The 132,462-nt window shown below is 42.0% G+C and overlaps 5 protein-coding genes across 15 annotated transcripts; 4 read left to right on the top strand and 1 right to left on the bottom strand.

Moving 5' to 3' along the window:
• Positions 1-16,289: 16,289 nt before the first annotated feature.
• On the bottom strand, positions 16,290-23,660 carry idh3g (isocitrate dehydrogenase (NAD(+)) 3 non-catalytic subunit gamma). 2 transcript variants are annotated; one of them, XM_084367860.1, is made up of 13 exons: positions 23,541-23,659; positions 23,230-23,277; positions 22,900-22,911; positions 21,547-21,644; positions 21,347-21,462; positions 21,189-21,249; positions 20,890-21,022; positions 19,113-19,246; positions 18,898-19,000; positions 18,650-18,796; positions 18,431-18,525; positions 17,726-17,786; positions 16,290-17,277 (listed from the first exon to the last, which is right to left on the bottom strand). In XM_084367860.1, the coding sequence occupies exons 1-13, from the start codon at positions 23,619-23,621 to the stop codon at positions 17,176-17,178; spliced, it is 1,191 nt and encodes a 396-aa protein (XP_084223986.1). In that variant the 5' UTR covers positions 23,622-23,659; the 3' UTR covers positions 16,290-17,175. The 2 variants fall into 2 exon arrangements, with proteins under 2 accessions (XP_084223986.1, XP_084223985.1); XM_084367859.1 differs by lacking the exon at positions 22,900-22,911 and having other exon boundaries at positions 23,541-23,660.
• A 202-nt stretch (positions 23,661-23,862) lies between these two features.
• On the top strand, positions 23,863-30,380 carry fam3a (FAM3 metabolism regulating signaling molecule A). The gene is made up of 10 exons (XM_084367861.1): positions 23,863-24,153; positions 24,620-24,651; positions 24,762-24,869; positions 25,072-25,095; positions 25,196-25,322; positions 25,652-25,710; positions 25,819-25,869; positions 25,982-26,066; positions 27,554-27,680; positions 29,092-30,380. Exons 2-10 carry the CDS (start codon positions 24,639-24,641, stop codon positions 29,188-29,190), a joined length of 693 nt encoding a protein of 230 aa, XP_084223987.1. The 5' UTR covers positions 23,863-24,153; positions 24,620-24,638; the 3' UTR covers positions 29,191-30,380.
• Positions 30,381-32,517: 2,137 nt separating this feature from the next.
• wnk3 (WNK lysine deficient protein kinase 3) lies at positions 32,518-77,534 on the top strand. Of its 10 annotated transcripts, none has more exons than XM_084367480.1 (26): positions 32,518-33,103; positions 43,114-44,301; positions 54,076-54,248; positions 55,118-55,338; positions 56,344-56,501; positions 56,695-56,783; positions 56,885-57,104; positions 57,322-57,646; positions 58,161-58,276; positions 58,427-58,618; positions 59,142-62,474; positions 62,753-62,796; positions 63,448-63,498; positions 64,213-64,348; positions 64,438-64,554; positions 64,653-64,754; positions 64,847-64,895; positions 64,998-65,150; positions 65,755-67,385; positions 67,624-67,870; positions 70,303-70,388; positions 70,477-70,814; positions 71,400-71,635; positions 71,725-71,820; positions 71,907-72,070; positions 73,264-77,534. In XM_084367480.1, exons 2-26 carry the CDS (start codon positions 43,579-43,581, stop codon positions 73,837-73,839), a joined length of 9,576 nt encoding a protein of 3,191 aa, XP_084223606.1. In that variant the 5' UTR covers positions 32,518-33,103; positions 43,114-43,578; the 3' UTR covers positions 73,840-77,534. The 10 variants fall into 10 exon arrangements, with proteins under 10 accessions (XP_084223606.1, XP_084223604.1, XP_084223601.1 ...); XM_084367478.1 differs by having other exon boundaries at positions 65,251-67,385; positions 67,624-67,729; XM_084367475.1 differs by having other exon boundaries at positions 65,251-67,385.
• Positions 77,535-77,770: 236 nt separating this feature from the next.
• phf8 (PHD finger protein 8) lies at positions 77,771-87,683 on the top strand. The gene is made up of 22 exons (XM_084367286.1): positions 77,771-78,053; positions 78,900-79,206; positions 79,396-79,481; positions 79,570-79,696; positions 80,052-80,212; positions 80,329-80,470; positions 80,675-80,861; positions 80,976-81,138; positions 81,225-81,312; positions 81,716-81,822; positions 81,937-82,028; positions 83,255-83,344; positions 83,477-83,758; positions 83,871-83,953; positions 84,042-84,211; positions 84,407-84,492; positions 85,084-85,205; positions 85,516-85,847; positions 85,972-86,067; positions 86,159-86,268; positions 86,357-86,717; positions 86,808-87,683. The coding sequence occupies exons 2-22, from the start codon at positions 79,109-79,111 to the stop codon at positions 86,894-86,896; spliced, it is 3,072 nt and encodes a 1,023-aa protein (XP_084223412.1). The 5' UTR covers positions 77,771-78,053; positions 78,900-79,108; the 3' UTR covers positions 86,897-87,683.
• Positions 87,684-89,109: 1,426 nt separating this feature from the next.
• huwe1 (HECT, UBA and WWE domain containing E3 ubiquitin protein ligase 1) lies at positions 89,110-130,134 on the top strand. The gene is made up of 83 exons (XM_084367012.1): positions 89,110-89,183; positions 91,070-91,139; positions 94,637-94,686; positions 94,853-94,922; positions 95,668-95,766; positions 96,544-96,750; positions 96,881-97,033; positions 97,129-97,191; positions 97,358-97,435; positions 97,555-97,605; positions 97,701-97,869; positions 97,956-98,056; positions 98,268-98,418; positions 99,290-99,417; positions 99,585-99,725; positions 99,859-99,964; positions 100,115-100,222; positions 100,306-100,407; positions 100,565-100,645; positions 100,867-100,973; positions 101,859-102,036; positions 102,124-102,215; positions 102,299-102,519; positions 102,657-102,714; positions 102,808-102,984; positions 103,119-103,364; positions 104,567-104,700; positions 104,785-104,897; positions 104,987-105,169; positions 105,272-105,488; positions 105,601-105,723; positions 105,854-106,091; positions 106,539-106,886; positions 107,265-107,327; positions 107,721-107,843; positions 107,932-108,027; positions 108,167-108,436; positions 108,822-108,974; positions 109,081-109,208; positions 109,308-109,389; positions 109,856-110,032; positions 110,180-110,731; positions 110,928-111,123; positions 111,293-111,460; positions 111,569-111,717; positions 111,783-111,870; positions 112,088-112,311; positions 112,403-112,614; positions 112,712-112,894; positions 114,054-114,226; positions 114,313-114,452; positions 114,645-114,720; positions 115,014-115,112; positions 115,249-115,376; positions 115,480-115,639; positions 115,927-116,155; positions 116,277-116,455; positions 116,552-116,641; positions 117,079-117,239; positions 117,364-117,406; positions 118,210-118,581; positions 118,798-119,008; positions 119,478-119,602; positions 119,701-119,921; positions 120,062-120,453; positions 120,642-121,302; positions 121,454-122,171; positions 122,261-122,352; positions 123,160-123,316; positions 123,423-123,555; positions 123,759-123,961; positions 124,053-124,288; positions 125,067-125,169; positions 126,175-126,324; positions 126,415-126,660; positions 126,749-126,866; positions 126,966-127,106; positions 127,194-127,481; positions 127,681-127,786; positions 128,069-128,186; positions 128,626-128,807; positions 128,975-129,165; positions 129,263-130,134. Exons 4-83 carry the CDS (start codon positions 94,878-94,880, stop codon positions 129,363-129,365), a joined length of 13,827 nt encoding a protein of 4,608 aa, XP_084223138.1. The 5' UTR covers positions 89,110-89,183; positions 91,070-91,139; positions 94,637-94,686; positions 94,853-94,877; the 3' UTR covers positions 129,366-130,134.
• The last annotated feature ends 2,328 nt before the right edge of the window (positions 130,135-132,462 follow it).

Raw genomic sequence — 132,462 nt, 5'->3', positions numbered from 1 at the left:
GGCTTTAAAATTAACTCAATTAAGTGATTCATTTCCACACTTTCTTTTTACATTGTTGTGTTTTAAATATATTTTAAAGTAAATGTGTACTGGTGGCTGGATGTTATGTCATACATCAATTTTTACAAGTTAATCAAATGTTTTGCATGATGCTAAACTCCATTTTATGAAGTAACTAAATGTCATCAATGTGGGAAAGAAAAGACACTTAGCCTATTAATGAGGCACTTTGGCAGGATACGATATTGTGGTTGGGATCAAGTTTGTTTTCTTTGAACCACAAGTGCTCTGTAAACAACCGGCGCGCTGCAGACGTTATGAATATGTTTCTTGTTTCCTCTGCGTTCACTCTGAAAGACAGATTGTCCATGACATCATCTGTTTATGAAATTTCAAAGCATTAAGCGTGGAGTGGTGAGTTTATCCATCATATCATAGAAAGCTCTACATATGGTCACAGTGTGATAGCCAGGACCACTTTTCATAGAGGGATACGAGTATTATCTACGTGTGATTTGTCATTCTGATAGCTGCAGAGGACATAGATGAATAAGGTGAATGACAGACCTGTGATTCTCAGTGCCAGGTTAGAAATGAATGAGGGCTGCTCAAGACTGATCTGATCCACTGGCCCTCACAGATACTGATGGATCACACGGGGATGTCAAACAGAAAAGAGAAAAGAAGTGACACCAAGCACTGCTGTATGAACAGGATCCTTATTTGACGCCAAAACAGCTCGACCTCCCGGGTATGAAAATACCCGGATCTTCCATGTCGTGTAGCCCACAGAGCGTGCGTATTAGAAAAATAAATTTTATTGGACTGTGTTGTATGTGACCAACTTCCCTGCCACAAGAATTCCACGCAGATATCCCTCTCCCCATTGATATATTATGAAATATTACAGCAGATAATAACACATGAAGCCATCAAAGAAAGGCTGTGATGCCGGCTATATATTTGAAAGAAACCTTTATTGCCCCTAGGAACATTTGCTTTGCACAAAGGGCAAAAAAATATCGAACAAATCATCTATTACCACACATGACAGCACATGATATAACAAACGACATAAGCATTGTAAAACTACGCCATAAAACACATTTATTAGGGGAATCGATAAAGGACAAAGAAAATAGTTCCTACATGAAACTGCCACATCAAAGTCTGTGGATTATCTTGGGTATTAGGGTTTTGATTTTTGGAAAGAAACAATGATGTTTAAATTGCTTTACCAATATTAAGTCTAGTCTGTGCAGCTAAAACTCCTGTCGCACTAAAGTCAGTATCAGAACAGGCATCTTCTGCAGAGTTCTGGGACACGTGCTTTTTTTGTGTATCGTCGAAAATTCAAACCTGTTTTCTTTCTCATCTCGCTCATCTGTTTCTTCTCCTCTTTGTGGCCCCTCACTTAGTTTTGTAGGTCTGTTTTTTTTTTTTCTGCTCACAGCCCCCTTACTGCTCAATGGCAGTGATGGATTTCCTGTGTGCACAGCAAACACACAAAAGGCTCGGACAAGGGAAAGATAAAAAACAAAGCAAATGTATTGACAGGAAAGAGGACACAACATATAAAGAACCAGGTAGAGAAGACGCACATAAGAGAGGAAATAAAAAAGCGGGTAAAAATCAGTGAAAGACAAGATGGTTAACAATGTGAGGAAGAAAGCTTTTTGTTAAACTCTGTTTTGTTTTGATCCACTAACGAGAGCCGTGTTTAAGGATGTGCCATGTAAACCATCAATCAGGGGAGGCTACAACAAAAACAAAAGCTCTCTGCCCAGGAATGTTTTTCGCCCTCTTTTCCTCTGCACGCATTATCTGTCTGTCCGTCCACCCCAATCCTACATCCCCTCTGAAAAAGTGGTTGGGAACAGGGAAATGGGATAGGCTGTGATTCAAGCGTAAAAGATGGATGGGAGGCAATGGAATGGTAGAAATCTGCATCCTGGAGAAAGAAAAACAGACAACATGAGGAGAAAGTATTAGAGGGATTAAGTGGGAAGGAAGAGAGCAGGGTAAATTGAGAAAGGAGGGGGATGGGGGGTTGCTGTCTGCAAGTGTTTAGGGAACATAAAGCAAGACCTGGGAACACCGGTGACGTCACAGTGGAATAAAGTGCAAGGTTCAGGAGCATTGTGCCCGCCGAGCCTCGAACGTGATCGTCCAGAGAAAAACAGACTGTAAGCACAACGTGATGGTGTGGTCATGTGTGTGCACAGAGCGTGTACATGAGTGCAGTGTGGCGCATGTTTCCATACAGATGGAAGTTTGTTTAGAGAAGCGTGAGTGTGAGAAGTGGCTATGCAGATGGAGATGCAGATGTGGTGAATAGCACTCTGTGCGCTTCGGGGGTCTCTGGAATAAATTGGCAGTGTCAACGATGTTCTTGCCGTCAGAATTTCGTCCACTTTGTCAATGTCAGCCAACACCCCCCACTGGATCTGGACACATAACCTGCAGTGTGTGTGTGTTTGTGTGTGCGTGCAGCAGAAGATGCAGAATCCTTGACGACTTATTGCATCCTTATTTATACTTTTATGGGTCAGTGTGGATCTGTTTCTCTGTATGTGTGTGCATCTGAATGTGTTTAAGTTACTGTCTACATTTGTTGGGGCCCCAGTCCCCGAACGGTCCCCAAAAAGTAGGCACTCGGTTTCATACTTTTCTCTTTGTTCAGATAAAACTCACAAGATTTTAACATGTTAATTATTGAACTTCAGAGGTGCTGGTGGTAGGCGAATTGTGCTACCTTTGTTTCCTGTTTTCCCTTGTTTCCAGTCTATAGCTGCTTAGCTGGTGGTATTTTAATTTTCAGTGGACAAACATGAGAGTGGTGTCAGTCTTCTCATTGAACTCTCCAACATACAAGAGAAAGCGTTACATACAGAGGTCATGTCTTTGTCACAGCAGCCCAGGTTTCGAATCCAATTTGTGCCCCTTTACTGCATGTCATCCCCCCTCTGGGCCCATTTCCTGTCTCCATTCAGCTGTCCTGTCAAGTGAAGGCCAATAAAATAATAAACAAACTCACACACACACACACAAAGTGCTTTACCTTAAAGGGAAAATTAGTTTCATGTGCATGTCCAATCAGTGTTGTTGTTAAATTAACTCAATTGAAGCAATAAATTCCTCAGTGTGTCGCCTACTTCCTTTCACTGTGTGCGTGTACTGTTTCCAAGAAATTGCCACAAGAAACAACCTCCAAGTAATTAACCTACACGCTAAAAATGGCAAGTAACACTAACACAAACCTGTTTGCTAATGGCATGAACATAAACAAGCTAGCAGCTGTTACTTTTTCTTTTGGCCATTTTAATGCCAGGTCTCACCTCCCTTCAAACCAAGTTTTCCCCGATACTATTTTGCAGGGGCACCATCACTAGATCCTAGGTTAAGTACTGCCAGGGATGATTGTGACTGGTTTAAGGACATGCAAACAAGCCAGAGCATTTACATCCCAAAATGCAAATTGGTGCAGGCAGACCTTTCTCTAGCACTGACAGAGCTTTTTGGATAGGTCTAGCTATGCAAGTTCAGTGCTATATTGACAGGGAAAGCTGAGTTCTCCTGCTGCAGAGCCGTGCCAGCAGTGAATAAAAATGTACCAGGATGCATTACATGTGAAAACGTATCCTTGTCCGTAACATCCTCTGGACTCGGAATTTGGGATGCCCTTTCCCACTTTTTAGAAATATACCTAGTTTACAAGCAAGTGACAAGTTTTGTTTATGAGCAGCAGTTCACCCGCTGGCTACCCGGAGGCTAAATCCAAGCTAAAGTTGCTTGTGGTTTTTACTTTGCTCTCAGGAGGAAAAAGAACAGATTTTGCAACAGGAGAGCTCAGCTTCCTCTGTCAATATAACTTGCATTTTACTTCAAATGACTTTTGACATTTGCCATCAATACTGACTGGACATCCATATAAAAACGTGGCAGATTTTCGCTTAATTCAATTTCAATTTTCTGTTTTCCATCGCAGCTGTACTCTATATGCTCTGGATCTGTGTTTTTTGCTCATTTGTGTATATTTTGCATGTATATGTACACACATTGCTCGGGCCGTTCCTGAGCAGTCTTGTGGTGTGGTGGGGTGTGCTGTCCTGCTGGGAGGCGGGTTGCCGTCAGGGGCTGCCGATGCCATGAGGGGCTGTGCATGGTCTGTGATGGTGTTTGGGTGGTTGGTGTGTATCGTGTTACGCCCCCTTGGGTGCCGTGACCCCGCAGTTTCCTGGCAGATCATTGCACTGTGGTGGGGTGGATGGTACTGTTTGCTTCGCCTGTCGGTGGTTTTGATGCTGTGGCTGATCAGTGTATATATATGTATATATGTATGCATATATATGTTTATGTCTGTAATCATGTTTGTGTGTATGCGTATGTGTATGTATCTTTGTACTTGTGCTTTCTTCTTTTTTGCCTTTTTGTTTTAACTTCTCCTAGTTTGGCTTGACTGTTAAGCATTTATCCTGTTATCTTCCTGAATGTCCTGCTTTTGCTGTCGAGCACTTTGTAAACTCTGTTTTTAAAGGTGCTCTATAAATAAAGTAATTATTATTATTAATATTATTATTAAGCGTCTACTAAATAATAAATCCAAATGAATGATTACCCAGTCCTGAGGCTCTTTCTTGTTTTGGGAGCTTTTAGTTGACATTGTATTTTCATGGTGCATAGTCCGAAAACAATTCCTCTTTGATCACATTACCACAAACACACAGCGAACCTGGAGTCATGCGGCGTTCCAGCAAAGGAGTAATTGTTGGTTTCTGGAGCTCTAGGCCAAATATAATCAAGCTGCCATGTGCAGTCAGCTGTGTGCTTCGTACTTGATTGATACTTGGAAGCAAAAGGGAGGGTACATGGGAGCTTATTAGCTCAATCTTGCTGCGAGGCCACCTATGGCCGTTTACTCTGGCCGTGTGCATGTCTTGATAGAGCGCATATTTTTAACAATCAGGAGCAGCAGTGTATGAGGAGAAGGATGGCAGTGGAGTAGAGATAACAACCAGAGGTGCTGCAGATATTTGTTTAGACAGATCACACCGAATCCTGGAACATCCTTCTGTAAACCCCATAAGATAGAGTGAGTTAAACAGTGTTACAGAAACTGGAAGAGATGGATGAAGAGTTATGGCTGGGAGAAGTGAAACAAAGCACTGACAATAGAAGCATATCAATTTCACTCTGAGTCAGGCGAGGAGGAAACTTGAGTAGAAAGTGTTTTTAGTGAATGGAAGCAACATAAGAGTATAAAGGCAAAGTATCTCTAGAGGTTTCACTTATAACAAACTCTCAACTGAAGGTGGAAGATGGCTTGTAGCCCAAATGTCGACACACACATAAAACACACACCTTTAAAGTGTTGTGCTTTCCATCAAAATGAGCATTTGTTTATGTCACATCAAGACACCAGTGGAAAAAGAACTGCTCAAATCCAAGGTGGATGTTTGTGTGCGTGTATGTGACGGCAAATGCCCTCGCAAGCATGCGTGTTCAACATACCTACTTATCATGCGTTCGTGAGAGTGCTGACGTCATGGTGTTAATGATGATTATGATGATGGTGTTTATTTATCTGCCGAGGTGGAAAAAGGTAGATGGGGGTTGAATGAGTGCAGTGTGAGGGGCCGCCGGGAGCGGAGCGCAAGCCAGGAAGAGAGAGGGAGCGAGGAAGATGGAGAGTGGGGGAGAGGGGTGAATAGTTCTCTGTGTGGGGAGCGAGAGAAAAGAGAGAGCCTCTTGTGGTATGTTTACATGTCAATGTAGTTCCTCGTCTGATTGATCGTATCTGTGTGTTTGTGTGTGTGCATGCGTGTGTGTGTGTGTGTGCCCCTATGCTATAATTTAAATGGGACCATTATGTCTATTATGCACTAAGTGTCATGCAGTGATATGTTACCGCATGCAATTTCATTTAGTTAGTCTTTGGACACTGTAAGTAATGTCTGGCCTAGATTAAAAGGCCCGCTCCTGGTTATTACACCTCTGTGTGACAGGCAGTGTAAATCTGAGCTTGGCAAGGTGCTGCTTTGGACTGAAAGACACCAGTGGAGGTATATTTAATAGCAGAATGAACACACTGTGCTTAATGGAAATTAAAGGTAACCAAAAATAATAATAACTCCACAATAACCCAACTGTATTTACATCCAAGATAAACAAAAGGTTTGTTCAATGCTTGAACTGACCACTGTAAAGCAATCAGTCCGCTGGATTGGACAGATGTGTTGATATGACGGTGTTATCAGGAAACAACCCATTACCAGCAGCCGCACTCTGCTCCGCTTTGAGACACGGTTCACATAATATGAGAACAATTGCTGCAGCGCAGATCTCAGTGTTTCCTGAGTTTAAATCCGCTAAGGAGCTATTAACTCAGGCTGGATGTCATTATTCAATGGGGGAGAATGGGGGAATGAGAAATACGAGAGGATCTCAGGGATGGAAGGATTGAGGGAGATCAGGGAATGGGGAATAGAGAAGAAGCCTTTTGAGGGTTTTATTGTTTTTTGCCTTAATACAGGGTTTAGATGCACTGTTGATAATGATGTTCTCATCAGTGTTTAATCATCTGAAAGTAGCAATTCTTGTGTTTTTATTACCTTAAGGCCCTGACACACCAAACTGACACTCAAAGAACTAGCTGCGACAACCTGACCCTTATCCTAACCTAACCCTCAACACATACTTCACCCCTAAACTTAACAAGGACCTCAGAAATCATGTTTTGCAGCATTAGGACTAGTCTTTGCTGCCCATGAGGAGTATTAGTCCTGACATGGTCAGTGTTTATGCCAGACAAGGACCCCAATAGGTAACAAAAACATGTACGTGCACATAAACACACAAACATCCTTGTTTCGTTTTTGTGGGGACATTAAATAGACTTCCTCTAACTCTAACCCCTACTTTTTTAACCCTACCCCAAGTCTTCACCCTGAAATTTAATGATTTACATTTTGGGATCTAACAACATTTTGGTCCCCCTACAAATGCTGTTGGACCCCACAGCAAGAGTTGGGTCCTGATGTTTGGGACCCACAAATGTAGAAGAACAAGACCACACACACACACACACACACATACTGACAAACACACAAACAACCTGCATGCATAAAAGAGGATGTTTAGGAAGATGGTGTTCGTCTCCTGTTTCAGTCAATGAAACATTAAGTGTGTCAGTCACCATAGTGTGTTTGTGAGGTGTCAGGTTTGTCTTCACGGAGAGGCCCTCCTCACTTGGGGATGTTTCAGTGTGTGTGTGTGTGTGTGTGTGTGTGTGCATGTCTACCTATTTCTGTTTGTTTAATGAAGGCTTCTCATGTGTTAAAGGAGTCTTAACACCTGATCAGTCTCAGGGTGTCAGCCTCACCAGGATGCTAATCTGTCAGAGTAACTTTGTCAGATCGCGTCTAGACACACACTTATGGTTAATCTTGTTTGTGCCCGAGGTAACATCTTGATCAACCGTGAGCAGATAAGATCAAGCTAAGCCTGATGGTGCCAATGTGGAGCATATACTGTAGCGTGACCGTGTTCATGGCAACGTTCCCACAGCTTTTCAAGGAGCGTGACCCCAGAGTTCCCAGGGAGAGGAGACTGAGCGGGCTGTGGAAACACTGCAACAGTTTGACCATTCAGGCCATAAAAAGATCTTGGTTTCACAATTTTCTACGCCTCTTCTCCTGGGACAGAGGTGTCGCTTTGACTAAGGCGCTCGGGATGTTGCAGCAAGCAAACTTTGTGTCCTGCGGAGTGGCGTAACCTTGCATAAGTCGAGTGTTCCCGGTAACCCACCGTGAGCTCTGCCTCTCTCTCCATCTGCCATAGCTCACTCAGTCTGGGGCCGCTGGGTGTTTATGAGGACAAGGCTGTCACAGGGCAGTCATGATGCTGCATCAGTGGTCCAAATGGGCTGGATGACAAGTTTCAGTGATTGACAGCAGATTAGCTGTTCTCTCCCCCATTTCCTTTCTGCTGTGGTGGCCAGAGAGTGCTGAGTACAATCAGTTCTGAGAAAAATGCCATGTGAAACCTTTTACTGTGCCTACTGTGCTTACTGGCTAGTTTGGCATGTAAGAATTATTTTAGCACAGTTGCTCTGTTGTTAGCAGTTCTGAGTCAGGCCTGTTTAAGCTGACCAATCAGAGGATGCTGGGTATTCAGAAGGGGGGGCCCTAAAGAGGCAGGAGTGTCTCAGACAGAGGGGGAGTGCATGAGAAAACTGATGTGTTTTTTGAGCATTAAAGTATGTAAACCGACTCTATTAGTGACCTGAAACAAAATGATGAACCTGAAAATGAGCTTAATATGTCTCCTTTAAGGTCAGTAGATTACATAGACATATAGATTGCTGCATTAGGGATTGAAGGGAGGCTACAAAGTAGACCAAAGTACACACAAAGTAAACCATCCCTGGGTGGCCCCAGTTCTTCCTCGCTCTTCAGCGGATATGAGTACAATAGGGTTCATATAGGGTAGATTGTAGCATAAACAACGCACACAAGCAATTAGCCAGAGTAAATCCACAGCTATTAATATAAACCATGTCATTTGTTGTTTATGTTGAGGCATTTTCTCAAGATTGAAGACATCTTGAGGCAGAGCATAATGTCCAAGTACAACCAGCAGTCTTGATGAACCTTTTATGAGGGGATATATGGCTGAATAGGTGTGAAGAACGGGGTAAAGAAAGAAAGAAAGAAAGGGATATATTTAGAATGTGGTCTCTGTGTGTCGTCTGTGAGTTTAGTGGAACAGATCCGGGATTAGGGCTGATTTATGTGTCAAATTTCCATGGAAAATGAGCCTTAGTGTAGGGAGAGCTCTGGCCTCATGATTGTCCTGACTGCCTGCCATTAAGTGTCACCCCAAGCTCTGTCTCTCTCCGGCATCTTGAAATCCACCTGCTTGCTGGATGGACTGTCTCTCCTTAAACAAAATCTTTACAAGCACCTTGAGAGAATCACATAAACACAAATCTCTTCAGGGGATTCTTTCCACGATTATGTGTAATCATTCAATGACTGATATCGTAGTGTTGACACACAGGAGAGTGTAGGAGAGATGTCTGTTGGCTTGATGTTCACTGAAATGAGCCAGAACACCACAGAGCCAGTAAGTATGCAGACACAGTGTGCGCACTTAAAATTAGTATCCTTAAGTCCTTATCCTGTGCATGAACTTAAATCACTTTGAAGAAACATACATTAATTACTTGGAAAAAATTGCAGCATGAGGCCAAATCTGAAAAATGAAGGCATGTTGAACGTATAGCCTCTTTTTAGCCGGGCTCTGAGGCTTGTTTTTCTAAGATTAGGCCATGGGACGATAGGAAGCCATGGATAAGGATGGTGGAGGGGCTTTGAAGTCGGCTAAGTGATGGGGCCGGGCAGGTATGTGCACTTGAGGGGCTGCTGAAAGAAACATCAGGTCAACAGCAGTGAAAGAATGTGAGAAAAAAATAGCGGCGACCCTTTAACCTCAATAACAACAGTGTCTTTCTTGAGGATATGAGTGTTGAAATTCATTTAATTCATAAGCCAGCCTGTTTATCAGTTTAGAGAAAGACATACATGGGCATCTTCATTCCTTCGTGATTCTCGCAGCTGTTCTATAAGATAACATCAAAAGCAGGATAAAGGTTAGAAATATTTAAGTCATCGTTCCAATATGACTGCTTTAATTCTCAACTAAAGAACCTTTCCTACGTGCTTAAACCTAATGGCACTAGATCAACTGAGAACAGTTAAGTCAGAGATGGAGGATGCTTATGGCTTCATTCCCTCTGGATTTACACAAAGACGGACTTGACTATTCAAAGATGGTGAGATAAAACAGGTGATGAAAAGTAGGCCATTGCTAGACTGAGCTTTTGATATATATTTTCTTGTCTTAGTTGGCCTTGCATCAGGTCACCTGCCCTGAGGCCAATTGTGGTCCCGCTGACGTCTACAGTTGGTTCACGAGGATCAAACATGCCACAAAAACCCATCAGCGCCATAAAGATGCGTCAGCATTAAGTGAGCATAGTCATTTCTTTCATTAGCACATATTCAGTAGGTTTTTGTCTTGATATTATGAGCAGAACATCAGCAACCCACTTCAGGTTCTGGCATTCCCCAACACAGACAAACAATCCTCGCAGTGAATGGAGACATACAGTATTATCAAATCTGTGTTTTCTGGTGGATTTCCAGAAATCTGTTGTTATCAAAACTCTTTAGAGATGCTTCACCCTAGAAGAGAGGGGGGAATCAGCCCAGTCACCAGGATATTATGTTAGCAGTTAACGTTTGTGCAAACCACAGTAACGTCCAAGGTTGACATGTGTACCAAACGTGGCATATCCAGTCACATTATATGCTTATTAGCCACCTGTTGCAGCAGAAGGTTGTGGTGTTATTACATCCGACAAGGCTGCTGAATGGGCAACCGGAGTTCAAGTCACACCACTGGATATTTTAAGGACACCTGGAGACATTTCTTGCCATTTTAGTGGCGTCAAAACCAGGTGTTTTTAGGGAGCCTTGGACACCTTTCCATCCGTTTTTGTGGTGTCAAAACCGGGCGTTTTTTAAGGAGCGAATCGGACATTTCCAGCTGCGTTTGTTGCAACAAAACCTGGTGTTTTTTGAGGAGCTGTGGTCACATTTACATCTTATTTTGTGGTGTCAAAAAACAGGTGTGTTTTTTTAAGGAGAGCTGAGGACATTTCCAGTGGTGTTTCTCAGGAAGTTAGATCATCTCCATTTGTGAGTGTGAAGGCCAAAACAGGTACGTTAAGCCATTTCATGATTTACTGTAGACATTCAAGTTGAAGGAGCAGGTCAAAATAGAAAAAGGGAGAACTAAAGAGAAATGGATCCAGATTTTAATCATCAGTTACTGATAAGGAAAAAGTGTCGATAGCGGTAGAAAGGATTTGCATTTTGATAACATTTAAATTTCATATTTCCCACTTAAAGAGCTTAAGAGGGACTATATATCTCTTTAAGAATGGCATATTTACTCTGTTAAAAGCATGAGTCTGGCAACAGGTGGGAACTGGGAGATCACTCATGGAGTGCACAGCTGAGTCACTCGATGTGGATGGGACTCAAGAGATTTGTTTGATAAAGCTACACTAGTGTCACAGGGAAATTTTCTTTGTTTTGGCAACCAAAAGAACAAACAGTTTTCAAACTGGCAAACGTTGAGCTGGAGAGTGGGGGGTTGCTGAGTTGTCAAAGTGCCAAGAAGCTCCGATTTCAGGGGAGCAGAGTTGTAATGACATCAGGGCAGTGTAATGCAGGTTGTCATGAGCGCAGCATGCTCGCCTTGATGTAATGTAACTCTGGCAGTGCCACCTGAACTCACGGAAAGGGCACAGACGTTAAAACATTTCATAGATTTAGAGATAGAAAGATCAAAAGACGAGAGGGAACAGGGGAAATATTGGCAGAGCTGCAGGAATGGTTTCAGACGGAACAAATAGTCCATCAATAACCAATCAATCACCGCCTTTCTCCTTCCTTCTTTTTCGGTATACATCTGGCCAAAGTGCTGTGGCAATCTCAACTGTTGATCTTTGATGAGAGACCGCATATCAACATTCTCAGAAGACCAGGCCAGGAACACAACCACTAATTTATCATAAATATAAAACCAAACAGAAATAGCTCAGGCTCTCTTCGCTCTCGCTTTGCCAAGAGTCTTTCAGTGCCGGGGAGAGGGGGAAAAATTGTGCGAGGTGGTTAAAGAAAAGTGAGCAAGACAGACAGGTTCCCATTTAGACACACAATGCTATAAGGCACCCCTTGCGCATGCTGACCCCCCCGATCCTCATGCAACATTTAACCACAGGCCGGAATACCAGGGCAGGGCCATGTAGAGGGGATTGTTGGTGTAGTACAGGTGGGATTAGTTTCTCTGCCTGGAGCTAGGAACATGCCTCCAGTAAAAGCTTATACAGATGTGCACACATATATAAGACATACAGTTTGCAGGGCAAATATGCACATACACAAACACACAGCTATGCCTGGAGCCTCAGGTTTCCTCCCCAGTGGATAAAGCAGAAAGCACATTGGACTTACAAATTTATTTTACGAGGCACAAGATAAGTGCTGGAGTCACATAAAACAAGCACGTGCGTTTCTGCACAAATAGATTTTGACTATGTGCTCAGAGTGGGGAGCCCCCTGTAACTATGTAGGGCTTAGAGCAGTATCAGGGTGGCCAAGTTTGTCAAGTCAGACAGACTGTTGTGTAACTGCATGGATCAAGCACCACGTTGTCCCGAACATGCTCTTAAGATTGACCTTACCAAGGTAGTGCAACCCCAGCAGTTGGAGGGGTGCATGCTCTGCAGGCAGACTAGCGATCAGTCCTCGAATAAAGTGGAGCAAACGGATCAGAAAATGGAAAAATAAGACCATTTTGATGGACATCACTTCACTTTAAAGGTCCAGGACTGTAGAAAGTGAGCTTTCCTGTCCTTTCTGATTATAAAGCAGGTCTTGGTCCGTCGTCCGCCTAATGTTGATAAGAAAGAAGCAAATCAAAGGTGGGGTTGGTGGGCAAGTACAGGTGTATGCCTAATCTCCAGTTACACCTTAAAGAGACAAGAAATATGTACTTTCTAACATTAAAGTATGTAAACGTTTTCTGAATTTTCTGACAGAAAAGAATAGTATGAACCTGATAATAAGCAGAGTATGGCACCTTTAAGCAGAGCTGCGATGATAAGCATCTTTATGATGTCACTAGGTGGTATCATTATCGTGTTAAAACCTGCCTTATAAGAAATAACAGTGTGCAGCTCCTGATAAAGAGGCAGGCAGGCGTCAGATGCTTTATTGGCTGCTTTCACTTTGAAAGATAAGGTGGCGATGAAGTGTGTGAACAGCAAACAGCCCAGTAAACTCCCTGGTTATCAAACTATAACAGCTACATATCAAATTGGTCTTCCTCCCACTCCAAACCAAAACCTCACTGTCCTCCCCCACCCTCAATTAGCCCGTCACCCCCTTATCCTCTCCCCTTCATCCCCCTGCATGCCATCCTCCTTGACCTCCTTGCTGCATCCATTTCTGCCAAAGAAACATCAGCACTAACTACTTGTTCATAATTCTTCTCTGATTAGAGCTATCACTGCAGAGGAAGACACTGAGGAGGACAGCAGGAGGACACACCGAGAGCCCAAAACACACACAGCCAGGGCTTAGTAGTAGAGAATAGCTGACCGCTGACGTCGTTTAATGTAGCTAAGCCATAGCTGTGTGGGGGAAAAGAGCCCCATTAACAGAGAGCAGAGCTGGCTGACTGGATGCAGCTGTGCTCGGCCGAGCCTGATCACAGGCAGGTTGATTGATTGCAATCACCTGCAATGCAGTGCGTAGAGCAGAAGAGTGGATCAACAAGAGAAAAGAAGGCACGTTCATATGAAGTGAAAATTACCCATCGGGTCTTGGATTACACTGGGTGAACAGTGTCAGAGAGAGAATGAGTGAGCTCTGGATATGATCAGGAGCAAGCCAGGAGAGAGTAATGGCCAATAATAAAAGCACATGTTTTAATGTCTCGTGGTTTGACTCAACCTTTCGGATTAGCATTTATCTTAGAGAGGCAGATGAAAAATACTAAACATGGTCTTTCAGAGAAGTGTGAGAATGAGAGGAACGAAGGAGAAGTTTGGCGGAGACGCTGCCAAAAAAATCATCCAAGCTGGTAAAACTGCCAGCAGCTGCAGTGAGTGCTAGAGAGCTCAAAACACACCTGTATGAGTGTAGACGATAAAAGAATGACAGGGAGAGGCCTAAAATAAGGATAAAGGAATTTGCCTTTATCAACCTGGTTGGTCGAGTGTGTTTATTCACTATAGCCAAGAAACCAGACCGTAAGAATTGACAGTGTATGTGTTACTTTTAAAGCGTCACTTGACCCTAATTTCTCACTTAAAAGGTGCACTACGTAGTTTTGGGGAAGAAATTTTAATCAGAAAAGAAAGCTCTTTATTGACTGATTCTTTATGCCTAAACAACTCTCCAACCTTAAAGGACAACACAATTTCACTCTGTTTTACTTTGTTTATATGTGGCGGACCCTGCCACCTTTCTAGCTTCAAACAGTGTTCTGGGGACCTTATTTTTCTCTGAGAACAGCTTGTTCACTCAGTTATGGAAAAAATAGATATTTCTTTGATAGTTTTTTTGTATTACAACCTCATTAATATTGCAAATAGTAAAATTCTGAGTTTGAATTTCTTCTCCAAAACGACACAGTGCCCCTTTTGTTTGGTGGTATCGAGCCTTGCTGATAGTTTTGGTATAATTTGTGCTAATTGCTTCCAGATATCAGTCTGTGTGTCAGCTGAGCAATAAAACAGAGACAAATAAAATTGTGTTTGTTTCGATGGCAACAACATTTTTCTTTCAGTGACAGTTTCCCAATCGGTCTGGATAATCACAACATGCTGTGTTCATGGGGTCTATTTTGAGCTGTGTGGATCATCCAGAGTATCAGGGTGATTTGTCAAAGCTGTGAACAAGTAATGAAATTCTGTTTGCCTCTTTTTTATTGGAGTGTCAGCACAAATCTCTGAGAGATCTATAAAACAGGGGAGATAAAACCAAAACTATCTGAAGGGGTAGATAACATGTGGGGTAGGCAAGATTTTTGTTTATTTTTATTTGAGTGAACCAACCCTTTAAAGGCAGATCAAACTCTACAGCATGCACTTCACAGCCTTTTACTGTACATGGGCTGAATAGTGGCCCATAAAGGTCAAGTGGCCGGTGGCGTGTTGCATCTGCCTCATGGCGTAGCTCCAGCAGAAAGGGGGAGACCGAGAGGTGCGGTGTGACAAGGGAGAGAGTGTATATCTCCATGTACAGTGATGAGGAGTAATGTGAGGTGAGGTACGTTGAGGTAAACAGCCAAAGTGGAATAAGATGATGAGAAAAAGCCGGCCCAGGGTGGAAAACCTCTCACAGAAGGCAAAACAACAAAAGATTGATTCTAAACGAAAAAGAGCGATGACGTTTAAGAGCCAACTCTCTGTCTCTGCTGAGTGAATAACTGACATGGATAGAGAAAGAGGAAAACAGTTAAAAGACAGCCAATTGGTAGAGGCCGCGGTACACGCGTAGTAATTCTTGCATATTTCACACACTGCACACCGGATGATTGGCCATGATTGTTGATTCCTGATGACAGCTACGTCCAAAAAAAGTAGGAGCCTCATCACAAAGGATTTCTTCGTTCAATATGCAAATACACTAACAGAAGGAACAGTTTGTAACTTTCCCACAGAATTGGACGTATGATAGATTGGCCAGTGCAATTACAATGGGGTGTACCCCTGAGACTGCAGGCCCTGACGGAGAAAGAGAAGCGGACCGGGATTGTTTGTACAATATATACAGGCAGGAGGTCACTGCTGAATGATGTGCCACTAATATCCTCCTCCTGCAGCTGCTGGATCAGAGGACCTACGCAGTGTTTCTTAGTATGACTGTGGGTCAGAGTATTTGAAAAACTACGAGAAACAGTGATGGGCGGTTTGGTTTTACCAGGGGGGAGTATAATAAATTATTCACTTTTATGCAAAATGAGGATGATTTCAAAAGAGAGCAAAGCCAGAATCCCTCACAGAGGTCGTAGAAACACAGCATGAAGCCAACAGCCTGATTCCTAGAAATTACACACAAGAAATATCTTGTTCCCAATTGCATGATACAGTCTGCCTGCCAGAGATTCTTGCATCCCATTTTTCCCAGTAGTTTTCTTCACAATGCGGTAGTTGCAGTAATAACATGCATATGTAGCGTTCCAGTGATAAATTCTGAATTTCCTCCATGTCAGAAGGCGTATGTTACAGAGCGCACATGCTCAGCTTGCTCCAAGTTACAGTCTAAAAAAGTGCTGTTGCCACCTTGTGATGAAACGCAAAACAGCAACTCTTCATCCAATGTGGTGTGAAGTAAGACATTGACGGGGCGTGAAATTGTAAAGCAAACGGAAGGATCAGTGAACTTTATCTTACTTAGAGCAAAGTGAGCTTTATCCCTTACAAGAAGGTAAGAACAGAGCTGTGGAAAAGAATCAAGCTAAACCTTAAGAGCTCCTCATGATAAAAACTTTGTTTTATAAATGCTATAAACACTCTGTTGCCAGTTTATTAGGTACAGTTAACTAAAACTAAACAGGCAGCCGAGTGTTCATATAGTTTAAAATCCATTTACTTTACCTTTAAACTTGAGATGTTGCACATTTGAACCTCTGTCCAAAACGATCACTTTAAGGTAGATTATTTCTTTATTGATAATATTTGTCTTATACAGTATTTATATCCATCCACATTTTCATATCAGGCTTCAAACTTTTACCTCTTGACCCGTTAGACTTTAAGACAACAGTATATTTTTATGATTTGATCCAAACTTAGCTGAAAAGAATATTATGGCACAAGCGTAACAGTTCAGCGTCAGCATTTACTTGATGCACACCTCCTCCGATGACACAGTATATAGGAAATAGCTACATCTCACTATTTTTTATATTAGAGTTGGTCTGATGTGAACACACAGGACAGTATATAACAGGCAACTTGATATTAAAGTTACAGTATGAAAAAAAAAGTGAAGGCATTAAATGAAAATTGCACATTTTGGTTGATCAAAAAGGCCGTGACATAGAGTCGTCATTCGGAAAATAAATAATGATCCCCATTGAAGAATGTAGAGTGGACAATGTATGTACACACATAAGGATATTTTATATACTTCTGACCCAAACAAAAGAGACCTTTTTGTGTTTCATAACAATTTGTAAGAAAAGAGATTATTCAGCTGAGTGAACCTGATGAACTCCGGAAATATAACCTCCTCTTACAGTAGGATTTATTATCTAATAGGAGTGATAAGAGAATTTTATCAAAAGTAAACTGTTTAAATCAAGGTCATTATTATATGTGAAACACGCAGGTGTGGATAAAAGGTCCTTTGTACAGTCAAGCGGTCAGTAAGCTGAGTGAACAAGACAAAAAAAAACAACGTTCTGACGTAAGCAATAAGACCTGACACTATGGCAACCGACATGCATGGACATCCTCTCTCATTCTGTACACCTGTTCCAGGTACAGAAACCTGTCCAAACTCACACCTCTGATGTGTGTGCACGTGTTTAGAGCTCAGTTGTGAGCTGCCCTCCACTCTGGATGACCCTCATGATGGACTGGACCACCTCTGATGTGGTGCCCTGACCCCCGATATCAGCTGTGTGCAACTGCAAGAAGAAAAAAAAACAAGAATCACCAAATGCCATTAAAATTTTAAACTGTGGATTGCATCTTATTCTATTTGTATGGGTGTTTTTTTATTTTTGTCAAGTGTCTGTACGCAAAATGTTTTTAAGTACATATTTCAGCAAACCAGCAACCAGTCTGCTGCCTTGGATGATAAGCAGATCAGGTTTTTAAATGCACTGTAGGACTGTAATTAATGCCAATGCCACACAATGTAAATCAGATTCCATACCGTGTAGCACTTCATAAGAGCTTTGTGACATTGAAAGGACACAAAGCGGCTTTGTGTGACTGTATTGTGATGCCCACTCTGATGCGTGCCAAACCTGCCACCAGGGCCTCTAAGCCTCAGTCTCAGAACAATGACCAGTGAGCTTCGTGGCAGAGAGGCAGGTGAGGAGAGAGGCCTTTCAGTGAAGGAAGACTTACCCTGTTTTCATTCATGGTTTTGAGGACTGCACTTCTGATCAATGTTGCGTAGTCATAAAGCCTGTAGATGTAAAGGAGAAAGAATCATTTACATCACTGCGATAATACTATCAGAACTAGGGGTGTAACACGACTGAAGCTTCGATACAAACGTCCGTGGTCTTGGGTGACATTCCAATCATCAAGACCAGATCATAACCCCTCCGCCCACCAACACGCTGCCACCGCTGTGTTACGACTTAATCTTTTTGCTTTGACTTTTAACCTGACTCACATTGGTGTTTCAGAAAATTCTAACTTATCACTGTTTACTGTCTGTCCTGACCCCAGTAAGGATAAAGAAAAAAGAAAAAATACTTTCCCATCAAACCAGACTTTCTTCATCACTAGTTCTGGTTCTGTCCACTGACTGCGCTCTTCATGATGAATTCGGTTAATTCAATTCAGTTAATTTAATTTATAAATTGAATCTATCTTCTTGTTGTCTTTCTTGTTCTTGATATTCCATAAATCATAAATTGTAGTTGATTTAATAAAACCCAGACTTTTTCTCCCCGTTTTTTTCTATTTGTCCTCAACACACCTACAAAAACAAAATAACAAAACAAAAAATAAGACATGAAATTAACTGAGTCATTACACCCCTAGTCTCAACATTACCTCTCAGATAGAAGCACAGAAAGTATTTTATCTGAAAAAGCTTACTTAAGGTGGTCCAGCATCATGCAGCCGGCCAGCAGCATGGCAGTGGGGTTAGCAATGTTCTTGCCGGCAATACTCTTTCCTGTGTTCCTTGTGGCCTGAGAGACCCAGTAAGAAAGAGACAAAACTCTCAGTCACATATACCAGACAGACATGATGTGTTTATTTTTCATTCATTAGGAAACAGAGGGGACAGTGTCCAACTAACTGTGAAACACTCACCGTTTCAAAAACAGCATAAGCATGGCCATAATTAGCCCCGGGCACGAGGCCAGGCCCTCCCACCAGGCCTGCACACACGTTGCTCACCACGTTCCCGTACAGATTGGGCATCACCATCACATCGAACTGCTGGGGATTGGACACCAGCTAAAAACACAAACAAACAAGGTGGCAGGTGAATCATTCAGGAAGGCAACATTAAGAAACTTTACCAAAGTCAAGAGGTGTGTCATCTTATCTTTTTTCACCTGCATGGTGGTGTTGTCCACGATCATGCTGTCAAATGTGATGTCTGGGTAACCGGAGGCCACTTCTCTGCAACACTGCAGGAACAGGCCATCACCGAGCTTCCTGTTGGAGCGGAGAGGGAACACTTAACGTTTCCAGCACTAACAAACTCACAGCATTACATAAGGCTCAGGAGGCCAAACTTGCATTATACAGTTATGTCAGAGTAACTCACATGATGTTGGCCTTGTGTACAGCAGTAACCCTACGACGGCCTTTCTCTCTGGCCAGTTTGAAGGCATAGTCAGCGATCCTGAGGGAGTTGTTCCTGGTGATGATCTTGAGACTCTCCACTACCCCTGATACACTCTACGTGAGAGATACATGACAACTTAAGTTCAAGTGCTTGCTGTTAATAATGCGGTAACACTGTTCTGAGTCATTTGTGAAGTAGCATTTATTTGTAATCAACAATCATGGGCAGAGCAGTCGGATCCCTCTTCTGTGTAAATAATAACATCAGGCTGTAATTGTACTTCAAAGTAGAAAGTAGGCTTTTGCAAATTGTATACTGTTCTAAAAGTTTATATATAGTTATTATTTCATAAAGTTTACAAGACATTTATTGAGGATCTGTAATGTCTGGCTGTTTTCAGTCTGTTTAAAAAGGTCAGTGTCTGCACCAATACTGATCAACTGTGGGTCAATGAATGCCAACTCACAGAACTTTTCCCAGTTCATGTCATGGATTTTCTTGGGGGAAAAAAAAATATTGTAAAAACTTCTATTAAGTTCACGGGACCTTGAAAAATTCTGAAGTTGTACAACAAATCCTTTTTTTATTTATGAATTTCGTAATTCTGGAGTTCCTGTAAGTTTATTTTAAGCCTCGCCAATTGCTTATTTCTCACTTAACTGGGTCAGAACCCTAAGGATACTTTGAAACATGTAGTAATGTAAATAGTTGTTGAAGAATGTTTAACAGTACTTGAATAAATATTTTAAATCATTTTTTTTTTACCCTCATGAAGAATTTTTAAATTTCAGAAAATAATATCTCCACTAGTTTTAATTTTCTAGCAAATAACCAGCTGGTGAGGCTGAAAATACACATTCAAAAATGTTTGAATGAAAAATGATTACATTTAGCTCCAAGGGCCAAACTTCAAAAAATCGTAACCAAGATAGGCACATGGAGTAGAACTATATGAAATTAGGATCCTTTTGTAACTTTCCCACAGAATTGGACACATGACATATTGGCCAGTGCAGTTACAATAAGATGTGCCCTTGAGACTGCAAAGAGAAGCAGACTGGGAATGTTTAAGGTCAGTGCTGAATAATGTGCCAATAACGTCCTCCTGCAGCTGCTGGCCCAGAGGAACTGGGCGGTGTTTCTTAGTATGACTGTGGGGTCAGAGTATTTGAAAAACTAGAAGAAACAGTAATGAAAACGGTTTTGTATTACCAGGTGGGACTATAATAAATGGTCTGGTTTTATGCAAAATGAGGATGATTTGAGCCAAAATCCTTCACATCATTCTTAGAAACACAGCCTGAAGCCAAGAGCCTGATTCCTAGAAATCACATAAAAAGACCAACAAATATCTTCCCAATTGTGTGATAAAATCTGCCTGCCAGATATTCAAGAACATTCACAAAAATGCTGACAATTTAGCTCAAAGTGCCAAAGATAAAAAATTCATAACCAACGTCAGTATACGGAGTAGAACTATAGGAGTTTGCCACGTCCCGTAAATTCAATAGAAGTTTTCACGTGATTTTTTTTCAAGAAAATCCAGGACATGAACTGGGAGGTCCTAGGTGAAATGATATGGAATGAATACAGGGTAAATAAACGCTGTATGTTAAAAGATGGGTAGTTCCTCACTCCCATTTCAAAAGAGAAGAAAAGAAATTGTGAAGAAAGAGACACAAAGAGAAAAGAGGTCTTTGATGGGGCATGTGTTTCAGCAGACAATAGAAGTGATTATGTTTTTGTGCTGTCTGACCTCGTGCTCCAGACTGCTGTACTCTCCCTCTGTGTTCTCCCTGATGATCATGATGTCAATGTTCTTGTGGCGAGTCTGAACTCCAGGGAGGGACTGGCAGTGCATCACATTCGCATAGAGGTCTAAGCTTGTGCTTTTGATACACACATGGAACAGGAAAGGAGGGGACGGGGTCAGGAAAAACAATGGGTCAACTGACAATGCCAGACACAAAGGGTCAAATTTACGTAAGAAATGTAAGCTATGTGAGGAAAGAGAGGCCTCATCAAAGTAACCAAATATTTCATTATAACTCTTACCGAAGGAGATTGTTCCTGGATTTGACAGACGGCGCCATGGTATGTTTGGTTTCTATGTTGCCTGTCAGGAGTAAGTAAACAGTTACATTTTGCTGTCATAGTCTTTTTTTAAATTAGCGGTGCTCAGCTTTTCATATTTGCTTCATATATTTGCTTACCTTTGAGGGCAATTCCATTACGACGGATGGCAGTGATGGCATTATTCATGTCATCATCAGTCTCCAGAGCAGAGTTGACATTCACCACCTCAAAGTCCACCGGAACACAGCTGAACCTACAGCATAAATACAAACCACATGATGAGGCACCGATCTGTAGTCAGCACTTTGAACAAGGTTTAGTTTTAAGTTTAACCAACCTGAAAACCTCTCTGACATGATTCAGCAGCTCTGGACCGATTCCATCTCCAGGTATGAGGGTCACAGTGTGTCTGCCTCCATACTTTGCAGGAGGGGGCTGTAACAGTGGCATTTATACATAATTAACATACTGAACTTCAAGAAAAACACTGGGGGCTTTTTAAGATTTAACCCCACTACAAATTACCTGTATATACGTGCATTGTAGCTGATGTGTGTAACCATATAATGCCATTTAGTTGCTTGTATTTATTTTTGAGTAATGTAGTTTTCAACTGGGATTTTGGTTTGTGCTGCTTTCAAAGATGGTTTGACATTCAGATTTTGATTAGTGTTCAATATTATCTGACAATACTGGTCTATCATTGATTTATCAATATTGGCATATACTGTATGTTGTCTGGTACACCCCAAATATTAACTTATAAACTTTTTTAAGAGATTATAATGCAGAAAGAGATGCTCAGGATAATTCATTTATAATAATTAAATTCCCAGTGAAGTTTACAGTTTCAGTGCACTGATGTCATTTTAGACAGTAAAGTTTATTGTTAAACTGTAAAATACCATACCTCCATTACATATCTTTGTCACAAGTGTTTGATATATACCAATAAATTGATACTGGCATATTTGTCTCCCTAATATCAGTATATCAGCTCCTAGAGTTTGAGTCAGACATTTAGTTTGATTATGTTGCCAAAAAAAGTAAAACATTCAAAATCTCCCAATCAGAAGATGAACAAAATTGGACATGTGAGTTTCGTAGTTTTGATTGACATGAAACAGATTTCCAAAATGGCCTCTGGTGGCCATCACATTAGACTTAATAATATGGACTAATGTACAATTCGATTTTTTAATTTCAAGACATTTTTTAAATAAGTTCAGATTTTACACCACGGTGAAATGAATGAAATCATTATAAAACATTTGGAATCCTTTGGTATATGTTGAAAATACAAATAATCTTTATTTAATGGGCTAGAAAATGCAAAATCCCCAGTACAGTACTGACCAGAAAGATCTGATGGTGTTATTTAGGGCTAGGCAATATATCACAACTGTTACTCATTTATTATTTTCATCATATTTTAGATTTTGTGAATGAATAATAATTTTTGCAATGAAATTACTAGGCAAGATATTTCCTTTTATTTATTTTTTGTGATATGACATGAGCTTACTGGCACTGTGATGTATACTGTTAACAGCAGGTGTTCTGGTATATTGTAACACATTTTGTTTTTCTACACCACACAGCAGAAAAGGTATTATAACAATAAGGTATTCTTTCTTTATGTGAAGCGAGGCACTGCAGCGTAGTAAAGATGTCAGAGTAAGATACTTACTATATTTTCTCCCTGTTGTTGAAGACAGACAGCAAGGAAAGCAGAAGGACAAGAGTGAGTTTGACAGCTACAGTACAGACCAGTTTTCCTCCCCCAAGAGTGTGAAGATATAGATACAGTATACAGCACTCTCAGATAAGTACGCAACCACTTCCAAAAGAGCGCCCAAAAGCCACAAAGTCTGGAAATGAACAGTTAATGAGAAGCAGTGATTTATGCCATTACTAGTACCATTATAAACTTACTCAGTGTCATGGTGGCAAATCCTCAAAATCACATCCACTCATTCTACTGAGCTTGAAACCCACAGATAAAATCTGATTCACTTACTGTAAGCGCAGTCTTATTCCTGTGACTTGTCAGAGTTGTTCCAAATACCTGAAATACAAAATAAACATATAGTTTAGAGTGTGTTTGTGAATGGATTCAATAACCAGAGGAGCTATACTTTAAAACAGCCACATGTATCTCATTCTATCCCTGTCTACAGTAAGGGAGTGGAAGAAGCCTGCTAGCTTGCCAGTTCATCTGTATGATATTATCCATATGACCTTGTGCTCAGATAATATAATATACTTTAATACGGAGCCACACAACAACGACCACAACCGACGTGACAAAAGCAGCGTGTCTTGTCTTACTTTAACCGTATTTCCAAGGCGTCCACCCCAGAAAGGATTTATGATTTTAGACATCGAGAGCACAGCACTGTGGGCAGCCATCTTGATGGTGAAGCAGTAGTCGCGTGCACGAGGAGGAGGAGTTGTGCTCGCGCTATTGGTTTTATTTTTATTTTGTATTATTATTATTTTTTTTTTAGGCAATTACAATATTTATTATTTATTAATGGATTAATGGATTTCGTGGCAATGCTATGGAAGAACAGATGTGACGTATTACACATCTTGTTCCATAATAAAAAATAAACGTTAGGTAGTCACGTGATCATCCCCGCGCAGACTCAGTAGGCACAGACTGGGGGTTGGTAACATATCCGGAAGACAGGTGGGATAAGCCGAATTTTTTCCATGCCTGTTAAAAGCGGAATATTAAGACTTTTGCAAATGGTCGACTGAGCATTTGGCTTCAGTATGTTTTCTCACTAAAAGCCGCTTCGTACCAGGAGAGCCTCCATGAGGAAACAGCGCAAGAAATAGTCAGAAGTCCCGGGTGGCAAGAGCAACAGCTCTTCTTTACCGTTAATTACATCATAGCAAAGGTGGCAAGAAAAGGCTTTACTCGCCTGAAACTACGGTAAGACACGTCGTTTTTCATTTCAAGTACATACAAGTGATTGACTCTATTGTCAAAGGAGTTGTCTTTGTTGTCTTGTCTTTGCGACTGTCTTGTTTCACGTCTTCTCATCAAACGTCATGTCTGCAGAGCCATCTTACTCGACCACTATAACAAACTCAAAGCTTTGTGTTTAAGATGTCGTCCCAAAGTAATGCCCACTCTTTACATGATCAACTCTTAAAGGCTACATAAAAATGTACACAAGTAATGGTAGTGTATAATGACTTGTTTTGAAAATGCTCGAAATTAAATTTATTATGAATTTATCTTTATTATGGTATTTGTTTATTTATCTCCTTCACTGTACTGTTTGTGTACCCTTTTGTGTGTGTTGTCTGTTATTATAAATGATAAATTAAAACATAAAAAAAAAATAGACTGAACTTAAAACCCCCCTAATGTGGCTTTTTTTGTCTCTTTCCAGGTTTATAACACTGTGAATCATGAGATTAACAGGTTGGTTATATATGTAAAAATATATTATTTACATTCAGTGTGAGCTTGTTAGTTCGCAGGTAGTATCATGTTTCATGACTAAACTGGCATGTCCTGTTTTCTCTTGGCAGGCCCCCTCAGAGCTGTGGCTGTGCTGCTGTTGGTAGGGCTCACCTGGCTGCTAGCAAACACATTATTCGGAGGGGAAAGTGGTTCATCCGTGCGACATTTCTTCAGCGGTAAGAAAAACATATATATATGTGATGTTTTGGGGAGTTTATCTGTTTTTATATAATTGAAAATGTATTATCTTTAAGGTTTTTTTACTGTTTGTCGAGCAAAACAAGCAATTATAAGGCATCACAGTGTATAAAATGATCAAACAAAGAGATTAAGTTATGAGATTAATGCTGTGTATTTTTATTTATTATTTATTTTTAGGTGCAAGTGAGGAGCCAACACCTGGTAAGTAGAGGAAACTGTATAATATGACTATTGTTCCTGTCAAATATCATCACGGTAATGTTGAATCTTTATTACCATTAACTAATGTATCATATTTCAGCTGAATCCCGCCCTCGGAGGTATAAATGTGGACTCTCGGCTCCGTGTCCCCCAAAACATTTGGCTTTCCGTCTGGTGTCTGGTGCTGCCAACGTCATTGGACCAAAAATCTGCCTGGAGGACAAGATGTGAGATTCAGTGCTTACCAGTTCCTTTCATCTATGTCTTTGTCTCCTGTGCTGTCTCTTTTCTTTCTTTTTTTTTGTTTGGGTTTCACGCTCTGTTCTTTTTTTCCCTTTTTGCTGTCACAACCAGGCCTCCGAGTCTGTCTGTGGAGCTGAATGCAAGTATTCTTTTCATTCTGTCTGTCCCCCATTTCTTTGGTTTTTGTCTGTAGTCTTGGTCCCGTTGTATATGTTGTCGTTTCTCAAGTGTCAGGTAGCGTGTATACGTTAAAGAAGTGTTCTCCTAGAGTGTTTCAGTGAGTGCTTCAACCTCTTGTGTTTCTGTCTCACAGGTTGGTGAGCAGTGTGAAGAACAACGTTGGCAGAGGACTAAATGTAGCTTTGGTAAATGGTAAGAGCGTCATCCTCCACCTTTTAACCTGTCCGTGCTGCAGTCATATTTAAAGCTCCTGGTAACTGATGCTATTTTTAACATCTGACTGGTGTTTCTTTGCTCCAGGGGTGACGGGAGAGCTCTTGGACACAAAGAACTTTGACATGTGGGCAGGAGGTAATAAAAACCAGACACTAATGTAGAGTATGCATTTCCCATCTGGTACATATGGCTTGGCATTACCAAGCTATAATCCACAGTGCATAGCTCATTTGATGTTTGTTCTCAGATGTTTCTGACCTGTTGAAGTTTCTCCGGCCGATCCATGAAGGAACACTTGTGTTTGTGGCTTCCTATGATGATCCAGCTACAAAGTAAGAACACCCCTCTTTTTTATGTTATAACTGAAATATATTGAAGAATAAATTAATCAGGGGGCACTGCTACAGAGGATAGCATTTTGGGACAACCAATTTTATAAACCATCCACTGATGCTTATTAATTCGCTTGTTATCACCTTTCATAGCCACAACTTAGAGGAGTTACACCAGCAGTTATGTGACATTTTAACCCCCCGAAAGGATCTCGGGGTTAAATAGCTTTTTTCTGTTAAATACATATATAAACAACTCTGTTAAGTGAATGAGTGGAAGTTACTCATTACAGCTACTCAAATTACTGTGTTCAGTCTTTTATGAGTGTTTTTTCGGAGTCTGTAATTTTTTTTTTGTTCTTAAGTCTGCACTACACCGTGTAATCTACTACATTACTTTTCAAATCATAATTGTATACTGAGTACAGTTTGACCTTTTCATCTGCATTTTTGTAGCCAATAAGGCTATCCAATCACGAACGGGCCTATGAATACAGACAAAGAATACAAAACTCTGCAGCAGGACCAGGTTTGGAGAGGTGGATTTGACCACTGAGCAGAACAGGGAAGGAGTTGTGAGCAATTTAGACTGAAGATTTGGAGAAAAAGAAACCCCTTTGATTGAATGCCTGCTATTGTTATAGTGCTTTGTGCTGACGTTACTCATCGCTGTTGAGCTAGCATGTTAGGATTTGGACATTCTTTCTGTACTTTGCTGCTATTCTTGTGTGACTATCACACTTAATAGCACTAGCAATATATCCGCCTAGCCTTGGCAGTGACTGAGGTCATGAACAGTGAGTGCATAGGCAGGGATGTTGGTAGACAGTCAGGAAGGCTGTCCAATCATTTTATTCAGGCTGAATGAAACAATTGGATGAGCTTATTAGAGGCCTGCAACAGTCACAGACATGTTTTATTATTTTTTTTATTTTTGTATTTATCAGAGCATTTTATTTATTGAGTGCTTTCAGGATGTTATGAGTTTTTTGCAAACAACAGAAAATCCTTCTAAAATAATGTACTAACTCTAGCTCTGATAACACCATATTAAATCACATCAAATCAATTTTAAGAAATAAAATTAATTTGATTTGAACATATGATAAGTCAGTCACTGAAAGATATTTTATCATTTTAATAAATGCAATTATATTTGACGGCTGGTTCATTTGTTATTGAACTCTTGCTGCCTTTCCGCTAAGAGCATGAGCATGATCATAAATCCCTCCCTGTTACCATCAAACGCATTATGGATTGTCACGGTTGTAAAGTGGTTAAACCTCCTTGTTGAACCAGAAAAGTTCTGTTGACATGTTAAAGCCCTGGAGGGGCTCACTGAGAAATGGTAATAGCCTACATGTAATTTCAATAAAATCTAACCGAGGTTAAGCACTTGCATTAACCTATAACCCTCTTGTTTAGAAGACCAGCCAACCCATTTAATAAACATTAACCTGCTGCTTTATCCTCACTTCTGGTGACAGGTTGAACGACGAGTCCCGGCGACTGTTTGAGGAGCTTGGGAGCACGGCGGTGAAGGAGCTTGCCTTTCGAGACAGCTGGGTGTTTGTTGGAGCTAAGGGCATTGAGAATAAGAGTCCCTTTGAGCAGGTATGTTACTGTTTCTAGTAAAGCTGAACAGTGGATAAGGGTAGAATGTATCTACAGTTTACTGTTTACAGATGCGGTGTAAAAAATAAAAAAAAAGCATCCTCTCTGTTTCATCATATAAAGTGCAGTGCAAAAAGATTCATCAGGTAATGTTATAAAGACTTGCTGCTTACAGTTGCAATGATATTATAGTAGAGGCAATTAAATTATATCCAATAAATAAAGGAGAGGATACACGCACAGTATGTACTGAAATGACAAGAGGGCTGTCCACACCAAGAACAATCACTAACAGTAACTATAACAATAATGATGTGAGCATCCACACTGATGGACAACTTTCTGTAAACGGTCGCACCCAGCTGTGTCAAATTGAAGACAAATTGTATCACGCTTTCGGCCGAGCCAAGGAAGGGATAATGCTCGATTAGGTGTCTATTATCAGGAATTAATGGACGGCGTGGAGACCAGCCTGCGGATGGTTGCCACTGCTGAGCTTACCAACCTTTTTGAAATCCAACAGGGATTACTCACTGAGACATACTCCAATTAGCAAATGTTTCAAACATTTCAGTTTCAGACCGTGGGAAAGTGATTCACACCAGTGTAGGCTTCAGTTTCCGTGTTGATGTTCAAACAGCGGGAGTTCCTCACATTATAAAAACTACAGAATGCAGTTTTATTAAGCTTTTGTACAAAGTATTATCAGATCGGAAAGGAAATCAGTGGTATCTGAGTGGAGATATCGTGGATCTGGAAGGAAACACTCAAGATAAGGCGAACATGATGAATTTCCTTTATTGGGGTTAATCATAGGTGTCCTCGCGAGTGACTTGAAAAAGCTTGGTTACGTTACCATTTATTTTGAATTTGCCACAAAGGAGATTGCACTTTTTTCCAGGTGTTAATTTTATGATTTTGTATCTTAACAAAACGTAATTTAAAGTGATTCAAGTGTGTTTTAGTGTCATTTTATGAGTTTTATTCATTGAGTTTTTATTGTCAGAATAATATTGTGAACTGCAGGATAATCATGACATAACATTTTTATATTGCACATGACTAACTTACAAGCCTGGCCATAGACGTTGCTGATTTTCCTACTTTCCAAGCTTGTGCATCGTTTTTTATATTATGTTGCATGGTAATGCAATTAAAAAAGGGCGGTTTGGAAACTTCTAGGGCTTGACACATTTATGGGCTCATATGAAAGTCAGAAAATTATGAGTCTCATAACTTGTAGTATACTTTGGAAAGCTTTTATTGCCCTTTTACATGATCAACGACCATGAAAAGTTAAATTGTTTTTTGTTCAGCTCTCTGTATTCATCATCAAGCAGCTACTTCGCAGTGAGAAGCTGATCCCAGTGGTGTGTTTTCAGTTCTGTTTGCCTGTGCTTGTTCCCATTAGCGCATGAAGAACAGTAAGAGCAGCAACAAGTATGAAGGTTGGCCCGAGTCTCTGGAGATGGATGGCTGTATTCCCCTGCGGGCACCACTGGAAGCATAACCGTGCCCGATACTCTCTCACATACAGTACAGTAACACTTGGAACGGCAGCAGTGGATCTAAATGACTTTTAGAGAGCCGTGGAGCTGCTGAAGGAGCGAAAACATCCAAAATCTTAACCACAAAAAAACACTTATTTTACCCCTCCCTCGTGGCAGAGGCATAAGCTGACTGAAAAGATTGTCCTGGGACTTGATATATTTAAAATTGCTGGAACCTGTCGAGGATTTGTCAAATAAGCTTTGTGAGCCGCATTCGAGCTGAAATAATGTTTTTAGAGACGAGGAAAATGTTTGTTTGGTTCAGGGGAACTTGAGAGGCCAAATGTTTGACGACCAAAGTGTAACAGCGACTTGTGAATGAATACAGCTGGAGTAGGTCTTCCAAAGCCATTGTAGGAAATAGATGCGTTTCCTCCCTGTAAGCCTGCCTGTAGGGTGTCAATACTCTTGAGCAATGGGAATATGAAGCGTGGGATACTTGCACGACATTGGATGTTAAGCAGGCAAAAGACAGATAAAAAAAAAAATGGTTAGGCAGCACATTACAGGATGCAATTGGTTTCACACTAGGGCTTTGGGAAACCTAATCCACGTCAGCATAGGAAAAATATCTGAGGTACATTAGTAGTTTAAATGCCCCACTGAGCACGAGGTCTGTGGGCAGATTTTATATTTAAATGCGTTAATATATTTTCATTGTGTGGTATATATTTCTGTGAAATTGTTATGCTTAGTGTTCGCTGCCATTGTTTCCTCTGAACTTGATGCACTCCGGTTATTGCTTGCCACATGTTTACATTTGAGTTGAATTTGGCCTTGATCATTTTCTGTTGACGATACTATTTATTTGAAATCTCACTCATAGTGTGGGTTCACTACAACACCAACCATGTTTTTAATGTTTTCTCAGGCCTGCAAGCATCTTTCACTGAGTGCTTTGTTTTAAGGACTCAACCTAAAATGTGTGGTTGTGTATGTATTTTTTTTTTCTTCTAAACGTTGAGTGTGTCCAACCGGGCTTCTTACAAATCTCACATGTAGGAATTGCATAGAAGTAAAAACATTATTTTATATGTATGTTAGAAATTCATTTTAGCTTCCTATCCAAGTGTAAAGATTTTTCTACAAGGCATTAGAGTCTGTCTTTATATTGTGACAACAATGCTAATAAATAAAAATCCAAACACTACTTGGGTATTTTTTAACCCATGGGTCCTTCTGATGGCCTACCTGAAGAAATTCACCAGAGGGCGACAAAAGTCCAAGTCTCACTGGGGTTACTCAGTTCATTCTGCTCAAGGCATTTGCTTCACTTAGCAGATGTCGTGGTGGGATAAACACTGCGGACCGAAGGTGGAAGATTTCAGGTCTGACGGTGAATTCAGCCAAAGCATAAAATAGCGTTGATGGTTGAGTCAATAGTCTGTAACGTAATGATGACAACCACGATCAGTGTCATTGTTCCGTTGAAATGTATTATGGGGCCTTCAAGTGTCGTTAGAAAAAAACGGGAATTCATTTTTAAAAAGGAGTTCAGTGTACTTTAAGGTGCACTGTGTTTTCCTCAGAGAACAGCTTGTTTATTCAGTTGTGGAAAAAATAAAGAATTTCTGAGTTTGTATAATTACAACTATTAAATTCTGAGTTTTGAATTATTTCTCCAAAAGTACATAGTGCCCCTATTAGGAATGTGGGTTATGTGATGTCCGAAGGGATAGACCATGAGCCAGTTATTGAGGTAGAATACTGGTTTATTTTAATGCAAAGATTATTATCTAGGTTCCACCATCATCATAAGTGCTATTATGTGGACCTACTTTCATATTCAGTTAAAGTTAAAGATGAGATGCATATTATTACTTCCACTTGTGGTACTAAGTTGTCACTGCAGCTAATTATGTGTACATTATGAGCAATGGATACAAATTAAAGAGTTTCTACAGCACAAGATAAACATGAAATAAGTAAAAAGATTTTAAAAAATTGCTGATAGATATACTGCTGACCAGATGTAAAAAGTGACCAAGTACATTTAACCAAGTACACTACTGAAGTAAAATTTTGAGGTACCTGTACTTTGTTATTTCCATTCTATGCTAGTTTATGTGTTCACTGCTCGACATATCAGAGACAAATATTGTACTTACCACATTTATTTGATAACTTCAAGTAGTCATTACTTTGCAGATTGCATGCTGCTTCAGAGTAAAAGTAGCACATTTTTAAATGAATGTATGTGTAATGCTGAATATCGGTTTTGATAATCAATAATCGTCCAGACCGATAATCGGTCGACCCTTGGTACAGTATATGCATACAGTTAGATAAAGGTGTAGTTTACTCTACTTGTACTTTTGATACTTAAGTACATTTAATATCAGATACTTTAAGGCTTTAACTGAAGTGCTATTTGTATGGGTGGCTTTCTTTTTCTTTACTTTTACTCAAGTTTGACTTTTGGGTTCTTTTCACAACACTGTATAAATAAAACTATTTATAGAATATTAATAAGGTTAAAATAAATAAAGTATATCAAAGAGTAGGTTCATTTTGCATAAGAAGCGCTTTTACTTTTCTTACTTTAAATACATCTGTACTTTTGCTCAAGTAGGACTTCGACCTGTAATCTAGTATTTTCATACTGTGGCATCACTGATTTTTCTTGAGTCAAAGATCAATCACTCAAACTTTATTTATACAGCACCTCTCAAAACAAATCAAAATGCAATTCAAAGTGCTTTACAATTAATTGAGAAAAGGTTTAGAGACTAATGCACACCAATTGCAATAAAAATGAATAGTTAAAATAATAAAAGATAAAGGACAAAAGATAAAAACAAGCAATTAAAAAATATTATGTAACAATAATAATAATAATGATAATAGTAAAATGTGATTTAAAAATGTTAATAATAATAATAATAATAATAATAATAATAATAATAATAAATATAACAATAATAATAACAGTCAAATGTGATTACAAATATATATAAAATAGAGTAAAAGATCTCAATAGCTCTTTCACCAGTGGAACATGCAAGAATTGTACATTCTATATTGATTTAATAATTTGTCTTCCTGGTTTCTAAAATAAAACCACAGCAACCATAAAAAGTATTTGTTATTGTCACAGCAAAAAACATAAACATATATACAAAACCGGTAAAATGCTCGTTTTCTGTTCAGCAACTAAAGCTTACGAGCGGCACTTGAATGCAGCACCAAAGTCACGTAACAACAAGCCGCGTATATAAACACGCATCAGCAGCGCCCTCTGGCGGCGCAGCGAGCTCACTGTCGGTGTCCGTCGTCCTCGGGATGATGAAGAGCCCTGTGGCAAGTGAGAGCGAGCAGGCAGAGCGCGCACAGCACACACGAGAACCTGCTGAAGGCCGTCGGAGTCGTGCGTTGTAAATTATGTACATAAGTTCCTGATATTATTCGGGTTCACATGAATGGCCGGCCGCACAACTTGGAGCCTTTAAACGGAGCAGCGAGCGGGGAAATTTGTACAGCGACGGCAAACACCGTCTGGACTGGAACACGTACACCAGGAGCTCTGTGCCTGGCTCTCACACGGACCGAGGCTCGACGGCTCCGCTGGGGATTTTCAGTCCGACAGCACCGTGGCGAGCGGATCTCATACACAGAGAGACACATTTTTTCTAAAGATTGTTTTTTCTCTCTCTCTTCTTTCTTTTTTTTTTGTAAATGTATTTTTTCAGTGGGTCTAGAATATTTTTTGTAGGCAGAAAGCCCAGTGTAAATCTCGTGTAATAACGTTTGTACAGAGCTAAATGAATAATACAACATTTCCAGTGAGTTAGCTAGCTATCAGCGCTGAGGGGCTCGTCTTTTTAAAAATAATACATATATCGCTGGACCGACGAGCTACGATGCTGCATCTGGGTGAGTAATGTTTGTTGTTATTTTACAATTACAAGGCAAATAGTAATGTACGTATTTCCAGGACAGTGATGCTCAATGAGACATTATTATTCTTATTTTATCCAGTCTTGTTTTGAGCATTTTGGGTAGCGTTATCCCTCCTCTCCTATGGCTGCTTAATACCTTTAAATAAATCACCCTCTGTATGAACACTTGAGTGCAGACCTGCAGGGGACGAGCTCACAGGCCCTCGGACACCAACTATCCAGTCCTTCATGTTTGGTGATTAAATGCCATTAAACGCCAGGAGGTTTGGGGCTTTTGATTTGTGCTGGTGTCAGTCATCTCAGTCCCTATGCTCTCCCTCTTTCTCTCCCTCGCCCTGTGTGGTGATCGTACTTTGTGTCTTTCACCGTTTGCATGGCGTTTCTGGAGTCAGCTGAGCTGCCGGCTAGCCAATAGCTGCCCTTCATGCTGCTTGCACATCCAGGCATCACTGTGTGTATATATGCTGCTGTAGCCTATAAATAACAGACATTTATTGCTTCAGAGCTTCTGTCACATCATGGGTTCTTTGCTTTGAGCAATTTTCACAATTAATGTGTAAAATCATCCCTAAAACTCAATCACAGCGTCAGTGTGTTTGATCTATAAATGATCTATAACACCAAGCATCTCCATCCGCTTCTCCTGTATCGATATTTTACAGACATACATCAAAACTTTGCATCCAAGCCATACTGGTGCACTCAATCATGAGGGAGGATGCTTCCTCTCCTAAAAATGCTGAAATCAACACTTTGCTGATCTCTCCATCACTCTACAGGCCATTTGCATGAGCAAAAAGGGGCTCAGTTGTCGATATGAGCTGCAGGAGTAGTAAGCCACTTTAGCAACATGTAATCCTGATTCATCATTGGCTGATTAAGGAGCCTTTCTCTCACCTGGATTAGAGGAATCCTTTGGTATGGGACGGTTCTGCTCGCTGAGGGGAATGAAAGAGAACAAAACAGGGGGGTTAGATAACACATATTCTCTCTGTCTGTCTCTCCCTCTCCCTCTCGCTGAACAGTACTGTGTGTGTGCTACCTACACTCCACTCTCCCATGCTTGACCTGGATTGGACAAAAGTCCTTGTTGTGTTTTTCAGCCTTGAGTTTTCCCTAATGGGACGAGAACAATCATTGTGTGTTTGATTCTAGTGGCCGGCGTTGGATATTTTTCATCGGATTTCGAAAAACGTCCGAAGACGCTTGGTGGAACCAACATGTGCTGAAGCGACTCGTGCAGTCGTTGAGGAGGAGGAGTAGTTTTAATTAACTCTGACATTATCTTTTCTTGCTCAGTTGCACACACATCGATCTTAAATTACTGTGCTGAGTTCAGATGAATGATGCTTTTATTATAGGGTTATTGTTAAGATCTGCTCATTAATAAATTATCTTGAATTCAATTTGTAGTGCTCTCTCTCCCATAGCTGTGTACATTGCATAGCGCTCATCTTGAACATTGTAATTTATTGTTATAGTGCCACACAGTCACAGTCTGAGCCTGAGTCCCTCCTGTTTTCCACACGACAGCAGCAGACAACGTCAGCTCTTTGCAGGTTTACACCTGACACTTAAGGTGATGTATCCTCGTGTGACTTAGCTCATGGCAGCAGCCTTGCCTGTTAGACACGACCTAGCTAAACAAGCACAGCCTTTGTTTTTACCTGCCAATGTGGCCCACAGCTGAGCTGCACAGTTCAGATGTAGACCTGTGAACTTCAGAAGAGTTGGTGCTTGAAATGGAGCCCATTTGAATTTTGGCCAGCAGCTCTCAGACCTTGTGCTCCCTCTGCCCCGTCTCCCCACATCACTCAGCCTCCATCTCCCCTTTAAATCTCTGTGGGACTAATGCTGAACTGGGAAAGGACTGGTTCGATTTGAGTGTTGCATTAATCATGGGTGGAAAAGCTGATGTTCCAGGCAGGTATTGGTTTGGATTCGATCATCAGGACTGCGGGGGAACTCCACTGCTAAATCAGCGAAATACAACACCATTTTGTCATTCTTCTCTCAGTTCCCAGTCTGTAATCGAGATCCAGATTAACCTCCCCGTCTGGCATGTCAAAACTCAATCAGTATAATCAACAATGTGATAATATGCAAAGTAGTGTTACTGGCAGTTGATGTAGCAAGTGCAACACATGCATACTTGTGATGCTGTGCTCTCATGACTTGAATTACACCCGACAACACAACTGTACTAACTGATTTCTGACTGTTTCTAAATAATTTGTCTGAATGATTTCCCATAAGTAAAAAGAAGCACAGGAAACAGTCCAAATTGAGCACAATGTTATCTATAAGTACAGCTAATATTGAAGTTTGTACAAATATTTATGAATTGTTTGAAACCGTTAATCACACTCTTCAACAACCAAATCGTATTTTAAATGCTAACGTGATGACATTGAAAACAATATTCACGTTAAAAAAATAATCATAAGGCTACTAGAAGGAGCTTTCATGTTTTATTGATTCTGGCGGCCCCTGTGGACAAAAGTGGAACTGTGTCGATCTAGACCTGGCTAGCGAATGCATTTGTTTTGAAAGCGAGTGAATAGAGAGAGGCAACGTATTTGTATTACTATTTTCTCTTTTAAACATGCATGACATTGAAGTTATTATCTATTTGTGGCTATGTAAGATTAATGACTCTAATGTGATAAAGTAGACTTTGTTTTAGCGCTGGACTGTAGCACCAGATTACAGAGCAGCAGCTTTCCTCAGGCTGTGAGATCCCTTAATTCATTTTCAGCACTTCTCCATAAAAATAATTTTAATTTCATGACTCATTCAACCCAGATAAGTGGGACCAAAACTAAAATTAACGACAATAACTAAAGAAAAAAGCCCATTCCTCTTGCTGATGGTCTCCTTTGCTTATGTAGGTCATATGGAGGCATCAGTATTAAATAACCAATGGGAAGTTCCTGTTAATACATAATTAATAAAATACAAATTTTTAACTGACTAGTATTTCTGCTGCAGACTGGTGAGGGCAGCAGCCTTTAATTGTAAAGCTCGACCAACGTATCGGCCAGCCAATATTATCTGCCAATATTAACCCTAACCCAACATATTGCAGAAATAAGTTGTCAGGGTTATTTATAATCATTCACTTCCCAGTGAAGTTTACTGTTTCAGTGCATTGATGTAATTTTTGCCAAAGAAGTCTACTGTTACACTGTAAAACATCCCGCCTCCGTTGCTAATGTATTTTTTACACAAGAGTTTGATAACGAAATCTGAGGAATCATCGCTTATGTATATATTTTGTGTATATGAGAACTTCAGCCGATACATCGCTATCCAAACTTTTTCAGTCCCCATTATCAGTATTGGCATCACCCCCAACAATTGAGTATCATCAGTCGTGCTCTGTTTAATTGAGGCAGCTAGTTTTGCACTAATTGCAAACCTTAGAACTGATGCTGCTTACAAGTTTACAATTGAATTTATAGTTAAGTTAGTTAAGTTGTTTTAATGCAACAAACCTTGTTCATTTAAATAAAAAAAAATGCTTACTTTCTTAAAATTGGTCCAAGTTTACTGAGCTAACACAAGAACAACTTTGCTGAGTAACAAAAACTAGTAAAAAACAAAAAAAAAACAAAAAAAAAGACTTTTATTTCTTTGAGCCCTGGGTAAGACCTTCATTTTATTGTTGTTTTTTTTGTCCAACCAATGGTCTAAAACCAACATACATGCAAGTGACAATCACATAAGACACAAAGGTTGCAAATCTTATAAATGAGAAGCAATAATTGCAGAAGATGTGGGATTTTTGTAAAAAAAAAAAAAAGACTAAACCATGAATCGATAGACAAAATAGTCGATTATATATTTTTGGTTGATTGCCCGTTTGATTCATCTTTACTTAGAGTGCAGTCAGACAGATAAACTCACTCTGCTCTCCCTCAGCCCACTGTGCCCAGTCTCACTGTGACACTGGACATAGCAACGGAAACTATTCCTAGGCTAATGTAAACGCCTCATGTTCTCAACCATTTCCAACCACTAAAAGCATTCCTCCACTTCCTCTCTTCTACCTCTCGCCTTCATCCTCTCCTCTTCATCTCTTCTTCATCCTATCCTCCTCATCCCCCTCTCCTCTCCTCTCCTCTCCTCTCCTCTCCTCTCTCCTCTCCTCTCCTCTCCTCTCCTCTCCACGCACAACTGTAGCTGCTTTTGTCCGGGTCAAAAATTTAGCTATAGTCACTGCTTTCATTCACACAAACATTGGCACATATTTTATCAGGCAAAATCCCCCCCAGCCCCCTTTTTGTCTGTGCCACCCCCCTCTCTTTATCTCTCTCTTGTTCTCTTTCACACACACATTTTTCCCACCCCTTCTACTAGCCGGCCCCCCTCGCTCCATCTCTCCTTCCCTCTCTCGCTCTCTCTGTTTGAAACTCTGCTGTCCGCCTGCTCCCACCAACTACAATCCCTTCCTGTCCCCCTCGCCACTTTTTATTCACTCTTTTCATCTGCACGTCCCCCTCGATTGCAAAAAACGGCGCTGTCTGTGCGCACACACACACACAGAGTCCCCCCGGCTCTTCCTTTGTTTGCCTGCCTAATTTTCCAGCGGCAGTTTGGTTCCAGGGGATTAATGTGTGTATCCCCATGAAGTAGGGATGAAAAAAAAGTGCAGTGGGCAGATAGGGTTGCAATGTATTTGTTGTGTTTAAAGTTATAGATCGTGTAGGGGATGCGAGAGAGACTCTGGTGTGTGCACTTTTGTTTGTCTTTGGCTTTTTTCTCCTTGTCTCAAAACTTTTGAGCGCAGATGCCAAAAAAAGTTCTAGCAAAAACAAACCTTTGCCTTCAGCGTTTTTTGAGAAAGGCATAGAAATCACATCTTTGGCAGTCATGAAGCAAAGGTGTCACAATGATTTTCGCTGCACATTTCAGACATGATTAGGCAGCTGCAGGTGTTCTCCCCATGCAGGAGCCTCACAGAAGCCTGGAGGGCAGGCATAGTGCAAGCGCGTCAGATGTTCGGTTCTCATGTACTCCAGCGCTGATAGAAAAATGATCAGACAATGATTCTGACGTGTGAACTCGATGTTTTTTCTGCACTCTGGAGTCGTCAGAAAGATGTCGCCGCTTCAAGCTACGACTTTGATTTTGTTATCTTCAACTTTGGTTTGCCACTTTTGCCCACATGGGCAGTTGCTTGGTCATTTGGCTGGTGTCAGGAAATTCCTTTCGGCATTCTTTCATTGAAAGGGGACATGCGGTTTGGGTGCGAGAGAGGGTTTGCTTTGGATGTGTGTGTGTGTGTGTGTGTGTGTGTGTGTTTGTCTCTGTATAAAAGATAGAACGAGTGTAAGAGGGACAGTGAGAGAACGAAAGAGTGAAACACAAAGTTTGTTCTAGCCTGCTTGTGTGTGTCTTATATCTGTATCTGTGTGTGTGTGTGTGTGTGTGTGTGTGTGTGTGTGTCTATGTGTGTGTGTGTGTTTGGAAGGGGAGACTGGGCGGGTGTGAGAGACAGTGATGGGGTTGAACGTGTTTGATGTACTGTGATAACTCTGTCCGGTATGTGGCTTTCATGGGAACTCCTTGCCCTGGGGACATGGGCGAATAAGCTCCTGTTTAAAGGGCAACTTCCCTCTCTTTATCGCCTGTTGTTTTTCCCCCCTTTATGTCCCCCACATCCTGTTAGCCTTCACCTTTTTTAGTCTCACTGTACAATACAGTATGAAGTACAATATGGCCTAATCCAGGTCATTTCTCTTTAGTTGTAGTCACTGTGAAGTCTTAGATAAGTCATATGTTCTCTTTTATTTCTATTTATTGAAGTACTGAGGACGTTGTCATGGGCTTTGGGAAACAGTGACTGACATTTTTTTTTTAACCATTTTCTGACATATTAAAGACAAAACAACTAATCGATTGGTCCAGAAAATAATCAACAGATTAATCAACAATGAACATAATCATTAGTTGCACAATATAAAAAAACTGGCATTACAGTATTTTGTTTTTCTGCAGTATGTATATTACAATATGATACAATACAGGAATTTCTACCAGAAAACTTGAATACCTCAATAGAGGCGATGCCCCTAATGCCACAGGTGGCAACTGTCACCATAGTTACAACCAGTGAGTGACAGAAAGGCTACTGAATAGCAGCGTTGCTAATACTTATCAAGTGCTGCAATTATTACGCTCAGCTTCAATGCTACAGAAACACAAAAACACATCTAAAATGTGAAAGAGCTGAGTTAATTTAAAAACCTCAAGCATCTTTTTCTGCACCATATTCTTTAAAATAATACAACACTGATATATCTGTGATTGGCCAAAAATGGTCGACCAATACATAGGCCAGGCTCTCGTCACTCTGGGAGATTGTGTTGAACATTTCTTAAAACTTGTTGACATTTCACACTCAAACAACTGATCGATTCATTGTGAAAATATCTAACAGATTAATGGATAAAATGAAAATAATCCTTAGTTGCAGCCGCAGTATTAGGTGTGGAGTGTGTTGTGGGAGGCCTCTAGCTTGATAATTATGACCTCCTGTCTCTTGGAGCATGTGTCTGTGTCTCGGGAATGTAGCTGAACAGGAATTCTTCTTGCTCTTCAGGAGCCTCCTAGCAGTTGGTCTCATATCAGCCTATTGTGTCCCTAATGTGACTGACAGCTACTAGCATTGCCTGTCGGACTCTTCTGCTTTGAGTCTGTAGAGACAACAGACTTGATGTGAGTGTTAATGACCGCATGATAAAAGAGATAATAGCAGCTGCGAGCTGCTAGACGAGCCCCCCAGTGGTCATGGTGGGCTTTGCTCATTAAAACTGAAGAAAACGTCTGGATTTGCTGCTGTGACTTTGACCGAGCCCGGCTGTCAGTGCAGATTTCAGGGGGCCAGGATAGACTGTATATGTGTGGTCTGTGTGTACAGCTTCATACCGAAGAGTCCTGTAACCCTAGACAGGGGTGCAGACAGTGCCTCTTGAAAGTGCCACTTGCTCAGTGGTAAAGTAATATGTGTTGAGTTGTAAACTAATATGCAAAGTGAGTTAATCCCTTGACCTGGAGTGCACTTTTTACTTTCATTTACTGCACCATTACACTCCCAGGACAGCCTCATTACTTCATTACAGCTTTTGTCGTTGAGATGCATTAGCACGCTCTCTTCCTGTAAGTCCAGCTGCTTTAATCACAAGCTTTGGGCTTTTGTAGCTATTGCTACCGTAATTGCCAACCCAACCCTGCCTCTTAGCTATTGGCTCCAGAGTAAGTTCAGTGTCTTAATGAAACAGCTCTGATGCAGCCACTGAGAGATCATTGGGTGTCAGAAGGCGGAGGAGATATGATAACCTCCCAGGGACAGATGGAGAGTGATAGAGGAGAAGTAAAGATAAAGATGTCACGAGAAAGACGTACTCGCACACATACCTAAACTGTGAATGAGTTGCAGCATTGCAGGGTCAGAGGAAACCTGCTGTGTTCAGTTTCACCTTTCTGCTGGCAGAGGATAATACTGACCCTGCTTGAACGGTTGACTGGGTGTGCACTGAATAATGCTGTGGGCTGAGGCCTGTGCTGATGATAATCGTAATCAGAGTTATGTGTATTTATGAGCCCTTTGTTGCAGATGTGTGGTAGTCACTCTAGCATAGTTCGACAGTCCCCCTGTGTATGAATTATTCACACTCAAGCGGCCCATAGTTCATCATCCATATTTAATGGTCAGGATCGCATACTCCTAACTGCAGCTTTTCTGTTGACTAATGGAATACACAACTTAAGTGAGAAGATGCTGATAAACACGCACTTGATGATTGATGAAGCCATGTGTATTTCTTCACCACGCTAGCAGGATATTCCTTGAGGATGTCAAAGTTTAGCCCATAACAGAGATGAAGCTTTTGTTTGGCAGATTTAAGCTGATTAAATGGTCGCTCTCCTAAATGGGTTTTGGGATGTTCTTACCATATATGGGTACAAGTTGGGCTGACAGAGTTCACTACAGAGTTTGAATTAACATTAATTACCTCGGGTCATCTTTGCAAGTGGCCGTGGAAAAAGACCATTTACGGACATTTCTACTGTCTGAGGTTTTACCCCGCATCTGATTACTGTAAACATTGTACCAATTATGGAATCTTCTCTTCAATGTTTGCCTTAAGTTTTACAGGCAATCAACACTTTGCATTCTCAAGTGGCAGCAGTGGCTTCCTTCCTTACAAGAAAGAGCTGCTGAATCAGTTACAACTCTTCTTCTTGTATTTGTGCACTTTATATCCAATCCAATTCAAATTACACATACTTTATACACACTACAAGGAGTTTTTACCTGGTTATGAAAGTGTCTCAATTTAATACTGATGCCTATATTACCCCCTCTTCACCAGGGCAGTTCAAGGGCCAGTTTGGAGCCAGTGCCAATTCTGAAAACAGTTCTTTGCATTTCAACAGGCAAAGAACTGCTTACGTTAGGGGTGGGATTATCATGACCAAGGACTAATTAAAACCTTATGACGGATCATCATCAGAGCTAGTGTAGTGTGTAGTGTTGTTTGACTTATCTGCAGAAGAATGAAAAGACTTTTCACCATGGATTGATACGAGCGCAGTCAAAGCTTGATAGGGCTGGGGCTTACAAAGTCACACATTAGCAGCTTATGCTCAGTGTTCACAAGAATCAAAATGTGGTCGGTAATTACATTTCTTCTCGAGCATAATCGCCGTCCACATCAATCAGCGGCACAAATGCATTGGACCAGTTCTGTTCGGATTCCAATATAGGCATGCAAAGCCTGGAGCAAGACATGTAAAAAGTGAGTGCAGTCCACTGTAGTTGTTCCTCGCGATGCTGGGAAATGTGAGACGTACACAGTCATGTAATGACATGACTCTATATGGCTATGGCTCTATAGCTCGTGGAAAAGGAAACCGGTTCTCAGGTGGTTCGCAATTCAAAAACAACTCGAGCACCAGCCAAGAGCTACCTTGGTTCACGTTGGGTGAAAGGGGGTATATATGACCTACATAAGCAAACGAGACAACGAGAATATTGACTATTTTCTTTATATTATCCTTAATGCCTGTCACTGGGTTGGATTAGCCATAAAAAATTTTTAAAAATTCTGTCAGAGTTCTGAGGATGAATTGGGGTGTCTCACAGCCTGAGGAAAGAAGTTACTCTGTAGTCTGGTGCTACAGTACGACACTAAAACAAAGTATACTTGGTTTCACCATTGCCATATCACAGTAATAAATTCTATGTAGCCACACATAGATATATTACCTCACTGTCATGCATCCTGCAAACAGCTGTGTTTAAAAAAGAAAAATGGTGTTAAAACTATGCTGCATCTTTCTCTCGCATGCTTTCAAAACAAATGCAGACGCTAGCCAATCAAGATCTTGATTACAGGAGAAAGTGGTCCTTCGCCCCACCACAGGCATACTCAGCTACTCTGAAAAGTCAATTTCCTTACAAAGGCACTGTAAGGATTTTCTTCTTTGTGTTGGTCCATTTTGTCCCTCGAAAACCGGGCTGCCCAAACCTTTTCCTTTGAAGGGACAAAAGACAAACTTAACAACAAAGGCAAACACCTGTTGTATTGTATTGCATTGTTAAGATGCAAAATGGTACTTTCCTGTTTGACTGACTCCCTGTACACTCTGCCTGCTGTGCTCAGATTATGTAAAATAATAAATAATGAGGGATAAAAGAGCATTTTTACCTCTGAAAAAATAAAAGCATTAAGATAACATTTTCTTAGCTAGAAACATCTGCTTTGCAAAATTTAACCCTACGTCAGGCCAGCTTTGGTCCTCCTCTAACATATAGGGGACCCTCTGACTTTCCATTTATAATGTATGTCATTATTACAAGCAGCATGCCACTTCCATTCTTCTTAAGAGAGTTAAAAATGGCAACAGCATTGACAATAATTCTCTTCCCCGCCTGCCTGAATATTAATGCAGTGTTTTGTTTTTGTCTTGCAGGGTTTACTTGAAGACGTTCACACAACAGTTTGAAAGAAACAACACTGCAGCTTCCCAACAGGCTTAAAAAAAACTCCCGGTTCAGTGTGTGTTTGTAAGAGCTGGGAGACGTGTGGTTTACTTTGATTAGTACTGCACCTAAGTGGGTTTTGAAGAAAATGTAGGAAATGGTGAGGAGGAAAGTGAGGACAGAAACTATTCGCTAACTGCTGTGGTCTCACCCACCTGTGTACTGTAACACATCTAATAAAAGGAGACGGGAGACAGAAAGTGGAAGAAAAGGAGGAGAAGGTTTGATTAAGGACGGCCTTCAGTCACCTGCCACACTGGAAAAAAACAGCCTGTTAGACTAGAAGGGGCGAGTGGGTGACCACAGAAAGAGACAGAGACGGGGACTGACGGAGGAGCAAAGGTTTGGAGGAGGAGGAGGAGGAGGTCTAGGAGGAGTGGGAAAGGCCATTCCCCATGGCTACTGACCCAGGAGAGCCCACTGGCACCGAGGACTCCACGGAGAAACCTGATGGACAGAGGGAGGAGGACACGGAGCGGGAGGGCAGGGCTGACCCACAGAGGGGGAGGACACACAGCACCCCCTCGGACTTCCCCTCCTCCCAGACTCAGGAGAGGAAAGCAACAGGAGGAGAGGATGGAGGAATCAGAGGAGGAGGAGGAGGGGAAGCCAGCCAGGCTGGTGAGGAGAACCCAGTCAGACCTCTTTCATTCTCTTCGCCCTCCTTACCGGTTGACACTGGCCAGAAACGACTGAGGAGAGAGAAGCGCTTCTTCAGGAAAAGTGTGGAGATTTGTGAGGAGGACGATGATGTGGAGGTGCTCCCTGAGGCACCCCACAGTGCACCCCACCTGGAGCTGCGCTCGTCAGACTCAGTCTTCACCAGCACTGCCCAGCAGCAAGGGGTTGCTTCATCCTGTGCTGCGCTGGGCCACGACCCATCCTGTCCCAGCTCCAGCCAGGAGCCCGGCAAGGATGCTCCTTCTTCCACACCCCCTCAGAGGGGCAAGGAGAGGGACCGGGAGCAGGAGGAGGAGGCGGAGATGAAGGCGGTGGCCACCTCTCCTGGAGGCAGGTTCCTCAAGTTTGACATTGAACTGGGCAGAGGAGCCTTCAAGACTGTGTATAAAGGCCTGGACACAGAGACGTGGGTGGAGGTGGCTTGGTGTGAACTTCAGGTGAGATGACTGTTCTCTTTTTTTTTTCACACCATGATGCCGAATATTCAACCATTATTATAAATTCTGCATTAGCTGAAGACAGAATAACCCCGACATATACAGTGCACTTGGAAAAATCCAGAAAGTGTAGACAACCCTGAGAGGTAAATGGACGTAGTTTATATCAGCAAATAATATTTCCAATTAGTGCGCTTTGGAGAGCTTTAAGCACAATGTTGTTCTTTTGAAGTGAATCGTATTAGACATGTCCCAGGAGCTCTTCCTCCTGACATCGAGAAATCTCAGCATGTCGTCTGCTTGCTATTCATACTGCGAGACTGCAGTTCAGTGGAGACTGGGGTGAAAAGGAGGAGCATCGTGGGCTGTCAGTGCTTCTGCTTGTTGTGATAGGTTATCCTAGACAGCGTTTTCTGCATTAGTTTGAATTATATTAATTCATTCATGACACTTCAGGGAAATGGATCGCTTTAATGACGCTGTGTTTAAGTGTAAGAAATGTCTTGAAAGGCCTGGAGGGTGTATGTTCGCTCTACCTTCTTACTTTATGAAACTGGAATTAATCAGCCAACATGCATCATGAGTTTTAAAATCAGAAGTTTGTGTTCTTAAAGGGTATGTCTGACACGTTGTTGTTAATTAGGCTGGTTTAATTATGCGCTCGGGTATAGCCGAGGCTACAGTACATGTCACAGCCTACTTTGTCTATTGTGTAATATAATGAGGTATGAAATGTAAATTGTCGTGTGTGAAGTGAAGCTCTGAATGGGATGCATTTTCTGCGCTCAGAGCAAAGACATTGAACATTGCAGCAAATGTAGACGTAACCACAGCAAACACTGCTGTAAGAACCTCTTTGTCATGTATGGACATTCCAGTGGGAGGGTAATCGTGAAAACTAGTAAATATCTAAGACCACAGCTCTGTCAAAGTCTTTACATACTGGAGACAACTCGATTTATCGTGCTGGAGAGTAATGGGAAACATTGTTAGATGGTGTGAATTCAACATGTGGTGGGAGACAGACTTGTGGAGGAGAGGAGAAATGCATCCCTCTGACTCTTGGCCCCACAATAGGGAGCTGTGTTGTGGTAAGCCATCTGATTTGACTGCTGGCTTTGTGTGAGAAAGTCAGTCATGTGTTTGGTTTGGAGATAATTCCAAAACAAGAGCCTTGGCTAATCCTTGAGATCAGACTGTCTGTTGGACTAACAAGCAGCAGGCATGCCCCCATCACCTTTTCTGGTTTTATTCGAACACCTCAGTGAATCAGGTTCGCATCAGCAGGTGGGATCTGCTGCTCGCTGTATTGTTCTGCCACAACTCCTGTTCAGTCCTGCTTAAACACACAATGTGGGCCTATTTTCTTTTTCGAGAGTTCTGCTCTGCTTGCAAAGGTAGCCTGTTTCACCTTGAATAATAATGTCATCATTAATATATTTTGGCAGGCGACAGCATTCTTTCATGACACCAGCGGAGGCAGCCCAGTGAGCTCGAGAGTGTGAGCAAATCTGAGCTGGAAAAGCATTTTGTGAAAATGAAAGGACAGTAGGCTTAAGCTGATTTGTGCACCCATATTGAATCTGTGATATCCAATTTTGCCTCCACTAATACATTGGGTCAGAGTTAATCTTATGGAGAAAAAAATTTTTTTACGGGTTATTTTTTCTTGAAACATAAAGACATTACCAGCTACATCAGTCAGAAATTAGTGAGATCATTAGAAAGATTCTATGCATAAATTATAGTCTAATTAGACTGTAAACAGATAGGAAGACACCATTTTAGAGAAAACAGACTGAGATTGTGACTCAGAGTGACACCAATGAGAAGGGAAAAAGGCCGAGTGAGAAATGAGGGAGAGTCACAAGAGGTGATGATGAGTCGGAGAGAGAGACAGACAGAGGGGGAGACGTCGAACCAAACAGAGGATTACCATGGCATCCCTCCCAGAGAGCAGTCGCGTAGCTAACACTAACTTACCACATGCAGAGAGACACATACGCACGCACACACACACACACACACACACACACAGTGGCCTGGTCACACGCCTATAGATGGATCCAGTGCCACATTCAGAGCAACATTCTAGTCACTCAGATCACATGATCTGTCCTATTTACAGTGCAAAGTGGCATTAGACTGGACAGTCAGAATATTAATGATTAGATAAACTGTGTTAATAATGATAGACTTGATGAATGTGTCCGTGAATGCAAATATTTAATAACACAGATCACAGAGTAACATGCGATACAATTCAAGATACGTTACGATAGTATCAGTTCTGCGATAATCAATACATTGCAAGACAATAATCTATCAATATATCTCCCGATAACAACTATGTATTTATTCATTGCATTGCGATGTCAGTTTCACAGAATTTGACATTAGCTGAGATGAAGCAATGTATAAAAAATTGTAGACTCCTGGCACCTCATTATCACACACACTGACTGCAGCTTGTCCACGCCCACGTGTGCCATCATTCCATGTAAAACAGCCAGAAACTGGCAAAAAAAATTCTTCTATCCGTGTCAATTAAGTTTACAGAAGTTTACACTACAAGGAGTCATGAAGTAGTGACTCTGGTTATTCAAATTGTCATGGGAATCTGTTCCTTCTTGTTTTAATAAAAATATTGCTATTTGGCAACATATAGGAAGCGATGCGATAAATTGCCGTATCAATATATTGTCACACCCGTAGTACAGTGTGGGTTTATCTCGATTACTGATTTACAATAAATTGCAATATTCTTGTCAAGTCAAGTTTATTGTATCACGCAGCTTAGCAAAATACACAAAAACGTACAGAAGTAGGACAACACACACACACACACACACACACACACACACACACACACACACACACACACACACACACATATATGTATATATAGAAGAAAGAAAGAAAGAAAGTGTAACATACACAATATATGTGTATGTAATCAAGCTCACATAGATGGAGTATAAGTTGGAAAGCCGGTGTGGAAAGTATGTAGGGCAGATGAGGTGAGATTGAAGGCTGATGCTAAAATATGTGTTTTGATTTAAATATTGAAGGAGTCGACTTTTGAATTTGGGCGACTCCAAACAACATGAATCTTGGAAAGAGATGGCATGACCACCAACTGATGTTTTATTTACCTTTGGAATAGTTAGGAGAGCAGCAGTTTGAGATCGTAGAGCCCTCGCAGGTATGTGAGGAGTAACTGGGGGTGATAAGTAGGATGGTGCAAGTCTGTATAATATTTTATAAGTTAAAAGTAGAATCTTGAAATCAGATCTGGCATGTACATGCAGCCAATGGAGTGAAAATCTGGTGTCTAAAATGTGTTGATTATGTCTGTGATTAAGACAAAACATGTTTTATACGCTGACTCAATTCTTCGCACTCTTATAATTTTAAAATTTAAACAACAGTCATTGCCAATTAGAAGTGCAGATTCCAGTAATAAAACAGCAGGCACAGTGGACTTTCTGTCCATAATGCCGAAACACGGCGGACAGTGCAGTGCTCCCAATTTGCAGGCAATGAATGGGATAGCAGGATTTATAGCCTCTATGTGACTAGCCAATGCACCATTTGATGCCATCTCCACTATCCTGTGAGACCACAGCCTGGGAGCACCTAGCTCCTCTCCTACTGTGTCCACAAAGAGAGGGAAGCCAGGGGATTAGCTGTCCAAATGCAGCTTCAAAGAGTGTGTAATTAAAGTTCACAGTACGGACGTCTCTCCTCTGTCCTTTGCCTTTCCCTGGGAATTCCACAACTAAAAGAGCAGAGCTGTATATATCTATATCTATATCTATGTTTCTACATCTTCAGTCGTATATTTTGCCATCCATCACCCTAAGTGGCTGTATTTGTCCGTGTCTTGTACATGTATTACATTTCTGTGTTCAAGCTGTTGCTGTCTGTCCGTCTGTGTCAACATATGCCGCTGTGTATGTGTCTGCCTGTCACCCGCCCTCTCTCTTCCTCTCCCACCCTCCATCTCTCCCTCCATCACTTTTTGTCTGTGTGAGTGACCATGCAGAGTGATCCAGGGGAGTTAATTACAGTGGGTGCTGGAACAAAAACCCTGCATAGACAGCATAACTCGGGCAGCAGAAACCAGACTGGTTCAACCCAGTCGTCCCGGACTGGTCCAGCTCAAATCAGCTCAGCCAAGCCACAATCACACTCACAGGACTACAAACACTAGAGCAGAGTCTGTAGTACTGAAGGTTGCCAGGATGATGATTACCACCTTAAATATTTGATATATTCAACATGTGTTGTCATAGAGGCTTTTGGAATTATGCTTGCAGATAAATGCCAGCTTAGGAGGCTTCCTTCTGCAAACACCGTGCCATGATTCTTAGTAAAAAGGCTCATCCTTACTAAGACCATTAGAGAACTGGGACTTTGACATGGTAAAGGGTAACATTAAAGGGACAGTTCAACCCAAAATGAGAATTACATATTTTTCAGGGCACAGAAGGAAATGTGTATCTACTCTTAGACAAGAGGCTGACTGACTAAGCTAAATAAGCTAGCTTGCATTACATCTCAGCCAAGGAGGACGCCATTGATGTTTACATTCTGCGTCACAAGCAAGAGCCTCTCATCCCTGAGTAGATGCACACTTCCCTCTGTGCTAGTTCAGTGTTCAGCCCCTCTTGTTCCTCTATATCCAATTAGACCCCCACTTTGGCAGGTGACATCTTGATAATTAAGAGATCCTCTCTGGTCACTGCCAGCTGCCTGCCTTGTGTTATAAAAAATAGCTGCTTTCTTTTCCCTTGATAAGAACAAGCAATGCAAGCTCTAATGAAAGCATTTTAGAGAAATGTAATAATATATGTAGTAATAACTTATTTACAAAAAGTTTTTTTTCTGGTTATAATTCTTTGGCTCATTGTAATGAATAGCAGCAAAAGGGAGGAGTTGGAGATCTTGGTTGTGTCTGATTATGAAAAGCCAGATGGGCAAGGCCAGGTAGAGCAACAACAGGCTATTGATGCATGACTAAAATTAGGAGAGGCAAAATCAAATTGGCTACAGCTGAACGGACTAGACCGGGATGGAATTGATCTAACCACACTGACCTGATGCATGCTCAACCAGGGCACTGACAGTTGGCGAGTGTCCCTCAGGCTGTAGACAGATTACCTAACCGGCAACAGAAACTTAATTGCTAGTATTGAATTTTTGAGCCATTACCACATAACACTGGTATTAACTATAAAACCTAATTAAAATTCAATAAATCTGAAGAACCTATGAATGATCATAGGTGATTATTACCTAAAGCATTACAAAAAAGAGAACATATCACAAAAAGGGAAGCCAGACTTGAGGATGTGATGTCTATTAATAATCCTTTGCACACCTTTGTATATGAGGAGCAGGATTGTTTACAGACATAATATGACATAAAGCAAATATTTTTTATTGATGTGTGGTACCATAAATGAGATGTTGTCTTTGTATAACACCATCCTGTAGCTGTAAAACACAGAGATATAAAGATCTCCCCCTCAAACAAGTGGTCACCTAAAAAGAAAAACTAGTGCAATGAACTGGCCAAAGACTCCTACGAAGCTCAGTGAACTTGGCCCACTGTCCTCTGGTTCTAATCCGACGCAAGGGCCAGCCCTTTTCCAGCAATTTATCTTGTTAGTCTATTGTAGCTTACACTAATCTAATCCTAGCCACCCGCCACCTAGGATTTTCAAACACTGACATGCTTACTCCCACACTGGGTCATACAGCACACTGACACCCTCATAAATGTACAAATATCAACCTACAGTAAGGTTAATGCTCCCCTACTTGTTGTTAGTGCCCTATTTTCCCCACTGTAGCTGAGGTACTCTCCTTCTTCAGACAAGAGTGTAACCAGGGAAGCAAGTTCATCTTATGTAGTCTGTATGATATCTGACACTTGTGCAGTGTTTGCCAAAATAGATGTTTTAGGGCTCACGTGCTTTGGCATTCACGACCCCTCAGCCTCTTGCCATCTACCAAATGTGCCTTGTAAGCCCTATCCTGTCCATTTCCTGTTTTATGAAGCTACTTAACCTGCTGCTTGACCTTCTGCACCACCAGATGTCTGATCCAAAAAAATCTCACGGTGCACAACCAGGTCATAGGTCTTACTTTGTTTACCGAGGTATAGTGCTTAGGCTCTGGTCACTGAGGCGCCATGTGACAACATGCATGAACAAACTGACTGTACTGGTTTGGACAAGATATATGAATAGCAACACCCTGAGTATTATGGAATCAATTACAATTAGACTTGTGAAACTTGTCATGTTCAATATTTGTTGAGACTGTATCAATATAGCAGTCTCAAAACTGAGCTGAATCAATATATTTCTGACCATAGTTGTTAGTCACACTGGGGGCATGTCCCTGCCACTTTTTGAAATGGCCAGTTTTGTCTCCATCACTTTTAAAAAGCATAATTTGTTAGAAATGTATTTAAAATAGTTAACATTTCTTGGTGTGAGCTAACAAATGAGAAAGCTTTGCTCTCCATCAGTGGCTGCTGAACTGGCCACTACGTATTCTTTAACCCAGGACCTGATATGAAAAGTAAACTAAGGCTAAGGAAAGCTTACAAAATGTGCAAAACTGTTATTCATTAGATAAGAGATGCACAGTCGCATATACTGTAAAATCAGAATGTAATACATTGGATGGGCTGATCAGCTAGCTAGCTAGCTCGCTAGGATAGCCAAAGGTTTGCATGTTGTTGCAGCTTTGGATGTGACTGACGCATATGGATGACTGTTACTTGAGGAGTCAACATAGTTTGGATTTTTCGTAAAGTGGGCTCATTAGTAGCCTAGGCTATGCCCCTTCAACGTGCCATTATGCAAATTATTTTCTTCTTCTGCCATGAATATCAACCCAGGCCACACACTTAGATTGCCTAAAATCACATATGTTTTAGTCGACCATTTTAAAAATGTTTTTCATTCGAGCCCTTACGTCCGCACCACTTTCCAACACAAAGCAAAGCCCTTATTTCTGACAATCTCACAAAAATTGAACATCAACATCTTGGATTGGGTCATATTTTCTGGTGTTCTTGTTAATTTCAGAATCAGAAAAACTTTATAACACAAGGCGATGGAAATTTGTCTTTGGCATGGCTTACACAGTACACATAGAGTGATTAGAAACTAGAGATGTACCAGTACCATGTTTTGCCTTCCGATACCAATTCTGATACCAGAACCTTTCATATCAGCCAATACCGAGTACCGAACCGACAATAGTATTAGGGTTAGGGTTATTTACGGAGGTGCTTGAAGTTACACAAGTTGCTTGCATTTTAGGATATTGGCTACTTGTGCTGTAAACAAAATATTTTAAGTTGATTACAGGGGGACGAGATGCTGCTGGAAAGTAGCAAGATCCCGTTTCTAATAAATATATTATGTAGTTTCAAATATACACGTATCTGTATTTCTAATTTATGTGAACTATTATGTTTATTCTTTCTATATTACTATATGCTTGAAAGCTAGAGTATTTACCTCATGAGGTTTCAGAAATGGAGAACATTCAGGCTGATTTACAGGAAGAAAGAGCTGTGTCACTGGCTCCTGAGCTGCACTTTCTCTACATCACTTTCTGTCTGTTTCTCCGCTGCTTCCCCATTTCCATCTGATGGTTCTGTCCCTTTTTCTCCCGTGGTGTGCCAGTTTGTTTTTTTGTAGCATACAATTCCAGATCATTGCCATCATTTCCAAGACTTTATTGAGTATTATTCACTTACATTTTTTATCACATAGGTCAGTGTTAGTGAGGCCTCCCAACAGCCGTAATTGTATTTGGGTGTGTTCAACTGTCTTTGCAATAGAAAAAGGACTATGACTTTATAATGGCACTTGAAGAGCAGGTATAGCTGTTGTCATGCCCCAGTCGTCAATATGGGTGTGTATGGGTGTGTGTGTGAGTACGTGGATGGGGAGTAGGTTTGTATGAGCCTGTCTAGACACAAGCTCACCAGCTGAACTTTTGGCGACCTTTGCCAAATGGCGACCCTAAGGCTGTCTGATGCGACACTCAGAGGGAGACATGATAAACGCTGAGGAGGCAGCAGACAGGGACACACAGGCCAGCACTCTGTCTCACCCTGAGCCAGACAGTGAAGCAGACTGATGCTCTGACTGAAGAGTGAGACAGAGGACACCCAAACAGAGGCAATGCTCCCTTCAAAATAAAGCAGAAAGAGGAGACAGGTAGATATGGTTGGAGGGACTGGAGAGATAGGCAGCATTGAGACCTACGCTGGGTTAGACACACCTGCTCACGGTCAGGTGCACACACACAATTGCATAAGCATGCTTGCACAAAGCTACATGAGGCAGTTGGTGTTAAAGGAATGAGAACAAGGTAGACCTAGGCTGGCAACTTATTCTTAGCCATAATAGTGCAACTATGAGCAGTCATTTTGTTGATGCTACTTCCCTGCTGAGAGGGGAGGGGTGGAGGGATTGCTTCCAACAGTACTTCCAGAAAAGGACACTGAACCAGTATATACACAGAGAGCTAAAGATATATGAGAAGATGAAACACAGACACACAGGGTGAAGGTGCATGATGATATAAAGGTAGAAACTGCATCGCATAAAAATCTTTTTATTTGCATCCAAACATTTGCAGTACATCGCCTCCATTGGGGGAGCCTGGTGTAAAGCAAAAAGCTGAACATCAATAGAATCGATCAGTGGAAAGCCAGTGTTATGATGACTTCTATTTATAGTGAGGCCTGTCTGTGACACGACGGCGGCTGCCATCCGACTCCCCCGTAGATGTTAAGTCAGACACGCCGTTTGTTTTTTTTTTCTTCGCTTATATTTTCCTTTTCCAAAATGGATAAAGGCTCTCTTCAAACTTCTCAGTACCATCTAATAATGCCCACAAATAGCAGGTCACAAGGTCAACAAAGGTCAAAAGACCACGGACCTGAAATGCTTTGTTGTTTGTACACATGGAAATAGCAGATGACAACAGTTGTTTGTGACAAGTCTAAAAATAGGTCCCGGCATAGTGGGGCCAGTCAGGATTTCATGAATGCTTTGATTACGAGCACCGTATTTAATTATTTAATATTATTTCACCATCACATCCCTTGCGTACATCACACTATTTCCCAGTGGTCTGATATTCAGGTGATTTAAAGATGTGTTTATTTTTTGCATGCATACATCAGATGTCATTGGAGGACCATGAGTTAAAGAAAATAGAATAATGCATATGAATACACAAGTAATAAGGTTAAGAAAATGAACATTTTTTCTTTTTCAGCTGCAGAACTGAGCAAGTGCATGTATGAGTCTTAGGTTTTAAAAATAGCCTTTGCCCCAGTGTAACAGAATTAGTCAATGACTGTCTCAGTTCCTGTGGGATGCTGCCAGTGACAGTGAATTGGATTTCTGCCGCGTCCATTCTGTCCGCCATACTGGGGATGTGTGGCAGATACAGCACAAATGTGTTTTACAGAGCTAAGGCTTGGGTGTTGTCTCAGCACTGCTGCAACTCTGTATTGCTAGTACCATCTAGTGGCAGTAGGTGTTAGTGCACATTCATGAGTGTAGTGTCAGTAGCCTTATGATGTTTGTACAGCTCATGGAGATAAATAAGCTAATGTTTTGTGTTGGAATTGCCAGTTTGTAAATAGAAAAAGCTCTATAAAGCTCTATGGAAGAAACTGTTCATATTCATACCAAATAACTTGTTGTGTTCCACTCACCTTAGGACCGCAAGCTGACCAAGGCGGAGCAGCAACGCTTCAAGGAGGAGGCCGAGATGCTGAAGGGGCTTCAGCACCCCAACATCGTCCGTTTCTATGATTCCTGGGAGTCTGTGCTCCGCGGCAAGAAGTGCATCGTTCTGGTCACCGAACTCATGACTTCAGGAACACTCAAAACGTTAGCACACCCTCCTCATATCTATTATTCTTCACTAGATGACAGCTCATTATCATTGTCATTGGGCTAAGTAATTTTTTCCTTTCTGTTAAGCATAATCTTTTAGGGATAGTCTCTGATTGACATGAAATCCTCTAATCCTAATATACTTGTCTGTATGGCTTGGCCATGTCACGGCATTAACTTGAGTAAATGTCACGCACAGACAGCAGCTCTCTACTGCAAATGATTATATAGTTATGAGCCACTTATATACTGATATACAGTATACATCATCATTTACATGTAGGAAAGGTCTGGAAAATGCAATATAGTTTCTCTGACTGATGTCATCAGCTACAGTACAAACCAAGCTGTACTCCTGCCATATCAGCACCATTTTTCTGTGAATATATTTGGCAGTGTAGCTTAATCTTCTCCCAAAAAACCAGCAAGGAGTACTGGTGTGAAAAATTCCTTTTATTTTAGTATGTCATACTGTGAATTAGGTTTGCAGTGGTATGAGGTTTTCACAATACGATAACTGTCCCACGGTTTAATGGTGTCATTTTTTACACAATTATTATTATCAATTGCAATGACTCTGACATCTATGAAAACAGAAGGTTTCTTTGGTTGGTAATGATAATGTCCTAAAATACATAACAATTTATATAGACTTGAAAAAAAAATTATTAACACATGCTAGAATTCAGTAGCGTAGATAAGAAAATGGACATGGTATGATAACCTCAATTGTAAATACTAAAAGTGATTATGATGACAGAAAAAAACTATTTTCACTTATCGTTATCTGGAAGAAAATAAATATAATAAATCTAAATGTTATAGGTAAAATGTAACATTTATTGCTTTTGCTCTCTGCACAGTTACCTGAAGCGCTTCAAGGTGATGAAACCCAAGGTCCTGAGGAGCTGGTGTAGGCAAATCCTAAAGGGGCTTCACTTCCTTCACACCAGGACTCCTCCAATAGTCCACCGCGACCTCAAGTGTGACAACATCTTCATAACAGGCCCCACAGGCTCAGTCAAGATAGGTGACCTGGGACTGGCCACTCTCATGCGGACCTCCTTTGCAAAGAGTGTTATAGGTAGGCCACATATGTAGATCAACTACTTACAAGAACAATGCCAGGCATGAAGTAGATTTTTCTCTCCCAGTATGTGTCTGCTCTGTTGACTTTATCCATCAGCAATATTTTTTATGAAGTCACCCAAAAAACACATCCTGCATTTTAAATTTCTTTCACCCACGATTCTGTTTTCACAACAGCAGGTAAGCAGCGTGTGGAGGAAGCTTGTCATTAATTATGTAGCCTATGAAAACTACTGAAACCAAATTACATCACAACAACCAGGTGCACTTAGAAGCTTGTGTGAAACAACTGCATAGGTAGGCCTACATTAAATAGGAGAGGTTGCATCACTTTCACTATCCTGTGTTTACAGGAGGGATGTAATTTCAGAGAACATCTCTCTTTCACTCTCTCTCTGTTTCTCAGCAGTGCATGTGTGAATGTCAGTAGACAGGAGGGGTAGAGTGAGGGCAGATAATCCACTAGTTAATCAACCCCAGATGGCGTTGTTCTTTTGGTTGGATAAAACAACTAAAGTAAAAAAAAAGCTTAGCATGAGTCAACAAATATACCTTACCTACCGCCCAAGTAAAGTCTATGTGTGGGAAACACTGTGTCAGCAAACTGAGTCAGGGCCTGTAGATATACTTTTGGATTTTTAAAGAGGGCCTCAGCTGCCTTGGGGTACAGATTATTATCGACAGAGTAACTTTAAAATCCATGTGGGCAGCACTTAATGTAAACAAGAGACCAGACCACTGACGTGATGTTGGCTCTGTAAGCCAACTTAATCAATGCACTGTGAGCACCATTTAGCTAAATAAAGTTGAACTCAGTAAGCAAGAGCAATGTCCAGGAAGATTGTTATCAGAGTTTTAATTGAATTTTAATTCTTCCATTGACTCTGGGGCATCAGTGTTCTGTGGACAGCATTATGTGACTCTAAATTCAGATTATAAACATTGATAGCGGTGAAACGGTATTTTAGCTGTTTAGTGAACTACCATCTTGTCTTCACAGGAACCCCCGAGTTCATGGCTCCAGAGATGTATGAGGAGCACTATGATGAGTCTGTGGATGTCTACGCCTTTGGGATGTGCATGCTGGAGATGGCCACTTCAGAATACCCCTACTCTGAGTGCCAAAATGCTGCTCAGATCTATCGCAAAGTCACAAGCGTGAGTCTCTCTGACTGCATTACCCAGCACATTTGTGGTGATGACATGTGTAGACCTAATTCTTTAGTAATTCTTTATTCATTTAAATGCTGTCCCATCTATCAGGCTCCAAGTTCAAAATGTCTTCAATGATTATATTCAATATTCTGATTATATTTAATTCAGTTGATTATATCTGAATTTTTTTTGGCAGGGTATCAAGCCAGCCAGCTTTGATAAAGTGAATGACCCAGAGATCAAAGAAATCATCGAAGGCTGCATTCGTCAGAACAAGAGCCAGAGGTTAGCAAGTTTTATTATACCTTTTATACCTATTTTACCCCTAACATGACATACTGCACTGTCTGATGCAGGATTCCTGATCGTTGTCTTTTGCTTGACAGACTCTCCATCAGAGACCTCCTGAATCACGCATTCTTTGGGGAGGACACAGGGGTCCGGGTGGAGCTGGCAGAGGAGGACACTGGCACCCAGGACTGCCTGGCTCTTCGGATTTGGGTGGAAGAGCCCAAGAAGCTAAAAGGGAAGCACAAAGACAATGAGGCCATAGAGTTCAGCTACGACCTGGAGAATGATAGCGCTGAGGAAGTGGCTCTAGAGATGGTGAGACTCTGGGACAATCCTTACTTGTGGAAATGGGGGTCGCGAATGTCCAGTGTGGGATAGGCTAGACTGGGAAAAGGCTTTGATGCTTCAAAGCTTAAATGAAGATCAGGTGTGGGAATTCCTTCAGCTCATTTATCAGCCATTTCAAGCTGCCTCCTTCTGACCTAGATTCACTCAGCCTATCTTTAGTTATAACTTTCTCTCTTTCTCTCAGGTGAAGTCAGGATTCTTCCATGAGAGTGATGCCAAAGTGGTGGGAAAATCCATCCGGGACCGAGTAAATCTGATCAAAAAGTCACGGGAACGTCGGCAGCAGCAGCTCCTCCAGCAGCAGCAGGGCTTTGAAGAGAGAAGAGACTCTACCCTCACCTCCTACACCTTTGCTCACCCATACTGCCCATCCTCACTTGGGCCAGGACAGGCGGCTGGACAGACAGGAGGGGCAGGAGGAGGAGTGCAGGAGTCTGAGGAATTGCCTGAAGTGGACCAGCATGTCAGGCAGCAACATATATTCAGTGGGACAACACTTGGTCTGCCAGGTAGAGTGTGCACTTTCATGATATATTTTATTTGCCAGGAGTTTATTAGAAAGGGACGCTACGGCTGCTATCAAATCGTCCCAAAAATGAATATCCTATGTCTTCGCTTAAGCATTTTTCCTTGACGTTGATGGTAAATGTCACAAAAGAGATGTGAAGGATTATTCATAAAGAATTAGGAAAACAATCACGGTGCAAAGAGAATCTGAGACGTCATTTTCTCATTTCCTTTAGTATAGGGTAGTCCAGTGTACCGTATTGCTAATGGAAATTAAACAGGAGGCATTGGAGCACCTTTCCTTAGCATTTAGAGCTGGAGCTTGGATAGGTCTGCGTCATTTCACTCAGTTAGGAACCTTTCTAAGCAGAAAAGACTATATGACGGCATCTTATGAGTTAATAGACATAGCCATGGCAGAAGTTGAACAAATGTAAAATACCTAGTGAATAATATGACTGACAAGTGTGTGAGTTTTTACATTCCTTCTTGTTTTGTATTGTCTTGTCTCTAAAGGCGAGAGCATGGGATCTGCCAGCTGTGAATCTTATGCAAGTGGACAAAGCCAGGCGTACTCTCAGCCAGGGGAATCATACACCCACTCCCAGACTCCTCTCCCCCCTACGGCATCTGTAGGTCTATGCATTGTTTTGTCTTTATTCAGTCAACGATTAATGGATCATTTTGGTGTATTTTCATACACCAAACTGGTCAATTAATCCTTGATTGAATCTTTTGTATTTCTAAATCACATGTTCACTAACTATTTACTTGCACTACAGAGCACTGGTGCATCGGCTCTTCCTCAGATGGTCCCTATTGGTGAGAGTGGAAGTGTTCCCATTGGCCAGAGTATTAGTATGTCCAGCATGTCCATAGGCCAAAGTGGAGGGGGACCTGTTGGCCAGACATTTCTTCAGCCCACTTCCATGGTTCCACAGGTATCCCCAAGTGTCCCTCAACAATATTTTCAGGTGAAAAGAGTGATGATACAATTTCTTTTTTAAATGAAAGCCATATTTACACTGGGGCTACAACATGTACTGTTACTGTTAATGGAAGTAAAGCTATGGTCCCACTGCTCTGTCGCATTTTGGTTCTTTCCCCTCAAGTAACTATTTACCCAACTACAATTCATCCTCATAATCCTCTAAGATCATCTGACTGTATGCTGTTCAGGGTTTCCCCCAGGAAATTTGATAGTGGAGGTGGTACGATTAAATATATTGTGTAGCCTTCCTCTGCTCATTTTGCCTGAGGGTCAATGTTTTACTCAGTAAAAGTGTATGTACTTTTGTAATTTTAGCTGTGCAGTTTTTATTTCAGGGGAGGCAGCCCTCCTCCACTATAAAACACTGTGGGAAACCCTGTTCTATAATTAAATGTGATGATGATTGATGCTCTTCACCAAAGCTTATTCTTACCTAATTTTTCTACTACTTTCTTTTCCCTCTTCTTTCAACACCGAATCATCATTCTGTCATTATCACTGAGCAGTCACAAACATTCCCATCAGATGCATTTCAGACTGCCACTCCCCATGGCTCAATGGCCCCCTCACAGTCATACATACCCCCTGTTTCCCCACACGCACCCATTAACGTTCTCACTACATCCATGTCAGTCGGTGATCCTGCTGGACTAGCGGGGAACATTGTGCCCCTCGCTCAGCAGACCCAACCCCCTGCCACTCCCATGCAGCTCACTGACATAATTCCCCAGGCAGCACCCCAGCCAACACAGCCCGTCATGATCCCTCAGCAGACTATTGTCCAACAACAACAGATAGGGATGGATCCCCAGACCTCCACCCTTCAGCAACAGCCACAACAGCAAATGGAGGCCCAGGCCGCTCTGCTCGAACAACAGCAAGTTAGTACCACTCAGCTCCCAACGGAGCAGCATCCACAGAGCCTTTCAGCTTCAGCTGTCCAGACACATCAACATGAGCCTCAGCAGCAGATCTTTGTACAGCAGCCTGTTCCTCCTGTCCACACAACTCCTCAGCAGCAAGTATTACCTACACAAACAGGTATGGAGCAGCGAGCTGTGTCATTGCCACAGCCAGGAGAGCAACCTCAGACCTATAAACCTCAAACAACAGTGGATCCTCGTGAGCAGACCATGATACAACCACAACCACAACCACTGCAGCAACAGCTTCAGCAACAACAAACTCTATTACAGCAGCAGCAACAACAACAAGCTTTGCTGCTTGAGCAACATCAGACGTATGTCCAGCAACAGCATGATCAGCAACAACAGCAAGCTTTGCTTCAACAGCAGCAACAACAGGCCCAACTACAACTGGAGCAGCAGCAAGCTCTTCTACACAAACAATTATTGGATCAGCAGCAACAGCAAACTCTTATTCAACAACAAGAGCAGCAGCAGCAGCAACAGCAAGGTCTTCTACAACAACAGCAACAACACCAAGTGCTTTTACAGCATCAGTTAGAGCAGCAGCAGCAGCAACAGCCCCCTCTACAGCAACAGCAGCAGAACCAGATGTATCCACAAATTGGACAACACCAGGCTGGAGTACAAAAAGAACCTGAGAAGCAACAAATCGTATTACAGCAGACACCGCAAAAGGAACAACAATTGCAGCAGCAAGCCTTACTCCGTCAAATGGAACAACAACAGCAACACGCGCTAATACAACAGCATTTACAGCAGCAGGCAATTTTAAAACAGCATCAGCTACAACAGACAGTTCAGCTACAGCAACAGCAACAAGAACAGCAACAAGTGCAACTCAAGCAGCAGATGGAGCAGCAACAACAAGCTCTGCTACAGCAACACTTAGAACAACAGCGTCAGCAACAAGTCCTGCTGCAGCAACAACAAGCTGAGAGACTACAGCAACAGGCTCTGATGCAGCAACAGATTCAAGAGCAGCAACAAGCAGCCATCATTCAGCTTCAGCAAACTGAGAAACAAGAGGCTGTCCCAATTCAACAAAGTAACAGCGAGCAGCAGATTCAGCAGCACGCATGTATCACGCAACTAAACACCACTCAGTTTCCACCCCATACCTCGCTCACACAGCAGCAAGTGATGGAGCAACAACATCACGCAGCACTGATCCAGCAGCAACAAGCGCTTGTTGCCCAGTCTCAGCAACCTCATATCCCAGTTGGAGCTCCAGCCGGCACCGAGGTGATTCAGCACCAAACTCAAATTGTCTCACAGGTCCAGGTTCCCATGGCCATTCAGACTACACAGATCCCTGTCCAGACACCTGCTATTGTCCCAGCTCAAGTCCTTACCCAACAAGGACAAAGTGAGGCTCTTCCCCAGAGCCAGGGCCAGGTCCCAGTCCAATTTATAGCCCAGTCCACAGTCCAAGCAGCTCAGGCCCAAGTTACTCCTCCAGTGGCAATGATCCAGGGCCAGACCCACATCATCCAGACCCAGCAGGTTCCGCTACAGACTAGTTACCCAGGACCTGCTGCTACCGCACAGAGCCAAGTAACCGCTCAGCCATTAATCCAGAGTCAGCCTCTGCACCTGTCCCAGCCAACACATGGCCAGGGTCCAGCGGTGGATATTCAGATGATGGGCCAACAAAGCCAAGCTGCGGTCCAGCCTCCAGCTGCAGTTGCTTCAATTCCCAGTCAGAGCCAACCTGAGACTCTTGTTCAGCAAAAGGCTCAAATGCCAGGACTCATGCAACCACAGCTCCAGCAACAAACTCAAGGCACGCCACCTATCCAGGTGCATGCTCAGGCCGCTACTAGCCTTTTGACCCCTCAGTATGTCCCTCAGCCTACCCACCCAGCCATGCCATCTGTGCAGCAGGATATAACTCATATTACGCAACAGCAGCAGCAGCAAGAGCCTGTACTGCAGTATCAGCAGGCGATTCTGTCTCCTGGCCCAGCTGGAAGTGTTGGACCTACACCAGAAAGTCTCAGTTCTGCAGTTGATCCTGCAAACTTTGTCCCCTCTCCTCATCCTGTGCAGCAGGCTGGACAAGCTTATGTTCCAGGCCAAACAGCACTACAACCAGTGGTTCAGTCCCAGCAGCAGCCCCTCGGAAATACTACTGACCCCTCAGTCATCCAGCCCATCTCCCAGCCTACTATCCCTCAATCCACTGGGCAATACCAGCAACTGCTACAGAAGCTTCCTCAAGCGCAGCAACCACTAGCTCCACCTCCTCCACAGGCCCAGATATTAGCACAGCCCATCCCAGCTCCCATCCAGCAACCTCCAAAGCAGGCTTTGATGTCCCTTGAGGAGAGTCAGCTGTCAACCCCACCTGCTTCACATCTGGCTGCACCGATAGTCACCAGTAATGTGGCCGGGCCTCAGTCCCAGCCCAGGACCCTGCCCCTCTATAGTCATCTAGTGGCAGGCCCCCCTCCGTCTCCGCGGCATCAAGTGAAGCAGATGCTGCCAGCTCACACTCACACACAAACCAGCTTTCAGGCCCAAATACACTCCCAAACACAGACACAGGTTCAGATACAGGCTCATTCTCACACTCAGACACACACCGAGACACCTATTGCTGAACAGCCTGTCCTGCACCATGCTGTCTTTCCTGCACAGCAAACACCCCTCAGCCCATCTCATACCTCATGTCCCCCTACATCACTACCATCTCTTCCATCCCTGCCATCCTACCATCCTGCTGCTGCCCCTGTGCCAGAGCTGCCTTCATCTCCATCAGCGGCCCAGGTAACCTTACCCGGGCAGGCCGACTTTATCCCCACCTCCCCTCCGCCTGTCACTACTCTACAATCGCTTGATTCTAATGCCCCCAAACTGCCCCAAGCCTCGCTGCAAGACTGTGACCTTTCCCTGCTGGGTATTGCTCAGGTACAGGAAGAATGAAAGTTTGCTGTGTTAATTACAAAATAATTTTACTTTGCTGACATACTGGCAGAATGATTGAAAATACCGCTACCTAATTATTTGCCATTTTGATTCAAACTAACAAGTTTTAATTCTTAAAAAATGAATATGTAAATATGTTAGTGAATGTAATATCCATATTTACACTACAGCTTTCTTTGCATTTGATGTTTCTAATTGTTTTCTGTTCTTTCCTGTGTGCCTGCATACTCCTTTGTGTCTGTGTTCACGTCACTCTATAGGATGGTCCGTACCTGTCAAGTACAGAACGTCATTCTTCTTCAGGGTATGTCTGATATCCTTGTTGTCTGATGTTAGCTCTGTTTACTGGTAATAGTCAGAAGTCTTTCAGTATGTCCATTTTCATCAGAAAAAGCTATATGAGTAGAAATACTGGGAGAATCTGATCGCCTTAATTTGGAAACAGCTGAACAAGGCCAAATAATGTACATTGTATTTCTTAAACTCATTGGGCTTCTTAACACAACATCTCTTTTTTTGTGAGACTCACTCATGTAAGTGTTCCTAGATGAATTTACCAAACTCTCTTAACTGGACAAACTTGTTGTAAAGTTACTTTTTTCAGCCCAATGAATGCCAACTCTTGAGGAGGAGCCTTACAAGGCTGCCTGTTACCCTCCATTAGTGGGAAAGTTTACTTCACAAAATGTTTACAACTAGTAAAAAGAGGTATTCACACCACATAACCAATAAACAATAAAAAACATATAAATAGTAAAGCTTTTAATGACATTGTCAAAGCAGCGCTGCAATGACAGAAATAAAGAGGGAATGATTTGAACAGCTGGACACAGGGAGCCTGTCAGTAACAGTAAGTTAGATGCTTAAAACTTCTTTCTAAAGCAAAATGGTCCTAACATCTGGCTTTTGTCTTCATTTCACATGGCATTCACTCCTGGGTCAATTGACTCTGCAGGTATTTATCGTGTCCATCTCGGATCAGCTGTAATGTTAACACAAGACCCAGGTGAACATGCTAATATTTGCCACTCTTCAGGCACGATGCTATGACGTGTGTTGAAGTTAAGGCCGCTGGCTTGTTAATACTTTTCCATCCAGTCCTGTCACGCAGTGCTTGGACATTGTTCAGTTGGTGCTGAGTTTGAAAGAAGTAAAAAATAGCCATCAGAAGGTGATCTTTCATTGTTGATGTAACAGAGGATGATACTGGACAGAGAACAGCAAAAAGATCCTAGAAACTATTGAAATGTTTTAGTTCAGAAAATGCCAATAAAAATCATATCATCTTTTTTAAAATAAACTCTAATTAGCAAGCCATGATGATGATGATATGATGAACAGAACATTATTTTTCATTTTGCATTAAGTTTGTCTATGTTACATATTTTATTTTAATAAATTTAGTTCCTTAATAACTTGGACATACCAGAACAAATCTGTTTGTACGAATGGTTCTTGCATGAGACCCATTGTCCATATTGCCCATACAGAGTGGTTAATGGTCTTCCAATGTGCATGTATAAGGCATTTGTTATAAAATAGTGTAATTGAACAGCATGTTATTAATACATGTATGTACTACATATACATGATTTTAGATAATGTTCTTATTTTCAGCGACTCACAGACAATGCAGTTACAGTATGTGGTTAGTGTCTTGCTATTGAACCTGTCATTTACAGGACAATGTGTTATAACCCTGCTACTTTACCACCCACAGGTCTGTTCCAGCTAATGGAGAAGAAACTTTTCAGCTCCTGGCCAATGGGAAGCTAGATAAATTAAAAACTCAAAGAAGAGCTTCCTGTCAGAGGCCTGAGAAGGTTTCACATCAGTTTCAACTGAGCATGCTTCAGGTGAGAAAAAAAAAAGTCAAAAAATTACCAACTATGTTGCTAAATTTAACGGACAAGTATATAATGTTAACTTGTCTTCCCCACCACAGGTGTCTGGCACTGGTGACAATATGGTGGAGTGCCAGTTGGAGACCCATAGCAACAAGATGGTGACATTTAAATTCGACATTGAAGGGGATGCACCGGAGGACATAGCAGAATACATGGTAAACTACTCACGTATTCACACAGAAAGGATTGTTTCCAAAAAAAATTCAAAATCCTATATTTTAATCACTGCTGTTTCTTTGGATTTTGCTTGCAGGTGGAGGAGGACTTTGTCCTTGATGTTGAGAAAGAGAAATTTGTTGAGGAGCTTAGAGCCATAGTCAAGAAAGCCCATGAACTTCTTCAAACACTTTCACTGGTATGTTGATTTGCATATTTCCGTTGACCTTTTCTTGTTTTTGTTTTTTTTGATTGAATATCGATTAATTTGAATCTTTATTTCTTTATTAGACTGGATCGACTGACCAGCTGCATGTGAGCACACCAACTGGCTCTTCAGGTGAGTTATGATTATATTGTTTCTTATTCACAAAATGAGAAAATGCTGTATGTGCTATAACTTAACTTTTCATAACAAGTAAAATATCTGTATGATTTCCAGTGGACTCGGTACCCCATTCTTCCCCAGTGGGACGCTGGCGCTTCTTTATCAACCAGACCATCCGCCATAGAGACTCTCTATCCAGCCAGGGAGCAGGCACACCACCACCCTCTTCAGAGGCGAGGATACCTCAGTCTCCCAAAGCAGAGAAAGGTGAGCTCTACCCAGATCAGTTTTAATGCTCTTGCTTATTAACATGACTAAGTTGGCAGCATAACAGAAACTAACCGTGTGTTCCTCTCTGTGGATGTAGAAAGTGAAGGATCCCACAGTCTGGAGTCCTTGACTGGAATGGCCTCCCCCCCCTGCCCCACCCTCTCTGCTACCTCTCCTCCAGTCTCCACTGTCTCAGCCCCTGCCTCCATGGCCCCCTCAACTCTTGCTGTCCTTGCCCCTAACACCGCTGCCTCTGAGAGCATCTCTGCGCCAGCCTCCACTCTTGAAGCCTCCGTTCCTGTCACTGCTTCAGGCGGTCCCCTCACCTCAGCTTCTGTTGACCAAATTCCCAGTGCTCCCTCATCCATACCAATACCTGCTGCTGCTGCTAACCTCCCCACCTTGTCCCCTGCTCCTACTGTTGTGTCTCCCACACCCACCACTATTCTGCCAGATGTACTCTCTTCTCCTGGAACCAGTGGTTGCTCCAATGTAGGTCAAAGTATAGGGGAGTCAGTGATGCCTGCTTCAAGGCCATGTGTCCCTGCAGTGGATCAGTCTTCAACCACTTTTCATTCTCCTCCTCCTGCTGCTGCTACAGTGATCTCTTCTGCGTTAAGCCAACTTGGCATGGAGCAGCAGACACCCACCCAGGTGGCCCAACCAGCCCCACAGCAACCACAGCTACAGCCACATCTACAGCCACAGCTACAGCCACAGCTACAACCACAGCCACAGCTACAGCCTGTGATACAGCAGCAGGCACCAGCAGTTCAACAGCAAATGCAGGCAACGCAGATTGATCAACAGGCACAACAGATACAGCAGCAACTACAACCACAACATCAAGCGTATCAAGAACAAATACAGCTGCAGCAGGAACGAGCACTGCAACAGTCTCTCCAGCAGTTACACCATCAGCAACTAATGCAGACACAAATAACACTTCAGCAACAACTGACTGAGGTGCAGGTGCTGCCTCGGCCTGAGTTGTTACAACAGTCTGTGCCTCTGCAGCAGTTTCTGCCCCCAATGCCCCTACAGCAGACACAACAACCCCTTCCTCAACAGCAAACACAACAGTACGCCCCACAGCTGCTGCAACAGCCTCAGTTACAGCAGTCACCACAGCAAGTTATGGCACCACAAGCTGCTGTAATGCCCCAACAGCAGGCCCACATTGATCACCAGCAGCAGCAACAGTTAAATCTACAACAGAAGTTACACTTACAGCAACAGCAAATGGTGCAGCAGCAGCTACAGCAGCAGCAGCAGCAACTGTTTATGGGAGCTGTGGCTTTGCAGCCAGATCAAACCCAGATGCTACCCCTGTCAATAAGTCAACAGTTTCTTCAACAACATTCACAGCTAAATGTTAGCCCTGTACCCCCACAGCAGATTCAACAGCAGGCTCAAATCCCTGCTGAGCTGGCTCATCAACACATACAATCACAGTCACAGCAGCAACAAGAGGCGGTTAAAGCCATGGAGACACCCCAGAAACAACAGCATTTTCCACTGCAGAAGCAGTCCTCTCTACAGATGTCAGAGTCAGAGGTGTCCACAGGAGAGACAAGTTTCACAGAGGACACATGCAGCTACTCTACCCCCTTTCACCCTCCTTCTGACTCTTCTCTGCCACCTCTCAGTCTGGGCACCGCTGATGCATCCGTACCCTCCCTCTCCCTCACAATGACGCCATCACCTGCTCAGCCCTCATCTGTGGCCGAGTCAGACAGTGAAGGCCCCCCCAAAATTGAATTTGTAGACAACCGCATAAAGACTCTGGATGAGAAGCTGAGGAACTTGTTGTATCAGGAATACAGCAGCGGAGCAGCACCAGGCGGAGGAGCTGCCTCTGGCCCTACATCAGCTGCCTCCACATCAGCAGGAGGGGACGAGTCGTCTGAGCCACAGTCGATCCACCACTCATCTTTCCCCCCACCTGCCTCCTCCTCAGATACATCCCCTCACTCCTCATCCTCCACTACCTCCTCCACCACCTCCCGTTCCTCCTCCACCTCCCCTGACCCGGAGAGAGATGGGGTAGGAGTCGAAGCTCCCTCAGAAGTGCCCATCTTTGCAGATCTGGGCCCTGTGGATCAACAGCCTGGCCCATCTCTCCCCTCCACCTCTGCCTCATCCACCCTGCCTACCTCTCTTCTGCATCCCAATCAGGATGACTCTGCTGGGCCCCAGCGCCCACCCATACCAGGAGAACCAACCATTCTTGTGAGTGAACACGACAGAATAGATTTTGAGTACATTCTCTATCAATTCTGTCTTTCACTGTACTGAATTTACATTATTTTAATGTTTATATTTCAGTGTATAGCTGTGTAAATGTGACCCAACTCTGATTTTTTTCTGTAATATTTGTTATGTTCAAATGTTTCAAATGAGAGTGTCCCTCTCATTTTGAACGTCTCAACTCCATGCAGCCACTGTTTAACTGTCTTAACTGTTCTAGGCTGTACCCCCACACTCTGACACCAGTACCACTGGAGACGCATCGTGGCCCCCCAATCAGCACCCGATCCCCCTCCGGCATGGACAGCAGAAGCACAATGCAGGAGGTGGATATTTTGGCCTAAACCTGACATGTCCTAGTATCAGAAATCCTGTTAGCAAGAAATCCTGGACTCGCAAATTCAAAAACTGGGCGTGCAAACTGCGCCACTCCGCCAGCTTGTTCAAGAAGCCCAGAGTCCAGCAAGGTAGCGTCCTCTTAGGGAGCGAGCAAGCGAGAGAGAGAGAGAGAGCGAAAGAGAGAGAGAATGAGATGTTGGGGCATGGACCTAAATCTAATATCTAGTACTAGTTTTAACATAGTAAAATAACTTTCTTAACCATCAGGAATTAATAACTGTTAATGTTAAATGATGTTAATGTTTACAGCTAATAAATCCTGTTTTTGCATATTGTGACAATAGTCTCCATGTAATGTCAGTGTTGACATCACTACATACGTTATTGTTTTTTTGTTTCGTTCTGGTTTCTTTTCTGAATTTCCTTTCACTTAATTTGACTTTCTTGGCAATCTTTCTTTTTGCATGGGTTACTCACCCAGGGGCGAGAACAGTGGAGAGTAGAGGAGGGTGGAAGATTGGCACAGTGTAGGAAGAGATTGGCATCACAAATCTGATGCCCATCCCAGTGCAGATGAGCTCTGGAGCAAAAGCCCAGCTGTGCCTGTGCCCAGGACATAACCCTTCATATGCCACCCCCCTTTTATTGCCCCAAGTCCGCAAGCACGACCAGCAGCAACCATCTCACCTCCTCACCCCCACCTGCTGGCGCAATGTAGACAGCACCTTGCAACTCACGTCATAATGCAGATAAGATAGATGCTAAGTTGCTAAGCTGATATTATGCAATCAGAATATGTGTACGCTTTCTGTGTCAGCTTATACAGTATAGCATTGCTCCAAGAGGCTCTACTATATGCTGTAGTTTTAGCACATGCATTTATGAAGATTACTCTTTCAATTCATTTGCATAATTTCACTTTATATTAAGGTCCTTGTACTGTGTAAGTTAGGTAATAAAGCCCTTATAAGTCTGTCTAAGATGCCTAATTTCCCTTTGGGGATTAATAAAGTTATGTATCGCTCTATCTTAACATTCAGACTATAAGTGTTAATAATAACATAGTAAACATGTTTATCTTTAGACTAAATAATTTATAAGCACTTCTAAAAAGAAAACACTTCTTAACAGTTTATAGACGCTCAAGGGTGTTAATAAAAGACTTATAAAGGATTTATTAACCTTAGCATTGTTATTGCTGTTGATCCATTAGCTGCAGATAAAACAACTGTTAATAAATACATAGTGAACTGCTAATAAATGCACAATAAAGTATGTTTTAACCTTAATAAAGCAACAAAAATAGCTTATTAAAGATTCAACAATGGCCCACTGGCAAGGTGGAGGGAAAAACTTTGACACAACAAAGTTTTTATTAACGCTCATAAGCAGTGTATACACTATAAACAAGTTTCTTATAAGGGTTTATAAATGTCTTTTAATCTTACCAACATGTTAATGATGCTATTATTATTATTATTATTATTATTATTGTTATTAATGCTTATATAGTCTTAATGTTAATAGGCATCTTTAAGGACCAATAAGGGCCTTATTACCTATTAACTAACTCTTATTACAAGGACCTTAATATACAGAGTTACTGCATAATTTCTAGTATATATTGTGGCATTACCAGGACCTACAAGCTAAAGTCAGGTTCTGTTATACATGGGTAGGCTTTTCATATGTTAAAGTGTTTCAGCCATCTTGCATGCGTTTGTGTTTATATGTGTAATCTGTGTGACAGTAGCGCAGAACTTTTTTTTTGCTACAAGTACACATGCATGAGCATGTTATGTTATGTTCTACACAAGTGACTAATAATGGATCATTATCTGTAAGTAACACCTATATCAGGCTGCATATGTAAATGTTGGTTGTAAATTATGCAGTGATTATCCATGTACACAATTTGCTAATGTAGTGATCCCAAATATCAAACACACTGAACAATATCACTGTGGTTCTCAAACGTGATATTGGGCTTTGTTGTCTGGTATATGAGTGGGAATATGGTGAGTCAGTGAGAATGAGAGAGTGGATGTGTGGGTGGGTGGGGGTACACTGTTGTTAACATTCAACTGCCATTTCACAATATGTTTTTTATTTCATTTAATGACTAACTATAATTGTGTTTTTAATGAAACAAGCATTTACCACCCCTTCCCACACGCCCATTACATTTTTCTCATCAGCATGTAATTTTACATCCACAATAACTTACACCTATCCTTCAATTTATTGTTTGTAATGTAGAAAATTGACACAGAATTCAACACGTTTACACATTTTACAGACCTGCATGCAAGCCATGTAAGTCACAAAGTTGATGATGTGTGTCATTGGTGGGTGATTTCTAACACTGTGCCTTTGTGTTCGTGCCCCGTGTCTATCTGTGTGCATCTATATGTCTCTCTGTTGTGTACATTTTTCTGTGTCTGTCACTGATGTATTTGTCTACATCGTCATTCATGTGCTCTTCACGCCCGTGTCTCTGTGTTCCTGTCTTTCGGTCCTTGTCTTCCCTTTTTGTTTTTCATCCCTGTCTCTTTATCAGATGGACGTTCCAGCAGTCAGGCACTTAGAGAGGAGAAAGAGGCGCCACCCCTGAATCCACCTCACTCACGCAAAGGGCGATTTCACGTAAGAGCAACATCACAGATTGTTATCTTTGTCACTTATTCGCCTCAACTTCATTGCAGCTAATGTCTTCCACCTCCTCTGCCATCAGGTCACCCCAGTGCCCCAGTCCTCTCCCCCAAAGGAGGCTCCATCAGGGCACAGCAGCACTCACAGGAAAGTGGGACGCTTCTCTGTAACGCAGGCTGAGACTAGGAAAGAAGACAAACAGACTGACAGTTCCCCAGTGTCTCCTGATTTAGAGAGGGAGAGAAGGAAATGTCGGGCAAAGGAGGGGGAGAAGGAAGAAAGTAAGAGGACCCCAGCAATGGCTCACCTGCCACGAGGTCATGGGCACAGCCACTCACCCCTGGGCAGCAGCGATGACGATGATGAGAGCGAGCTTGAAGATGAAGATCTGAGAAAAGAACTGCACAAGCTTAGAGAGAAGTAAGTCAGTTTTTTTGATTATCTTATCTTATCTCTTAGGGCCCTATTTAAACAATCTATCGCACATGGTCTAAAGCGCATGGCGCAAGTGTTTAGGGCGTGTCCAACTCCCTTTTGCTAGTTCAATGACACATAATCTGAGTGCAGAGTAAGGTGCACAGCGTAAAGAGGTTGTATTCTTGATTAGTCATAGGTGTGTTTTTGGCATAAAATAAATTAAACCAATCAGAGTCTCATCTCCCATTCCGTTTAAGAGCCAGGTGCACCAGGACCTGGAGCATTGCTATTAAACTGTGGTACTTGTGTTATTGAGGGACCCGCTGTTTCACAATCATCTGTCCCATCAACAACTCCACTACACTGCATAACTATTTATTCCAGAAGCTTAAAGCTTATTTCTGTTTCCTCTGGAGAGTTTCCTCTGTCCTGTCAAGTTTATAACTACAGCTTTGAGTTTTGCTGCTAAATGTGGCATGATATTTGCTGCACTGACATTACTGCACTTATTGAAACGTTGGTTTGGTTCATGTCTAAGCCTCAGAATTCTCACCACCTTCTCTCTGTTTTCTATCTCTTGCTCTCCAGGCACATCAAAGAGGTGGTTTCCCTTCAGGCCCAGCAGAACAGAGAGCTGCAGGAACTATACAGACAGCTTCGATCCCTCAAAGACCAAAGGCAGAGTCTGCCTGCCTCCCTGTCCCGAACCCCTCCTCTTCCCACGGCACCTCCTCTCCTTTCTCCTCGTAGGCCCAGGCCAGCCAAAATCAAGCTCCGGTCACGGCCTCACTCTCACATGGATAACAATGGAGTTACGCACTCCGGTAAGGCTTTTTATCAACACTCTCTCTCTCAACTCTCTTTTCTCTGTTGCTTGCTGTCTTTGTAACTGTTTCTTGTATCTCTCATCTAGCGATTCAGCAGTCGAGTAGTTTCTCAGGTGGTGAACAGAGTAGACTGCCCCTATACTGCAACCCAGAGCACCACACCTCACTGCCTGCTAAAAGAGGTATGCTTTCTCATTGCCATATCAAAGCTACACATAATTCAGTGACAATCAGTGGTATGATGTATTCCCTCATTTTTTTTCCACAGATCACAGTCCTCTAAGAAAAAGCACATTCACAGATGAGCTGCACAAACTTGTTGATAATTGGACAAAGGAGACGGTGGGCCCCTCCCCGCCCAAGCCATCACTCAATCAAATCAAGCAGATTCAGCAGGTGCAGGAGTTGGGAGGCTGGAGCCAGCAGACTGAAGTAGGAAGATATAACGTTTAATATATGGATTGTTGATGTTTTATCATAAATGCTTTGGATAAGCGAGAGATAATTAAAGGTTCAATTCAACCAAAAATGAAAATTCAGTCATTATCTACTCAGCCTCATGCCAGTGGAAAGTCAGGTGAAATTTCGCACTCCACGGAACATTCCTGGAGCTTCACAGCAACATGAAACGTAAAAAATCAAAACAAACAAAGAAAAAAACATATCACGCTTGATACAGCTCAACCATCTTAGGGCACACTCACCCTTGACCCAGTTGCTCCATACCATGCCAAAGCACGTTTGTCCCTTCTCCCCAGTCCCCGGCTGGCCTGCATCCACATTACTCTGGCCGCAACTGGCCTGAGCACAGTTACTTCTTGTACATACGTCTTCTCGTCGTAGCACGGTCACAGCACAATGGAGAACAACACAGAGAACATGACTGACTTAACTTTGACTGACTGACTTTTTTGTGGCTTATTTTTTTGTTGTTTTGGTCATAGACAGCCCTCTCACATTCCTGGATTTCTTGATAATGCGTAATATGCACGATTACACTTCATGTCCACATTGCGCATCCGTGCTTGTGCTCGTGCATGAGCAACCGTACTGTACCGAAGCACTGCCAGGGCCAAGGAAGTGTACCGTGCTTGAGCATGGTACGAAGCGCTCACATTAGTCAAACAAACTATACTTTGGGGGTCAAACGTGCTAGGGCACAGTACGGATTGCCTAGAGTGAGAGCACCCTTAGTCACAGAAGCCCTGAGGTCTCAAATTGATTTGAATTTGAAAAGGCGCTGTTTGAAACCTTGATGCTCATGCACATGCTGCTACAGTGAAGATTTCGGCTCATGAAAAGGTGTAAATAATGTCTTTCGAAATCAATTTGAAATCTCAGGGCTTCTGGAGACTCTGGATTATGCCAGACAGGCTAAATGAAGCCATTTTATTCTTTTTTAACTTGTTTCATAGAACAAGTCCCCATCTACATCATCTCCTTGTTAAGGAGAGCGCTGCAACCCTTTTTTGCTGAGAAGCTCCATGAAATGTTTTGTGGACTCGACATAACATCAGGTTGAGGGCCATAAATATTCTAGATATTTTCTATGGATTACATTTATTTTAATGCTGTATCTGTGTGCTGTAATATTCCCTTAGTCCTCACTACTATGTTCCCTACAGGTGGCTTCACCAAGTTGGTTTCCAGTGGCACCACTGAACCCCCAGGCATCCTCGACCCCTGCTAGCTTGCCTGTGGCAGCCCCTTCCCATTACACAGGTGGAGGGAGCCTGTCCGCCCTACAATCTCCGGGACCACCCCCACAAACGCATATGGCCCAAGTGCCACAGATGCAGCAAAGTTTACACCTCCATCAGTCTCTCCCCCTCCAGCAGATGACCTATCAGCAGTCCCCGCTCCGCCAACAGATACCACAGCCCCGGATGCAAACTCCGACACAGTCCCAGTCACTACCACAGACACAACCCATCACCCAGCTGCCCCACTCACCACCTCAAAGCCAACCGCTGCTGCCTTCCCAAATGCCCACATCTCCAGTGTCCACGGCTGCGCCTCTGCCACCCGGCAGCGGCACCACTGCACCCACGGATAGCACTGCTGCTACTGGGGGGACATTTTGCTCCTGTTCCTCATCCTCTTCAACCTCTTCCTCTTCTTGCTCTACTGCTGCTCTACCTTCCAGTGCCAAAATTCACCCAACACCCCCCACCTCTACTCTTCCTCTGGGACAGAAATGAAACCAAGGCGAAGCGTGAGGTCAACATGAAGGTGCAAGAGATGGAAATCCTAAGTGGATCAGAAAGTAAAGCGGATCCATTTGGAGTGTTAGTCCTGTGTATGCATGAGAGAGCTGTGAATGCAATGAATATATGGATTCCAGTGTACTTCTGGACGAGATGGGGAGTGAATGTGAGAGACGATAGATTCTAGTATGTACAGACAGAGGGTAACATGGAACACAGGAGCTGGGGTTTATGAATCATGGTATGTTTGGGTGTTGAGATGTATAAATTCTTAAATGTATGAGTGTGTGCGTTTATGAGTGTGGGTGAGTGTTTATGGACTATCAGAGTACATATCCCTTTTGTCCTTTTACACAGATTAACGTTCATGTATTTGTTTTGCAACCAACTCAGTTGGACCTGAACTCTCCCCAAGCAGAGACGAGAAGGACAAAATATTTGACAGTTGTGTTGACATCTTTTGTTCAATTTTGTCAATGCTTACAGTGAAAGGACTATCAATTTTAAAAGTGCAATTAGTAATGGTCATCTAAATTGATCAGCATGTATTGTATGGATTTGTCTGTAAGGCATAACATATTTTTGTAGAAGCACATTAATGAAAACATAGAGAATCTTTTCATGAACTTTTAAAACTGTAGGCCTACAGCACAAGGTGATTCAATGGGCGATCAAACAAAAATCAAACAACAGCATGTTACACAGTAGAGCACGGCAAAGTTATCTGGCTGTCATCATTACCAAAATGCAACCAAACATACTACTGTTACAGTGAAGTGCACCAATACAGCATGTGCTTCATTTGTATTATTTTATGTTTAGCAGCTGTAACATAGAAACAGCCTGAATTACTAGAAGAGATGTGATGATAAATTCAAATAAATTCATAATGTGATGGCAAATTGAAAAACGCCATCTATGTTCAGTGCTCAGCCCAAGACTGCATGACCTTACGACTAACTTGACTTGCCTGAGTGCAAACTGCTTGCACTTGCTGTATATTCATGAATCAGACATTTACTATTTGCAGCCTACTGAGATCACAGTCACAAGTAAATTCGTTTTCAGTATGATATGCTTTCACATTTGACATTTTTGCTTTCAGTTTGAGTTCCGCATATCAAAGTCTATCACTGTGTCATGCTGAGGAGGAACATTAAAAAGAAAAAAACTGCCAAGTTACTATAGACTGGGGAGACCATATGGGTTGTTCCCATATTGCCTTTTAAAATTACTGCATTTTTGTGGGTGTGTGAGTGTTTTTCTGTGTGACAAAGCTTTGTGATAGTCCCATGGTATATTGCATTAAAAATAGCATCCCTGTTTTCTTTCATTCAAAGCGGCCTCTCAGATGTCACTGTACCCAACTGTTTAAAATGTTTACTCTGCCTATGTTTTGGGTTTGTTTCCTCAAAAACAAAAAAAGTGAGAGGTTAGACCATATACCGGCTGTCAGCTTGATGTCACTTGCCTGTTTGTCAACTTAGACAAACAGACTTATTTCTTTAGTGAACTCTAGTCTTTGACCATAGGCTGTCAGTGTGAATGCATCTGTCAGAAACTGAACTCTGGGCCATAATTGTGCTTCACGCACATTGCAAAAGGTTTACTCTAGTCAAAAATGCTCCATTCCTCAATTCCTAAACTCACTTCATATTTAGATGCAGAGATACACAGAGTAATATATCAGCAGCTGATATATTACGGCACATTTTATTGGGTTATCAGTACACTTAGCCATACACATATTTGAGTATCAATGGTCAGGCGTTAATAAATTTTTTGGCATAATAAGTAGCCTGTAGTCAAAGCAGCATTTCTGTTTTATTAATGATAGAGAGATTGTGTGCCACTGAAAACAGGAGATTGTGCCGGTTGTTAAAGACTGCTAAATGTGAGTCAAAGACATTTAAAACATAAATTGTGAAGGAGGAATACTTTGTGCTAAAGGGTATGGTTGTTCAGAATCCACAATTGCATAATCTAGAATATAACACGATTTTCTGTATTTGTTGCTTTTCAAGAAAACCCACATTGTCACAGAGATGTAGGTCTTTATTAGTGAAGGTGAGATACTGTGCTGTCATGTCTGATACTAACATGTTGACTGCGAGCTACAGCTTAATGATCATTATCCATGATGTGGAGCTGGCTTTGTCCTTGAAGTGTTACCAAAATGTTATCTAAAAGATAAAGATTATTTTTGTATTTTGAAATGGGGTTGTACAAATTGTAAAATTGTGTTCTCATTATAAATCTGAGGTTATTTGAAACTAGAAAATGCTGGTTTTCATCCCTGTTTACGTGGGACTCCCCTGCCTTCATATACCTCTCTGAGTCGTGACAGACCAGGGTCATTTAAGATTATATTCAGAGAATTTGCTCATTTTTGACATTTTATGTCAGTTTTGAACCATGACAACCTGTTAGATACATGCGACATAAGCCTCCCTGCTAGACCTTAGTTTAGATCTAATAAACTTTAAAATTAATACAACAAAAATGTGGGGAGTCCCAAAATGGCATTAATGAGAACCAATGATAAAAGGACATTTGGGCAGAGAAACCTCAAAAAATAAAGTACGTTGCTGGTGATTTAGCCTCTGTAAATTGTAACTAATTCAACTGTTGATTTTATTTATGTTTTGTAACTAATCAAAATAAATGATGTTAAACATCAAACATAGTGTGGATGTTTTTACATGCCATAATTTTGCTCCTTCACACCACAATGACTTATTGTGGAGACTTTATCACCAAACCACGTGCGAAGGCCAGAAGGGTGACTTGGTTGTTACATTCAGGCATCGCTTACAGTACATGTAATTTAAATGGAATATACACTTCTGCCAACCATTTTTGAAAACATACTTACATACATTTTATTATATTACAGGAAATACTTGATTTCTGCAGTACAAATTGAAAATCAATTTGCAGATATTTGAACTTTTAGATAGTGATCCATTACAATGAACATAAAGTCTGCCTTTGCTTTTGGTAAAGGCTAAGCTATTGCCCAGCAATCACACTAACACAAAATAACTCTAACCAATGCAGTTATAAGCAGAATTTATAAAGTGTAAGTACTGAATACTATGAAATGATAATTGTATAATTATTCAAATAAATTGATGACATTTCAAATTTAATTCATTAAAAATATCAAACAAGCTGCAAAATGATTATCACATTGAACTAAACTGAATGAAATAATTCATTTCAAAATCTCAATCTCAAAATGTGATAAAAATAACTACATAAGCAAAAACACAGGAGGAGCAAAGCTGACTGATTGGAAATAAGTTGATTGATTCATAAATACAATATTAAATTAAATTATTCATATGTTAATAAATAGATGTGCAATCTGTGAAGATTATGTTAAATTACTTTTTGAGATTTAATATATTTTGAGGTGTAGCTTCATCTTCCTTCCAATTGTAAAAGTAAGGTGAAGACAAATCTTTACATTTCAGTGTGCACACTGTTGAACATTACCAAAAATAAACACAACTATGATGTGAAATAATATTTGACATAAGAAAAGCTGTGGGTTTGTTGGGTGTTTGCATGGATCACACTGCATATAAAGTATTGCATTGGGCCTTCCTATAAATCATAACTAGAGGACAAATCATAGGATCTTCATTGACATCTTCAAAGTTTTTATACTGTGAACAAAGACAAAAAATAGTTTTTGATGAATGAAGATAAATGTATGTGTCTAAAATAAAAGTTGGTAAAATATGTATTCATTTATGTGTTTCTAGACTTTTTCTGACTTTTATTGATCTAGCGATATATTTACAAATACAAGAAGTTTGCAGGCTACTGTAACGTTTGGCAACGTTGTTTTCCTGAACGCAACTCAACATTTGACTGTCCGCAACTTTATTGTTCTTTCAACAGCAGATAGCGACAAACAACGGTCTGACGCTACTGCCTTTGAAATGGCGTTGATGTAGTTCAAGATGCCGTTATTTGTAGTTATTATGGTCGTCTAGGTCGCTTCAGGTTTTAGCTTTCTGGGCCAGTGAATTTTTGGACCTGGCCCCTATATTTGGGCATTACGGAGTTGATACATAAATATGTGGTAAAGCAAACTGCTAATAATTTACGTTGCATAATAAGGCCGCAGCTAACCCCGGCCTTGCGTGGGGATTACAACGGCTTTTGAATGCGTGGCCTGCCGCAGCTAGATGTCGGTAAGTTGCTAGCGCTGAATATCAGTTTGGCTTGCAAACGACGCTCCTTTTGTTTGGCTCAAACTATTCAGTTGTATCGAGTGCATGTAGCGTTTCTTTCAAGTTTAAACACTAAATTGATTGCACTAACTGTTTTCTTGTCTAAGTTAAAGTAAATGCTTAGGTTAGCATTGGTGGCTAACATGGCTAAAGTTAGCTTACGTGCTAAACACGTTAGTGTTTTGATAGCAATACAACATTCACTGAGCATAGCGTGTTTACAAACAGCGAGCTAACGTTACGACCTGTTAGTTAGCTAATGTTACCAACTGGTAAGCAGAACAAAATATTTTTTAATCAAAATCTCTGAATGATATAAGATCACTCTTGACTCTCCAATTATGTATATGAAGAGAATGACATGGTTTGATAATATTTAAGGTATTTGTTAAGCCACCGAAACAAATAGTTTCGTGATCCTGCTAGTTGTCTACGCTGGCACTTTAGGACAACAATACTCAGTTATTTACTATTATTACATTACTATTAATAACCATGGCCGGCATCGTTAAACTAGACACCATAAGTCTGTATGCAAGTCAGCCTTTCTGTGTGTTGTAAACAGTACAAGTAGTGCAAAGAAATACAGAGTAAATATAGGAAATGTGTATATGTTGTGAATAGTTGATGTTAATTGTATGCATGTATACACATCTGTGTATGTGTACTTTGGTATATATTCTGGCAGGAGTAGGTTTTAGTGTTCGTGCTTTACCATGTGAATTAAAGAGCTTGCCATGCTGTTGCATTATTGTCATGTCTCATAGTAAGTTATTAACACGTTTTTCTTTCTTTCCTATATCTCAGCAGGCTTCCAAGGGAATCCCGGTGTGCATGTACCAGTAACAAGAATCTGGAAGTGAAGTGGCAGACTTGCATCTAACCTCAGTTACACTGATATCATTACTAGTACTACATAGTTAATAAAGCAGTCTGTTAAATAGTCCTTCCCATTTAAATTAGATTTTGACATTGAAAATTAGTCCCCCCCCCCCCCACACACATACACACACAATATGGCATCAGTGCCAGTGTACTGTTTGTGTCGCCTGCCATATGATGTGACACGCTTCATGATCGAGTGTGACATTTGTCAAGACTGGTTCCATGGAAGGTAAGACATTTTCAGATTTAAAACTGTGCTGTTGCAATTATATTCAAATGGTATGTTGTATGATTTATGATGTGCTTATTATATCTGTTTTTATTAGTTGCATGATTCTTTTGGCTGTATTTGACTTATCTCAATTAAGCTATCTGATCTGCGCATTCCTTGTCTGATACATGATCTTTTTCAATGTAGCTGTGTGGGAGTAGAGGAGGACAAAGCAGCTGAAATTGACCTGTATCACTGCCCCAACTGTCAGGTCACCCATGGGCCGTCTGTCAGTAAGTTACGCTAAGTTATGATCCGGTTGGTTTACTTTACATAACAATGCAGATATTCATCTCCTTCCATGTCTCTCATCTGTCCCAGTGCGTAAACGCCGTGGAGGCAATAAACAGACAGATTATGGTGCTAGTGGAGCAAGAGATCCAAGCCGGCCTGTTAAGACAGGCAGCCCACAGTTTGTTAGGGAGCTACGGAGCCGCACCTTCCCAAAGTAAGTCTCTTCCAGTGTCCTGTAAAGGCTAAAGTTTGCTATTCACAAGTTTAATGACAAAACCATGATTTGCATTAAATGTCAGACTGGATGTGGAGCACATCACATGTTGATTCAACAACTAAAAGTGAGGTTTGAACATACAGTAAGATACTTTTTATCACGTTGTTATTGCTATATTTTTGTGTACTAGTGTTACTCTAGTACAGAAGTTACTCCAGAGCTTCTGGTCTTAGATTAGTTGGAGAACCTATGCCTTACTGTAACATAATTGTAAAGCACTCTTTTTTGAACATTTTCTCTCTGTGGTCATAATCAAAACTTGTGCATGTATCTGTTTGTGTTACTATGACAGTGCGGATGAAGTCTTGCTAAAGCCATCTGGCGCCCAGCTGACAGTTGAGTTTCTAGAAGAGCATTCATTCAGCGTTCCTGTCATGGTGCTGAGGCGGGATGGCCTTGGAATGACCCTTCCTCCAGCATCATTTGGCGTCAGCGATGTGGAGCACTACATCGGTAAAGTTTTGACACATTTAATACTAAAATAAAACGTGTTTACTTTTTATGTGTTGGATATGGTAACTAAGTCATCTACACTTTTCTCAAACGTGTTAATTTTGTTCTCAATGTAGGTGCAGACAAAGAGATTGATGTGATTGATGTGTCTCGCCAATGTGACCTGAAGATGCGGTTGGGAGACTTTGTTGAATACTACAACAGCCCCAACAGAGATAGAGTGCTCAATGTCATAAGCCTGGAGTTCTCTGAGACCAGGTACACAAACGTATTCACTTTACGTTCAGTTCACCGTTATACTGCAGTGTCTGGTTAGTTGAGTTTAATGTTACGTCTCCATCAAATTTAGTTGGACTAAAAAAATAAAAAAGAAAGAAATGAGAACTTTATTCTGTAACTGAAGTTGTGTTGTTACTGATGTGATATTTTAAAGACTAAAGACAAGTGTTGGTCTTATTTCAGGCTGTCAAACTTGGTGGAGACTCCGAAGATTGTAAGGAAACTGTCATGGGTGGAAAACCTCTGGCCTGAAGAATCAGTGTTTGAACGCCCCAACGTGCAGAAGTACTGCCTGATGGGAGTGAAGGACAGCTACACAGACTTCCACATTGACTTTGGAGGCACCTCAGTATGGTACCATGTCCTGAGGGTGAGAGGAAAAATTAAATCATATTATTTTAGTAACACTGACTGCAGAACACATTTTCCTTCTTAAAAATGAATTGGTATTGTTCTAAGAGCTTGCCTCGCTACATCTTTTCAGGGCGAGAAAATCTTCTACCTAATTTCCCCCACCCCAGCCAACTTGGCACTTTTTGAGCGGTGGAGTTCCTCATCTAACCAGAATGAGATGTTCTTTGGAGACCAGGTTGACATGTGCTACAAGTGCTCTGTCAAACAAGGAAACACCTTGTTCATACCAACAGGTAAGCTATTTGTTTTGTTTGTCACAAAATGTGTTTAGTAGAGTTGTTATAAGTCTGAATAACGTAATATTATGTTTGTCTTCCAGGGTGGATTCATGCTGTGTTGACTCCAGTGGACTGTCTGGCCTTTGGAGGAAACTTCTTGCATAGTCTCAACATTGACATGCAGCTGCGGTTAGTATCCTCAGGACTATTTCCATACTAGTTGATACCAATTGATCCTTGATTATATTTGCTAATTGTTTCCAGTATTAACCAGGAAAAAAACATGTGTCAGATCCTTGCTGCTTTGGTTGCCTATCTGGTTTTATCACCCACTGTCCTCCAAGTCATTATTCTGACTCTATGATAATTTGCTGAATCTTCATGACTCCTCAGACACGGTTGAAACTTGAACTTGGATATGCTAATGGCCCTTTAAGTCCCTGAATTACTGTAGTCCACCCTATTTCGTTCCTATTTTGGGCCAAAAATGGTGATTTCTTTTAATTTTCGGTCACATCTGTAAAGAGGTAACACAAGTTTGCGGCTATAACCATTTATGTCTGAATTTGCCTGTGCTTTGTTATCATTTTAGAGCGTATGAAATAGAGAAGAGATTAAGCACAGCAGACCTGTTCAGATTTCCCAACTTTGAGACTGTGTGCTGGTATGTTGGAAAGCACCTTCTGGATACATTCAGAGGTGAGTTCAATTAATTTCATAATGTTCGTATGTCTTTTTGTGAACAGCTTGACCGGCCTTTGTTTATTGTTTGTTCTTGTGATATTGTTAACTTTGTGCTATTCTGTCTCCCAGGTTTGAGGGAAAACCGCAGACACCCTGCCACTTACCTGGTTCATGGAGCTAAGGCCCTGAACAATGCTTTCCGTGGCTGGACCCGTAAAGAGGTTGGCAAAATGTCATTCAATGACTTAATATTTACCTTTTTGTATATTATTTTTGTATATTATTAATTGGTTTTAATTCCCTTCACAACCAGTTGTGACATTGACATGCACCTGACGCAAGCTACAACAAATAAAACTGACGTGCAAAATTATATTTTTATTACATAAAATAATATTTACATATAAATCATTAAATAAACGTATTACATTTTAAAAAAGGGTAATGCACAGGTTTGTTTTTTTATAAAATCTCAAAAGACCATCTTAAATTGCAACATTAAAAGAATGTGTAGGTCTTAAATGAGGTGTGGTCAGGTCCATTGTTGGCAAATTGCTATCTTGAGGCAGCAGAAGGCAACTGCACCAAAGACCAACAGAGGCCTGGCCTAAAGACAGTGGTACAGTCTTTTCCTACTATCTAAAGGGTGCAATATTCAGACAGTCGGATACAACTTCATTGGTGGGTTTACGTGCGTACACTACTGAAATGATTCGAGAGACATATTTCAGTATTTTTTTTCCCATGCATGTAGCAATGTCACTGCAGAAAATAGCGTGGCACATTTGAGTAGCAAACTCAAAGCTGTAGTGATAAACTTGGCAGGACGGAGGAAATACTCCAGAAGATTTATCAGGAGGACGGCTGAGTTACTCCAAACAATTTCATTGTGTGTGTGTAACTTGACTAACTCTAGATCCTGCCAATCCTGGTGGTGTGTCGGGAGATTTAAATAATCAATGAAGTTAAACATGCCTCATGTTTAAATGCACTCATTGCCTCTCTTAATTGAGAGATGCACTTAACGTTTCTGCTGCTGGGGGATCGCAACATTTAACATTATTATTTTCCCTATTAAAGTTGTATTATTTTACCCTCCTGCTATTAATCAGAATTATATTTTGTATGACCCTGCCCATCCATTCTGTGCATCACCACTCCACTAGGACGGATGCCCACCAGTGCTCCTCCTCCACTAAATATCCATGCATTCGCTCATATGCAATTTAAAAATTAGTTTTTGATGGGACAGGGGAGAGATGGGAGATGGCAAAAGAAGAAGTAGCTCTCCACAAGAAAGTGGGTTTCTTAAAATGCCAAACTATTCCCTTACATTTTGAATATAAACAAGACAATGTTAAATTAAATATAGCTTTTATGCAATTGTAACTTTAACTGCAAAAATTGTGTGGAATGAGTTATCTAATAGTTATCTCCCTCCACTCAGGCTTTAGCAGAGCATGAAGTGGAAATTCCTGAAACCATCAATACTCAGACATTAGTGAAGGACCTGGCCAAGGAGATTCGTCTGGTTGAGGTAAATAATAGAATCGCTGAAAGTTTGTGCATGTTTTTAGCTTTGTTTTCATTTTTAAAATGTGTGATTATTAAAATATCAATATAACTTTATTGGTTTTACTGACTAAACAGTACTGTTCTCCTTTGATAGGATATCTTCCAGCAAAACATTGGTCGCACTGGACCCCAGTTTCCTGGTTCACCACTCTCTAAAGCTCCCCTTACCACCTCTCAGAATTCAGGACGTCCCCCTGGAAAAAAGAAAGGACCCAAGCCTAAAGAGGGGATAGGGGGTCTTGGATCTCCAGGACCCAAGAAGAAGAATCAAAAGGGGCTCCTTAAGGCAGAAGCAGGAGAACTAGACCTCATTGAGATCCACACCAAACATACACTCAAGAAATTTCAACCTGGCAAATCCAAAAACAAGAACAAGGTATGATGTTTGCAGATGATGGTGAAGACAGTGGTTATGTTTACTTCACATGTTTAATTTTACTGAATGTTTAACCCTCATGTTTGCTTTCAACTCCTCTCTGTTTTTCCAGTTGGAGTTGCCTTTAGAGGAGTTTGAAGGAAAGTTGAATAAAAGCAAACTGAAACTTGTGCTGACCAATGGAAAAATTCAAGGGTAAGCTTTGCAGCTGTTCCTATAAGTTTTGTGATCGTATGTGACTTTCAAATGTTTGGGTTCTTACCTGTTGATCCTCTGGCTTTAGTAAAAAGGATGGCAGCAGTAATGGTGCAGGAAGTGCTGGAAAGTACAAACATCTTGCCATGGAGGGATCCAGTCTGTCTGACCTGGAGTCTGAGGATGAGCTGCAGATTGACGAGACCCCTCCTCCACGACGCAAACCTGCAGGACCAAGCAAGAAAAAGAAACTAAGCGGTGAGAATTCAGTATTATGAATTTTATAGCTCTTGTATACACACATTTCTTTAATTCCTTTATCTGCCAGTTAAGTCTGAAAAATCTGTGTAGCTGTTTGAATGCTTGGACTGTTAATACCTAATATAATTTAGTAGTATAGTTTCAAAAGCCACCTTGTTGCTGTAACCTAACTATGTTAAAATGTGCCATCAGGTCTTCCCAGGAAGCTGCCCAGAGCCAAACCGTGCTCTGACCCCAATCGCATCAGGGAGCCAGGAGAGGTAGACTTTGACATTGAGGTAAGTTTATTATCGACACAATAATTAGAATTTCTGGGACCAATTCTGAATGTTGTCTTTATGCTTTAGTAGCTGATATAAATCAGCCCCAAAAGTGATAAATTATATTTCTATACTTCTATAGTTTAGCATTGCGCTGGTCACAGCTCATCACAAATTATTTTTGTTACATGGTAGTTGCCCCCAAACACACACTACATTTGTTGTTTTACAATTCAATTTTCTGTTTTCAGTTCGATCAAGCTGGTTCACTGCATATCACAATCTACATATTTATTGTACTATTTAAATAATGAATCGCTGATGAGGTCACCAGTTCTAGATTTGTATTTTGTAAATGCGAGTGTATCTGACAATAATTTATTATTTTGTGATAATTGCTCATTCACTGAAACAGATACACTGCTAATGAAGTTGTTCCTTGTGGCACATACACTCTGTCCTCTGTCCAATGGATTAGACTACTTGTGATTTGTAAGACAGTTCTTTTACTGTGACATGTGCCATGCATTATCCGCAAGATAAGAAAGGATTTATTATTCCAGCACTGGTTCAATAGTAACAATAGCATGTCTGTGCATGTGGCTTCAGGAGGATTACACCACAGATGAAGAGGCACTAGCCGCCCACGGAGTGAAGGGTGGCGCGGGGGGCATTCTGGACTTACTGAAGGCCAGCAAGCAAGTGGCAGGCTTGGACTCTGCAGCACTCAGGTTAGATCTCCTTGATCACTAGTGATTCATTTATTATTTGAATTATTTAACACTCAAATTCAGGATGTCTGTGATGGTAATTTATAATACGTTTATTTAAATAGGTCAATTTGATTTGAGTTTTATGTTTGAAGTAGTGTATTTGAAATACACCTCCTGATCTTTGGATTCTTGTGACTAGATGAATCGTTTAGAACACAAGTGGGAAAAAAAATCTCACTGTGTTGCTGCCAGAATCCAGTAACCTTTGAAACTTGCATATTTCACATATTTGATGATGAGTGATTGCTCAACTCTCTCCTTCTCTCAGTGAGGAAGCCCCAGCCTCTCCCAGCACCCGTGACGCCATTCAGGGTATGCTGTCCATGGCCAACCCTCCTTCCTCCTCCTCGTCTTCCTCCTCTTCATCTCCCTTATCTATTTCTGGTGGCCTGACACAGGGTTTAGGGAAGGTCAAGGATAAAGGTGGCAGGGCTGTATGGGTGACTGGAGGGGTCAAAAAGACGGCAAACCCCGAGAAGAAACCTGTCATCCAGCGGCCTGGAAAACGGCCAATTAAAAGGCCAGCCCGTCACCTAAGTGATGAGGAGAGTCCAGATGAGCAAGAGACTCTGGGAACCTGTTTTAAAGATTCAGACTATGGTGAGCAGTACACTCAACAACTAACACCTGCTGCTGTACAAATCAAGACTAGTCCAAGCAATAAAGTTTAAAGCTTTTATTGATCAAGCCTATGTTTAATTGTGCAAATCAATCCTTGTTTAAGTTTACCCGTCCTTGGAGTCTGATGAGGAGGACCATGCTAACAAGGCTAAGATGAAGAGGAAGAAAAACTGGGATGACACACCTTGGAGCCCAAAAGGTAGCTGGCTTAAAAATAGCAATAAGATGGTTCACATTTGCTTTTTAGCTCTCTGATGGTTGGTCTCTTGATAATTTATTTTCATTTATAGCCAGGGTGATGCCCACCCTTCCCAAACAGGAGCGGCCAGCCAGGGAAGGGGCCAGAGTCGCATCTGTAGAAACTGGTCTTGCAGCAGCTGCTGCCAAGCTGGCACAACAAGTGAGTTGGGAAACATAGGCCATTGGTGTTTGAAGTGTGTGCCCAGTGAGTAAAAGATCATCTGTTTTTTCTTTTGGTAATGTTTCAGGAACAGCAAAAGCCTGCGAAAAGGAAGTACACCAAAAAGCAGCGTCCTCCTGCTCCTGTCGTCACTCCTCCCCCTGTTCAGACTGAGCCAGCTCCACCCTCACCACCACCTGCTGCAGAGTCTGCAGCAGACTTCAGCCCAGACAGAAGGATGGACTACTTCTCTGCTAGTCTGTTGGACCATGAATACACAGCAGGACCAGGACCTTTTGGCCCTGGAGGCCCTAGAGGCAGTGGAGCCATGGCCCCAGGTGTATTCCTCACTTCACGCCGACCTTCACTGTCTCCGCAGAACAGCAGCTCTCACTCTGGTGCATCCCCTGCAGGATTAGCCAGCCAAAGCACAACAGTTGTTGGTCAAGGTAAGCCTAAACCTAAAGCAATGACAGCATAATTTCACATCTCAGTGATGGCAAATTTCTCATGCATTTTCCCCTCTTGCTTTAATATAGGGAAACGTCCAAAGAAAGGACTTGCAACTGCAAAACAGAGACTTGGAAAAATTCTGAAAATACACCGCAACGGCAAACTTCTCTTGTGAGAGATGTTGGAAATGTGGCTGAAGACTTTTAAGTGGAAGGAAGAAAATGGCTTTTGTGAAAGTAGGTCTGAAGGACATAGAGATAGTGATCTATATTTTGTACTCTAGATAAATTTGTTTACTGTTTTCACCTGTTATTGAACCTCACTACATCTTGTCCTACACCGTTTGCTCTGCCCAGCTAAATCCCAACTCATTCCACTTATCAATATCTGCATAAAGGTATTTTCACAGGCACATCTGTGTTTTTAAACAACTCACTGTAATGTGCCGAATGCACACTTAATGTCGTAGATAAATCTTAATGATCACATTTGATAGTGGCAATGGGAAATTGTGACTTGCATTTCAAAAGGACAGGTGGACATTGATTAAACTAGCTAGAAATAACCAGCATTATAAATTAACTGAACCTAATGTTTTCTTTTGTTTAGACTGTTTTTAGTGGCTCTATTTATGCAGATACATTCTCCTGTCCATCATGATTTTTAAAAGGGAAAAAAACCCACCAATTTTCTAGTCAGGTAAAATGTTATGTCTGTATAGCCCTCACACAATCCCACAAACACGCCCATGAAGCTGTAGTGTTGTTTAGTGGACTTTTTACCTCATTACACACATTCTTCTTTGGTATAATGATTACAGGACACCAGTCCATACACACAAACTGTAGTTTATGCACATGATCAGCTCTTTGTATGCCACATTTGTTCAATGTCCAGTTCTTTTTGAGAAATTTTTCATTGATGTTTGTGTAACTCCATATACTGTAGCTCTACACACGAAATAGACAGCACTTAACCGATGCCAAGAGTAACATCATACGATTCTATTTATTGTGATCATATTTATTTACCAGCATTTTGCCATCTCATAGCCTGTTATAACACAGAATGTTTCTCCCAGTACATCTTTTTGGTCCCTACTTTAATTATTTTCAACCACTTAATACCTGTATAAAAATTGTATCCATTGCTTTGTCGAAATTTTTACAGTTTAAGTTGCAATTGTAAATATTTGTAATATTTGTAATTTATATAGCTTCATTGGAAGAGCAGAATAATATTGTGAGGAGGAGACTAGTTTCCTGCAAGTTGCCATAATTTGTGCCCCAAGTGTTGGCAGCTTTCTTGGGCCAGATGTAGAGATGTGCTTTCTCTCCACAGAATGTACTAGTGATAAAATGGCAGTAATTTAGATTTAACTGTGTGAAAACATTGTGAAGGTGCAGGATATGAATTGATATGTAAATATATGTTGTAATTTAAGTTCTTTTATAGTTCAAAAACTTTGAAATCTTTCTTAACATAACTTGTACATGATGCATTGCTGTATTTGGAAAATATCTGAAATAGTTCATTTTTTATATTTGTACGCAGTAATTATCATGCTTAGTTTGTCATGTTGTCTCGTCAGTGTAATAGTGAATTGTTCTGAAAAAAAAAGCCCCTGTTTTACTTCATCCATTTAGTTTTATTAATTATTGTTGATATTCACTCTTGTGTTGGTGTGTACTGTGTGTTTTAAACATGATGTGTTTAAATACGACCTGGAACAGATAAAATATACCTTGGGCAAAATTTCCTTTTTCATTGAATTTATTTCAGGGACACCAAAAGTGAGATGTGTGGGCCGAATTAATGGCTTTCTGTTTACTGTGTGTGGATAGCTCAGTTTTTGTAGCACACCCTAAGGTGGGATTTAGGCAAAAAATGTTGTATTGGAAAAGTCATCAATAAGATACAACAAATAATAGTGTTTTATTAAACACATGTATTCTCATTGTTTTCTTGCAATGAAATACATTTTAATGTTAAAGCCACTTAAGATCTTACTTTTGAAATACTTGTGGTGACAGTTTTCTCGGGTTTTTTGTTTTCATATACAAACATTACTTAATTTAAACAGAATTTTGAGTATAACTCACCGTCCAAATGGGGGTCACATGCAGTTGTTATTAAAAATGTGCAGTCTTCATTTCCTCAATGTCAGTGGATTTGAATGCACTTTCATATTAAATTGAATTGAAATATATTCTTCATAAAGCCCGGATAATTCTGCTGTGTGCTTTTGTGTGCACATCTAATCAGATGGATTGTGGATATACCAGTTAATAGCCGGTGTGCCCTCTTTGAGACTCAAATGCACCAGCGTCGTTTTTCGTTTCTGTGCAACAATTACAAGGGAGTGCCCTGGGTAAACGCAGCAGCAGGTATTCTCGCGAGATCCCAACTGCCCTACCACTCGCTAGTGCAAGATGGAGAAGCAAATGTAACACGCATTCGAGGTAAGCAGAAAGACTTAATGCACAGTATTGACATGGGTTTTAGCTAACCGCTGGCATACATTTCTCTTCCTTAAGACCTACTATCGATGATTCGCACCCATCACTGAGGCCAGAGACTACAAACTAGTGTCTTTTTAAGGGTAAAGTACCGATCATATGCTGTGTAAACCGCCATTTTTAATTTAGCCATGATCCAACTGATAGAGCATTGTGCGGAGCTCGCAATGCTAGCTAGTTAGCTCGCGCGAAACCCGCAAACATACAAGCAACACACACACACACACACACACACACACACACTCATGTTCAGTGTGTGTGGGTATGCGCCTCTGTATAACTACTAGTCAAAGATGCATCCTCGTTCAGTGGCTACTGACTTTCGGGAGTGGTGATACAAATAACCGGTGAGAGTTAAAATGTGTGTCAGGTTGCAGATTTGACTTTTCGTAATCTGCTAACGTTAGCCGTCAAAGCTGAATTGGGAGCCGAAGTAACTAACGTTAGCATAAACTGCTATTGAGCCTAGCTAACGTCATCTAACTAGTTAGCTTTTAACTTTGCTAACGTTAGCTCCACTATTGACTTTAACCGTAACAGCGAAACGTTAGGCAGCTAACGGTACGTCCAACAATATTGGCAAACACTGTTAGCAGTCTTTACATGGGTAAGACTAACCTAGCTAACTTGAGAATGATAAACGAGTTAGCGAGTGTCGCAATGTTACTTAAACTAAGGTACTTTCCACGGCCATTACTGTATTTTCTGATGTAGATGAATTGATCCGTTTACAACGTCAGAAGCTGATATTAATGTTAATGCTGCGCTGTTGTTCGTGAATGCAATCATCCCGGAAAGAGTGGTAAATGCGTTCACAAGGGAAGCATCACACTGTCAAATAGGCTTCTAACAAAAGAAACGGATCACATTTGCAAGACTGTTTCAGTGTAAATGTGAAGTGAATCCGTGGTGACTGTCAGCATCCCCTTTGGTCCTGGTCATCCCCTCAATCAGAGAACACAGATACAGAGGAGTGGAGTTGATGTAAAGAATGCTGCATTGATTTATTATATAAGAAAACAACATCTGAGTTAATTAATTCAAGTCAGTTCTTAGTTGGCACACTAAAGTTGATGCTTAACAGTACAGCCTGCTGAAAAATGTTTTGCCTGATATTATATGACCATGTACCCCAAATATTTGGCACTTTGGTTAATTGTATGTGATCTTAAACATGTTGTGATTTTAATTGCAATCGTTAAAGTGCCAGACCATTAAGTGATAGTGATGGTCTAAAATTCAGATTGTGGGTTATTCAGACTTATGGAGACATTACAGTCCATTTGATTTACCTAACCAAGGCGTGCATGTGCACAGCCAAAACAAGTCTGCATCAAGTAACCTAGTTGCATTGCAGACAAATCAGTTGAACTTCTTATTAGAGAATTTTAATCAGGAGTGATGAGTTTCTGGTCCATGCTCCTTACAAGAACTTATAACCTATACATAAGATACTAGAAGTCAGTTTGTTCTTCTTCTTGAATAAGGTTTTAAAATAACAAGGACCGGACACATCTTCTAAAAAAAACCCATCTAATCTTAATTGTAACAGCAGAGGTCAAACAGAGACATGTGCGGACACGTCCGTAAAAAGGAAACCTCAAAGATAGAGCGTTAACAGTGGGTTTTTAGATCGTCAGTGGCTGAGAAAGCCGAGACATTTATCTGCATTATAACATAATTTCTTAACAGAGTTGGTTTGAAGTTGCCATTATTTTTTATTCTTTTCACCAGCTTTGTTTTGTGCGTAAACCTGTTCAACGTTCAAGCTGCTAGAATTTTCTCAGTCTGTCACATCTGATTTGATTGTCATGTTTTTTTTTTTCCAGATAGATTAAAGAAACTGCAAAGCAAGCCAAGGATGAAAATGGTGGAGCTATTTAACCAAAGCAGTTTCTGGTATGTACTGCTAACCTATTTAGTACGTATACTTAAGACTGTTGTGGTGAAACATTTGAATACAAACGGATGAGGTGATTTGTAATAAATATTTCATCCAAGCCTTTACCATCCTGAAAAAAAATTACCACTTGGGGGTTAATATCATGAACGACACATGATAAACTATATTTTCCATACAGGAATTATCAGATATTTGTGGCTATGAAGTAAGGTATATCTAAACTTTTTTATTTATTTTATTATTATACAGTAACCCAATCTTTTTCACTTTCCTTAAAAATAAAAATGAAAGTAGATTGTATAGCTTCTTACATGGGGATTTCACCCTAAACAATGCCAACTTATTTTTGTCTTGCCTGTGGTTTTATTGATCCAGCCGGATGGTGTTGGGGTGATTTACTGTAATGTGCACAGCTGTAGTTCACCTCAGTACAATGGAGCTCAGTGTCACAGGATTTGTGCTGCTAATAGCTCCAGAAAATTAGGTTTTGATAGTCATCAACTCTTAGATGCTGACTGGTATGAGAATGTTCAATGTTGTACTTGATAAAGAGGGTAAAAAAATATTCGACAATAATTTAGTCCTTGATAACAGATTATTTTTTTATGATGATAGATATTTTTTCTGAATATACTTGAGTTCCACTCAAGTTATTATAAACACAATAAATAGTATTTTAATTTGGAAATAAGAAATATTTGTCAAAATGCGTCTCATGGCTTTAAAGGATTTATGTGCTGTGATTTAGATTTGCACATCTGCCAATGTATGGAAATATTTGTGATAACTAGGGAACACCAACAGATATTGCCACATCATCTCTTAACAATATGGCTGTCACATGTAATGATAATCCAGAGATGCTGTGAATTTGTGAGTTTTAAATGAGTTCCCACTGATTTAAATGTATGCTTTGAAGTCGCAAGTGAAAACGATAGGAATCAAATTTAAATATTGCCAAAAAAAAGTGTTCAGTTGAGAAACAGCCTCTAAAAGAAGATTACAAACAAAATATAAATCATGTCGCAGCACAAATTAAATTCCATAACATATGTGATGACGGAGTAATCATTCTGTGAAATAATAAGTGCTCTATTTTATTACATTTTATGATGCACTAAGTTTCGTTGATGGGTGCATCAATCTTGGATAACCATATCCCTCCTATTCATTTTTAACATGTTAACTAATGTTAGTTCCTACAATACAAAATCACACACCTCTGTATTTTGACTTCTATTTTGTATTTCACCGTTATTGGCAATTTGAGTGATATGGTCCACCAAAGAAGATTCCTTAAAAATGTCCAATATTACGGTGTTTGCTGTAGATTTATCAGGCTGGCTGTCGGGGTATAAATCTAGTAATCAATTTTTGTTTCTTGTGAAACACAATATTGATCAAGCACAAAGAATGTAGCTGTAACTAACCTACACAAATATTAATCTACTGATTTAACTTCAGAATTATCAACATAAAAAGATCATCATTGCCATTAATGGTGAGCTTTCTTTAGCTGGCATAACAACTTGGACTTTTTGCATCATTATCAGCTGGTTTGGTCAGAGCCAAATATGCTCTTAAAATGATGCCTTTACTTTGTTTGCTTGTATGAAACTGCAGATTTGTTGACTCATTCTGCTTCAATACTTTGGTATGTTTGGTTAACTGTTCAGTCAGTTTCATGTCTATTAGATGTGAGGCAGATATAAATCCAGTTGTGCACCTGATAGATTTTGATGAAAATGATTTTAAGGACGATGCATTCATTATCATTATTTTAGTGTTTTTAGTCATTTTCTGTGGATTGGTGTCAATTGGAGACTTGCGTTAAATCTTGATGTACACTGTGGGTCTACAGAGGGGCAGTTGCACTGCATCAATAAACAGTGGCTACTCACTCCCAGCCGTAACGTTATTCACTTTTTGCACACTACCCAGAGTCATGATGACTGTGCCAACAGCTAGTGCCTGAGTGTTATGGAAACAAGCGCGGATACACTGCAAATTAATACAACGAACGGATGAACACAGTTGTTTAGCGAGCCGATAGCCTTTCAGTTAATCATCCTGAGAGAAAACTGCAAACAAAACTCGCAGAGTCACGTTAGACCCGTCCGGCAATGATTCAGCGAGTTATTATGCGTTTCTGCTGGCTACTCAACTAACGGTAGCTAGCCTGCTAGCTAGCGCGTGCTACGACTGTCTAGCTGAGGAACCAGGGTAAGAGCCTGAGCAAAGTAACGTTACCTGGTTCCAGGTATTTGACACACACCCATCTAGCTCTCGCTGGTCACCAAGTTATGTTTATAGTTTCGTTTTTGAGTGAAGCAGAGATGGTGCTGGAGTAGGGAGTGCGGGCTTCTTTTGCGGCCTGTGCAGCCCCGACCTAAATTAGTCCAGAGTCAGGTCAGGACAGCATGGTGAAATTTGTGGGATCTGGATTGACAGCTGTGGCACAGATGGCTAAAACAGCCTAATTTTTGTTTAGCTCTATTTTTTTTGTTTGTCGTTGATAACACACATGTCCTGTTTGTGACTTGGCTGACTTGTATAAGCTCTGGTGGTATTCAAATGCTTAGAAGTATTTCAAGAAAAGATCGCTTGCTAACGTTGCCGGTAGCTCAGTGTTAGCTGGTCAGGGGCTAACAGCAACTCCGTAGCAAACGTTACCGATAGATTTCTTTGGTAGGCTGAGCCTCCTAATGTTCTTTGTTTTGTCGGATGAGTTGTTCACCAATAACAAAGCAACCCAATATCGTTTGTGTTTACCAACTGTAGTCAAACGTGTGTTTAGTGACTTGTTAACATTAGGTAAATAACGTTATGCTGTTAGCAAGGGTGACGTTAGCTTGTTAGCTAGGTCGCTACAACTTTAACCTGTCAGCGTCAAGTCACTTGAGTTGATGATGGGCAAGCGTTTAGTGAGGTAGTGATCTGTTTAATCAATATATCTCTTGAATTCCAAATACGTGGAGCGATAGACAAATGTTTTAGGCCACCAAATAAGGCCCAGCCTGATTTAATTAACTTTGTGTCGTATGTTGCTAGCTAGCCGCGAGCTAATGCTCTACCTCGGTCTGCTTTGTGATGATCAGTCTTCGCTAGATAACCTAAACACATTTAGTGTCGTTATTACCTTTAAACCAAGGATTGTGATCAGTCATTTGTTAACTCATACAGAAGAAAAGGAAAATACTCATAGCCCCTGACCTTGTGTATTGAGTGCCTGTCAAAATTCAACATTATAAGTGATTGTCTGAATTTTGTCATTTTACTTACAGAACATCATGTACATTTCCATATACATCGTCAGAATACAGTGTTATGCATGCGGTTGTGCATTGGATGTTATTCGATTGATTCATTTACAGCTTTGCCTAGGTCTATAACTGTCCTGTCTTGAGGTGGATGCATCTTATATGTACACTTTTTTAAATTGTTTGTGTTGTGAGATATGGGACACTGCTTGATTTTCACTATCCTTTTGCAGATAACGTGACTGGAACATGCTGTTAAGTGGGTATTGCCAAATCCTTTTCTGTAAGTATATTCCACATTTCAAGCTGCATACAATTTGATATATGTATTTTAGTTTGAGAATATTTGGCTTATTTACAAATTCTACATCTAAAAAGTTCTGTATCATAAACCACTAAAATTCAGCAGCTTTTGTTGCCTTCTGATGGACATGAACATTTCTTGACAGGAGCAACACACAGAGATTATCGACAATGAAGGTCGACAGAAGCAAGTTAAAGAAAACTCCTACGGAAGCTGTGAGTATGGATAATACTTGCTGTGTTATCATCATTTGCCTCACAAGTGCCTGCAGTTGGAATACCCAGACTGAATTTTACTTTGACCAAATGTGATTGGAGCATGTAATGGGGACACAGCCCAAGTGTTTTTCTTTGTAATACAAGAGCTTAAGAAAATGGGTTGCTTAGTTTGATGTGTTGAGATTTGCAGTAGTATGCACCTGTCACCTGCACCTTCTTTATCTAACCAGCTGACCAAAAGAGCATTGAAACAAGGAGTAGGAAGTCAATTGCTGCTTGGTGATAATAAGGATGTACTTCCTGAGGGTGTGTCACAAAAGCAGTAGCATAACAGTAAGCATCTAAGCAGCAGCTGTACATTTTCGGTTTGCATATAAATAACACATTAATCTCACCTCTGACTTTGCGTTAAAGGAGAACAAATCACAACTGTAAGGCTGCTCTGTTAAGCTGCTGTAATACTTCATCAGAACTTTGTGTCGGATGGTCGACTATGATGAGCCAATCCTTTTAGTGCAGGGACACTTCTCAGCTTAGGGTGGAGATGCTCCTAAGCAGGACAATATATTGTGGGTCAACGTGGTTTGACCCTGCCGTGAGTTCACAGAGGAAATGCAAATTTTATTATCTCTGCATGTCACAGCATAGCTAACGCATGTTATACCATGTTAGTAGAAAAAAGGCATAGGTTGTCTGTGTGCTCTGCTTGATGAACCATTTTGTGCTCCTTCTGAACCAACAGCCTGCCGACTGCAGGATACTCATAGAAAAGCTCAAGGCATGCAGCGATGAGCAACTGCTGGTTGAACTACAGCACATCAAGACCTGGAATATTGGCAAGGTGAGTTCCAAGGAAAAGACTGATAACATATCTGTTATGACGGATCCAGCTAATTGTTCAGAATACAGTGGATGTGAAGTGTTTTCCAGGAATTTGACAGAAACTGGGACACATCTTAGACTGTGTCTACACTAAACCTAATTTGTAAAATGCTGCCTTCATGATAATGTGTTTTCATGACACACTAGCATTTTGTAGAGGCCTCTTTTTATTATTCAGTTCTTTCACTGTGGACAAACATCAAAATCACTCTGTCATCCTCCTTTCGGTTCGTGATCAACAAAACTGCATATTCGTGTCAACCCAGTAAACCACTATTCAGTCCCCTCCTGCTTAATGCTGCCAAATTCACAATTTAGTTGTTGTCATTTACCTGTTTATAGATGTACTCTGGGAATGCTTGCCCACCAGGATGCCTTGATTGTTCAAGAAGTAATGACTATTCCAAATTAATTTTTTTTTTCCTGAGCATTTCGAATATTCATATTTCTGCTCCACAAAGAAGCCAAAAAAATTAATCAGTAAAAAGGGCAGCTGATAAAAACGGGTAGAAATGCAAAAGTAGTTTCCACCCTGAATATAAAAAAGATTGAAAGTGTTAAAATATCTCCTGGTTAGTGGTTTTCAACTGTTTTATATGTACAGTGTTTGATCAGCTGTAATACTATTGACTGTAACCAGTTGATACTATAAATGAGCTGTCAACGGATGTTCATGTGGATTACTTCATCTTTACTTGGTTGGTAATTGAAAATGATTTTTGTCTGTCTTTAACAGTGTGAGCTGTACCACTGGGTGGATCTGCTGGACCGCTTTGATGGCATTCTGTGCGATGCAGGCCAGACAGTGGAGAACATGTCATGGCTGCTGGTGTGTGACCGTCCCGACAATGGACAGCTCAAAGCCCTGCTTTTGGCAGTGCTCAACTTCACTGCACTGCTCATTGAGTATAGCTTCTCTAGGCACCTCTACAGCTCCATAGAGGTAGGCTTGAAATTGGTACACTCTTCTCTACCACTACTGTTTTCTGGACTGTACATATGTCACAGGGGTAAAAGTGAAGCAGCTCACTAACGTTACCCCTCTTTTATCTCCACTCTATCCCCCTTTACAGCACTTAACCACCTTGTTAGCGTCATGTGACATGCAGGTGGTCCTGTCTGTGCTGAACCTGCTCTATGTGTTCAGTAAGCGCTCCAACTACATCACAAGACTGGGCTCTGACAAAAGGACGCCTCTGCTGGCCCGTCTGCAACACCTGGCTGAGGTCTAGTGAATGCCATTGTTTTCCCATTGCCATGATTCCAGCTGTCCCTCAAGAGAAAGAGCTGTATTGTTTAGTGTCTTTGTTCTCTTCTGTAGAGCTGGGGAGGAAAGGAGAATGGCTTTGGTCTGGCTGAGTGCTGCAGGGATCTGCCAATGACGGTGAGAATTTTACATAGTGATGTTCAATAAATCTCTCAGTCAACTATCTACAGCCATGGGAATTTTAGTTTTATGTGTATACATTAAGGCTGTCAAAGAGACTAATCAACCATTATTTATAAACCATCTTTCCTTACTATGCCGCCCCCCGTTGGCACATGAGCAGAAGTACCCTCCCAGTGCCACCACACTGCACTTTGAGTTTTACGCTGAACCGGGCCCTGAGGTCAAAGTAGAGAGAAAGGTAAAGACATTTATTTATGAAATCATTATGCAATAAAAACTAAATATAGTTTAGGAATATTATGTTGATGGCTCAACTTCTTCCTAAACCTTTGTGAACTTTTTTTCCCCTCATCCTAGCAAACAAGTAGTAACACACTACACTATATTCACATCGAGCAGCTTGACAAGGTACAGTCTGATTAAAGTTGTGTCATTAACAGTCAAGTAATAACGCCTTCTGCTGCGAGTTCTTCAGCTTACGCATGGTGGTCTGTGTCACTCAGATTTCAGAGAGCCCATCTGAGATCATGGAGTCGCTGACAGTGATGTACAACATACCTAAAGACAAGCAGACTCTGCTGTTCACACACATTCGACTGGCCCATGGTTTCTCAAATCACAAGAAGAGGTTGCAGGCCGTGCAGGCCCGACTGCATGCCATCTCTATTCTTGGTGAGTGGAAAACTCCTTCCACAGATAAAAATGACAAATGCTTTTGCTTCAAGTTTTAACTGCTGACCTTTTCTGTTTCTTTGCAGTGTATTCAAATGCACTCCAAGAGTCAGCCAACAGTATTCTGTATAATGGCTTGATAGAGGAGCTGGTGGATGTATTACAGATTACAGACAAACAGCTTGTGGTGAGAAAGTAGTTTGCTTTTTCTGCTCAATCACTGTCATTATGCTGAATGTCTTTACTTCACAGGCTCTAGCACTTTATTCGTAATGTGGCATTGAATATCTTTTGCTGCTTTGTCGGACCAAAATTACTTAAATGTTTGTGTAATCCAGTGTAGATGCAGATGTATCAACAAGTTTTCTGAAAAACTGTATTTGATTTTTGCCCTTCAGGATATCAAGGCAGCATCTTTGCGCACTTTAACTTCGATTGTCCATCTTGAGAGGACGCCCAAGCTTTCCAACATCATCGACTGCACCGGCACTGCCTCCTACCATGGCTTCTTGCCTGTGTTGGTGCGCAACTGTATACAGGCAATGATTGGTAAGAATGTGGCCTAAATGTTATTTAACAGTAAAGTTTGATGCACAAGAAAATGCGATAATTGAAATGTATGCTTGTTCAGGGTGTATACGGGGTCTTAAAAGATTTAAAGTTGATAAATCAATTCAGCAAAAGGCCCTTAAAAATATTAAACTGCTTTTTCCTAGGTGTTAAATTTTAAAGCTTGTTTTCAATATGTATATTTATCCAAATAGGTCAAGTTTGCCTGACTTTAATCATTGCGTGACCATGCGTTGTTACCAGACATTTCCCCTGTTAACTCCTCATATGTTTTAATTTAAATGGATATCTGAGGCTCTATCAGTCACAGGGCCAATTTTTTTTACTTTAGTTACTGTACTTTTACCTGTTGTGGAGTACTTTTATATTGTTCTATTGCTACTTTGACTTGAGTAAAAGATTTTGATACTTATTCCACCACTGGGTATTTGTGAGGGAGTTCCTACATGGCATGACCCTCCTGAAGCTTTAAGTTTAATATATTTCATTTTTAGTCATTGGTCAAATCCTGGTTTCTAATGGTTTCTTTCTAATAAACCTTGCATTGGGTTAGTCACTCAGTTCTTTCTCTTGTGCTTTGTTCCCACCCCGCCTATTTGAATTATGTTGTATTGACAAGGAGTTACCACAAACTAAGATGGTTTAATTGCGCTATCTTACAATCAATATATAGTCAATGTAAGTTAAAATGTGTTGCTGATGTAACCGGTTAGAACTCGAAGTGGTGATGAGGTCTTAAAATATATGGAAAGGGTCTTGTAAAAAATGTCTTAAAAGGTCTTAAATTTAACTTCAGGATTCCTGCATATACCCTGTTGTTCTGTTATTAATATTGGTTTCTATTCCCTAGATCCTCTAATGGAACCCTACCCACACCAGTTTGCCACTGCACTCTTCTCATTCCTCTACCACTTGGCTAGCTATGATGCTGGAGGGGAAGCCCTTGTCTCCTGTGGCATGATGGAAGCCCTCCTTAAGGTATATCCTGATCTTACCAATACCTCATTACCAAGTAGTAAAAAAGTAGAAAAATACAGTACTTTACAAAAAATTAAATCCATTTATTTAAAATTAGCTTTATTACCCTAGTATGTGTACTAATACAAGGAATGTGACTCTGGTTTTATTTTTCTTTGGCTTTCTAGGTGATCAAGTTCCTGGGTGATGAGCAGGACCAGATCACCTTTGTGACACGCGCAGTGCGAGTCGTGGACCTCATCACCAACCTTGACATGGCTGCCTTTCAGTCCCACAGCGGCCTTTCCATTTTCATCTGCAGGCTAGAGGTTGGTGATGCACTTTGAATTTTCTATTCCCAACATGGCAGTCTTCAGCTACAAAGCCATTGAAACATTTGCCAAACCTCTGGACTCAGTTATTCTTCTCTCTGTCTCTCTCTCTATTACTTTGTATATGTAGCATGAGGTGGACCTGTCGAGGAAAGAGTGCCCTTTTGTCATCAAGCCAAAGATCCAGAGGCCTAACACAGCTGTGGAGTCAGAGGACATGGATACAGACATGGAGAGTAAGTCACTTTTCTTGAAACTTCTCTAGAATGTATTCACCTTCAGAAATTAATGTCTAAATGCCAAGGCAGGTAGGTTCTAGGCTATTAATCAGTATTGCCAAGATAGACATATGAAGTAATGACTGCTAACATTGTGTATTCTCGCAGTGTCAGAAGTTGCCATGGAGAGCAGCCCTGGACCGTCCACATCCTCTGGTTCCAGACCAGAGGCGGACCACCGAGCACAGAGCAGCGCTGCAAACACGCCTCGTGCAGGTACACAGCAAACGCAAAATCAAACCCAAAACACTTCTGTCACGATAGCACTCTATCAACACCAAAACACTTTGTCTCTGCAGGTATGCAGTGTATCCCCCAGAGGGCAGCTCTGTTAAAGTCAATGCTAAACTTCTTGAAGAAAGCCATCCAGGATCCTGCCTTCTCCGATGGTATCCGCCATGGTGAGTCATTTGGCATCCCCTTTCTTGTTCCATTGATAAACACGAGATAAAGGGGTTTTACTACTCTTGGGTATATGTTAAACAGATTCATGAACTGTATCCTCAAGTTTTCATTATGCAAATGTTGGATGTTCACGTGTGTTTGTGCTTCTCACAGTAATGGATGGGTCCTTGCCTACCTCACTCAAGCACATCATCAGTAATGCAGAATATTATGGCCCTTCACTGTTCCTCTTAGGTGAGTTCACAGTAGCGCATCAGAAAAGCCCTTCAGGTACTCTTCTTACTGAGTCAAGTGCTCTCTTGATTTTAGAGATGCAGCTTTTATGTCACATTAAACCGTATCAACTGGAAAAGGTAATTGAATGTGATGACATTTTAATGTTTGCTTTGTTAATGTTCTATTCTTTTTTCTCTCTGTCTCCTTTCTTTCTCTCTTTTCTCTCTTCTCTTTTGTAGCGACGGAGGTTGTGACGGTGTTTGTGTTCCAGGAGCCATCCCTGCTCTCCTCCCTGCAGGATAATGGTCTCACTGATGTCATGCTGCATGCCCTTCTCATCAAAGACGTGAGTTTCCAGCACTAGTGTGCTGCGGTTTTTTGGTCTTGTCTCAGACAGTTCATGACAGTTCAATTTCAACTGTTACATTTTTTTTCATTGTGTAGGCAAATTAACTGAATTTAATATCTAAATTTGTTAAGTCTTCTAGCTGTCTCTGTGCACAGTACAGTCAATAGATTACTCTTGTGTTGAGCTCTTTGTTCGCTCTGGATATTGGTTGACTGTCACCGCAAAAGGGTTTAGACCTGTGGATTTATTGATAATTGATATCACAGTAAGCTTCAGACAGATACTGTTATCACCTTGTGGTAACATCAGTCACCTCCAGATAGACCAAACATACCTGAACCCCTGGATGCTCTCCTACACAAACTCCTACAACTTAAAATTACCTTCTGTACTGTGTTTTGTTTTGAAGCTGGTTGATTTAATGGAATTCACATAGCATTGCTGTCCTGTGAATGTCCCATTACATTAATGCTTTAATATGGCAGACTTGCATGAAACTATTTATCTTTTTTTTCTGTGAGAGATGCTGCTCTTTAGTTCCAGTAACCAGTTATGTTCAGAGGCTTTGATGACATGTTATACTGTTTCAGGATGTGTGTGGTTTAATCCTGTAGGCTATTCAGTTTCTTGTTTACGAAACATCCTTGGATTAATAGGCTCTCTTGGCTGACCTGAGGTCAGGTTCTGGCAAGAATTATGTAGGTCATTTTGTTTTGTGTGAAAGGGTTACAATGGTGAGACAGCATTGTTGAATAAGCAGAGGAAGATAATTGGTCTTTCATTGGTAAAATGTTAGTTGTTGGTTCATATTTGTAACTTTCACCATCTTCCTTCTGTATTTCTAACTTTTACTGCATGTTCTCCAATGTTTCTCTTTCCCAGGTTCCTGCTACTCGTGAGGTGTTGGGTTCTCTCCCCAATGTGTTCAGTGCCCTGTGCCTGAATGCAAGAGGCCTGCACTCGTTCGTTCAGTGCCAGCCGTTTGAGCGCCTCTTCAAAGTGCTTTTGTCTCCTGACTACCTGCCTGCCATGCGACGGCGACGCAGCTCAGACCCATTGGGTAAGTTGGACTGTATGTGCTGTGTTATTCACATCTTCACCTGTCAAACTTGCATGAGTGGATGATATGTATTTGGTTTGGCTACAGGGGATACTGCATCCAACTTGGGCAGTGCTGTGGATGAGCTCATGAGGCACCAACCCACTTTGAAGACTGATGCTACTACTGCCATTATTAAGGTATTCTACTTTGGTTTACAAGCATTTTTTCAAGTGTTGCCACATGTTTTGGTAGGAAAATTAAAGATTAATTGGTGTTACAGTTACTGGAGGAGATCTGTAACCTTGGTAGAGCCCCTGAGTACATCTGCCAGAAACCATCTATTCAGAAAGCAGATGGCACCGTGGCGGTGCCCCCAGCACGCTCCAGCCACGCTGCTGAAGAAGCTTCAAGTGAGGATGAAGAGGAAGAGGAGGCCCTACACACCTTCAGCCAGCAGCAGGGGGAACCAGAGAGCAACAGACAGTCAGTGCCACTTGAACTGTATGACGCTGAGTTCATAACACAATAGAATAGAACAAAAACTCTTTACAGACTTTCATTTTTTTCCAAGTCATTCGACTAAATTTAAAATATTTTTGTTGGCGTTTCTCATTTTGATGATATTTGGCTTATTGCAGGGTGGTGGGCACTGAGGAGCGGATACCCATTCCTCTAATGGATTATATTCTGAATGTGGTGAGTGTTGATCCTTGTGTTGATTCCTAGCTATAAAAGGTGGTGCTTGCCTAATTTCTTTTAACCTATTGATTACCGATGCATGTTTTCCAGATGAAGTTTGTGGAATCCATTCTAAGCAACAATACGACAGATGACCATTGTCAGGAGTTTGTGAACCAGAAGGGGCTGCTACCCCTGGTTTCCATTCTGGGCTTGCCCAACTTGCCCATAGACTTCCCCACATCTGCTGCCTGCCAAGCTGTAGCTGGTGTCTGCAAGTCTATACTGGTGAGCACAGAGGAAAGATTGCAAAAGAATCATTTTAATCTGCAAGTCCCAAGGTGACTTGATGATAACAGGTCAAAGAAACATCAGTTTGCTGTATTTAGACTGTGTATTTTTCCCTAATTCCTCTCCCTTAGACTCTCTCACATGAGCCCAAGGTACTCCAGGAGGGTCTGTGCCAACTGGACAGTATCTTGACATCTCTGGAGCCACTTCACCGTCCAATTGAGGTGCCTGGAGGGTCTGTGCTTCTCAGAGAACTGGCTAACGCGGGCCATGTCACCGACGCCACCTTGTCAGCCCGAGCCACACCACTGCTCCATGCTCTTACTGCAGCGCACGCCTACATCCTCATGTTTGTCCATACTTGCAGGGTAGGACAGGTAAATATAATTGTATTTTCTTAATGAAAATAATTGACACCTCCCACACCCTATTTTGATAACCAAAAATGAATTTGACTAAAAGTTGGTCTCTGTTTATTTTATGTTATCAGTTATGGCAGTTGTATTCTAACCTTTTCAGGTCGAGGATACCTAGACTGACACGAATTAGACCATGGACCTTGATCAGATCTGTCCCAGGGTCCCCCATCTTGATTTATGTTACATAGATGGTGTATAGTGAAAATATTTCGGGGCAACTAACTCTCTCAATCCGCATATAAAAATTTTGAAATTCAATCTCTAGTTGATACAACAGCCCTAAAATCCTCCAGATAAAGTGTTGTGCATCAATTGGAGGATTTTTGGCTGCTCTGGGTTCAGGCAAAATGAAAAGCGGTTTCCTATTGTTCATTTGCATATACTATCAAAAAGTGTAGTGATACAAAGTTGGTTGAAAATTGGCAAAGTTTCAGTTTAGAGGTTCCCTGTGGAGATTAGGAGCTATTGTAGTACTATAGAGCAGTTTTCTATGTGTGTCCCTGATTTGTTTGTCTCATGCACATGGTATTAAAATGACAGTAATGCGTAACAGTTTTTCCCCACACAAAGGCCTGACTTGGGTCTGCACTAAGGTATATTAACCCAAGTATATTTGGTGACCCATTTTAGCATTTTTTCATCCATCTGAGAAAACGATGCCTTCAGTGATCTAGAGGACAATCTGCCTGTGCTTAACCCCTTCTTTCTACTGACAGTCGCATATGCTCTGCATAGAAACACACACACTAATCTTCTATTAAGGTGGACAAATAAAGCAACATGTAGGCAACATTTTTAAAAAGCAATTCTGAAGAATAGTTGATTTTTGAGTCTTATTCCCAGGTTGTCAAACAAAGTTTAAAACACTGCATAAACAGAACTTTTGTTTATTATAAGAAAACTTCACAGGGTACCTTTTAATTTAGATGAATTTGTAGAAAATTGTTGTCATTCATTTTTGTTGAGCAGTGTTTAAAAGGTCTAATTACAGCCACTGTAGTGTATATCAGGGTTTTAAACAACGAAACAGATGAAAATTGCAGGTGATGACTAAGAATTAGATTTGTTTTTTTTTTCAAGCTGTGGAGGGGTTTTCCAAATGTGCGATCATTTTAGAGTGGTTCAGCAGCTCTAAACGCTTCTCTTCTCTTTTTAAACAGAGTGAGATCAGAGCTATCTCAGTCAACCAGTGGGGCTCCCAGCTGGGCTTGAGTGTTCTCAACAAGCTCAGTCAGCTCTACTGCTCTCTGGTATGGGAGAGCACTGTGCTGCTGTCCCTTTGCACACCTAACAGGTGAATGACTAATCCTTTACCCTCCGTTATTTTAACTGTGCTATCAGTTGTAACCCTCTAACACCTTTTGCCTTTACTCTACAGTCTGCCTCCAGGATGTGAGTTTGGCCAGGCTGACATGCAGAAACTGGTTCCCAAAGAGGAGAAGCCATCTGGCAGCACTGCTGCAACTGCAGCCTCTGGCTCCAGGAGAACCGGTATTATGACCATTTAATCTTGTTCACGGAAAACCAGCATGTCCATGGAACAATCTCCAACAACCTCGGTCTCCTCTACTTTTATCTAGCAGAGTCTGAAGCGGTGTCTGTGGATTCATCTGCTGGTGGACTGTTGGAAGGCATGGGTCTGGATGGGGACACCTTGGCTCCCATGGAGACTGACGAGCCCACTGCAACTGACCCCAAGGCCAAGTCCAAACTTACTCCAGCTATGGCCACCCGCATCAAACAGATTAAACCGCTACTCTCTGGTGAGACACACAATCAAGTTTTTATGTCTGTAAATATTTTAACCAAATGTCTCAAGTTGCCTTAAATCCCTGTGAGTCACTGACCTACGTGTGTCTTTCCAGCTTCATCTCGACTAGGTAGGGCTCTGGCTGAGCTCTTTGGCCTCCTGGTGAAGCTGTGTGTGGGCTCCCCAGTGCGGCAACGACGCTCGCACCATGCCACAAGCACAGGCACCACCCCCACGCCTGCTGCCCGGGCTACTGCATCTGCCCTCACGAAGCTCCTCACCAAGGGTCTGAGTTGGCAGCCCCCACCTTACACACCCACCCCTCGGTTTAGGTAAGAGCAGACTACCATCACCACTGTTTGCCAGTGTTATTGTACTGTATGCATTGCACACATACGTGATATGTAATGCTTTTTTTAAATTATTGTTTTTTTTGTCTGGCAGGCTGACTTTCTTCATTTGCTCAGTGGGCTTCACATCTCCCATGCTTTTTGATGAGAGGAAGTACCCCTACCACCTCATGCTGCAAAAGTTCTTCTGCTCTGGGGGACATGATGCCTTATTTGAGTAAGTCCGACCCTACACGGTGATGTACCAAGATCAAGAACAGTATTTTATTCTAAAAGTTTGCTTTCTAATAGTCTTTTTTTTTTAATGCAAGATGTGGGGTTTTAATGGTTATGTTGCTTTTCTGCAGGACATTTAACTGGGCCCTGTCAATGGGTGGGAAGGTGCCTGTGTCTGAGGGGCTGGAGCATACTGACCTCCCAGATGGGACAGGGGAGTTCCTAGATGCTTGGTTAATGCTGGTGGAGAAGATGGTGAACCCAAGCACAGTGCTGGACTCTCCCCACTCCCTGCCAGCTAAAATGCCTGGGGTCACCCCTACCATGCCCCAGTTCAGCGCTCTTCGGTTCCTCATAGTCACCCAGAAGGTCAGTATCCACTGACTATAGACTACAAGGCGTCTGTTGCTGCCCTCGAAAATTTGTTTTCAACATGGGAAGTCACTTATATGGTCTGTGTGGCATTCAAGTTGTTTTAATCTCATGTGAACACAGTTGCAAGGGAAATGAGAAATGATGAACACTGTAAGAATTCTTCCTGCTGTCTTATCTTTGTTGCATTTCTGAATTTTAATAACATGTCAGGGAAAAATGAAATGGTTGGCCTGAGCTTTGAAGGGCTTCTTTGACCTCTGCAACATCAAAAATACCACAAGTTATTTTTTATAAATACTACATCACTTGTTGATTAATTTTGACTCCTTGTCAGCATTCAAAACACCCTAGTTTATTTGCATTTTCCTACCTAGGGACATTACTTTTCCATGTACATATGTTGGTGTTTTATTATTGTAACACAGTCTCTCCTTCATCCAGGCTGCATTCACCTGCATCCGCAGTCTGTGGAACAGGAAGCCGCTTAAGGTGTACGGTGGCAGGATGGCTGAATCCATGCTGGCCATCCTCTGCCACATCCTGAGAGGGGAGCCCGTTATCCAGGAGCGCCTGGCCAAGGAGAGAGAGGGGACGGTGCGCCCGGATGATGAGGCAGCCTCCACCGGTACTTTGGGACCCAGCGTTGCCCCTGGAGCATCTACAACGAGTGGAGAGACACCAGCACCAACTGGAACAACACCTGCAGTTCCAGCAGGAGGATCAGCTGATGATTCAACCAATTCCACTCCCCGCCGTGAGCCGCAGGTTAACCAGGCTCAGCTTACACAGGTATGTGGGAAAGCTGTCAGATACACCTTTGAACACACTTTCTCATGATACTGGGCTTTTGTCTTTTGGGATAACAGTCCAGGAACTACTGGGGACAATGTGTGCATGGGTCTTTTTTTCCTTTAATCATGTAGTATTGTTTGTAATTTGACAGCTTTTTCTGCTCACCAGCTGTGGTTTATTCCTGCAGCCTTGTTAGTATTTTCAGCGTGCTGTGCCACTACTGCAGGCAGTTCTGGCAGCACAGGTTAACTGCATAATTGGGTATCTAGGTGGCCATCTGAGCAAGAAAATTAAACAGAGGTGGCCTGTTTACCAATCTTCCTGCCCCGTATTATGCATGCACTGAATCCTGGGCCACCATTTGTTTTATAACAGGGAAGAGGCAGAGGGAGAGGGAGAGAGAGACCTGCACAGGTCCAACGGCAGCATCTCCAGCAGGTATAAGAGCCATCAGGGAAAGGGGAGAAACTGAGAGGAGAAAATGGAGAAAGCCTGGAGAATAAGGACTAATAAAACAAGAAAAGGGCGAGATAAATTTGGACCAGATTATTTTGATTCATACCTTTTTTATTGAGGCAGATTATCAGGATAAGGATGTAATAGGAAAAGGGTTTTCAAAAAAAGGGGGGAAGACGAGTTGAAGAAAGATTCCTTGTCCCTCATAGCAAGCGTCCTTGGCTTATCCTCTCTATTTATGACATTTTGTAGTCACTCGTTTGTGTGTCAAACCCCCCCACCCCCCCACACACACTTAATTTGCCCTTTGTTCATGACACCATCTCTTGTTACTCCTGTAAAAATACTTTGTTTTTTTTGTTTTGTTTTTTTTAGCTGATGGATATGGGTTTCTCAAGAGAGCATGCCATGGAGGCTCTACTGAACACCAGCACCATGGAGCAGGCCACTGAGTACCTACTTACACACCCTCCGCCACTTCTTGGTGGAGCAGTCAGAGTAAGGCTTCATAGACAGAAACATACTTCCATTCTTAGATTCATAATCCAATTCAGGCAGCTAACAATGTTTCCCTTGTTCCCTCTAGGATCTGACAATGTCTGAAGAGGACCAGATGATGAGGGCCATTGCCATGTCACTCGGGCAAGAGGTCAGCATGGAGCAGCGCTCTGACTCTCCTGAGGTCCGCCACCCTCACTGCTCAAATTACACGGGGAAAAAAACATTCACTCTAAACTGTCTGTTGCTAAATAAAGCCTCATGAATGAATAACTTAGTTTTAAGCTGAGCAGCTGTTGAGGTTTTTTCTGTGTCTGCTTCAGGAAGCGGCACGCAGGCGTGAGGAGGAAGACAGGAGAGCCAGGGAGCGGGCAGAGGAGGAGGAGGCCCGCTGCTTGGAGCGCTTCATGGAGGCTGAGCCGCTGGACCCCAAGGAGCTTCATTCCTTCACTGACTCCATGCTGCCTGGGTGCTTCCATCTTCTAGATGAGCTGCCTGACACTGTCTACCGACTCTGTGACCTGCTCATGACGGCCATTAAGAGGAGCGGCCCAGAGTACAGGGATCTCATCCTTGGACAGGTTGTCCACCAGGTCAGTGGATAAATCTCTAGAGCCTACTATGAATGTTCAGAGTTAGGGTCTGATGATCTAGGAGGCAGTGGTGGATGTTCTTGTTCATTCCTGTTTTAAGCTTCCTCTTTCCTTTTGTATGTCTGCGTTGAAGGTGCTGGCCTTACAACTGTAGTAGCACATTTACTATCACGTCTTTTCATCTTAAATATCAAAATCAGTTGTCAGATGCAGATTTCGTTGGATTCAGTTGAATGTAATTAATTGTGAGTGCTTTTAGTAAGTAACAAATCTTAAATGCAAATGCCGCACAGTAAAAGTGAGAAAACGCAAAGCTTTTAATGAGTCTTGACAATGGAAGCACATCATTCTTTTACCAGGCTGATTGTGTTCATGTTGTGTGTAGGTGTGGGAGGCAGCAGACGTGCTGATCAAGGCGGCTGAGCCTCTGACTACCAGTGACACAAAGACGGTGTCTGAGTGGACCAGACAGATGGCAACACTGCCCCAGGCTTCCAAGCTAGCAACACGGATTCTGCTGCTCACGTTGCTGTTTGAGGTAATAGAAACACAAACATTAATAAAATTCTAGCCTTAAGGTGTTTGCTTTTTTTGTCATTGTTCATATACACATACCAATCATTTATTGTTTTCTGTTTTGTTAGGAACTGAAGCTGTTGGGTGCCAGAGTGGTGGAGAACAGCGGGATTCTTGATTTGCTGATTAAGCTGCTTGAGGTTGTGCAGCCCTGTCTACAGGCTGCTAAAGAACAGAAAGACATCCAGACACCAAAGTGAGTTTGGCACAACCCTACAGACTCATTATCATGAAATCAATAAAGTGTGTGCGTATGTTATGAATTTATATTACATAAAATGACCGTTTTCTGCAGATGGATCACACCAGTACTGCTGATCATTGACTTCTATGAGAAGATGGCAGTCTCTTCAAAGCGCAGGGAGCAAATGAACAAGGTAAAACTTAATCTTATAAAACAAAGCCACAGATAAAGATTTTAATGGTAAAGTTGGATACTTCAGTTGGTATGCCACGTTGCAAGCACAGGTATAGACAAGCAGTCTAGACCCCTACTAAGACCCCTAGTACATGTCTGTACTAGGGGTCAGTGAAGAGAGGAAATCAAAAACAGTATGTTGGTATTACCACATCACCCTACAATAGGCCTCTTGTTTGAATGTCATTGCTGTTGGTTTTCTTTATTCAACAGTATAAAGAAGGTTTACAGGAGGTAGGCAAAAAATGTAACCCCATATCGCATTGTGTATACTGTGTAAATACAACCACGTCAAGCTTATGATAAACTTTTGTTGCGTTGTGTCCAGCGTTATTAAATTGTGTGCGTTACATTTAGTAGTTTTGGTGGGGGTTTTTTTATGTACCCCTTTTGTACAATTAAGTTCTCTCTCTGTCTGCCTTTAGTATCTGCAGCCAAATGGGAATAACTGGCGATGGTTTGATGACCGCTCAGGCCGTTGGTGCAGTTACAGTGCATCAAACAACAGTACCATTGATTCAGCATGGAGAGCAGGCGAGAGCAGTGTCCGCTTTACAGCTGGCCGCCGGAGATACACTGTGCAGTTTAACACCATGGTGCAGGTAAACACAAAAAGTTAAACATCTTTCTCCACTTCGAGAGAATAACCAGAAACTAGACTCCATGGACTCTTGAATTTTATGGTTGTTTGTGTTACTAGAAATTTGCTATGTTCCTTTGTTTGATTTAACACCACTGATATTGGACAGGTAAACGAGGAGACTGGTAACAGGAGGCCAGTGATGTTAACTGTCCAGAGAGTGCCTCGCTTGCCCAAGCCTGCCAAGACTGGTAGCATTACTGACTCCGAGAGAGAAGAGGGAGACAGGAGCAAAGTGGAGGAAACCCATACTGATCTGGACTCGGGGGCAGCAGTTGAGATGAGTGCTTCGAAGGATGATTCCAGCCAGCTGAAGGAGACCACATCTGGCCCCTCATCTTCCCTGGAGTCTGACTACACTCAGGGCGCTGATATTGTCGTCCAAGGCCTGACTGAGGACATGACCACCGTTCTTATCCGTGCCTGTGTCAGTATGATCAGCGTTCCTGTGGACCCAGACACCCTCCACGCCACATTGCGTCTGTGTTTGCGCCTCACACGCAATCACCACTATGCTATGATGTTTGCTGAGCTGAAGAGCACACGGATGATTCTGGGGCTGACGCAGAGTTCTGGCTTCAATGGCTTCACCCCACTGGTAACTCTGCTCTTCAGACACATCATAGAAGATCCAGCCACACTGCGGCACACCATGGAAAAGGTTGGTCTATTTTCAAACTGTTTAAAATGCGTTACAGCCGCGCTGAGTCAAATTGAGTAGAGCTAAGCCGGTAGACGTAATGAAAAACACCAGTATACTGTTGTTTCAGCAATTAATTTTTTTCTAAATATAGTACATAATGCTTCTTAGTTGTTTTGAGAACATAAACAAATTCATAAAAAATCTGTTTCCATAGGTGGTGAGGTCAGCTGTGACCAGTGGAGCAGGTAGCACCACCTCAGGAGTGGTGTCGGGCAGCCTCGGTTCCAGAGAAATTAACTATATCCTTCGTGTCCTGGGGCCGGCCGCCTGTCGTAACCCTGAGTGCTTCGCTGAAACCGCCAGCAACTGTGTCCGCATTGCTCTGCCTGCACCCCGTGGGGCTGGCACAGGTGAGAGTGCAAGCTTTTTGAGCTTGAGTATGAGTGGTAACTTTTGATTATATTTGAAGTTCGAAGCACTGTAAATTTGTTTGACACATTTATTTATCTATCTTGGAGTTTCTACATTTTATTTTTGAATTATTCTTAAAAACTCATACTCATATCTTTTTTTCTACAGCCTCTGATGACGAGTTTGAGAACCTACGGATTAAGGGGCCAAATGCTGTGCAGCTGGTGAAGACCACTCCTCTGAAACTGTCCCCCTTACCCTCTATCCCTGACACCATCAAGGAGGTCATCTACGACATGCTCAATGCCTTGGCTGCCTATCACGCTCCTGAAGAACGTAATACATGTTAATAAGATCCTGACAAACATTTGAATGCTTAATGTGTAACTTTAATGGAAATAGTGATTTGAGCATTTCAGCTAATTGTATTTGTGTGTGGCACAGCTGAGCGTCCAGAAGAACGTGCAGCAGCGGTGCCTGGCGGACAAGACCTGTGCCAGATATTGCAGGATGTTGGTGATGACGTCTACCAGCAGTACAGACTCACCCGGCAGGGCAGCGACTTTGACTCCCAGTCTGCATTCCATATCAATGTGAGTCTCAAGACTAGTTGACCCATGCTGAAAAATTAAATGTGTGATTTCTAAATCAATAATAGAGCTGTGCCTCTTCCTCTCAGACTCAGGTGTTTGCTGCTGATGGAGGTGTGGCAGAGTCTTCCCAGTCTGGCACACCACAGGGAGAAGGTGAGACTATGCAAAGTAACTTTACATATCAGATACTCTGGTAACATTTCTCTGGGTGTTTATGGTTAATTGCTTTAAGATGTTTTCCCGTGCAAATTAAGCACAATAAAGCTAAAAAACATTCTACCTAACTTTGACTTAATTTTAGTTTTCATTTTATTTATGCGGGACAGTTTGTACTGTTTGTAATCTCATTTTGTCATCCCAATTTCCTCAGCTTCCACACCAGAAGAGATGCGGGAGGAAAAGAAAGAACAGGAGGGAGAGAAGAGTACAAGCTCAGAGGAGGGTAAAGCAGCCAAGGTAAAGGCAAGCAAGCCTCTAATGCCTACCTCCACCATCCTGAGACTGCTGGCTGAACTGGTGCGCTCCTATGTGGGCATCGCCACACTAATTGCCTCCTACTGCTACACTGCGGGACAGTCTGAGCTCATTAAAGAGGTGGGTAGTTAAACAAATTCTTGTCAGTGTGCCACTCTTCTTTTTCTGTATGACTTAACTATAATTTCTTAAACCTGTTTTAACCTTACAGGATTGCAGTGTTCTAGCCTTTGTGCTCGACCACTTGCTGCCCCACACTCAGAATTCGGAGGACAAGGACACCCCAGCCTTGGCACGTCTGTTCCTAGCCAGCCTGGCAGCTGCCGGCACGGGCACTGATGCCCAGGTGGCTCTGGTCAATGAGGTGAAGGCTGCCCTGAGTCGAGCACTGGCAATGGCAGAAGGTGCCGAAAAACATGCCAGGTAAGCGGCAGAAAAAGACGAGTAAACCAACCTTCTATTGGTACTGTAACACTTGATTGACTCCCATTCTTACTTTGTCCTTACATGTTTTTCACAGGCTTCAAGCAGTAATGTGCATCATCAGCACCATCATGGAATCATGTCCCTCCACATCCAGCTTCTACAGCACAGCAGCAGCCAAGACCCAACACAATGGCATGAACAATATCATCAGGCTCTTTCTTAAGAAAGGGCTGGTCAATGACTTGGCCCGTGTCCCTCACAGCTTGGATTTGTCCAGGTATATGATTACACCATATTGATTTAATTTTGCTTACAGAGGGTATTACAGGGGGCTTGCATCACAAGCTGTGATCTGGTTAGTCAGTTAGAGAGATCCTGTGGAGTTTTATTTATATTTACATTCAGTTACTCACCAAAACGCACTGTGCGTCCTTTAGGTCTAACAAATGTGTCAAGTGCCAACTTTTTTTGTATGTTAAATCTTGCGTTGTTTGAGCATGTTTACAAGCTTGCAGTCTTTTCTTTTTTCCTTATATTTGTCGCCACATTGATGCATATTCTAGCGTCGTACTGCCACCTGTTGATCAGCTGAATAGTGTGACAACATTGGCCGAACTGTGTCACAGGCTTGTCCTCGTGTGCAAGATAAACAAAATGCTTGTACCAAAACAGTTCCTAGAAATTGTAAAACTCCAAAGGTAACCTTTTAGGGCTGCACCTAACGATTATTTTTGGGATTATTCTATTTGCAGGTTTTCCCATTCATTTTAATAAGGGTAGTCTGTTTTTGCTGCAGTGGTGTGTGTCGCTTAGGGTTGCAGGGTCCTAGGGTGTAGCAGAAAAGTCTAAGCTGACTCAACCTTTGAAGAAACACAGCCCGGTGTTGCGATGGCCAATCACATAAGCTGGTGATAAGAAGGGCATATTATTTAGCATGGATAAATACTATAGAGGGAACACAACAGCCATTCCTCTGTGTAGCTTTAAGTTTTACTTTCACTTTGGTTCAGTCTTGTCCCCCAGTTTAAAAAACAGTAATGATCTACCTCATCCTGGTTGTTAACTGTTACTTTTAATCCATCGATGAGGACAAACAATCACTAGTAGGATCAGCTTGCCAGTAGGATAACAACATAGCAGAACTGATCAGCGAGGGTTCCCAACACGTCACACACACGGACCATGGAGTGACACTGCCGTACCGACCTGCAGTGTTCGCTGCACCGCCGGATCCAATGTGAATCCAGCCGACGAAAATCGATGTATTTACATAATCGATTACGTCGACGTATTGCACCAGCCCTATAACCTTCAACCCAGGCTTTTCAGTATCGTGAAGCAGAGTTGGCTTTGCATAAAAAGGAAAAAATTATTAATGCTGAATAAAATCTATATTGACTCCATATTCTTTTTTTTTTTTGCATCATTTGCTTTAGTCCCAACATGGCCAACACAGTGAATGCTGCCCTGAAGCCCTTGGAGACTCTGTCCCGTATTGTGAACCAGCCCAGCAGTCTCTTTGGGGGCAAGGGAGGCTCAAGCAAGAACAAGACAGAACATGACACTGTGGGCACTGCCAGGGACAGCAACAGCAACACTCAGGACCAAGGTATCCACGAGTCAGATGAGAAACTTAAACACTGTCAATCAAGGGATTCCAAATATGTTGTTGTTAATGTGTGGCATGTTTTCCAGGAGAGTCTGGTGAGGCAGAGCCAGTGGAGGGCAGTCACCGCGTGCAGGGAACAGACAGCGACCTGATGGATGGCGAGACGGAGGGAGATACGGTGGTCATTGCTGGTCAGCCAGAGGTGCTCAGCACACAGGCTATGCAGGTCATTGATTTTGTATTACACACAATACTCTAATAGTATTTCACCACTTTACCTCATAGGTAACTACCCCTATAATTAATGGCTAAAATATGAAAGTAGGTCTTACCAAAGGTAGATGCTTGAGCTCAAAGTGGTAATGCCTGTTTTTCCACTTTATGGCTGACATTGCTTTTGTATTTTGTGTGTTTGTAGGTAGAGAATGAGTTGGTGGACCTGATTGATGAGCTGCTGGAGAGAGATGCTGGCACTGTCAACAGCACAATTATAGGTAAGCCACTTGATTTATTTGGGAGGGCACAGTGAGAGTAGAGAGTAAACGGGCAAGGAAAATTATAGAGTAGTTGTTCGCACAACCACTAAACCTCAATGTATAGTCGCTGGATACAAAGAAAAAACAATACAGTTACAATACAAAGAGATACCTGCACCCTAGAATTACAGTTCCCTTTAATGTTATGGTTTTTATGGTACTTTAAACCAGAGAGCGGGTAATCCAGGTTTTGCAAACAGGCTAGGATACCCAGAGTGAGTGTATCACTTGTTGTCTGTTTTTTCAAACAGTAGGACGCAGTGGTGAAGATGAATCACAAGAGGATGTGTTGATGGATGAGGCCCCCTCCAATATTAGCCAGGCATCCACTCTTCAGGCTAACAGGGAAGGTAAGACATGGCCACATCAGAACTAAGTGTATCAATCATGGCAAATGACCCCAGTGTTTGCGATGGTTTTACTGAATGTTTCTCTGTTTTTAAGATCTCCATGTAAGGGACTGTGTGTTTTTTTCTCTTCCATCAGATTCCATGAACATCCTGGAACCAGAGGATGAGGAGCACACACAGGAGGAGGATTCTAGCGGCAGCAATGATGATGAAGACAGCCAGGATGAAGAGGAGGAGGAGGAGGAAGAGGAGGAGGAGGATCAGGTGTGGATCAATGCAATGAGGCTCAGTAAACAAGTCAACAAGACAAGTAAACAAGTTAATTGTTCTGTATACTTATAACTCATGGCTGCAACTTTTCCTCAAGGATGATGAAGAAGGAGATGAGGATGATGATGATGAAGGTTCGGAGATGGAGTTGGATGAGGACTTCCCTGACATCAATGCTGCACCGCACATCCGTTTCGAAAGGTTTGACAGGGATGATGACCTCATCATAGAGTTTGACAACATGTTCTCCAACAACGGTAAGCAGGCTAATTTATTACTAACACTTAGTCAGGTCAAATGTATTATTTGTATTTATTTTATTATTTAAAGAATGGCTATCTCAGTTTAATTGAATTCAACTTCTTGGTTTCAAAATATCTTTGTACTGAAAATAATACAAATCAGAATCCATAATCTTTCCAAAAACACGTTCAGCCATTCTTCCAAAGACTCCAGCTACACACGACGCACAAACGTTACTTGGGGTTGTGCCAGAGCTGTCCCCCTAATGTCTGCCCACTGTTTTCTGTTGTTTTTCCATCAGCTGACATCCCTCCCTCCCCAGGCAATATCCCCAGCTCCCACCCACTGATGGTGCGCCATGCTGACCACGGTTCGCTCACCCTCGGTGTAGCAGGCACCAGCAGCCGCCTGGCGCAGGGCATGGGTCGCAGCCAGCGAACACTGCGCCAGCTCACTGCCAACAGTGGACACACCATCCACGTCCACTACCCCGGCAACCGCCAACCCAACCCTCCACTGATCTTGCAAAGGTGAAAAAATGTTATTTTTGGTGGCTGTGTTAAACGACACAAAATTTTGCAACATCTGTTACACCACCATTTTTTGAATGATGATGCTAATTAAAATGTCTCCTGTAATGTTTTTGTTTAGATTGCTGGGCCCCAGTGCTGCAGCAGACATTTTACAGCTGTCCAGCTCTTTGCCTCTGCAATCTCGTGGTCGTGCGCGCCTTTTGGTCGGAAATGAGGATGTGCACATCATCGCTCGTTCTGATGACGAGTTGTTGGATGACTTTTTCCATGAGCAGAGTAGTACTGGGGGACAAGCAGGTGAGAATTACTATAGATTGTCATTAACATATAATTGTTCTTTTTGTTGAGGATTGGCCTAAATTCCTAATGTGTTTGTTCTTTCTGTCTCTCTAGGCACCCTCTCCAGCATTCCCACTGCCTTAACCAGATGGACAGATGAGTGTAAAGTGCTGGATGCTGAGAGTATGCATGACTGTGTGGCAGGTAGGTCTGAAAATTGGATTACTAAAAATTTGGACATGATCGCCAAGAAGTTATAAGTATATATAAATTTTACCCAGCTGTAGGCACTACAATACTCCAGTAGTTGGACAACATTTTGATGGACCATGATTACATCTTGCTTGGAGTCTCATTTATTAACAATGAAACCCTGTAATCTCTGGGTTGAGCATGCAGACATATCAGTTGACTTTATTTGTGATATTTAAACATAAAAGTCATTCAGACAGTGTGATGATCTACTTTTCAGTAAAGTAACTGGATTGACGTGGGGTCCAGCAGGTGTTGTTAGAAAACGTGAAGCATGAAAACACTTTCATGATGCTTTTAAGCTAAATTGGCATTAATTGACTTATTACACCTTGAAGTTACAGCCGCCACCACCAAGGATGAATTCTGACAATTCTGTCTGCTTTCAGTGGTGAAGGTGCCTATCCTGCAGCATCTGGAGAGTCTACGAGATGAGGAACTGGAAGAGCGTAGAGAGAAGAGAAGGCGGCAGCTGGCTGAGGAGGAGGAGTCTAAGCAGAATGAGAGGAGGGCATCTGGAGCTGAACAGGCCAGGGAACAGAGCCTGCAGGTGGGAAAATAATACATGTTTGTAGGCTGTGCAAGAGAGGGAATTTTCCAACATACTGTTGAAGTGCATGATCATGGGAATTTTTATTAAAGGTTTGCTAATGTCAACTGTTTTTTGTCAACAGGGCTCTGGATTGGGGACAGTTAATGGTGCAGAGAATACTGCAGGTACTGACGTTTGTATAGATTTTCTTTCTCCTTCTGTCTTAATGTTAAATTATTTTCAGGGATTACCACACATCTCAGTGATGGGCACCCAGAGACGAGCAGCCAGCAGAGCGTGCTGTGGGATGAGGTAGTAGTTTGTATAGTTTTAGGATCACACCAGATCTGGGAGATAACTATACAGTCTACTGTCTTTCTTATGGCAACGCTATACCAGCTTGACATCTTCATCTGCTCAAAGAAGATCTACTCTTAACTTGAAATGGACTGAAAATATTTTATGAACATTGCTTTTACATCATATCTCTGGAGTACAATGTTGCTTCATGTGCGTCTTGCATTCATCTGCAGCTGGCTTTGCTGTGGTGAGGTAGTAAGTTGTGTTGTTGTTGGGGATCAGGATTGTGCACCCCGTTCAGGAGATAACTATACAACTTACTGCCTTCCTCAGCGGAGGCCCATGGCATCTATGTAGAAAACGAGCGATAACTGATTCACATATTCAGTTCTGTTTGTGTGGTTTCTTTGAGCTCTCCTCTTTTGAACATCAGTCATTAACGCCTTTAAAGGACTTGGAAACAATTTAACAGTATGCATCTGTTGCTGTTGGTAAGCATAGAGAAAGACAGCCAGTCACTTGTAACAGTTGTGTAGTAGTTCAGAATGAGTATATCCCTGTTTAAAACCTCTTTGTTAAATCACTGAAAAAATTAAGAGCTGTAAGTGTTTTTTTTTCCCAGCAAAGAATGTATAAAAACTATGTTTCTGTCTTCACATGTGGTTTTTTTTCTTTCTCGCTGTTGCAGAGGGTGAACAGGCTCAGGGTGGTACTGTGTCATGTCTGGACCCACCCAGGGTCTCAGAGGGCTTCCTCACTGCTCCCCCATCTGGCGAAGTCACTCCCACCACACCTGCTCCTCACGAACAGGCCCTAGTCTCTCTGGAAACTGCGATCAGTCAGCAGGTCCACCAGCCAATTGCCGACCTGCTCCTGGCCGAGTCTCATGCAAGCTCACTGGCTGCTCTGGCGGGGGCAGGCCTACCACCCTTGTCGGCAGCTGAAAGACCAAATAGTGAAGCGGAGGCATCTCAGATGGAAATGTCCCCAGCACCCACAATCGGTGAGAGAGTCGGTGGGGGTGGTGGAGGAGGAGGAGCGTTGGATGAAGGCAGGGAAGGTAGACTAACTTTGCAAACTCTCTTTATATAGACTGGCCAACAGTAAGGACACACATCTGTAATGTAAATGATGTTGTTGACTGTGCTTGTAGTTAGTACTGTCATAAAACGTCAATACTATGAAATACAAATACCCAATTACCCATGGGACTTTTGCCACATTGCATTGTTTGGCATGATTTCCTAACCATAATCCCCACTGTTTTTTCAACCAGCCTCTCTTAGTCCAGACATTGTGGAGACCTCAGAGCCTGCAGCGGTTGGTGTGTCACAGCTGGAAGGGTCACCCATGGATACCAGCAGCCCTGCCTCTGCCACTCAGGAAGAAGCTGCTACTAACCCTGCTCAAACTGCCCAGCTGTCTCAGGAGCTGTCTGGCAGTGGGGAGAGTGGGCTGACCGACAGGCAGACGGATGCAGAGACTGGGTGAGTAGCTCACAGCATCATCCCTGAACAAATTGATGTTTGAAAGTAGTATCATGTTCCCTGTTATCCCTGTGCCTGATAACCATAAATTTAAATAGTAGGAGGTTGTGCAAAATGCCCTCCCCGTTTCCTTTGCCAGTGTATGTAACTTCTGTTTCAGTCCAATACAGACAGATTTTAAAAAAGAGTGTTGAAAGCCAACATTTCTGCTAGCTTCGTCTGAATTTGAGTTAAGGTTCAGTTTGTGTACCAACTCTTTTTAAGTTGTTTTTGTGAAATGCATTGGTTTCTGGTTTCAAAAACGGGTGGTCTTCATAACCGGCTGCTGGCCAAAGCAAAATTCTGACCTCGTTTTCCACACACAATCCCCATCCCGTCAGGTTGACGCTGTGAATCAGCCAGTTATATCAACATACATTTGCTGTTGTGTGACCATTTTTTTTCTTTTCTGTTTTTTTAATGTCAACAGCTCTACTTCTGTCTCATCACCGGGGGAAACAATGCCCAGGAGTGATAGTGCTGACAGCCAGTCTCAGGCCATCCAGGAAGAGCCCCTCCCATCCACCAGCAATGAGGATGAGGACCCACTTGCAGGTAAAATTATTGCTACCTTACCTTTTCTGCCTTTTTAAAAAAATATTTTTTATAAAATATTATGCCATTTATGTTTTCTGATAATTTTCTCCTGGCAGGCATTAGTCTGCCAGAGGGTGTGGATCCCTCTTTCCTGGCAGCTCTTCCTGAGGACATCCGCCGAGAGGTGCTGCAAAACCAGCTTGGCATCAGACCCCCCTCCCGTCCTCCTGTTGCTACCAGCCTGCCTTCCACTACTGCACCGGTACTGGGAGGACCAGGGGTTACAGAGGTCAGCCCTGAGTTCCTGGCGGCTTTGCCACCTGCCATCCAGGAGGAGGTGAGAGACTCTTCACTAAATGTTTACCTTTTAAAGACCTGTCAACTGGGACAAAAAGGGCTATATGATTTCCAAGCAAATAAGTAAAGGAGTCATAGATAATCAGTTCATTTACCTAAGCATGCCATTGGTTGTCTCAGGTTCTTGCCCAGCAGCGAGCAGAGCAGCAGCGCCGGGAGCTAGCCCAACAGCCCCCACAAGGAGATACTCCTCTGGATCCAGTCACCTTCATCCAGACGCTGCCCTCAGAGCTCCGGCGTAGCGTCCTGGAGGACATGGAGGACAGCGTGTTGGCTGTCATGCCTCCGGACATTGCTGCTGAAGCAGCCGCTTTGCGTAGAGAGCAAGAGGCACGGCAGAGGCAACTGATGCATGAGAGGTTGTTTGGTCATAGCTCATCTTCAGCCCTTTCAGCCATCTTGCGCTCACCAGCCTTCACAAGTCGGTTAGGGAGCAATCGTGGCGTCCAGTACACCCGTCTGGCTGTGCAGAGAGGAGGCACATTTCAGATGGGGGGAGGAACAAACCACAGGTGAGGGGAGACTGTGATTTAATTGTAGGTTTTGAAAATATAATTCCTTGTATTTTTCTTTAATGACAAGAAGTGATTATGACAGGTTAGGGGGACTTGCTTGACTTTGTTATTGAAAATGTCTTCATCAAATCATATTGCACATGACAGATGACAAACTAAATATATGTTATTATTTGTTTCTACAGACCATCCAGCTCCAGTGTGGACTCCTTGTTGCGTCTGCGTGGACGATTGCTGTTGGACCATGAGGCCTTGTCCTGCCTGCTGGTTCTGTTGTTTGTGGATGAGCCAAAGCTCAACACCAGTCGTCTGCACCGTGTGCTCAGGAACCTCTGCTACCACTCTCAGACGCGCGGATGGGTCATTCGCAGCCTGTTATCCATCCTCCAGCGCAGCAGCGAGAGTGAGGTGTGTGTGGAGACCTCGCGTTTAGAAGACTCTCGCGGCAAGAGGAGCATCCAGGGAAGCTGTGGAGGGAAAGGCTCAGCTACCTCCTCCCTCTCCTCTTCATCCTCCTCTTCTTCGTCATCCTCATCTTCCTCCTTAGAGCTACTGAACAGGGTGGAGTCTCGCAGCTCCAGTCAGCTTTCCTGGCTCTCTGTTTCTATGGATGCAGCTTTGGGCTGTCGGACAAACATTTTCCAGATTCAGCGAGTATCAGGTAGAAAGCATGCGGACCGGCACTCAGCTGGGGGATCTACAGGATCTGGAACACTGGGAGGAGTGTCAGGCACTGCTGCAGGTGTCACATGTGCTGGAGGTGGAGGTTCCACCGTCCACATCCACCCACAAGCTGCTCCAGTAGTCTGTCGACACGTGTTGGACACACTTATCCAGCTAGCTAAGGTATGAGTCTACCTATCTTTGTATAAACCTGCTGCATCGTCTATTGTAGATGCCATGCTGTAAACATTTAACAACATAAAACATCATCAACATAACATCAACACAAACATAAAAACTCACTAAAATTGTTTTTGTTTGTCTGTCCCTGCAGGTGTTCCCCAGCCACTTCACCCAGCAGCGCTGTAAGGATCTGTCAGCATCTGCTTCTGAACTGGACTCTCGTCTTTGTTCGGTCACCTCTGGAGGAGGTGGAACTGTTGGCTCTAGGTCAGGGTCGCAGTCTCAGAGCAACCCCAGCTCCAATGCCTCCAACACCCAGAACTCCTTGGGCTCTGCTGCTGCTACTCTCCAGTCTCTGGGAATCTCCACTGATTTTTGGGACCTGCTGGTCAAGCTGGACAACATGAATGTCAGCCGCAAGGGCAAAGCCTCTATGAAGACAGTGCCTCTGGGGGGCAGTGCAGAGGCTGAGGGGGCTCAGTTCAGCCTGGAGACCTCCCCTCTAGGCCAGCTGATGAACATGCTGTCCCACCCAGTCATCAGACGGAGCTCCTTGCTCACTGAAAAGCTGCTGCGCCTGCTCTCCCTCATATCCATCGCCCTGCCTGACAACAAGGCCACCGAGGTGCCTGCTGGACACCCCACCCCACAGGCTGCCAACCCCAGTGTGGCAACCAGCTCAGGAGCCACAGCCCCAATCACAACACAGGGCATGGTGTCAGCCGGCTCTACCCAGCCCACTGTGGCAGTCCCAGGGGCCTCTGTAGGAGCTGCAGCCCAGGGAACATCCTCAGGGACAAGTTTAGCAGCCTCCCAGACATCCTCTACAACAATCTCTATACCCACGTCCACTGGAACAACCTCTACAGGTAGTGTTAAATATTTCCAAAAAATATATGTACCATGTAACGGCAATTTCAGTATAAAAAATAATGATGTTTTTTTCCTGGTAAAACAGGGAAACTGAGGGCCACTGCTAGCATTATAGAGAGTGACAACAAGATGGCCTCCTCTGGACTCACGGAGAAACAGCTTCAACTCTCTGTAGAGGTATGGGGGAAAAGTTTAAAAAGTGGCATACAATTTCATTCGTGGTGTCATCATGAAATGTGTGTGAATTCGTAGGACTGTTCATGGAAAAATGTAACTTTAAATACTAGTTTGGATAGTTTGGATAACCTCTGAGTATCATCTGAGGCAAGCCAGATGGCACACTCAGGAGAGAGGTTTGGATGATGAAAAGAGCAGAGCTAAATTTTGGTATGTGACTTCATGAATTTTTTTGTATTTTTTTGAATATTTAAGAATATTAGTTGTCTTATCTAGAAGTCATAAACGTGGGCGAAAGTCGGATGCTAAAATGCCATCTGCAGCCCAAACACAGTATAATCGTTAAATGTTATTTTATTTATGGGGCTCTGGTTGATCAACAGCATTACTACCAAAACATAAACGCATATCTTCCATTAAAGTTCTGTTACTGGAAGAATGCTGAGCTGTCTTCACTACAAGAGGACCTTGATTACATTTAGCTGTATTTAGCAGTGTCCTAAGGCAGGAAAAACAAAAAATTACTTTGTGTGGGAACCTGTAATATAATCCAGATAAAATTCTATTGAAAACGATTTTTCAACATTTTTAATATGTGGGTTTTCAGTGAATCAATATTTAAATAAGCAGTAAACGGTAATAAAAGGTGTGTGGGTGATGTCTGCCACACCACCATGTATTTTTCCTTTGATCTACTTCCAGACATCACCTGGGCTCCCATCAAATGTTTGTCACTGATGGTGTGCCTGAATTGTCACATCCATCACTCAAAGACCTCTATTTTCTAACAACTCTTTTCCTTAACAGGTGTTGACATCTCACTCGTGTTCAGAGGAGGGTCTGGAAGATGCAGCTAACATTCTGCTGCAGTTGTCAAGAGGAGATGGTGCCACCAGAGACACTGTGCTCAGACTGCTGCTCAGTGGAGCTAGACACCTCGGTTACACTCTGTGCAAACAGATCGGTCAGTTCTGGTCAACTTTACAGATGCCTGTTGTCATGCTCCTATTGAAGCAAATTCAATTGACCCCTTTATGCACATTTTTTAACGTTTTTACGCTCTCTCTCAGGCACGTTACTGGCCGAACTTAGAGAATACAACTTGGAGCAGCAGAGACGGGCACAAGCTGATTCACACTCCCCAGATGGCCCTCCCGAGGATTCCTCCATCTCAGCCAGGCTGAAGGGCAAGATGACTAGCAGGTTAGCTAGTGATGACTCTGGGCAGCTTTAGGTTTTCAATACATATGCAAGAGAGATGGTCGTTCTGTTGCATCTGATCTCTAAATTGGATTAGCCTACAGCATGTAATGACGGTACATCTGTTTTTGCATTCAAGGAAATGCAAGGATGTCTTACAGCTACAATTTCCTTTACCTTGTTTGTCTTTGTTGGTTGGGGCACAGGTTTGACGGTTCAGAGAGTGTCGTGATTGTGGCTGCACAGAAGCGCACGCTCGGCGGACGTGAACTCCAGCTTCCCTGTATGAGCTCGCTAACCTCCAAGACATCAACGCAGAAGTTTTTCCTGCGAGTGCTGCAGGTCATTATCCAGCTCCGTGAGGACACTCGGCGCGCCAACAAGAAAGCCAAACAGACAGGGCGATTAGGTAAGAAGATGTTGCATACACACAGTATTCGTGATGTATAAAACATCCTGTTGTGTCATGTGATATGGTGTCTCCTCCTCTCACCGGCCAGGCTCAACCAGTTTGGGCTCAGCCAGCAGCATCCAGGCTGCAGTGCGTCAGCTCGAGGCTGAAGCTGACGCCATCATCCAGATGGTGAGAGAGGGCCAGCGGGCACGCCGGCTTCAACAGGCACCCCCACCCACTGCCTCTTCTGCCTCTGCCGCCGTCGCCGCCGGATCTTCAGTGGCTGTCCCCCATGCCCCCACTGGTGCTGCTCCCCCTGCTGGCACGGCTGCTGCTGCCACGGTTAGCATGGGCTGCACTGATAGCAGGCATACTTCTACTTACACACTGCACACACTTGCAGAAGGAGACCATTTGGAAGCTGATAAAAAGCACATTGTTAAACACATAGTATGACCATCACAGTATAATTATTTCAAAGTTACTATGGTGGTCGGCAAGATAAGTGCTACAACATTCCGTCATGCTTCTTGTCTAATTTGGCTTTGCCTGTACTGGCTTTGTGCATTTTGTAAAATCATGAGCTAACCCCATTACTTGTAATGCATATCTGTCTCATTTGGAAAAACACACATTATAGGTAACCTTTCTTATGGTATTGCATTGCATCTGTAAATTACATAGTGTACAGTCACCATCAGCCTGCTACCTAAAGCGGTTTATGCTTAGTGACAACTGCTGCCATGATGAATATGGACAGCCCCATCACAAAGACAGATATGCCAGTGACCCACTGTGTTCTCTTTCAATGAGTTTGCATTGACATGTTCTACTGTTGAAGTGGTCTGAATATAAGTGTGCTGCCTGCTCCAAACTGTTTGATCTGTTCCACTGATGTTGTCTGTTTGCTGGCTGACATGGCTTCATGCTTTGGCCCTCCCTCCTTCCATACTCTGTTTCAGTCCCTCTCCTCTCACAGTGGATCATGGGAATGTCATTATGCATGGCAGTATCAGTCAAGATGGTTATCATGAACAAAAAAAAAGTTAATAATTAATTGTTCCACGTTGTTGAACCTCTGTCTCTGCCTCTCTGGTCCTTCCTGGTTTGTTTCCTGTAGTCTGAAGTGCAGTCCATGTCAGAAACCCAGGCAGCCCAGAGAGATGACTCTCCAATGGACGTGGACCAGCCATCTCCGCTAGAGCAGGACCCTGCACCACTGGGTAAGTGTTCACACTGGCACATTCCAAAGTTGGCTAACACCGACTTTAGCCAAGGGCTTAACCAACCCTCCTCCAGAGCAGGGTTAGTCCCGACTTTGTGTGGGTATCCCCAGAAAATCAAGCGGTTAAGCGGTGCCAGTGTAAAACGGGGCTAAGGTAAACAGAGTAGTAACACAACATTGTAGAATGTTCACATTAGCTTCAAAGCACTTTTATGCGTAACCCAGGGCTAGTAGAAGTGTAGTGTGAATCATATAGCACCGAGCTTAGCTTAACCCTGGGTTAACAATCTGTGTGTGAAAAGGGGCTAATTATTCAGGTAGCCCTGGGTTAAGGATGGCCCTGGAATAAAAAATATTCAGTGTGAAAAGCCCTAATGAGAATATAAAATACCCGCTGATATGTTGTGTTTTTGTTTGTTTGATTAGTAAATGACCCCAATATGTCTACCATTCTCTGTTTATAAGTCTTCATTATTACGACAAATTGCTTTTATTTATTTTATTTAGTCCAGCATAAGGAACTTAATCAATTAGAAATGACATATTTAATTGGTTACATGACACAGACTTGATGAAGAATGCATCAATAAAATTGACATTGTGACATTAAGAACAGCTGTATGCTTTTTGTCATTTCAGTGTCTTATTTATTTTAAAATTTAGGTGCACAAACGTATTATATGAAAGGAAACATGTTGGGGCTAACAATTACTAACAGGACAATCTGAACAAGAATGCTCACCTGTTGGTAAAAAAGGCTTGTACGCTTTTGATCACTTATATACTTTATCATGATTGGAATAAATTGCATTTAAAAAGAAAAAGAAGGAATGAGCTGCTGTAATAAACCAAGCAATTTTAACATTGATAAACACATTTGGGCTTGTTCGTCACCTCTGGAGCAGTTTTTTAACAGCCAAAAAATGGTTTCAGTCTATTAGCAGGTATTTATGACGAATAATGTAATGGTTCTGAACAAAGTGGCTTTTTTTTCCCTTTTTAGATGAAGAAGGAAACGGCCAATCAGAAAGTGAGGAGAGACTTCCAGACCTCCCGCTGCTCAGTGAGCAGCTGCTGCTGGACGAACTGTGGGACATGCTTGGGGAGTGCCTGAAAGAGCTGGAGGAGTCCCATGACCAACATGCCGTATTGGGTACATGGAAACCTTCATAAGAAATCATTTTTTTATGCTGTATGTTATTTATATTAGATATGTCCCCCTAATAATGATTTCCTTCCCCAGTTCTCCAGCCTGCTGTGGAGGCCTTCTTCCTCGTCCATGCCACCGAGCGAGAGAGCAAACCACCTGTGAGGGACACCCGGGAGAGCCAGCTTTCTCACATCAAAGACGAGCCTCCACCACTGTCGCCAGCACCCCTTACACCTGCCACACCCTCATCCCTAGACCCGTTCTTTTCCAGGGAACCATCCTCCATGCACATCTCTTCAAACCTGCCACCAGACACCCAGAAGTTCCTCCGCTTTGCCGGTGAGGCTGAAAGATATAAGTAGAGCGATACAGCTTAATACTCATGTGAAGGGTAATGCATAACAGGACTTGTTTTTCCTCGTTTTAGAAACTCACCGCACAGTGCTTAACCAGATCCTGCGCCAGTCCACCACTCACTTGGCTGATGGGCCTTTTGCTGTCCTGGTAGACTACATACGCATCCTGGACTTTGACGTCAAGAGGAAGTAAGCAGGATTATTTTACACTTTTATCTTACACAGTCAAATACAGAGTTATTGTTATTTTTTTTTAAATCACTGATGTATTTTTCTTTCTTTCTGCAGGTACTTCCGCCAGGAGTTAGAGCGGCTGGATGAAGGTCTGAGGAAGGAGGACATGGCCGTGCATGTGAGGAGAGATCACGTTTTCGAGGACTCCTACAGGGAGTTGCATCGCAAGAGCCCAGAGGACATGAAGAATAGACTGTAAGGCTCCATTGCCCCTCCATCCAGCTGTGTGTCCTCTCAATTCAGAACCACTCAGCCTAATACTCTTCTCCCTTTCCATTACAGGTACATTGTGTTTGAAGGGGAGGAGGGCCAGGACGCTGGTGGCCTGCTGAGGGAATGGTACATGATCATCTCCCGAGAGATGTTCAACCCCATGTACGCCCTGTTCCGCACTTCACCAGGCGACCGTGTCACCTACACCATCAACCCCTCATCCCACTGCAACCCCAACCACCTCAGCTACTTCAAGTTTGTGGGTCGTGTGGTGGCCAAGGCCGTCTATGATAACCGGTTATTGGAGTGCTACTTCACCCGCAGCTTCTACAAGCACATCCTGGGCAAGAGTGTCAGGTATTTGAGCTTCTGGCAGTTAAAGCCAAGTACGCTAATTTTCCAAGACTGTTCCAACTACACTAATTATCCCAACAAACCATGGCTTATTGAGGGCTGCGCTAAATGTTTTTGCCAACAAGGGGGCTGGGTAGCCATATTTTGCAGTCTGTTCCTTGGATGCGGTAATAATGTGGATGTCTCTCTGTGGTATTATTAGGTACACTGACATGGAGAGTGAGGACTACCCATTCTTCCAGGGCTTGGTGTACTTGTTGGAGAACGATGTGTCCACTCTGGGTTATGAGCTGACATTCAGCACGGAGGTTTGTGTCTGTTCTCTAAATATTTCAATTAGCTTCAAGTGGAAAATTGATTCTCCTGCTGTATCCTCTCCTTAACCATTGAAATTAGGATTAGCCCTCAAGGGTTTGAATCCCAGATGCTTTATGTGCTCGTAAAATAAGTGCTGCAGAAGTGTAATTTGGAATCTGATGGCCTTAAAAAGCTGTTAATGGATACCATCTGTGACTCACAGTACAGTATGAAGCTGAAACTCTGCGAGACGGAGCTCCAGTGAAAGACTTCTTGTGCTCTTGTGTTTGTAGGTCCAGGAGTTTGGGGTTTGTGAAGTGAGAGACCTCAAGCCAAATGGAGCCAATATCCTGGTCACGGAGGAAAACAAAAAAGAATATGTGCACCTGGTATGCCAGATGAAGATGACAGGTGAGATTATGGTTACTTCACTGCATATTTAATATCTCTTTGTAATTCGGCTGTAATAATACTCAGTGTGACTGATAAATCAAGTTGTGCCTGCAAATGATCTATATCTCCAAATGTTCAGGTTGTATAGGGTATGAAAAGTATTATTCTCAGTGATGCACTAGGTGGCAGCGCTCCTAAATTTAGAGCTGATCAACATGCAGCAGAGAGCCCAAGGTGTTGCTTTCTGGAAGATGGCTGATTTATCACAAGCAGTACCTCCAGCTGCTGCTCGAATAAATTATTCAGCGAAGCTTGAATTTTCAGCTGCTTAATTGGAAAAAAAAAAATTAAAAGCCACCAACTTAATTGGTAGAATAACATTGGTCGCATGCCAAATAAAGAATATTCTCACTGCCACAGAGCGATCCCCGAGTGAATACTTTTACTTGTTTTCTAGGTGCGATCCGCAAGCAGCTTGCAGCCTTCCTTGAGGGTTTCTATGAGATCATCCCCAAGAGGCTGATCTCCATCTTCACTGAGCAGGAGCTGGAGCTGCTCATCTCTGGCCTGCCCACTATCGACATCGATGACCTGAAGGCCAACACTGAATATCACAAATACCAGTCCAGCTCCATCCAGGTATGGATGAGTAAACACACATGCAACATTATTGTTAGTGTCTACCCACTTCTACATATGTGAGAGAGGACTGATATGGGTGTGTTGAGACATAACCCAGGAGTTTTCAAAATCACATAAAATTATATTAGATCATGTTTATAACTCAACTACTTTTGTCTTTTTAGATCCAGTGGTTCTGGCGGGCCTTGCGGTCCTTTGACCAGGCCGACCGGGCCAAATTCTTACAGTTTGTCACCGGCACATCTAAGGTTCCCCTCCAGGGTTTCGCTGCTCTGGAGGGCATGAACGGTATCCAGAAGTTCCAGATCCACCGTGATGATCGCTCCACTGACCGCCTGCCATCTGCTCATACCTGGTAAAGACGTAGTGAGATTACAAGGCATAAATAATAATATAACAATCCTGAAGGCACAAACTAACTTTAACGTTCTTTCTCTTTCTCCCCCCCTCAGCTTTAACCAGCTGGACCTCCCGGCTTATGAGAGCTATGAGAAGCTGAGACATATGCTGCTGTTGGCCATTCAGGAATGCTCAGAGGGATTCGGACTGGCTTAAACTATGAGACTCTTAACACACACACAGACATGCATACAAACACTTGATTTAGTTTTGCCTACTCCTGACACATTCACACTGATAACCTTTGAACGCACGCACACACGCACACACTATCATAGACATTACTGGATTACTTGTTGAATGGCCTAGACTTACTGGTTTCTATTCCATATAAAACAGATAAAACCAGCAAGTGAAACGGACTGATTGACATTGCGTACAACACAGAGAGCCTCATGTTGACACAATTGTGTCTCCCTTCCCAATTTAATGGCAAATGCAAGAGTGGATTCAGAGGATAAAACATGGACTAATATAAGAGACGTTTTCTTCATTTAGTTTGATTTCTCTGTACAAAAGGTTTGGGAGTTTATTATGTTTAATCTTTTTTGTTCTCTGGCTGTGTAAAAAGAAAAAAGAGAATGTTGTTTGAACAGGATGGTTATAAAACCTTTGGGGAAAAAATGTTGGTGGTTTCTTGTTGCAAATTTGTGACCTCACAAGCCTTGACGACGGGGGAACATTTTTATGGGGGTATATGAACAACTTGAGAAGTTTTGGAGATATTCACAAAAATGCACTTTTCAAAGTTTTGTGGCATTTTTAAGGAAGGATGGTACAAAAAATGAAGAGAAAACCTGAAGGAGATAAAAAAAAAAAAACAATAACCATAAATTCTAGAGTATTTTTGGCTATTAAATCGCTGACCCAGCCTTGAGCCTTTGAATCAGAGTGGAATAACTACATGAATAAATGCATAAAATTGCGTCTATTGTCTCTTTTAACAGTGTTTTAACCATGACATGCAGTCAGTTCATCTCACCAAAATTGAATGTGTCAATTCTGTATGTAATCACACGGAAATACTTGTCAATTAACGGACAATTCTCAAAACAAACTATTTTCTTTATGCAGTATTCTGATTGTCAGTTCCTAAATTGAGTTCTGTGACAAGTGAAATCCGCCCATAGTTTATACTCACAATGATCTCAGCGATGAATGAGACAAACTGTCCCTCATGACAAAATCATTTAAGTACAGTAACATGATGTGTAATGACTGATGCCATCCTGGAGCATGTTTCTCATGCACTGCCTGAAGCCTTTAGTTTAAAACAGTAATTTGGCAGCATAACAGCTCATTGCAAGCAGCGCTGTCATTTCCCAGGCTGACTTTGGTATAGTATGCCCTTCAGCCTCAAATAATGTCTGTACCCTCGATTATGTCACAGTGTCCCCCTGCCTTTTCATTATTGACTTATCTGAAGATGACAGAGCACACTGATTGAATTTTCTTATCACGGTGTGAGCCACAAAGAGTGTGTTTTGACAGATGAGGGTGATGTCTCAGATTTTGTCTTCTCCTGTTCATGTAAAGCATCATATATAGAAATAGATTTTACAGTAGACATTTTGACTACAGGTGTAATTGATAATATCAAAAACAAATGCATTCCATTTGGTACATGATGATGATGATGGAAGATTTAATCGAACAACTGAATGTGTTTCACCTTTATGACAAGTTTAAAAAAGTCTACTGTAAAAAAGGGCTATTAATTGTCTCAGTTTTGACCAGAAGAAGACCGAAGATGATGCTGTGACTTGCCTTCGTTTCCAAATTTGAAGTCTGGATGGATTCATAGACTCTTTGTAAACCCATTACTAAGTTTGTGTGAATTGTTAAAGTCCTTAATTGGTTCTTACTAACTTAATGAGTTACTAATTTGGGTTGCACCATTAAAGATTTATAAAAAAATATATATAAATATCTTCACTAGTAATAGTTATAATGTGTAAAAAGGTTGCGAGGAAACATCTGAAGCCATGTCCAAACAAAAGGAAGTTAACAGAAGGTAAAGTAGTTCCCCTTCAAGGCAGCTGGACTCCTGAACACCTGGCACAGCAGGTTGGTAAAGTAACCTGAGTGTAACTTCCAGAAATGAGTTAAAATGAGATTTACATATCTTGATGCCAATTGCAAACTGTAATGTAATGATTTTATTTTATTTATATGTACATACTTGTTTCAGAGTTTGTAGAATTCATGCAGTTTAGATAACGGGGACTTTTCCAATACTGCTGCTAACTAGCTAGCCATTTATGGTGACATCTTGCAAGGTGAGGTATATTGTGTTATTCTTGAAGAATGTAACTTAAAAATCCTCCAACTTTACATCATTAACCAGAATTTTGTGAAGTAACAGGTCATTTTTATATTAGTTTTCATTTTACCTTGTACTCCTCAATTTAAGGGGGTGGTGATTTGCAAGCTAGCTTGTCAGTTGGTACAGTTAGCTAGCTTATGTAACAGTAACGCCTGTCCGTTAATGGTAGGAGGTGTAAACATTTAGCCACATCTCTAGTTACATAAAAGAGACTGTGTGATGCAACCCACTTTACTTTGGTGATGCTTAAATCTCCACTTCGCACAGTAAACACATTATAACTATATTAAGTGGACTTCAGGCCCTCCAGAGTTTAGCTTTTAATTATAGCTGGTAATACTAAAAGAAAAAAGAAAATAGTAATAAGATATAGAGATGAAAATGTAAAAAATAACACATTTTACTATATACAAAACATATACATTGCAAATGTTTAAATATATACGGAAGCCCTATAGGGCCGTGCATTCATAGGCCTACATTTTATTTCCCTTGTTTTCCCGTGATAAATTAATTTAATTTGTTTTCTCGAGATCTCGAGTTATTATCTCGAAATAACAACTGCCGTTTCCCGAGATAACGGGATAATTTTCTTGAGATCTCGAGATAACGAAACTTTGTTTTCCCGAGATAGCGATATAATGACTGTGAAATGATAGGCCTGAGATTATGGAGATGCCCGGGGCCTCGTAACTGGTCAGCTATGTAGTTAACGACGACATCAGGCTCACTTAGATTGCACCGCCGATATAGCTGAAGCCTTGCTAATCGTCTTTTTATATTACGCACACTAATGTGTATATTATCTGTAATAGCAAGGCATAAAGCTATTTCAGCCTGTGTCAGGCCTTGATTGAAAAGATATGTGACACAGTCCTGCTCCTCTGACATTGCTACACTGAATGATGTTTCCTGCAATGATTTAAT

Source organism: Pagrus pagrus (assembly GCF_965226575.1).
Source record: "Pagrus pagrus genome assembly, chromosome: 11".
In the NCBI taxonomy this organism is placed as follows: Eukaryota; Metazoa; Chordata; class Actinopteri; order Spariformes; family Sparidae; genus Pagrus; species Pagrus pagrus.
Note: the sequence above shows the minus strand (reverse complement) of the source record. Positions and strands in the feature narration are given on the sequence as shown.

Excerpts from the sequence above, each read along its gene's own strand:
- idh3g (XM_084367860.1), bottom strand. The coding sequence starts at position 23,621 with ATGGCTGCCCACAGTGCTGTGCTCTCGATGTCTAAAATCATAAATCCT. Across the intron at positions 21,463-21,546 it reads CATGTCAGAGAGGTTTTCAG|GTTCAGCTGTGTTCCGGTGG; the intron begins GTTGGTTAAACT and ends TTTATGCTGTAG. Across the intron at positions 21,250-21,346 it reads TAATGGAATTGCCCTCAAAG|GCAACATAGAAACCAAACAT; the intron begins GTAAGCAAATAT and ends TACTCCTGACAG.
- fam3a (XM_084367861.1), top strand. Across the intron at positions 25,323-25,651 it reads ATCTGCCTGGAGGACAAGAT|GTTGGTGAGCAGTGTGAAGA; the intron begins GTGAGATTCAGT and ends TCTGTCTCACAG. Across the intron at positions 27,681-29,091 it reads ATAAGAGTCCCTTTGAGCAG|CGCATGAAGAACAGTAAGAG; the intron begins GTATGTTACTGT and ends TGTTCCCATTAG.
- wnk3 (XM_084367475.1), top strand. The coding sequence starts at position 43,579 with ATGGCTACTGACCCAGGAGAGCCCACTGGCACCGAGGACTCCACGGAG. Across the intron at positions 57,105-57,321 it reads AGGAAGTGGCTCTAGAGATG|GTGAAGTCAGGATTCTTCCA; the intron begins GTGAGACTCTGG and ends TCTTTCTCTCAG. Across the intron at positions 64,349-64,437 it reads TTCAACTGAGCATGCTTCAG|GTGTCTGGCACTGGTGACAA; the intron begins GTGAGAAAAAAA and ends TCCCCACCACAG.
- phf8 (XM_084367286.1), top strand. The coding sequence starts at position 79,109 with ATGGCATCAGTGCCAGTGTACTGTTTGTGTCGCCTGCCATATGATGTG. Across the intron at positions 79,207-79,395 it reads CAAGACTGGTTCCATGGAAG|CTGTGTGGGAGTAGAGGAGG; the intron begins GTAAGACATTTT and ends TTTTCAATGTAG. Across the intron at positions 82,029-83,254 it reads GTGGCTGGACCCGTAAAGAG|GCTTTAGCAGAGCATGAAGT; the intron begins GTTGGCAAAATG and ends CCCTCCACTCAG.
- huwe1 (XM_084367012.1), top strand. The coding sequence starts at position 94,878 with ATGAAGGTCGACAGAAGCAAGTTAAAGAAAACTCCTACGGAAGCT. Across the intron at positions 119,603-119,700 it reads GGATGAGGACCCACTTGCAG|GCATTAGTCTGCCAGAGGGT; the intron begins GTAAAATTATTG and ends TTCTCCTGGCAG. Across the intron at positions 127,482-127,680 it reads ATCCTGGGCAAGAGTGTCAG|GTACACTGACATGGAGAGTG; the intron begins GTATTTGAGCTT and ends TGGTATTATTAG.